This window comes from Pseudorca crassidens, chromosome 13 (assembly GCF_039906515.1).
Source record: "Pseudorca crassidens isolate mPseCra1 chromosome 13, mPseCra1.hap1, whole genome shotgun sequence".
Taxonomy (NCBI): domain Eukaryota; kingdom Metazoa; phylum Chordata; class Mammalia; order Artiodactyla; family Delphinidae; genus Pseudorca; species Pseudorca crassidens.
Window position 1 is genome coordinate 28556974 of NC_090308.1, and position 144179 is coordinate 28701152.

At 40.5% G+C, this 144179-nt stretch overlaps 1 protein-coding gene across 4 annotated transcripts; it reads left to right on the forward strand.

Moving 5' to 3' along the window:
• Positions 1 to 9339: 9339 nt before the first annotated feature.
• On the forward strand, positions 9340 to 120521 carry SGK1 (serum/glucocorticoid regulated kinase 1). Of its 4 annotated transcripts, XM_067702033.1 has the most exons (14): positions 9340 to 9858; positions 54978 to 55193; positions 90013 to 90088; positions 114851 to 114926; positions 115667 to 115742; positions 116166 to 116270; positions 116373 to 116456; positions 116557 to 116688; positions 116958 to 117070; positions 117421 to 117544; positions 117979 to 118074; positions 118571 to 118726; positions 118831 to 118920; positions 119304 to 120521. In XM_067702033.1, the coding sequence occupies exons 1-14, from the start codon at positions 9790 to 9792 to the stop codon at positions 119469 to 119471; spliced, it is 1581 nt and encodes a 526-aa protein (XP_067558134.1). In that variant the 5' UTR covers positions 9340 to 9789; the 3' UTR covers positions 119472 to 120521. The 4 variants fall into 4 exon arrangements, with proteins under 4 accessions (XP_067558134.1, XP_067558136.1, XP_067558137.1 ...); XM_067702035.1 differs by lacking the exons at positions 9340 to 9858; positions 54978 to 55193; positions 90013 to 90088 and adding an exon at positions 111823 to 112003; XM_067702036.1 differs by lacking the exons at positions 9340 to 9858; positions 54978 to 55193; positions 90013 to 90088 and adding an exon at positions 113499 to 113781.
• The last annotated feature ends 23658 nt before the right edge of the window (positions 120522 to 144179 follow it).

A 144179-nucleotide genomic window follows, 5' to 3' on the forward strand; every position in this document is an offset into this window, starting at 1 on the left:
TACCCAAGTAGTCTGACGTCAGAGTCTCTGTTTTTAGCCACCATAATATGCTTCCATGCCCTACATCCACTCAGTTAAAAATTCTATTCTTGAGACTTCCCTGGTGGTGCAGTGGTTAAGAATCCGCCTGCCAATTCAGGGGACACGGGTTGGAGCCCTGGTCCGGGAAGATCCCACACGCTGCGGAGCAACTAAGCCTGTGTGCCACAACTACTGAGCCTGCGCTCTAGAGCCCATGAGACACAACTACTGAAGCCCGCGTGCTGCAACCACTGAAGCCCGCACGCCTAGAGCCTGTGCTCCGCAACACTGCAACTAGAGAAAACCCGTGCGCAGCAACAAAGACCCAATGCAGCCAAAAATAATAAATAAGTTAAATAAATAATTTTTTTTAAAAAAAGCACTCACAACCTAGTACCTGCTATTGTAAATACTACTGGAATATTTCACTTAACACCCTTTTTATAAAGTGGATAACCTGGTCCAACTTAAACTCCTGCCTCCAGCCCACATGTGACTTCTTTCTGCTCTGCCCCTTGTGCTTCTCCATCTGGCATAAAGGACAGAGTGCCAGAAGCCACAGAAAAAGTAGGCCTCAGCCCCCAGGAACAGAAATTGTACTTGAGGACTTGCAGTGCAAGGCGAAGAAGGCATATTATTCTTATATTAACACTTAGGAGCATATATTATGGAATTATAATACAAAATTGGTGTGAATTTTTCAAAAGCTAAAACATAAGACTTAAAGAAAATCTTTACTTGCAGGTGATTGTTTTGGGTTAATATCCTCAGACCACCTCTAATAACTAGGTCCACTGTCCTATGAAAGTATTGTCCAGCACCCAAAAGAACACTCAAAACGCTTCCTGCCTGCTGTGCTCTGAATGCTCTTTTGTAGCCGCTGGTTTCAATGAGATCTGCCTCTGTGAATGTTTTCAGGTAGCAATAGCAACAGTAGCCAACCCTTACTGATCTCCTACAGTACACCGAGTACCCTGTTAAACAACTCACATATATCTTTCAAGTATTCTAAGAACTCAAAGAGATAGGTACTACTATTATCTCATCTTTAAAGATCAGAAACGAGCTTGGAAGGCTTAAATCATGTGTCTCAAATCACATAGCAGGGAAATGATGAAGACATACATTCAAACCCGGGCATTCTTACTCTTAGCCATTAGACCCCACTGCCTCTAGTACAATAACCCATTGTTTCATTATTCCTCTGTTGTTAATTTAAATATGCATATTGAATCCTTGAGATAAAGAGGTGAAACTCATTGTCCTTTATTTAGACTGTATCTCCTTCCTCACCCAAACAGTGGTGATATGTATCTAGTAGACTAAATAAATACAGCTTAGCATATAGACCCTTAAAAATAGAGAGGTCTTATTTTCCTTAAGATTTCATGTTTGTGCACTATCTAGAATGCCTGGCAATAAAACATAAATTTATATTACATTTTTAAAGCTTTTCAGCGGTCTATTTTATTATAAAAGTAGCACACACTGGGTAAAAATAAGAGTATTCCACTGAAAGTACACTTTCAGCCCTTCCAGAAAAGTTAAATATTGGTATTTTGCTCAGCCAAAGCTGACAAGGGAATCAAGGCAGAACTCTCTAGTAAAACTCTATATTAAAAATTAAAAATAGGGCTTCCCTGGTGGCGCAGTGGTTGAGAGTCCGCCTGCCGATGCAGGGGACACGGGTTCGTGCCCCGGTCCAGGAAGATCCTACATGACGCGGAACGGCTGGGCCCGTGAGCCGTGGCCGCTGAGCCTGTGCGTCCGGAGCCTGTGCTCCGCAGCGGGAGAGGCCACAACAGTGAGGGGCCCGCGTACCGAAAAAAAAAAAAAAAAAAAAATTAAAAATAGAAATATAAAACGATAGGCTATATAAGGAATAAGTATTTTTAAAATATAAATAAATAAACGTGAGAATTTTAGAAGAACATACTGGTCTTTCCCCGCTTCGTTCAACAGCTTCTGTCCAAATGTCAAGTCTGTACTTCAGTGACAAGATAGTGTAGAAGGAAAGGCCAAATCAAATGAGAAACACAGTCGCTAAAATGTGTTTACCCATTTACAATAGATGACCTTTCACAGTCCAAGTGATTTCTGATTGCACATAACTTCCCAAAATAGCCAGCTTCTCTTCAGAATGTGTTATTATATTTTGAACTAAACATTATTTTTCCCATCTCATCTGAAAAAGTCTAAACCTCCTATTCAACTTCTTATAGATCTCTTGACTTTAGGAACTTGGGGAAAGTTTCATGAAAATGTTATGATGCAAATTCAATTAAATTCTCAATCATTTACCAGAATCCTGTTTGTCTGACTTTATCTCTTTTGATTAAGAAGGTTACTTATAGGGAGCGGTTGTTTGACTGAGTTTGTAATCAGTAAAGAAAAAGAAAGAAAGAAAGAAAAAGCAAAGTCACTAAAAGGAGGAGCTACAAGTCCTCACGCAAATTTTATTAAAGAGGCCTTTATAAAATTAAGCATTGGTAGCCAAAGGCTGGGTCTAGAAAAAAATGAGTCAGAGCCTAAAGAAATGTGAGTGACACTTAGTCCTGAACCCTGTGCTTAAGGAATGATTGAATTGTCAACAAACACTTGCTGTCCTATTGCTTGATGGATACATTTTACTATATTTTCTATTCTCTTTTGTATAGGTTTCATATATTCTTGTGATTGGCTAGATTCAAAATGGAAAGTCATTAACTAGGATGTAACTTTGGGCAAGTCAGTCTCTCTCTGCGCCTCAATATCATCATCTATAGAATGAAGGGTTTGACTGAAAGATCACTAGGGTCCTTTGCAGCTCTATGTTACATTCTACAATTCTAGGTACTGACTGTGATCAAATACTATTCTATGTAAATGTCCTAGCACCCAGCATCGCACCTAAAATCTATGATGTATATAGTCAGGGATGAATGCCATTTTAGTATGCTCACAAATTCTACCTCTGCTCCACAAAGCCTGGGACCTCAGCTGAAAAATCTCAAACAGCTGAGATGACTCAAATATTTCAGGGCTGGAATTATCTGAAGAATTTCCACTCACATGTCTGGTTCCTGGGCTGGGATGACTTGAAGGCTGGGCTCAGTTGAGACCGTCAACCAGAGAGCCTACTGCTGTCCTATTCATGCAGTTTGGGCTTCTTCACACCACTATGGTCTTTGGGCCACAAACTTCTCACATGGTGGCTCAGGGCTCCAAGTGAGGCAGTTACAGTGAACAAAGTAAAGCAACTTGGCCTTTTATGACCTAACCTCAGAAGTCACAGAACAGCATTTCCACTGTATTATATTGGTTGAAGCAGACACAAGCCCACCCGGATTCCAAGTAAGGGGTCACCAACCCCTCACTTGTCAATGAGAGAGCAGAACTGAAGAATTAGCAAACCATGTTTTAAAACTGTCATATATATATATATATATATATATATAAATATATAAATTTATATATATATTTATATATATATATAAATAGGTATATATATATGTACACGTGTGTATATTAAATCTCCTTTAATTTTCACAATCAATCACTTGGATAGGTAGTATTCTATTTTTAGCTTGCCTGGGGTCACATAACTAGTAAGTTTCAGAGGGAGAATTCCAATCCATCTACACAAAGCCATGCTAATTCTACTAAACCATATTGACTGGAGGGGAGACCCCATTCATTTCAATGCTTATTATTGCCACTCCAATAATTTTGAGTTGACACTGTATTCATGGTGGCTGATTTCCCTTGAAAACCAAATAAGCCAGATGAGATGAAATTGTGTTCAATTTAAATAAGCATAATTTACAAAACAAATAAACCCCAGGTAAACTCTGAGAGAGTTTCAAATTGAAGCCAATCACATTCAGGGATCAATTCACCCTAAGGCACAGGAATTTCTAGAATGCTAGGATATGAGGTTTCTGGTTCTCTGTCTCTGCTGGGGCCACTCCTGCTGCTGGACTTATATCCACCCAGCTCACTCTCTCTTCTGATTTGAATTATCTGAGAAATTGACTCAGCTTTTCATTTCATGGGGCTCGTAGAGATAAAGCCAAGGATCCTGCCTATAAAATAGAGAAAACAGGACGCTGGTACAGGCTACTAATTTCCCTCTAGAGTCTTCTCAATCAATACCAGTCCCAATAGCCTACTGCATCACGTACAGAGCATGATGGGATGGCTGACAGGAGTAACCCTCCACCCCATGGTTCATTTGTGCTCCACACAGAGAAGTAGCTAATGAACATCTTTTCGACAAATCAAATCAATAACATGACTTCTGACCTCATTTTTAGGAATTTTATTGAACCTGATCTCAAAGGTTGAATGTTGAAAGAAAAACAAAGAAGTCGCTAAAAATATCCCCCATGCCCAAAATTGCATCTTATAAAAAGGCTACGAAATCCATTACCATCTAGAGTTTCTATTTCATTTCTCAAAGTCATTCAGAAGGCAATCTAATTCACAGATGATAATGACCTTTGCAGGATACTCTGCTGACCTGCTCTATTCGTTGCCACTGAGTATGCACATGTGTGTGCAAGCGGGAGTGTGTCTTTGTATGTTTTCCAGGTCTCCATCAATGAGATTTACACAAAGTCTTGCTTGCTACATGTTGAAACTATCCTGACTCAGGAGAAGAGAGATCACTGTAATAAAGATGGTCAAGTCTAAAGGGAGTTCACAGGAATATATTTTCTTTAAAAAACAATCTTTGCGGGTCCTAAATCTTTTGTATGATTTAAACGAGGGAATAGAAATAAACATGAAATCTGGCTGAGCTGTAAACTTCACTGTTTATGTTGAATGAATTATCACTAATATTCAAATGAGCAATTACTAACAAGTTGACCTGTCCCCTTGGGCTACATGTTGTCACATCGTCTCAAGAAAGAGCCGATTTCTTTATGCCTTCGTGTCAGAAAAGGCTGTCACAAATATGTTTGATACTATTTTATTATATCGAAATAATGAGAGAAAACACAAAGAAAGAGAGGTCTATGTGTGTGTGTGCCTGCGTGGGTGAGCAGACCCAGGTAAAAAGCAAGTAACAGAGAAATATAGGGAGGTGGCTTGAATTTTTAATCAGCTGCTACCGCTTCTCTTGAACTAAGGAACTAAATGTTGTAATTCTATGTAAAAATGTTTCAGGTAATAGAGATAAATAAAAGTCAAGTTTATTTGGTGATCTGGCTAAAACCATATCCCTGGAAAAACGTCAAATGCCTTAAATGTGAATTAAATATTATCTTCAGATAGGATTTACCAAGATAAATACAGTTCTTCTTTTTATTGGTTTGTTCTTTTTCTCATAAGTATAATGACTTGACATTCAATAAGTAGTGCCAAATCAATTAACATTGAAAATATTTTTTGACTTTTTTGTCCATTAGAAGAACATAATTGATAAATACTGTCTCTATAAGGAAGCTGTATATCTATAAATTGCATGACTGTTTTTTGGATGTAGTGAGAATGGAAACCAACTGTAAGGATGCAGCACTTTATCCTTACTTAGTCTCTTATTTACAAAAGGGACAGCAATCCATAGCTACCGGCATCTTTTCTGCAAAATTCCATGAATCCATTCTGGTATTGATTCTTTGTGTGTACATAATCCTTTCTCTCAAAGAAAAATATCATGAACTGATATGCAGGGTTTGGCTCTTCTTTTGTAATTTTTCCTTTGATATATGCACGAATTAAATAAAAATAAATCTAATTTGGTGAAACCAAAGAATTCTAATTAAAAGAAAAATTCTTTCATCTGTACAAAAACAACCCATAATTCCCAGTGGGCTTTCCTAATTTCATACATACATCACTACCATTGTGGCTGGAGTTTTAAGCAAATGATCAAGTCATCTGGGCCAAAGAGGAATGTAAAACATTTCTCATCATGTGGTCTATTTGTATCCTTTTCTCCTTAGGGACATTTGTCACTAGATAGATCTTCTGTTGTTTATCAACTTTGGGTTTTCCAGGTTGTTAAAGAAAAAAAAAAAAAAGAATCTGTGTTCCATTTAACAACTAAGTGCATGATACAAAAACACTTTAATCTATGGAAAGATAAACTTTCTAAAAAGTATTACAGCAGTATATGTCTCTTGCTTTAGTAAGACCAAAACAGTAGAGTTATATACTCTTATACAAGGCCCTTTTATATATAATTTGATACTTTTGCAGCAATATGGATGGACCTAGAGATTATCATGCTAAGTGAAATAAGAAGGAGAAAGACAAATATCATATGACATCACTTATATGTGAAATCTAAAAAAAATTGATACAAATGTATTTATTTACAAAACAGAAACAGACTCACAGACATAGAAAATGAACTTATGGTTACCAAAGGAGAAAAGGGGGGAGGGATAAATTGGGAGTTTGGGATTAACATATACACACTACTATATATGAAATGGATAACCAACAAGGACTTACTGTATAGCACAGGGAACTATACTCAGTATCTTGTAATAACCTATAATGGAAAAGAATCTGAAAAAGGATATGTGTATATATATATATATATATGTATGTGTAGCTAAATTGCTTTGCTGTAACCTGAAACTAATACAACATTGTAGATCAACTATACGTCAATAAAATTTAAAAAAATGATACCGACAATTGCCTTATGAGGTAGATGGGATGCATTTTGTTATTATTATTTTACAGATGAGGAAACTGAGGCTCAGTGAGTTGAAGGGACTTGTTCAAGGTCACACAGTTAGAGAAGGGAGGTTAGTAACCAGATCTTCCAAATCGGCATAACCTCTTTCCATATCATTTATATATTGATAGTCGGTCCTACCTATTTACTTTATTTTATTATTTGCCTCACAGTTTAAACATTTTTCTTGGGAGGAAAAGTATATATACTACAAAAATGCAAATAGAGGATCAAAGGATTCTTTTTAACATGAGAGTTTTTTTAATAAAAAAGCTGTGTTGGGGACTTCCCTGGTGGGGCAGTGGTTAAGAATCCACCTGCCAATGCAGGGGACACGGGTTCGAGCCCTGATCTGGGAAGATCCCACATACCCCAGAGCAACTAAGCCCATGCACCACAGCTACTGAGGCCGCGTGCCACAACTACTGAAGCCCGTGCATCTAGAGCCCATGCTCCACAACAAGAGAGGCCACTGCAATGAGAAGCCCGTGCACCACAACAAAGAGTAGCCCCTGCTCACTGCAACTAGAGAAAGCCTGCGCACAGCAGCAAAGATCCAATGCGGCCAAGACCCAATGCAGCCAAAAAGAAAGAAAGAAAGAAAGAAAATTTTAAAAAGAAAATCCAATAATATTTTTAAAATAATTTCTCTTTGGGGGGGCTTCCCTGGTGGCGCAGTGGTTAAGAATCTGCCTGCCAATGCAAGGGACACGGATTCGAGCCCTGGTCTGGGAAGATCCCACATGCTGAGGAGCAACTAAGCCCATGCGCCACAACTACTGAGCCTGCGCTCTGCAGCCCGCAAGCCGCAACTACTGAGCCCACGTGCCACAACTACAGAAGACTGCGTGCCTAGAGCCCGTGCGCTGCAACAAGAGAAGCCATGACAATGAGAAGCCCGCGCACCGCAACGAAGAGTAGCCCCCACTCACCACAGCTAGAGAAAGCCTGCACACAGCAACGAAGACCCAATACAGCCAAAAAAAAAATTTCTCTTTGGGGAGTTCCCTGGTGGCCTAGTGGTTAGGATTCTGGGCTTTCACTGCTGTGGCCCTGGTTCAACCCCTGGTCAGGGAACTGAGATCCTGCAAGACGCCCGGCACAGCCAAAGAAAAAAAAAGAAAAGAAAAGAAAAGAAATTCTCTTCGAACTACCAGAATTTTAATGAACTCTTCAGAAGAACCACAAAAAGCTATCGATGTTGGAGATTAAATAATATAACCCCTGGCATCTCGGACAGCTTAACGTATCTCTCTAAAATGAAGAGTTTATTTTTCCTCAATCATCATGCCATCATTTGGTTGTGCTGCATTTTCTTTTGGAAATCTCAAAGCATTTAGCTAACAAGAGTTCATGGTTATTCCCAAGAAAACCTGATCCAGCTATAAAGGTTTATATTCCAATTCAATGAAATCAGTGCATCTCTTCCCCAGTTAACTTGTATGTTTCTCCTCTTGATATAGACTGTCATATAAATATGTTAACAGTGTTAGGTACATTGTTTTTAATGACCTGGCCATTTGTTTTATCAAGTAGACTTTGTGCCTTTCCTTTATTTATTAATTGTATTCCTTCGTGGTGACATTGAAAAGGCCCTACCTCCTGGGGACACTTGCTGCTTTGGGATCTGATTTAATGGATACGTAGAATGACACGGCAAACCAGTGAATGACTAAATAAGTGAAGGAGTGAGTGAATGAATGAGTGATTGCCTCCCTTTCATGGATGAGACACGGTCTGAGGGGCGTGTGAGGTCATGTGATGGGCAGAAAGCCACACACTGATGTCGTAGTAGTGCCCAGTTGACAGATGCCAAGATTATTTTCTTTGCTCTATTTAGCTATCAACTGTTTAAAATCCTCACAAAATATCAACATGAAAAAGTAAAAATGGAAAAATAAGCCACACACAAATTACATGGCTTTTTAAAATGAATGTAATGTGCAAAGAATAACGAGTAAAAAGTATAGTGGGGGGGGATAGTTTTTCCCTTGATGGGGTATAGGTTATTCACTGTGAGTCCTTCCTCTCCATCAAATGGATTCAGTAGTACTTTTGGGTAATGCTCTTTGTAGTTTTTGCATAAAACACTTTGGATATATGCCCATTGTGTTCTTTTTAAGCAGACGCCTTTAGTGGAAAACACACACACACACAATTACGTTCACGGTTGCCCACTGTATTATGACAGGTAGGAAGAGGACACTAGAAAGGTCCTACATAATGAGAGATCATCAATTGTTATATGTACACTTGCACTTTATTTCATTTTTCTCCACATTTGGACAGATCAGGAATAAATTTGATTACGTTTCCACTGAGAGCCTTTTTTTCCCAGGAATACATATCAACAGAATTTCAATGAGCATAAAATAAAAACGTTCTGCATTTTGTATGAAAGTTTGATTTAAATGGTCTTAACAACAAAAAGAAAAGAAAAAAGCTGTTCAAGTAACCCTCCCAAGGGGAGTCAACTGCTTTTCAGCGCTTCCTGCGCTGGTGCCTTCTCTCCATCCGCTGCTCAGATATTCGTGAATTGCTTCCAGCACTGCTTTCTCTCTCCCTCTGCTTTTGTGGCGCGGCTCTCCCTCCCTCCCTCTGGCTTCTGGTCTTTCTTACTCCTTCTCTCAGCTACTTAACTACAGCTCCCACTGGAACTTGCACAATCAAAACGAGCTCTCCTCTCCAGCAGCCTCCAGAACTCATCACCTGGAGCAGAGCGACTCGCCCAGTGCACCCGCCGCAGAGCGGCCAGGTAGCTGGGGCCGCGCAGCGGGTGCCCTTCTCCGGCTCCGCGGCAGCAGGAGCCTCTCCCCGGAATCCGCTGCATCCCGGGGTCCTGTAGCGGTGATGCCTGCGTTTCGGAGCAATGATGGAAAGAGAAGAGCCACTGCCGGTGACAACTGAGAGTGCGGAGAGGTTGCTGCAGTAGCCAGTGCTGCAGAATGTGTGAGTGAAAACCTGAGCCCTGCTAGATTCTCCATCACGCTCGGTCTTCGTTAACTATCTCCAGGAGGCACACCGAAAACCAGATGCATTGACCAGGCAGGTGCCACCCTGGATCTATAACTGTGAACTCCCCACTGTGGAAGATGGTAAACAAAGACATGAATGGATTCCCAGTCAAGAAATGCTCAGCCTTCCAATTTTTTAAGAAGCGGGTAAGGACAGGTTTTGTCTGTTTCTTTTGTTTTCTGCTCTTGTCTGAAATGCCTTTGATTGCTTGCCTGAGGTAAGCCTAAGGTTCAGTTGCAGAGCCCTGAATGGAAGCCGCGTGTCTGGTAGCAGTGGTCCAGCTAGGAAATATACCTGCCTTGATACAAATTTGCGGGTGGGGGCCCCGAAGAGTTGATTTGGGAGAAGGGGGTTGGGCTGAGATGTCTTAAGGAAGGTTTAGAGCTGGGAATGGGAATTTCTCAATCAAAGCCACGAGATTACAAGCAGTTTCAAAGAGAATTGGCCTGGGTAGAGTTACGGCTAGCAATTTAGTCGGGGACTAATTCAGTAGCGCACTCTTGCTCTCTGTTATCTTTGAAGGCTTCAACTTTTCCCACACCTTTCATTCACTCAGTGTCAAGTGCTGCATTATCATCTTCCTGCCTCAGAAGCAGCAGCTTCTAGCTTTCCAAATCCGTCCAGCCAATAACTTGCTGAGTCTCTATCTATGGTAAAAATAGCAAAGGACTAGAATGACCTTTTACAGAAATGATAGAATCCAGCATTTTAAATCCTCTATTTCAAGAATGCCTCAATTTTACTTGGTACAACTGCCTTTCTTTTTTGTGGGCAGTCTGAATTCAAGTGATAATATGGGGTTATGCTGCTGTATACTTTTATTTCTTGAATTCCTTGTTCTATTCAGAGAGTTAACATTACATTGCTTGTAAGTGAGCAAAAAAAATAATAAAATAAAATAGAGGGGGGGTTCTTTTTTGTGTGTTTCACAATAAACTCAGTTCATTGTAATGGTCCCACTGGTGGTCTGCGTAAATCTGCAAATTTATACACAAGTGGGAGGTAAGAAATGAATGATTGCTAAGCAACTGATGACTGACACTCTTATGGAGAGTTTCTTTAGCAACAGAAGCTTCCTCCAGTCCCCAGCTGCCCAGCTTATTTAATACCCTGGGGCAATTCCATCAAAATGGCTCTCTTCATTCATTCTGTCCCTTCATTCAGGTCTTTTCTGTGCTGCTCCTGAAACATTAGCCCTTCACTTAAACCAGCAGCAGCACACAGTGAATTATACACTGGGCTGGACTACCTCCTACACCAAGTGGGCAAGCTGGGAAGGCAGGGCTGGGAACAGCGTGTCAGGCAAGGCCAGAGGGCTGACACAGGTTCCCACACGCCTGTGACTGAATTCTCATCAGTAAGGCAAAATCTTCCCTAAAGTCCACGGACCAAAATGTATGCATTAAAACCAAAGCAAAACCCACGCTGCCCTGGCCGCTGCTCCTGGAGCCCCAGCAGCAGGCAAGGTCTCCCACTAGAGGAGACTCAAGTTGATTTTTTTAGGTTTTCTCTTATTTTCTTTGCTATCGAAACGTACTAATAACAATATTAATTTACTGTCTAGTTTTTTTTGCTTAAGAGCATGATTTACCAATAGCCTTCAGTTGGTGCCTCTGTAGACCTTGGATTTGACAAAGAACTAACCAGGGTACTGATGTCTAATCTGAGTACTTGCAGAGAGAAAGAACTTTACACCAAGATATCCGGCTGGCAGCTTCATCTGCCTTTGAACCTGGGTCTATCACTTGCTGGAGATAGGATCAGAAATGCCCCCTCCTGCTGTCCATACTCTTCAAGGATGGAACTAAGCAGAATATGACTTTGTGTCAAGTCATGGATGGCCCTAAGAATAAAGTCCTTGATTCTTGTCCATACGTTCTCTTTTCTGAAAGTTCTTTTCAGTTTGTACGATGACTTTGCTTTCGATTTTGCTTTTCATTTGTTTGCTTGTTTGTTTGGGATCTTTATTTACACAGCTCATGTGTAAATAAATGTGTAAAACACTAAGATAATATCCAGGTAAATCCCTCCTCCTCCCTTCTCCAGAGGTAACTGTTGTTACTGTGCTGGTGTCTATCCTTTCCAGATCTTTTCTATGCATCTGCATATATTTATATATTAGAATGCCTTTGTTTTCAGCTAAGAATAATCCATTTTTCTTATATTTTATTGTTGAAGTTCCACACATTTCTGCACATTTTATTTTTACCCTACTTAGACAGTCTTACAAAGTGAACCTTTGTGCCCACGTTAAACTATGAATAGATCTTGGAAAAAAAGCCATAGGTTTTTTAGGGCTTACTAAACACATGGAGGTTTGGACCCAAATTCTGATGGCAGAAAGCTTAAACAATGTTTTCTATGCCTCTGAGACATTTCAAAAGGAGCGTAAGAAGGTAGCAAAAAGGGAAGGCAGAACGATCCACCCTATCGTTCATTTAGGATAGTAAGTGTAGCACCATTTATTGATGCTTACTTTGTTCTCGAAGTTATGGGTCAAGTGCTTTATCTGTGTTAGCTCTTTAAATCCTCATAGCCACCCTATGAAGTAAGAAAGCTTAGTAAATGTGCAAAGGATGGCTTAAAAGAGATTAAACAACTAGCCCAAGATCACTTAGCTAAAAAGTAGCAGAGCCAAAATTCAAACTTTCTTTGACCCAAAGCCCATATTCTTAATCCAGACTTTCTAATTCAAATCATGCTCCTAGGGACTTCCCTCCCTGGTGCTCCAGTGGTTAAGACTCTGCCCTCCCATTGTAGGCGGCCCCGAGTTCAATCCCTGGTCAGGGAACTAGATCCCACATGCTGCAACTAAAAAAAAAAAAGATCCCACATGCCTCAACAAAGATCTCGCAGGTGGCAATGAAGGTCCCTCGTGCCACAAATAAGCTATGGCACAACCAAAGTAAATAAATAAATATTTAAAAACAAACAAACAAAATTATGCTCCCACCTTTTTTTTTTTCATAACAGAATCTTTTCTTTCCCCAAATGAAATCTTTATGCCATTACACAATTTATAAAACCTATGAAGGCAGCCAGTCCTCAGTTGATGTCTCTCGAAGCTCCTTTCCAACCCTCAGTCGTGACCGAGGCAGCTCTGGGGAACCCAGCTTCAAGGAACACAGTCTGAAGAAAGACATTCCCGGTGCTAGGTTCCCCAAATCCTTTGGATTGATGCTTTCCACGCTCATGTCTTAAAAGCTCAACTAAATCAGCTTTAGTTGAGAATTGCTAAGCTCACCTCAGTAAGAGTTCTGCTTTCATTCTCTACGTGTTAATGATAAGTTAACATTAGATGCCAATGGATTATGTTGTATTCTTAGAATTTCTGAAAAATTTGTTTAAGATGAATGCAAAAATGTCCTTATCGTCTTTATTGTTACAATCCAAGAGCTTTAAAAGTTAACATATTTGCTAAAGATAATCCATTTTCATGGATTTAAAGATTTGCTCATGGTTCAGATTCTCGCATTATGACTCAGAAAACACCAACAAATGACGTTCTCTTCAACTTGATAATCCATTTTGGAAATATGCTAGGTATGTAAAAAGACTTCTATACATCTTTTGTAACATTTCAAAGGATAACTAACCCGTATGGAATTTTGGGTTTGGAATGCACCTTAGAAATTCTTCCATTGACCTCCCTATTTTAAAGATGTAGAAACTGAGTGCTTGGCAGGTGAATCACTTACTCAAATTAAAATGAGGCCAACCACCCCTCACAGGTAGGGTTTCCACTTCCAAATCAAGTGTGCTTTCCTCTTTATTATGCTCTCAAAGTCGTTCAGTGCTTTATGCCTTACTCATTCATATTTCTTTTAGCAAACAGATTAGGGACAAAATCCAGCTCTTGTCTTCCTAGAGCTAACTGCCTCATGACCACCAACTCTGACAGGACACAATTCTTGTCAGACTTGTCTCGACTCACTAAGTGACACTTTTATGCTTTTGAGCAATCCCTTGCATTGTTCTTTACTAATGACACATTTTATAATAACTATCACTTATACAGCACTAATATCACTGACCACTGTTCTAAGAGGCTTTCATATACTACATATTTAATTTCTCAAACATGAAAAGTCTAAGGGAGATATTATTGTTATCCCGATATCACAGATGAAGAAGGTGAGGTGGGCCGAGGAGGAGGAAGTAGTCTTAACATCATACAGGTAGCTCATGGCAGAGTTAGGGTTTGGGTCAAAACATCTGGCTGCGGAGTCTGTATCCTTCACTGCTGTACTTCCTGTCTGTGACGTCAAACAATCCAGCGTGGTCAGAAGAGACATGAAGAGGTCTGATGGCCCTAGCTTCCTCCCTTCTCTAAAAATGATGGGGAGCAAAGCAAAGAGTTTCAGCCTGGTTACGACGTTTCCTCTAGCAGAGCTGAGAGATGAAATTAACATCCCTGAAGTGGTTATTCTCCACCACTGTTTCATACACTGCATCCCTTTACATCTTATTTCCCTTTACTGTTCTATTATGTCTGCTTAAAGCAACTGAATTGGAATGATAACAAAGGTCCTTTTCTTATGTGAAACCCTTTATGTCTTCTCAGGAGGCTAGAGTTTACTGAGTGTTTACTAAGGGTCGGGCCTTACTAGTGCAGCACTTTACTCATGTAATCGGCACAGTCACTCCATTATGCCCATTTCACAGCCAAGGACACTGAGTCAGAGAAGTTAAGTAACTGGTCCAAGGTCATGGTGCTAGGAAGAGGTGTAGCCAGAATACAAACTCAGGCAGTCAGCTTTAGCACCACCAGTATTTCCATTTGACCCACTGGAGTGAATGGCTATGAGGCTAACACCGCTTCAGGGTTAGCCCTTCCCACTGGATCATCTGTGAAGATGATCCAGAGACGATTACTTGGCGGGGAGCAGGGGGTGGGGGGGCAGGGGTGGTGGTGGTGGTCATAGCTGTGGAGAATTACATTTCCCACACGACTCCTCAGGGCTGTAGGAATCAGAAGTCTGCGTCAGATTTCTCCAAGATATATTTGATCATACTTCCTGGAACCATGGTGGAGATTCCAATGGCTTCTACTGTGCTGTCTTCAGAAGTAGCTAAAATCTGAGCCCTTTGAGTCCCTCCTGTGTGCACTCGACAGCACAGCACACAGCCCCAGTCACAGTGCACTGTAATCTTAGGGCCCACCTGGATCTCCCACAGGGCAGAAAGGTCCTTAAGGACAGAGAACCCATAACCTTGTTCACTATATCCCCTACCAGTCAAACCATATTTGTTAAATGAATGTATGAATAAAATGAATAAATGAATCCTTACATTAACTGGTCCCTAATTCGTTGCCTTCTCCTCCTCCTCCACTTTCTTCTGTCTTGAGATAGTTGAACGGCTTAGGGATCTAATGTATTTTAGTTCTCTCTGTGTTTGAATATGAATTATATATAAATGAAGACTTTGAAAAATAACTTAAATCTGATTCAAAGACATGTTGTCACTACCCTTAGCAGCTGGCAGGGAAACTTGAACTCAGATCATTTAATGAGCAATGACCACACCTTTTCTGTAATGCTTTTCCTGTCAGGACAAACAAGACAGACATAGTCATGACTTACTAATCTCTTTTGATTTTATATTAATATAAATCACTGACTTCAACACTATACATTATGCATTATGTATTCTCCCACCTAGAATCCTTAAAATATTTTCCCAGTTATTGTTTTTCCTCATTTTTCAATGTGATCTTAGGAGCTACTGAGTGTGAAGAAAAGCTTGAACTCAAGAGGGCTTTTCTGCTTTGACCAGTGAGTCTTAGAGGGTTTGGACTGGAGCAGGGACTGGCTAGGCTTGGCTGTGCTGGGGGATTACTCTTCAGTACCATAGGACGCAGGTAAGGAGTATCAGGTATTTGTCACCCCAGCAGCTCTCAAGAAAGCCCACGAAGGACTTCCCTGGTGGCGCAGTGGTTAAGAACACGCCTGCCAATGCAGGGGACACGGGTTCAAGCCCTGGTCTGGGAAGGTCGCACATGCCACAGAGCAACTAAGTCCGTAAGCCACAACTACTGAACCTGAGCCCTCAAGCCACAACTACTGAGCCCGTGAGCCACAACTACTGAGCCCGTGTGTTACAACTACTGAAGCTCGCGCACCACAACAAAAGGTAGACTCCGCTTGCCGCAACTAGAGAAAGCCCGCGCACAGCAACAAAGACCCAATGCAACTAAAAATCAAAATAATAAATAAATAAATAATTTTTTTAAAAAAAGAAAGAAGGTCGGTTGCAACCACCTCCCCAGGTCCTTGGTCTAAGGGCAGGCGGACCCAGCAATTGGCCAGGTTCCTCTGGCAGCCTGCACAGTGAGCTGGCAAATTTTAAAAGCTTCTGTGTGGGAGGAAAAGGAGAAGGAGGCAGGAGGAGGACAATGGGGAGAGCAGACAGCCAAGCGAGCTGGGTGCTGCCTCAGCTTCCTTCTGCAGCGGCTCTGGCGTTTGCAGAAAGGATTACTATTAGAGTTTGTTTTCTCTCACACCTATTTCTTTGCAGCATTCTAAAATGATTTCATAAGTATTTACAACAAAGGGAAATGAAAATCAGGGCTGTAACTAGGACGGTAGGAGACTCTTCCCCTTGGTGGTTCAAGATGCCAAAATATTACTCTAATTGCCTTCCAGAGCCTGCTGTGACATTTTTCTGGGAAGAGTTCGCTGAGCTATTTTTATAACTTTGGGGTCACCTTGGTCTCTTTTTTCCTCCTAGGTCAGGGCATTCACCCAAAATGCCATTTGTTTGGGGAATGACCGGTCCTAAGTTTCTTTTCTTTTACTCTTCTCTCTTCCTCTTCTTCCTCCTTTTCTTTTTCTTCTTCTTTTCTCTTTTTTTTTCTCCCTCCACCCCTCTCCCTCTCTTTCTCTCCTGTCTCTGGAGGGTAAGCGCACATCAAGGCCAAAGAGAGAAAAACCTGACATGAAATACCCCTAGATTCATCTTCCATGGAGAACAGAGAACCCATGTTCTTCTAACCCAATGCTTCAGGAATATCTTGCCATCTCTGAGGCTGTTAGAGTGAAATCGGCCAGCATGGAAGATCCTGACAGCTCCAAGATTTTAGTTTCTAAAAATAGCAAGGTGAAAAGGGCCCCAAGATAGTTAAAACACTTTAAGACTCAAATCTTTGTAGGATCAATATTAAAATATACCAAGAAGGAAAAAAAATCAAAGTTAATTGATAAGTAAAAATATGTATTTTCAATGTTTTTCGTTACAAACATCATCTTTTCTATAGAATGCTTTTTCTGAAAATTGACCGAATTTCCTTTGAACCCTGAATCTTTCTAGATCTGTGATAATTTGGGTTATATTGTAGAAAAAAAAAGTGTAAGAAAGAAAACTGTGAGTATATAGCTTCTAGAGTAGTTAAAAAGATTCAAGGAAAGCTAAGGAGCAAAACAGTGGAGAGGTAGAGTAAAAGCAAAGACATTAAAAAGGAACAATATATAACAATAAAATATATGTAACAATAAAAATGTTATATATATAATATATCAATAATATATGTTATGTATATATAACATATATCGATAATATATGTTTAATGGATTGATAAAAACAATTAAAAGGGCTTGGGGAGAAGGTGTAATTGTAATAACAAAACTCAGTTAAACAGAGAGGGTATTGATAAAGAGAGAGATTAAGAATTTAAGAAAACCTTGGTGTGTTTTCCACTGCTTTCAATAGTGCCATAGCAACACATAAAAGTGAAGAACTAGAACCCAAGGCCTTAATGAATTAAAATACTTTAACGCAGGTAGTGAAATGCTGTTTTTGTTTGGTCAGGCTTGGTAGAAACTAAATTTGAGCACTGAACTCTAAACTGTGTTCTATTTTGATGACTAGTTTGGCATTTTTATGATGCTAGATGTAAATAATTTTTTTAATATCCTTGTAACAAATGGGAGGGCTTGATATATGAATACCCATATCTTGTACATCAATTTTACTGTGATTAACCAGAAAAGCTGAATGAATATATTGGTAGTTTACTGAAGAATATGTTTAATGGGATTACAAAGCTTAAGGAGTTAAGAGATATCAAAGACATCCACGGCACTTAATTCATGGAGGTAGATTATAAAATTTCTAATTCATCTCTTGGTGAGAAGTAAAAAAAGCTTCCAGAAACTATCTTTGATTTTCATGGGGAAATAGAGTTTGCATTAGTTTCTTAAGGCTGCTGTAACAAAGTTCCGTGTACTGAATGGCTTAAACAGTAGAAATGTATTGCCTCACTGTTCTGGAAGCTTGAAGCTTCAGAAGAAGGGGTCAGCAGAGTTGGTTCCTCTTGAGGGCTCTTATCCAGGCCTCTCTTCTGGGCTTGTAGATGGCCATCTTCTCTATATGTCTTCCCTCCACATGTATCTGTCCAAATTTTCCTTTCTTATAAGGACACTAGTAAGTTGAACTAGGGACCACCTTATTTTAACTTGGTTACTTCTGTTAAGACTTTATCTCCAAATAAGTTCACATTCTGAGGCTCTATGGTTAGGACTTCAATATAATAATTTGAGGGGGACACAGTTCAACCCATAACAGAAGTTTTTCCTTATCATTGAAACTTCAGTTATATCTGAAATGGAGGAACATCCCAATAGGATGGGCTCTAAGGTATAAATTTTTACTTTGTTAAAATTATTTGCAAATTCTAGGAAGCAAAATATTGCAGAAAATCTATAACACTGGAGAGTATCAGGTGAGACAGAGAGGTTTGGCACACAAGAATATGTTTTTAAAAAGATGGTGAGGGGCTTCCCTGGTGGCGCAGTGGTTGAGAGTCCGCCTGCCGATGCAGGGGATGCGGGTTCGTGCCCCGGTCCGGGAAGACCCCACATGCCGCGGAGCGGCTAGGCCCGTGAGCCACGGCCGCTGAGCCTGTGAGTCCAGAGCCTGTGCTCCGCAACGGGAGAGGCCACAACAGTGAGAGGCCTGTGTACCGCAAAAAAAAAAAAAGATGGTGAGGACTTCCCTGGTGGTGCAGTGGTTGAGAATCCGCTTGCCAATGCAGGGGACACGGGTTCAATCCCTGGTCTGGGAAGATCCCACATGTCACGGAGCAACTAAGCCTATGTGCCACAACTACTGAGCCCATGTGCTGCAACTACTAAAGCCCGTGCACCTAGAGCCTGTGCTCTGCAGCAAGAGAAGCCTGTGCACTGCAAAGACCCAATGCAGCCAAAAACAAAACAAAACAAAAAAAACAGTGGTGATGTGTTAGAAGTGGGAATAGTAACTGGGAAAAAAGTGCTGCTAAATGTTATGTAATAAAGCTTGAGGAGCTATATGGCTGATAAGATGTCTAATACAGCATCAGAAACTTACAACTGATGATGTATCAATATTGGTTCATTAATTGTAATGAATGTACTATATCAATGTAAGATGCTAATAATGGGGAAATTGGGTATATGTATATGGGAACTCTCCATTGCCTCAGTTTTTCTGTAAATCTAAAACTATACTAAAAAATGAAGTTCATTAAAAAATTTAAAAGGCAAAAAAAAGCTTACAACTAAAATAAAAAAAAGCTCTGTAAATGAATTTCTCCAAAGAACATCAATATAATTGCTTCCTCTTCCAACCACTTAACCTCAAAGATTAAATGTTACATAGTAAGAACCAGGACCTGGCACTTACTGTATACAGGGCCTTGCTTACCAGCTTTGGCAAAGCAGTCATATCTAATTTATTTGTCTATTAGTCAGCTTCTACGTAAAAGGGCCCACACCTTCTCACCTTGCCTAATACTATGGTGAGGCCATTGCTAATAATTAGTCTTCCAGGCCAAAATGAACACATTAAATCAGGCATTTGAGAGTAACCCTTCAGACCTAATCTCAATTAGATGGAATTTTTTTATCTGGTATCTTGACAGTTATCTCTTGTATTATGTATTTTATTCTTTTCCAAAAATCGGAAAATTTCTAACAATGCCTTTTTCCTAAAGTCATTATCTTTCAAACAATAGGTTCAGAATGTGTTGAAAAGCCTCCTTTTTTTTTTTTAATAGTATCATCATCAACAGCCAACATGAATTGAGCACCTATATGTGTTAGGCATTATGGTAGGAATGCAGATATAAGAAATTATATTTTCCTTTAACAAGGACCTACTATATAGCACAGAGAACAATACTCAATATCTTGTAATAATCTATAAGGCAAAAGAATCTGAAAAATAATATGTGTGTGTGTGTGTGTGTATAAACTGAATCACTTTACTGTACATCTAAAGCTAACACAATATTGTAAACCAACTATACTTCAATTAAAAAAAAGAAGGGCTTCCCTGGTGGCACAGTGGTTGAGAGTCCACCTGCCGATGCAGGGGACACGGGTTCGTGTCCCGGTCCGGGAGAAGCCCGCGTACCGCAAAACAAACAAACAAACAAACAAAAACAATTAAAAAAAATTATATTTTCCTTTAGTCTCCCCATCTTACCCCATCCCCAAGAACTTGGATCACATCTCCCTGTTATGTATATACTCTTTATAGCACCTTGTACTTTTTTTCATGATACCTATAAATCTGTTATCACATATTGGTGTAGCTATTTAATTAATGCCCTTTACATTAATTAATATCCTCCTGGACTATGACCTCTATGAGGGCAGGGACCTTCTCTCTCTTTTGCTTCCAGTTATACCCTCATGGCTTGGTACCTGGAGGGTTATCAATACATCCTATTGAAACAAATAAAAAGATAGGATATTATGAAATTCTGATTATGGGGGAGAGGAGAGAGGAGTTAATCTTAAAACTCACATTGAAATGAAAAGTCCCTTACATTTTATTTTGCTTTGTTTTAAACGGAGGCATATATGAAGACTCCATGTCTGAGAAACATTTGTATTCTAAATGACATCTCTTTGGAAGCTGTTTTCTTTTCTATCATTTACTGTTCCCTGTGAAGAGATCCACATTAATAAATTGTCCTTATAATTTAGCAGTAGGCTAAAGATTTTTCTTCTCTGAAAGAAATCACACTTAGCATGATATAATCCCACAGGTTTGCCTCAGTTGCCAGGAAACTCAAAGCTAAATTTAAAGGTAAATTTCAGTTGAACAAATTAGACAAATCTTTAGAAATGACTTCTCAGTTGCTGAATTTGGTTTTGAGCTTGTGTTTGTATTGTAACTCTCTTGTTATACGTATCTCATTGTAATCTGCCTCAGATGGTCTTAAAAGTAAGGTAGATGGTATATAATATAAATAAAAAAGCAAAAAGGACTTATCAGGGACGAGTTCCAAATATTAAAAGTGGCTAGGGCTTCCCTGGTGGCGCAGTGGTTGAGAGTCTGCCTGCCGATGCAGGGGACACGGGTTCGTGCCCCGGTCCGGGAAGATCCCACATGCTGCGGAGCGGTTGGGCCCGTGAGCCATGGCCGCTGAGCCTGTGCATCCGGAGCCTGTGCTCCGCAATGGGAGAGGCCACAACAGTGAGAGGCCCGCATACTGCAAAAAAAAAAAAAAAAAAAAAGTGGTTAAAGATTACACAAATACATCACTGTGGTGATATACAGCACACACAGAAGAAATGTATTTCTAAGCTATAAAGTGCTTCTCTGCTAGCTTTTCTTCTTGAAAATGCTGCTTGCCTCAGACCTACAGAAATTAACCACTGGACAACAGAGCTAACGTTTAAACTGTAGGTTTATTAGCTTGGCTATCCTATGTAAGCCACTGGGACGCAAAGTAAAGCTATAGGAATGTTTACTCTCTGTCCCCCCAAAGTAGAGTATATTTTTCCAAATCATATCAAACCGTACTAAATTTATGTTGTTTATTGTTGCATAAAAAAATACCCTCAAAAAAGTACCCCAAAATTAGTGATCAAAACAACCCCCACTTTTTTTTTTGCTTATGATTCTATGATTAGGAATTCACATTGACTTATTAGGATGGCTCTGCTCCACGATGCTGGCTGGGTCATTCCTTGGCTGCATTCAGCTGGTGGCTAGGTTGGGCCGGAAAGCCCAAGAAAGCTTCACTCTCGTGTCTAGTGCCTCATTGCTCCTCTGTTGGCCTCTTTCTCTCTCCATGTAACTTAGCCTTCTCACAGCATCAGGGGCTTAAGACAGTCAGACTTCTTAGAGGGCCGCTGGCTTCTAAGAGGATGGGCTCCAAGAGAGAAGTGGAATCTGCCAGTCTCCTAAGGCCCAGCCTTGGAAGTCCCACTGCGTCATTTCCACTGCATTTGATTCATTAAAAAAGTCACTGGGCCAGCTCAGATTGGAGGGGTAGAGACATAAACTCCACCTCTCAATGGGAAGAGTGACAATTTACTTTTACTAACCGCTGAATGTTCCTATTTGTGCCACTGTGACATGGCATAATTTTCCAAATTGTGTCCAATTTTACTGATTTTATCTCTAAACTTTTAAAATCAAAACATTTTCAGTTACACTAAAAAGTAGAAGAAACACCCAAACCCTTATAGGAAAAAGCTGTTAAGGACTCCTAATAGGGATCAGACAAAGCCAGTAGGATTCTTACCTGCATTCTTACCAGCTTTGTAACATTGGACAAGTTATGGAAATTTCTAAGCCTATTGACTTATCCGTAAAATGGGTTTAATGACAACACTTAGCTCTTAGAACTGTTGGGAGGATTAAATGACATAACATGTATAAAGCATTTAGCCCCAGTACCTGGTATATACTTAGACCTCAAAGCGTGTTAGATATTATCAAGACAGACCTCAAAATTATGACCTACCTTTCTAGCCTACTTTTCTACATTTTTCGTTATGGTGTAAGTTGTGGTTTTACTCATGGGTATACTTGTAGACATGCTGCTCTCAAACCTCTTTGCTTTTGGATTTTATTGCTTAAAGGTCACTTCTCAAAAGACATCTGCATGATCAGTAAACTCACACTTTTATTGAGTTATTTAGATGCTTCCAGCGGCTTAGGAATTAGTGAACATAATTAATTTATCTTCTATAGATACTTCTCCCTAGAGCAACTGCAGAGGTCCAGCTTCATTACCAAAATGATATTTCATTTACCCAAGATCTCATTAAATCAAATGACACCAAATTACTCTGCTTCCTTAGCTATACGTGCACAAAGCACTGAGGAAAGAACAGATACCCAAACCCGCAGGTCCAACGTGTAATCAGTTATTAATGACATTCGATCTGACTTTAATGCCAGGTTTTCCTTTCTAATCTGTCTTGCATTGCCAACCAAGAATTGATATGAGCTTGAAATTCTAAATCAGAGCGCCTTGTATCTCATGAACACTCAGATGACCTTTAAAATTCTTTTTTGGCCCCCTTTCATGAAAATATTTCTTGTTAAAGGCTCAAAAGCTTATATTGCAATGGATTTTCATCCCTGTTTGAACCCTAAGATCAAGCTCTTTGGTATTTCTCTTGTCGTGTGGACACTTATGCATCATCTCAACTTGCCCTTTCTCCGCATGCCTCCAGGTGGACCACCCTTCCATGAAAAGCCCTGCGGCACAGCACTGGCCAGGCTCTTCTCCTACCTCTGGGCTATTTCTTAGTCTCCTTTCAGGCTCCTCCTCCTCTCCATCCTAGGAGTAGGAGTGGCTCAGTCTGAGTGGTTGGCTAACTCGCCTGTCTCCCTGTCTCACCGTCTCTTTCTCTTTTCTCTCTCCCTCTGGTTCTCTATCTTTCTCACTTTCCCATACACCCTCCCTCCTCTCCCCTTCCTCCTCTTGCAGCACAATTCATTCCTGTACTTTAAATACAATCCATATGTCTTTCTTAAATTTATCAGTTCTCGGGACTTCCCTGGTGGCACAGTGGTTAAGAATCATCCTGCCAGTGCAGGGGACATGGGTTCAAGCCCTGGTCCGGGAAGGTACCACATGCTGTGGAGCAACTAAGCCTGTGCACCACAACTACTGAAGCCTGCGTACCACAACTACTGAAGCCTGCGTGCCTAGAGCCCGTGCTCTGCAGCAAGAGAAGCCACCGCAATGAGAAGCCCACGCACCACAAAAGAAGAGTAGCCCCCGCTCGCCACAACTAGAGAAATCTCATGCATAGCAACGAAGACCCAACACAGCCAAAAATAAATTAATTAATTAAAAAAAGAAAGATCAGTTCTCTAAATGTCCGATTCCTATTCCCACTTGCCTACTTAATATTCCCATTCAAATGTCTCACGGACACCATGAATTAATCATGTCCAAAAATTAAACTCTTGATTTTCCTTCCTATCTAATTTTACCCCTTCCCCAATTTTCCCCAGCTCAGGAACTGAAATTACCATCGACTAATTCATTAGAGCCAGAAACCTAAACATTATTCCTCTTTCTTTTCTTCCAACATCAATGCAATAAACTCATCAGCACATCCTACTGAGTGTACCTCTAGAACAGATTTTGTTTTTAATCCCCCTCTTTATCTCCAGGGCCTTGGTGCAAGCCACGCCCACCACCCTATCTTATGAATTCTTTAATAAAGTCTTTACTCTCGTCTCTAAATCTACTCTTCCCCGCCTTTCACCTCCTTGACTGTCCCCTGAAGAAATCACCGCACTTTAGTCAGACTATAGTAGTGCGGTTTTCTTGAGGAAAAAAGGCAGTGAAAGAGAACAGAACTTCCCCAGAGACTTACAGAGAAGTGGCAAACTTGACGTTAAAAGCTGGGCTCCTTCTTTGTGGCAATAAACTCTTTTACCCTCTCAGATATCTCCTGTTGTGGTTTAGTTTTCTCCTTTTCTTGATTTACTTTAGTTTGTTGAATTAAAGAAGCATTTTATTTGGTGAAGAACTGAGGTATTTGGACCCTCGTGAGAACAGCAGACGCTGATCTGCTTTACTTAAATTCCATTATTCATCCCCACCTACCTCAGGGCAAAAGAAAGTCATAGGGATTAGAAAAGCTACCAGAGGCTCCGAAACCCTGTCGGAAGGAACTGGCCTGAGTCTTCCTCTGAAACTAGAATAAACAGACATATCCAAACACTGAGTATTTCCAAAGTGGAAATCTTTTTTCCATATTGGAAATCTTTGTTAAGTGGTTTATGAAACAGAAGCCTAAAATAATGTTAGGGACCATATTTTTTATGAGTTTTACTGTAGTGTCAACGGACCACTTTGGATAGTTTTCAAAGTCCACCATATTCTGGACACGTTCAGCATCCTTTATACCTTATACCCTACACTCCCTGGCGTAACTCTTCACCTTTGTTATCTCAGGAACTGGGCCCCCATCGTGTCATTCTTACCCTTCTTCCACCTGAAAAGTCCTTCTTTGGCTCGCCCCTCACCCTTAGCCTACTCTTCGCTAAATTCTACGCATTCTTTCCAGCGTCAGCTGTAGTTCCATTTGATCCATGACGCTTAACCAGCTGCTAGAAACTGTACGGGTTGCTTTCTTCAAATGGCTCTTCAACTCTTAGTAAACACTGACTTGTAATAATTACCCTTTTCTGATTGATTGTAATATAGGAACACAAGTAGCATTTTCATAGCGCTTAATTTAGAAGATGTTCAATGATTTCTTTCTCCCTGTGTCTCACAACTCAGGAATGCAGGAGTCCTTAGCCTTTTTTTTACCAACAAGGATACTGGGCATCAGAGAGGTTATGTAACTTCCCCATGGTCACACAGAAAGAAAGGCCCACATCAGTTGGTTGCATTTGAGAGTCTCTTTCCATCACATCATTTCTCTAGCAACTATTGTGGTATTTCACTGGACATATTATACTCAACATCTATTACTGCAGGAACTTCAGAAAATGGAAATAGAGTTCTTTATTTTCATGCTAGCATTGTCAGATTCTTTGGTCTAGGAGTAGGAGGGAATCCACTTTTGTCAATACTATCTTCTAAATAGCTTTCTGCTCCCACTTCCCTTACTTACTGAGAGTCCACACTGCTGTTTCCCTAGCTCAGGCCACCTCCATCCTTCCCTGGAGAACTGCCACCACTGCCAAAGTAGCCTCCTGCTGTCAGTCTTGCCCCACGGAGCCCTCCAAACTTCAGTCTAGAAGAATTTTCTAGAACACAAGTTAAAGCTTGTTATACCTGTGCTTAAAACATTTCAATGGTTCATCATAGCTCTCAAAATAAATTCCTAATTCCTTTTTGTTGCATATAGAACTTACTAAATTGGGCCCTTGCTTAATTCTCTCACCCCTCATGTCTTTCCCTTTCTCCTTCCCCTTCTTTATCCACTGAATTCCGGTCTCCAAGCAAGTTGAGTAACTTAATTTTTTCCACCTACACCATCCTGCCATCAATCCCGGGGCTCATCAGCTGGGGTTTACAGACCCCTTGCAGGGAGAGAGATGTCTATGGATGGAATCCAGAAACTTGGATGGAAAGACAAGTTTATTTTCACCAAATTCTAACTGAACTTTAGTATTTCCTCCAGTTATGAATGAAACCAACAAATGACAGTATTATTACCAGGATCTGTAATTTTTTTTTTTTTTTTTTTTGCGGTACCCGGGCCTCTCACTGTTGTGGGCTCTCCCGTTGCAGAGCAACAGGCTCCAGATGCTCAGGCTCAGCGGCCATGGCTCACGGGTGCAGCCGGTCCGCAGCATGTGGGATCTTCCTGGACCGGGGCACGAACCCACGTCCCCTGCATTGGCAGGCAGACTCTCAACCACTGCGCCACCAGGATCTGTAATTTTATCAATAATAGAAATCACATATTTTCATATCACATGACAATTTTTGAAGATACTAAATATATCGTGTATGATTATCATTACTGAGAAGTTTACAGTAGTTACCAGTTCTCTTCTAAACCTTGTTACCTAATACATCAAGAATCACGTATAGTACTGATTATTTATATAGTACTGAAATATTTTTTAAAATTTTGCTAACTATAGTTTAATACAATTGATTGCCTTTGTAATCCTACGTATTTTACTTTATTCATTAAAAACTTATTCTAGGGACTTCCCTGGTGGCACAGGGTTAAAAATCTGCCTGCCAATGCAGGGGACAAGTGTTCGAGCCCTGGTCCGGGAAGATCCCACATGCCTTGGAGCAACTAAGCCCGTGCGCCACAACTACTGAGCCTGTGCTCTAGAGCCCACGAGCCACAACTACTGAGCCCGCGTGCTGCAACTAGTGAAGCCCATGTGCCTAGAGCCCGTGCTCTGCAACAAGAGAAGCCACTGCAATAAGAAGCCTGCGCACCGCAACGAAGAGTGGCCCCCGCTCGCGGCAACTAGAGAAAGCCCGCACAGCAATGAAGATCCAACGCAGCCAAAAATAAATAAATATAATAAATAAATTTATTAAAAAAAACAAACAAACTTATTCTAGGAAGGGACCTCTAGGTTTCACCAGACTGTCAGAAGGGTGAAAGCCTCAAAAGAGGCAAGATCCCCTGTTGTCGTGATTCCCCTTCCTTACAATGTTCTTTTGACCTTGAACTCCACACTCTTGACCTGGCCAACACTCACTCATTCCTGAGGTCGGGATTTAAAGGTAGCCCTTGAAAGTCCTTTCCCTGATGCTCCAAGATTGGGAGAACTTCCTGTCTGCTTCGTTAGCAGTGAACTTTGCTCAGTTATGGGCTGATTTCACTATGGTACGATTATCTTTCAACCAATTGACTCTAATACACACACGAACTCTTTGAGGCCAGACCAGTGGCTTTATCCCTGTTATATCCACCATGCCCCAAACGTAGAAGTGCTCAGTGGTCCTCTGTTCAACTGATTTTTGCCCCATTTTAGCGGCATGCCATCCTGAGCCATCCATTCATACAAACATTTATCCTGAATCTCCTAAGTCCCAGGGAGTTTCTAGGCACTGGAAATGAAGCAGAGAATAAGACAGAAAGAAATTCCTGAACTACATGCTTACATGCTCATGAAGTGAGCTAGTCAATAAGCAAAATTTAGGAGGTAAAACACTCCAGTCACAAAAGAACAGTACTGTGTGATTCCTCTGGTGTAAGGTACCTGGAGTAGTCAAATGCATAGAGACGGAGAGTAGAATGGTGGTTGCCAGGGGCAGAGGGGCAGAGGGGGATGAAGAGTTACTATTTACCGGGTACAGCACTTCAGTTTAGGAAGACTGGTCTGGAGGTGGGTGGTGCCGGTACCACAACAATGTGAATGAACTGAACTGCACACTTAGAAATGGTTAAGATGGTAAATTTTATGTTATGTTATGTTACAATTTTTCAAAAGTAAAACACACTATACTAGATGGGAAATGTGCTGGAGAAAAGTAAAGATGGGAAGAGGGGAATAGGAAGGGCTGAGAGGTAAGAGGCTGGGATAGGCCTCACGGCCACAGGATTTCTTGCTTGTTTTGCTCGAGACCTGAGTTACAGGCACAAAGACCACCTGTTTGGAAGAAGATTCAGAAAGACCTAAATCTCCCATATGATCATCAGTGGGCATAAAAGCAGAGCTTTTGTAATGTGTGATGCTTAATTCCCAAGAACTGGATGCCTTTCATTCCCCTAGCACCTTCTGGGAAAAGCATACAGTCAGTGAGTGAAATCCTCAGGAAGAATACTGGCATCTCAGGCACAGCACAAGGAGATCAGCTCGGTGCTTTGTGACTGCCTGGAGGGGTGGGATAGGGAGGGTGGGAGGGAGGGAGACCCAAGAGGGAAGAGATATGGGAACATATGTATAACTGATTCACTTTGTTATAAAGTGGAAACTAACACACCATTGTAAAGCAATTACACTCCAATAAAGATGTAAAAAAAAAATTGTTATTTGGACCTACCATTTATCTTTCCCCCTCCACTTTTCAGTTTGACATAAGCACTTCTCTGCTGTGCACCATCAGAGAACTATGAGACCATTTGAGGAGGTGAATATGATTCGTTTTTGAAAATCAGATAATTATATCCGATTTACGTCTCTCATGTCCTCATAAATCACCGTAATATCCATGTTTCCGTGAGTTTGGTTTTATACTATATACTTTTCTTACTCACAAAGCTAATCAATGGGGAGTCCAAATCTAACTGTAACCTTTCTGTAAGCGGTCTGACTTCTGTTCTTTTTTTATTAAAATACAGGCTTTTATTTAAGTAAATATTATCAAATTTTGAGGTTTAGAGGTTTGATATTAAAGTTTGATTTACAAAATATCAAAACAACCAGTTATAAAGTGAAACTTCTATCTAATCAAGACTCTTTGGGCTTTGCAATATCAATCATACAGCCTAGTTGATTTTTTTTTTAAGGTAATTTGACAAATAAATAAACACAGACCTTCTAATACTCTTGTTTGCCTTTAACCTAAAGGTTCTGCCATTGAGGGACACCTCGACCAGCAAAGCCTTATGAAATGTTCAGTCTATTACTCCTTTGTAATATTTTCTTAGTTAGTTGAAACTGTTTAAGATTTTTTAAATTTACGAATCTTTCTCGATGAAATAGTGATACTTTTACAGCTTATTGGAAACCGGCAAATTATGAGTCATCTTATATTGTCTAGATCCTAAAGTATAGATTGTCAAAGCTTATTTCGTTAAATATTAAAAGTATTCTTTCCCTCTTTTCACTGTCTTCTGAGACACTCAGACAAAAAAAACATGGAGTTTAGCTGAGAACACGGCCTAGAAACAAGCAAGTTATCTAATTATGAGATGACATGTGACTTAGAGAACAAGCTTCCATGACCATGGTGCTGCCATCAATTTCCCTCTTTAGGTCTTTTTGAATTCTTTCAAATGGGAACCCTTTGACATTTTGATCATTGTGAATATGTATCAGTAGCACTTCTAACATCCTTAGAAAATGGAAATATTTAAGTAATTGCTAACTCAGAGCCCTTGACTGAATATGTTATCAGCTTCAGGGTTTTAAGGTCCGTAATCTCTAGTGTCCAAACCTTTTTTTTTAGTACTTTTAAAAAATAAATTTATTTATGTATTTATTTATTTTTGGCTGCATCGGGTTTTTGTTGCTGCATGTGGGCTTTCTCTAGCTGCAGCGAGCGGGGGCTACTCTTCGTTGCGGTGCGCAGACTTCTCATTGCGGTGGCTTCTGTTGTTGCAGAGCACGGGTTCTAGGCACGTGGCCTTCGATAGTTGTGGCACGTGGGCTCAGTAGTTGTGGCTCACAGGCTCTAGAGCGCAGACCCAGTAGTCGTGGCACATGGGCTTAGTTGCTCTGTGGCATGTGGGATCTTCCCAGACTAGGGCTCCAACCCGTGTCCTCTGCGTTGGCAGGCGGATCCTTAACCACTGTGCATTCAGGGAAGTCCCTAGTGTCCAAAACTTTTAAAAATAATTTCTTTCATAATTCAGATGCATTTTGAATCCTTTTCACGCTTTTCTCCTCTATCTATAATCTGTTTAATTTAATATTTGTAAAATGATCCCTTCTCCTATAACAGGTAATCTACTCCTGGACTTTATCTTCAGAATGAAGTTCATTCGTGCAGAGTAATGAACTCCAAGATTTCATTAAAGGAAAGTAATTTAACTTATCTGAGTCTTGCTTTCCTCATCTGTAAAATGACAGAAGCTCTTTTCACCTCTAAAAATGCGATTTGTGGGAAATGATTTGCTCTCTTGGTGTAATTTGTAACTAATACACACACCCACCATTCTCCTACAGCATAGGACCCGACGAATTCTCATCTGGACTCCTTCCAAAGGCTCCTAACAGGGCTCTCCATTGCCTAGGTCTCCTCATCCCAAACTGTCCCGCACATAGCTAAGCTGCAGATAAATATTCAACATGCAAGGGACAGGTGTGGACCTGGCTTCTCCAGAATTCATTACAAACCCTTAAGCTCAAGGTCCTTGGCAACATGTCACCATCAGACCTTTCCCACTTTCCCTTCTTCTTATCCTCCTCCCCTCCTCCTCCTGCCTCTTCCCGCCTTTCCCTTTTTCCCTCCTGCCCCTTCTTTTTCTTCTCCTTCTTCCACTTCCTCTTTCTCTTCCTCCCCCCTCCCCTTCCCTTCTTCTTTCTTTTCTTCCTCTTCTTCTTCTTCTTCCTCTTCTCTTCCTTCATGTTCCCTGCAATTGTTCATTTGTTCATTTGTTCATCCAAATGTCTTAACTGATGACTATCTGAGCACTCTGCTAGGTGCTAGAAGCAATGAGGAGCCAGATAGGTTCCAGGCAGGGCACTGCTTATGTAAAGACCTAGGTGGGAAGAAGTAGGGAATTTATGAGAAGAGGCATATAGCCTGTGCAGCTGGAGCAGAGAGCCTGAAAGTAGGGGATAAGTTTGGAGTGTAAAGTAAAAAACTCAATAGAACCTCATAGACCTCCTTAAGGAGTTGTGTCATTATTCTGAGCACAAGGAGAAGCTCCATTGATTGAACTGAGCTGTAATTCCCTGCAATTTTCCTCCCCCAAGTTGCTGCTTCTACAATTTCTAAAGTGTGAACTACACTCTTCATCTCTCCAACTCACAAGCATTATCTAGAACACCAATTTCAAAAGCCATCTCCTCCATGGAAAAGTTCCTCCTCTCCCTAAAACAAATGAGCTTGTATTGTACTCATTTATGTCCTTATCTCTTCCAAGTACTAGACCTATAAGGCCTGATATGGTAGCTGCCAGCTACATGTGGTTTTCAAACCCCTGAAACGTGCCTAGTCTGAACTGAGATGTGTTGTAAGTTAACCTACATACCAGAGGTTAAAGGCTTTTAAGAAAAAAAAAAAAAAAAAAAAAATATATATATATATATACATTGATAGTTTATAACTATATAAACTCATTGGTAGTTTCATGTTGACTACATTTTGAAATGATAATATTTGGATATATTGGGTTAAATAATTATATGATTAAAATGAATTTCCTCTTTCTTTTTGCTTTATTTAATGTAGCTAGAGGAACTTTTTAATTTTTAATTTTTAAATTAATTAATTTATTTGGCTGCATCTGGTCTTAATTGCGGCACACGGGATCTTGCGGCACACGGGCTTCTCTCTAGTCGTGGTGTGCAGGCTCCAGAGCACATGGGCTCAGTAGTTGTGGCACAAGGGGCCTCTAGTTGTGAAACGTGGGCTCAGTAGCTACAGCATGCGGGATTAGTTGCCCCGTGGCATGTGGGATCTTAGTTCCCTGACCAGGGATCGAACCTGCGTCCCCTGCATTAGAAGAAGGATTCTCAACGACTGGACCACCAGGGAAGTCCCGGAACATGTTTGTTTTTTTTGTTTTTTTGTTTTTGGCTGCCTTGGGTCTTCATTGCTGTGCGCAGGCTTTCTCTAATTGCAGTGAGCGAGAGCTACTCTTTGTTGTGGTGCATGGGCTTCTCATTGCGGTGGCTGGGCTCTAGGCGCGTGGACTTCAGTAGTTGCAGCCTGCGGACTCAGTAGTTGTGGCATACAGGCTTAGTTGCTCTGCGGCACGTGCGATCTTCCTGGACCAGGGATCGAACCCATGTCCACTGCATTGGCAGGCGGATTCTTAACCACTGCACCACCAGGGGAGTCCCTGGAACATTTTAAATTACTTTTGTGGTTCACATTATATTTCTAGTGAGCAACACTCTTCCGGACTATAGATTTCCTGAATAGTGAGTGTTTATTCAATTATGTATATGTTTATCTCCCTAACTAAGCAACACACTAGCTTATCCACAGTAAATATTGTTTTAAATTCATTGCCATTCTCTAAAGTATTTTTTAAAAGTACTTTGCAATTTTAGTACACTACCTACTCTCCATTTCAGATGTGTAGCCACAACTCCACAGTGAGAATAATGGGTGGGGAAGGGGACAGGTTTGCCCCTTGGCCCTGAGAAGGTTAATGCACAGAACACATGTGGTGTGACCATGGCAAACACAGTGGGCCATGACAGCTGATTCAGAAGGTTTCTCTGTTTCCAAAACAAGAACTTTTATTGCAGTGGGTGGAAGGAGCATTAAGACAAGAGGATCCTTGTGGTTTCTCGCTGTATTTGTGGAAAAAACCTGTGGTTAAGGTTTAAATTAAACTGACATTAAAAGAGCCTTTGTAGTTACTATGTGTATTTTAACATCTGTTGCTATAGCTATACTGACACTGAGTATTGTGAATGATGGTTTAGGAGTGATGGAATAAAATGTTGTTTCCTGCTTATGATTTTCTAAGGTTGAGTTGGTCTTTTTTAATGATGAAACATAGACCAAGGAAAATTATTAAGAACATAGAAAACATAACAGAAAGAAAAAAATTATTAAGATACCAAGTATTTCTGGTATAAGAAAAAAAGTAGGACTTCCCAGTACCACATCTGTAATTTTATGGATTCTTTTGTTTTGGCCAGTTTCAGGTTTAGAGCAATTTTCAGGTTTAAGTTCATGGAGGCTCCCCCATGGCAACACTGCATTCTCCTCTTTGTTAAGGGAGCTTTGAGGATGAACCAAATACAGTTTTTATCATAAAATATTTCGGAACACCTCTCAGCCAATTTGAAAAACCGTTTGCAAGGATATTATGTTTTATGCCTGGATAAAATGTTTCATTTTAGACTAGTTTTGGTTCAATCAATTGTGGCCAGTATGACAAAGTCCCGTTATTGGGTTTTCCTCAGAAGGAGCAGAGGGTGTGGCTGACACCCAGAGCTAATAAATGCTCTCTAATATACCATGTGTTATATGTATTTATGTAAATATTGTTTCTGCTTATTTCTCAATAAATCTGGGTAAGCTCAAAGAAGTTTTGCTGGAAATAGTTTAATTATGCCAAGCATACTGTATATGACAAGCGCTAGGATAAAAATGTGTTTGTATATTTGTTGTTGTGGTCCAGCACATTCTGTGGAGAAGCAGCAGGAAGTAGTAGATAAGACTCTGAAAAAAGTCAGACCTGGATTCTGCATCTTACTTGCTGTGTGACTTTAGGCACGTCAAGTGACTTCTCTGAGCCTCAGTATTTTTTATCTATAAATTAGTGATGATGTTGGTCTTGTGGGATATTATGCATAAGAGGTGACAATTACACAGTGCCTGGGACACAATAGTCCTTCAATAAGAGAAAGCTGTTTTTAGTGGCTTGGGACATTATTGATGGAATCCTTGGTAGAAATTTGACATCATTTTTACTGTAATAGAGTTCTTATTTTACTGAATGCTGAATATTTACAAATCTAGAATGGGGAAGAAACATCAAACTCAGGTTCTGTAACCTCAGATATTATATCACTCATAAATCATTATATTTTAAATAGTCGTTGATAAGACATGGCAACAAAAATTCAATGAAAACAAACAAAAACAACCTTTCAGTCAATCATTTGGATTTTAGTGTATTTGATAGCCAGTGTGACAGTCTTATGGCCTTCAAAAATGTTCAAACATATAAAGGAATGAAGTTGCATTGATAATATAGCACAATGTCTCAGATGAACCCTAAATTGGAAATCAGGATTGATCTATAGAATTGGGTGCCCAATATCTCTTTATACTAAATGACATGCATGTGTGCTTTTAGTTTTTGGAAGAAGGCACCTTACAGGGACAGGAGAGTAGTTGTGGCGTACAGGCCCTTGAGAATGGAGAAGGTGACGTTTGAAAAACTTGTATAGTATCTGTTTCCCTGCCCACATCAAGGGATGGGTTTGAGTAGTGGTGGGGAAGGGATGTCAAGGCTAGATGCTGAAGGGCCGTGTTCTCCGGTGGCTTTGAAACTCTGAGCACAAATTATGCCACTTGGGCCTCTGATGATGGTCGAATGAGACAGAACGGGGCAGAGGGGCATTTTCCACCCCGTAAACACCTGCCCCTGTCCTTGAACGCTCATGCCAGCATCACATCGACACACAGGGGCTGAAGCGTCACAGGAATGCGAGGCAGTCACCAACAAAGGTGTCTGTGCGGAGCCAAGATAACACAAGCACAACTGGAGGCCCAGAAGAGGTTAAAGAACACACACACACCTGGATTTACTTCTGAGGACACTCTGAGGGGAGACTAAGACACATAATCTGGCCATTACCTTTAAACTGACCTCAGTTGCACCCAAAGGCTCCTGGGGGCTAGGACACGTTCAAATGAGCTAATCAGATTAGTAAACATTTAGAAAATGCTGACAACTTGGCCTTGTGGCAAAGAGGTAAGATGTATTTTCATGGTGAGGAAAGAAACCTGGGCTGCAAAAACTCCTCCTTGGTTTGAAGGAGGAGGGCAAAAGCAGGGACCTTGGAAATCCTGGAGCTGTGGTTTTCAAAGTGGGGTCCCCGGAACAGTAGCATCAGCTTCTCCTGGGAACTTGATAGAAATGCAAATCCTCATCCTCAATCTACTGAATCAGAAACTCTGGAGATGGGGTCCAGAGAACTGTGTTTTAATTAGCCCTCCATATGATTCTGATGCAGGCTTAAATTTGAGAACCTCCGGCCTTGTGGAAGTTGAGAAAACTGGGGCGTAGCCTATGAGGTGAGAGGAAGCCCTGGCATCTGCCCTGCCCCTAGGTAGGTCCCATTTACCTAATGCCTCTGCCACTGGCCTTGTGTCATTGTCCTTCCTCCCACCCCCCAACAAAGTGTATGGAGTCCAGTCCCACACACCCCAGAGCACCGCCCCAGGTAAGCCACACCCCTCTAGGCCACTCCCCAGAGCCCATCTGGGGCTTCCTTTACAAAAGGCCACAAGCCCTCTTTCAGTGCCCGCTTTCCTAAGGGGGACCTTATGCATGCGCTGTATAGGGGAAGGGGGGCAGGGTTGGGGGTGAAGCTTGAGCCCCAGGCAGTGGGGTGGAGTCAGACGGCTTGGCTGGAGCCTCGAGCAGGCCCAGGCCCTGTCACCAACATCTACGTGAGTGCCTAGGACAGTCACCTGCTCACCGTTTTATCTAGGGGCAACCTAAGTGACCCCAGTTCAAATTACTGACCTGAGGAGAAGAAATAAGACCAACAATTCTTTTTCTCTCAGAAATCTAGTCTCTAAGAGGAAAACAAGAAACTCTAAAAATTAACTCTGATGTACTTTAGAAAAAAGTTGGCAGTCCAACTTTTTTCCCTGGCAGTCCAGTGGTTAGGACGCCGCGCTTCCATTGCAGGGGGCACAGGTTCCATCCCTGGTCAGGGAACTAAGATCCCGCAAGCTGCGTGGCATTACCAAAAGAAAGAAAGAAAGAGAGAGAGAGAGAGAGAGAGAGGAAGGAAGGAAGGAAGGAAGGAAGGAAGGAAGGGAGGGAGGGAGGGAGGGAGGGAGGGAGGGAGAAAAGAGCAGTTATTATTTTTCTGCTTGCTTATTTATATGCGGTAACCTAAATTAGTCATTTAATCACTATTCTGAGATGATGCTTTCTTTACCAGGCTACTACTGTATGTAGAATTCTGAAATAAGGTCTGAACACCTAGGTTAACTAGAAAATTAATATCAATTGAACATGAATTTTAGAATAACTTCAAACTCCAAATGAATGAACTTTTCTTCTAGTCAAGGTCAAATATAAAGTCAAAATATAAAAATATTTTTTTCATCACCTGCCAGATCTGGAAATTTTTAAATATGCCTGTTAAAAATGTCTTCATTTCCAGCAAAATGAGAGAGAGCAAATAATTAAGAGCACCATGGAGATTTTAGGAGCTGAAAACTAGTAGTGAAAAATATATTCAATTCTAAGATTTATTATTTCTCTGCAGATCAATATAAAATAATACCTTTCCCTTTTTAGAAATTCATGTTAAAAATATTTCCAAGTCTACATTCTATTGAATTAATATAATTGTATATAATTTAATGAAATAAAAGAGAACAGAAACAAGATTATGTTACCCACTACCAGAACACGTACAATATCCTTCAAGATAACTGGACACAGAGACTTAAAACAGGCATCATTTCCATCTAAGAACTAATGATTATAGTTAAAAGTGGTCTCATTTTAAATGAGGAAATCCATTATATTCATCTCCAGTGGTAAGGGATGATTATTATATTGTAATTATATTTTATATTGGCTCCATATTTCAGCTAAAGTTGCTGAAAAGTAGAAAAAATAATTATAGCAAGCAGTTCTATGAAGTGTACTTCAGGGAATGTAAAGCTCAAGGGAAAAGTCCTCCATGAGCATGGCTTGCATGATGGTGCCAGGGGTGGGTGCACAGGGCACACTTTAAATATGTGTTTTGCAGGCAGTGTTGGCTGATTTCTAAGTCACCTCCTAGCTTTGACCTTGTTCTAAGTGTTAGAACATTATAATGTCATTTGTGCATTTCAAAAATAAGCTTTATAAAAATTCAATTCTTGATTCTATGCTTATCTAGGATAGAATTTGTTTTGCTGGCTACAGTCTCACAGAAAAATTGGGGAAAATTGTATATTGCTAAAGCCATTTGGCTGAGAGATGCCAACCAGTTTGGTAAGAAAAACCCTGCTGTTAATTTTATAAGCTTGCTAACCTTCTCCAAGTCCTGATTTGTTACAGAATGGTTGGACGACTTTAGAAAAGCATCAGTTTTATATTCTGCAAAATTAGAACCATGTGAGAAGCTTTACTTAGTGGATGAATATGCAGCTAGGAGCTTTGAGCTTAATACAATGGTCCACAAATTAGAAATATTGTTTAATGAACCACAGAAAAGTCCGTCCAGGAAGAATAGTTATAAGAGCAAATAAAATTTCAAAGAGTAATAAAAGAGCTGTAAGAAAGGGACTCATTTAATGCTTAGAACCAAAAAAAAGCATTATTTGGGCATTTCATTTCACAGAATAAAAGATTGGTCAGATTTCTTCTTCGATGTGCCCTCTGACGGGCAGCTGCCTTCTTTAAGAGAAAACCCCATTTAACTTCTGTTATATGGAAAGCCCACATATGCCTTGCTGTTACCTCCATCCATTTGTTCATCTTTCACACAATAGCTATTCAAATACTGGGAAACTGTAGTCATGACCTTCCTAAGTTTTTCATCTCCATCTTTCTTATTTGGTCTCTGAATCAGGGCTCTCCAGTGAAACAGACCATTAGGAGATATAGATGAAGAAAGTTATTTCAATGAATTGGCTCATGCGATTGTGGAAATAGCAAGTTTGAAATGCATAGTGCAGGCTGGAAGGTTGATGCAATCTTGAGGCAGAATTTCTTCTTTCTGAGGGAAATCTGTTTTGCTCTTAAGGCCTTTCAGCTGATTGGATGAGGCCCACCCAGATTATCAAAGATAAACTCTTTTAGTTAAAGTCAATTGATTGTACATATTGATAACATCCACAAAATCCCTTTACAGCAAACCATAGATTAGTGTTTAATTTAATAACCAGATACTATAGCCTAGCCAAGTTGATATATATACCTAACCATCACAATCTCCTTCCCCATTTTACCTGTTCTTATTTGGGTGTTCCCTAGTTTGTCAATACCCCTATTAAAATCAGAAAACCAAGTCTAGAACCGGTACTCCTGATCTGATTTAGCAGGATAAAGGTCAGTGTATCACCTCCCTTGCTCTAATCTCAATGTTTCTACTGATATAGCTTCATTCCAATAGTCCAGAAGATGGATTTGGTGATTCTTATAGGGTTTAGTGTGAACTAAAATCCCTAGGACTTTTTCTACTTGAACTGCTTTTCAGCCAGTCTCTCTTATTCCACAGTTAGAAGGAAAATAGTGAATTTACCTGTCATAGCTCAAGTGTACAAAAGCTCAAGTACACAGTTAAACTCTGACTCCCCTCTGCCCCTACTTGCCGAGTGCCTGCAACTTCCTCTGAAGTAACTCTAGTGACTTCCTGTCTTTTCCGAGAGCCAGTTTCATCTTTGGAAAGCTAACTGTGAATAATTACAAAATTAATTATCCTTATACGTGTATATTCATATAACATACTCACAGAGGGCTCAGATGCCTTCCTGCTACTACCACCTGCTTGTCTTCTAATTCGCACCACTTTTTAGATAAGTGTGATCATTACCTCTTAATGGATGAGAAAATACTCAGAGTTTTAGTTACTCAAAATCACACCTCTAATAAGTTCAAGAAACAACACTTGAAATCAGACCTTCTAACAATACTAAGATAGTGAGATAGACATCAAAACAGACAAAAGCTAAAACTATGAATGGATAGGTGGATGAAAAATTTGGATCAGGGCCTTAAAATTATGGTTATGGTCTAGATTCAAGGAAGCTGGAACAGAGAATAAGACCGTGAAATTTCCAAAGATTGGGTCTGCTACTCCATTCAGACCCCATGGGGTGACAGGTAGTTACTTAGCAACTAATAAAGCAAATATTTGCTGAACTTGATCCATGCAAGACACTGCCTGGGGTGACAAGTGACACAAAGATGTCTAAGGTGAAAACTTTATCCTTAAAAAATTTACCATCTTGGGGCTTCCCTGGTGGCGCAGTGGTTGAGAGTCCGCCTGCCGATGCAGGGGACATGGGTTTGTGCCCCAGTCCAGGAAGATCCCACATGTCGCGGAGCGGCTGGGCCCATGAGCCATGGCCGCTGAGCCTGCGCGTCCAGAGCCTGTGCTCCGCTATGGGAGAGGCCACAACAGTGAGAGGCCCGCGTATTGCAAAAGAAAAAAAAAAAAAATTACCATCTAGTAAGGACACAAATTAAGAAGTTAAATATTTATTCCTTTACCCATCTGTTCATCTACAAATACTTAGGAATTTCTGTGTGCCCTCAAGACAGTCATGAACAAGATATAAGTAATAAAATGATAATAGGAAGTATCCTCTACAGGGTAGAGGTACCCTTCTACAGAGAAAGGCCACTGGAAGATTAAATGAGACTGGGAGAAATTCTTCACCCAGGAGAGGAAAATGATGAAGAACAGAGTTGAGGATTCCTTGTAAAATGAGTCAGGCACTCCTACCCCAAACCTTCTCATGTTGGCCCTTGTATGTTTCCAAGGGAAAATGACTAGGTGGGGAATAGCTATAGCGAGACCAGTGTTTTTTCAAGAAAGTGATAAGTAAAAATATAAAGCTTGATAGAATCAGAGAAGCAAAATTAATACCCATGCATAGAAAGGTGAAAAGCACTTGGTGATGAAATTTTAAGTAAATCATTGACCGCTATCCAAGTCAAATAAATGTCAAAATCAGTGGAAATCATTGGTCTAAGGACATGTTAGAAATTTTATAGTAGCCCTCAAGGTCTCATACAGTCCCTTAGGAAAAGGAATAGCAAAAGTATTGGCAAAGAAATTAGTCTTACAGACTGAACCCTCAGGGGAATTCTCAGAGTATAAATGAAGTCCTCCAATTTCATATACACATGATGAATTATTTTCTCCTAACCCTTCTAGCATGACATTATGGCAAAAAATTCTACATTTCTCATAATCCCAGGAGGGGAATATACCTCATGGTAATTATCCATGAAAATAAATCCTAGTTGGAATCTTTAAAGAGTGCATCAATCACGGTGCTATACAATATGATGGATTCACATGAGAAGTTTGGAGTAAAAATGGGGGGTTCAAGGAGGAAGATACTTCATGAAGTTGTAATAAGCCTTCATGAAGATGCTTTTAGAGCCAGGTTTTCAAGTTTGGCTAAGATTTGACCCAGCAAAACTGAGATGAGATGAAGAATAAAAGTCACTCCTGTTGACAAGAACACATAAGAATGCAGAAACTCAATGATCAAAAAATTGAAGGATTTGTTAGGAAAAAAACAAATAATCTGTTTTGGCTGGTGTATGGCACAAAAGCAGGTGAATCATGGGGAATTGGATGGTAAATAGTGTCAGGGCCAGAGCGTGGAGAGATTCCAGGTAAATGCTAAACAAACTGGCTTGGCCCTTATTCAGCAGAAAATAAAAAGTCATTGAAGGTACTAAGCAAGGAGGTAATATAATCAAAACTATGTTTTGGGAAGATGGCTCTAGTAGGGAAGTGCAGGGTGGATTGGAAGGGGGCAAAGGAGAAAGGGAAATGAGTAGGCTGCTGTGATGGTGTTTAATCACCGCTTAACCTGTGACTCTTGGGTTCCTAAAGAACATTCCCTATGGGACTGAGGAAAGAAAATGCACTGTTGAGCTCGTTGTCTGCTGACCACAGTTCTTATTGCAATCAACAGTGTTTCCTTAATACTCAGTTCACTAGAGACAGGCCTGGAATTCAAATGCCTTGTTTTCATATACTCTACATTTTTGTTTTGTTTTGTTTTAGTGGATTTATTAGCCAAAGTACCCACCAAAATCCATTTTTTTCACATTTTATTTCATGTTTTTGGGAAATTCTTTCCTATTTTTTTGATTAGTTAGGATTAGTTTCCCTTATGCTCAGAATATTTGCCCTATATTTCTTTATGAAATGTAAGTACTCGTCTTATTTAAGCTTGGACATGAACAAAAGACATTTTTAATGCTTTTTACTATCTTCTGGCACTTGGTGGAGGGCTCAGGGACAGCTGGATTGTGGAAAGAAATGAAATTTTGGCCATTATCAATTTGGAATGTAAAAGAAGACCATAAAACCCAAACTATAAGAACAATTTGAGTTCAAGCAATTGGACAGCTTTTATGCTACGTACAACCTTCATCACACAGTCTACTCTGTCATTTCCACAGAGAATAACCACAATTCCATTTCCTCTTTTCCCAAACAAGGGCGGATGTTCAGTTGACATGCATGGTAAGCCATACTGACTTTGAAATGTTGAAATATTTCTATAAGGGTTAGTAAATAGTCACTGTCCAGAACTTTCTGAGTGTCCCCTCCCTCCAACCAACCTAGCTCTTCCTGCCTGTCCCAAAGGACTCTTCAAGAACTCTCCACAATCTAATAAGCAGAGGCATGAAATTGGGACAGTAGGAGCCCTAAGCGATCCTGCCTGGGTCCTACAGACAATGTCTGTGCTCCGTGCCCCTGCTGTTCAACGGGTGAAATATTTTGAATTATGTCTACCTAAAAGCAACTTTCTTTTCCTGAGAATTGTATTCCTTGCATCTAATTACACCAATATGGTCCACATTAAAAAATGCTTACTTTTTTTGGAATCTGGGTATGATATGCCTCTGCCTTTCAGTTCTGCCTCTCACTAGGTAGATTATTATCTCAGCCTTTTCCACATGACAAGAGAGAGGCTGCTGGTATTTCCTCGGGACACATCCCTAGGGTCTGCAATCCAGAAAGAAGAAAACTCTACCTCTCAGCTTCAGTATGAAAAGATTGCAGAGAAGGATTCTGATTAGTTCTGATTTGGGTCGCAGGCCAACTCTTGGACCGATCACCATGGCCAGAGACATAAGTTCTTACAATTGCCTTTACCTGAATGTTATGTATGAAACCCTCCCCATAAAGCTGAAAGGTTTGCTATATCCTTTTGGGGTTTAATGAGGACCATATTAAAGTATTGCATTAAATATGTATTTCTGGATTACATACTCCGTTTTCATTTACTCATGTTTCCTTTAACGAGTCAGTTCATACGGCTCAGTATTGCTGTCCATTGGCAGATTGCACCATTTCTGGAGGGCGTAGGATCACCAGGGATAATGTTGCTTGCTAAGCTTTTTCTCTGATTCTAATTCTTTAGTTTTTTTTGTTTGTTTTTTGCGGTATGTGGGCCTCTCACTGTTGTGGCCTCTCCCGCTGTGCAGCACAGGCTTCGGATGTGCAGGCTCAGCGGCCATGGCTCACGGGCCCAGCCGCTCCGCGGCATGTGGGATCCTCCCGGACCGGGTCACGAACCCGTGTCCCCTGCATTGGCAGGCGGACTCTCAACCACTGCGACACCAGGGAAGCCCTAATTCTTTAGTTTTAATATTATTATTAGTGTTTTTTTTTTTCACATCCCCAAATTGCATCTGTCCTGAAAAATATCTTTTTCTCCTTCTCCACTTACACAGATTCATAGTAATGGTAATTTTCCTCTGGCTCAGTTGTTCTGAGGTCATAGTGAGTTTTCCGATTTCAGCAGTTTCCATAGGATTTTCAAACATCTGCAATTCATTCTGAATTCCTTCTGCCATCTCCCACATTTTTAGTACCTCAAAATTCTTGGACATAGTAGAGACTTAATAAATATCTATTTATTAGCTTTGACTTCCTTCTTGTTTTCAGGCAACAATTGAATCTTACCATTTTCTTTATAAAACATGAAGTGAGGGGAAAAAAATAGAATACTGAAATAGCAACCATTACCAATACAGAACAAGCATCATCTGGAGGAAAACTGTTTTTGCATAAAATTGAAACTGATTGTACTGTGCAGCTTCTGTTATAAGAAGCCTCGAGGACGGAGCAAAAACATCAGGAAGGGGCTTCCCTGGTGACGCAGTGGTTGAGAGTCCGCCTGCCGATGCAGGGGACACGGGTTCGTGCCCCGGTCCGGGAAGATCCCACATGCCGCGGAGCGCCTGGGCCCGTGAGCCATGGCTGCTGAGCCTGCGCGTCCGGAGCCTGTGCTCCGCAACGGGAGAGGCCACGACAGTGAGAGGCCCGCGTACCGAAAAAAAAAAAAAAAAAAAAAATCAGGGAGTAGTAATAAGCCCCCATTTTGGATGCAAATCATCTTCCCTTTCATTTAGAGCTTTCAATTTAATTAAGGAATGTACACTGTTCAAATAATGAGACTTTCATCAGTCTGCGTCATTGCAATTTAAATGGGTTTTCTAACAACTGCCTTTAATACCATATGATTATTTTAAGAGCCTTGTGGGTTTTTTTCCATTTATCTAATGGAGGTAATACATAGTTATGGAAGAATGTAACTGACTTGGCAAGCAAGGAGAAAATGTAGTGGGTAAAGCAAATGTTATTTGATCATTTGTTCATTCAGCAGAACTGTGCTGAGCACAGCACACCGTAGAAGTGGGGGTTCCAAATTATCTTAGTAGAACCCAGTGAAGAAATAGCCTTGAATCTGTGACGTGGCTGCAAGGGACTGTGGAGTTTAACAGCACCGAGCCCTTCATTCCACAGATAAGGGCAGTGAAGTTCAAACAGGTGAAGTGAGTTGCTCAAGGTGGTTGTACAGCTGGAACAAGAATCCAGTTCTCATCAGCCAGTTCATTCATGTCTGTAGAAAATCAGTTTTACATTTTACATGTTTTTTAAATTGTGAGAAAACCCAAATCACTTGTAAACTGACTGTTTCACCCCAGAATAACATAAAAGCAATATTATACTTGCTGTTTAGTAACTTTTCATGAGTCACACCTGACCCTACCCTTAACCATAAGAATCTATTAAATTCATAATATACCTTGATTATTAAGGTATTTAGCAGTTGTATGAAATAATAAACCTCTGACATTATATTAGATTCGGTCGGGGGGGAGGAGGGAGGAAGAAGGGAAGGAGATGGTCTTTGAAGGATGATAAGGTAGTGCTCCAACAGGGGCTGCAAAGTGGCGCTTAGGCTTCCACTTGCACTATACTCAGGGTAACCCCTCCCAGTGCCCGCTCCTGGGTCTGCCCATCCTACCTGACCCCCTAACCTCCAAGGCTCCACTCTTTTCATGCTTCATTCAGTCTGCCCTGACCTTCATCCAGTCACACAGAGCTTGAAAGGAAAATTTAAAATTTTTTTAAAGAATCTGGTTTACCTTCATTTTTTAAAAAGCTCCCCTAGGGGTTTCCCTGGTGGCGCAGTGGTTGGGAGTCCGTCTGTCGACACTGGGGACACGGGTTCGTGCCCCGGTCCGGGAAGATCCCACATGCCACAGAGCAGCTGGGCCCGTGAGCCATGGCCGCTGAGCCTGCGTGTCCAGAGCCTGTGCTCCGCAATGGGAGAGGCCACAACAGAGAGAGGCCCGCGTACCGCAAAAAAAAAAAAAACCTCCCCTAGGTTTAGAAACACATGTAGAAGATGTGCTTTCTTGGGTTTCCCTGGTGGTTCAGTGGTTGAGAATCCGCCTGCCAATGCAGCGGACACGGGTTTGAGCCCTGGTCTGGGAAGACCCCACATGCCCTGGAACAACTAAGCCCGTGAGCCACAACTACTGAGCTTGTGTTCCACAACAACTGAAGCCTGCGCACCTAGAGCCGGTGCTCCGCAACAAGAGAAGCCACCGCAATGAGAAGCCCGTGAACTGCAGCAAAGAGTAGGTCTCGCTCCCGGCAGCTAGAGAAAGCCCTTGCACAGCAAGAAAGACCCAATGCAGCCAAAAATAAGTAAATTAAATAAATAAATTAAAAACAAGAAAAAGATGTGCTTTCTCGAGACCCCCCTCTCTACCCAGTGCTTGTTCCTCTAGTCTAGGCTGCCTTTCCCCTGGACGTGTTCTAATTCATCCAGAGTACGGCAAGTCTAATCACTGGAAATTTTAAAACCCTTAAGTTTTCCCTCCCTGGGAGTGAAGGATAGCATTCCATCATTCAGGAGGTCAAGTCCCTTTGATAGCTGACACCCTTCCCTCTTTGGCTTTCTGTCTTGCCCTATACATGTTCACGCCCAAGGGCAGCTCCAGCCAAGCCTATCACGCTATCCTCTCTATCCAAAACCCACCCCCGTCACGGCCTTGTCTTAGCTGTTCCCAAAGATGAACTCAAACTAGCTTTAACACTGTTTTACAACTGTTGATTTCCTTGTTGATTCTTAAGGACAATTGCCTCTTATTTTTTATTCCCTGTGCCTTGAATAATATCTGGCTTTAAGCCAATCAACAAATATTTCTTTATCGCTTACTATATGCTGGGAGCTGCGCTCAGGAGGTATAATAGTGAGCCTCTTTCCTTGGGAGCTTCAGCTCAAAGTCAGGGCAGACAGGAAGTGGGGAGAGGATGGGCTAGGAAGAGGGAACACACAAAAGAAACTTTGTAAATGTCCCTTTAAGGAATAAACGAGAGAAAATAATGTCTTCCTCCTTGCGAAACTCAAATTGTAATAGGGAAAATAGACAAGTAAATCAGAGTGAATGTGAGGTCCCATTTGAAGAAATAAATACCTTAATGGGTCAAGGAGTAGTGAGAAGACAGACAACGGTAGTCTGTCCCTAGTGTGTGACACTTAGTAAGAGTTCCCAGATGGACAGGTGGGTCAGAGGGAAGAGTTTGTACACAATCAAAGACTTAGGAGACCAGTCTTTAAGACAACTGAAAATTAAATGATATAGTGGAGGCTCTGGATCCACTGGGGGCACAGTGGGAAAGGAGAATGCAGATCCTTGGGGAATTGGTATCCCAGGCCAAGGAGTTTAGACTTTACCATTTTACCTTTTTTTTTCTTTCTTTGTTTGGTCATGCTGCGGAGCATGCGGGATCTTAGTTCCCTGACCAGGGATCAAACCCAGGCCCCCTGCAGTGGAAGCACAGAGTCCTAACCACTGGACTTCCAGGGAATTCCCCTAGACTTTACCATTTAGATGAGTGTTCTTCAATTTATGTGTCAGCTATTAGTGGGTCATGAAATCAAATTAGTGGGTTGTAATAAGCATTTTAAAGGAATAGATTAGAATAGAAAATGTCAGTGCAATTTCATGAAAAAAGAATAAAATTGGAGGTAGACAATTTTTCCTGTTACCTCTCTCTGTATTATTACAAATGTGTGTAAATGTGTATATGTGCAGGACTTTTTTTTTCCTGGCCGCACCATGTGGCTTGCAGGACCTCAGTTCCCCAGCCAGGGATTGAACCCTGACCACGGCCATGAAAGCCTGGAATCCTAACCACTAGACCACCAGGGAACTCCCTGCACAGGACTTTCTTACAGCACATCCATCCTTACCTAACAGATTTGAAAGCCACTGCCGCCATTGATGGGAAACCACTGAGGAGTTTAAAGCTGAGACAAGATCAGCTTTTCCGTTTGGAAAGATACTGTGGTTTCAGTGAGAATGGATTAAAGGGTCAAGGCCATGTAGGGCTTGGCTTTAAGAATCCAGATAAAAGACAATAAAACAGTGATTCTCGAATGAATATAGACTTGAGAGCTGCAGGATAGATAGATTTGCTGATTCATCCCTCCTTGCCACCTCCACTGCTGCTATTCTTTTTTGGCCCTTATCATTTATTTTATAATCAAAGACTCCTGACTCATCTAGCTACTTTGTGTTCTTGATCAACTTAAATCCATCCATCATACTGTATTGAAAGACACATCTGACCATCCCACTCTCCTGCTTTAAACACTTCAGTGACCATTCATCACCCCACAACCCAACTTTTCTATCCAGCTTCAGTTCTTGCCTCTCCTCTATGGGCTTATTTTCTATACATCACATACAGATTTTTGCCTCTGTAATTTGTTTCCTGTCGTCCTCTCTGCTAGAAGTGTCTTTCCCATTTCAATTCACCTGGCTTCCTTTAACTCAACCTTTAAGCCTCAATTTAACCATCACTTCCTCCAGGAAGCCTTCCCTGATTTCTCCCAACTGGGCCAAATACCTCCCACTTTTTCTGCCATGGCACTTTGTATAAAACTCTCTCCTGCTTGGAACCATAACTATAATAGCAAATATTAACCAAGTGTTCACCCAGTGCCAAATGCTGAGTTTACTTGCATTGTCTCATTCAGGCCTCATAAAACCCTGATAAGGTTGGTATTATCATTATCTCTATTTTACAAGTGTAGAAACTGAGATTTGGGAAGGCTCAGTCAGTTGCTTAAGCAGCGATGCTAGGTTTTGCAGCCAAGCAGTGTGGTTCTAGAGCTTATGCTTTTAACTATTTGCTACATTAACACTTACTATGATGTGATGACCCACAGGCTCGTGGGTCGTTCTCCCCTGAAATGCAAGCAACCTCACTCAAAGGTCACTCGAGCAATTTTATTTCTTTGTGTCTTCACCACCCAGCATAATGCCAGGCAGAGACTTTTTGAACTTTCGTTGAAACCTTTAAATGCTGCAGAGTATGCAAGCCAGGTTAAGTACTGAGAGGGGTCCATTGGATTTGGAAATGAGGTTTATTGACATCTCAGTAAAAACTCGTTTCAATGGAGTGAGACTCTTTTTGTCATGTTCTTCCCTTTAGTCCCAGAAAATATTAGGTGATCCATAATATTTGAGGAGTAAATGTGAGGTGAAGAAATGGAAATCATGTTTTCATGAAGCTTAGCTAAGAAGGAAAAGGGCTGGGGTGGTGGTGAAAGAGGGTTTCTGGAACCAGGAAATTTGTGGGTGAAAAGGGGGTGTTATGTGTTCAGTTAGTTTGCTGGCTTTTTAGAGATAGTTCAAATATTTCAATGTGTTGAATACGCCAGGGGACAGTAGCCAAAAGAGAAGAAGTTAAAGCTCCTGGAACAGGGCATTATTGGAGGAGCCAGAAGAGGAAGCTTCCAAAGCGTGTGTGGGTGGACTAGCTGTGGACGGGCCAGACAGGCTCTTTCCCTGGGATCAGCTCAGCCTTGCCATTTTCCCTGAGCCTTATTTTTCAATTCCAAAAGCAAATAGTACATACTGCCCCCTAAGAGATATTACCTGAAAGAATTCTCTCCTACTTCCTCTTTTTTCCTTTTTTTTTTTTTTTTTACTGTCACCATTATTTTATTCATCCATTCACTCAACAAATATTTACTGATACCTACTTTGTGTCCAGCACAAAAGAAGCCTTTCATTTTTTTTTAAAGGGCCATTTAAACACTAAAAAGCCAAATGTACATGATTCCAGAATGCCAGGCAATCCATTAAATCGAACATATTTGGTTTTAAGCATAACTTTTCCTGTTGTCCTCACCGTTCCCATCCTGCCAAGGGCTGTTCCTCTTTTTTCTTTTTCGTTTTTTTTTTTTTAATTTTCTAGATCCAGGAAAGACGAATTCAAGCTAAAAGCCTCAGTCCTAGAACTTAAAGGACTGAGAAAAACTCTACTTCCATTTCCAAAGAAAGACTTATGTCAGTGAATTCTGAGCTTTTTCTGTTTAAAGCTTTGTGGGGGGAGACGGGGTGAGGTGGGCACCTAAACGAGGAGGAAGAAGAAGGGGATTTACAGGACTGAGTACGAGAACCGGGTCTGGTGTTGAATCCTCACCGCCTCTTGCTGGTAGAACACAGAGGGCTGGCAGCTGTAACAGGGGATGCAGCTGAGGGTGTAGGTAGCAGTGTAGAAAAGGATGAAGAGATGTGGACCCTCTCATTCCTGCCTCTTCCCCCTAGCCCTCCTCACCACCCCATCCCCCAGACGAGCCCTGGGGAAACACAGGGTTAGACCCTGAGAATCTCGAACAGGATGTAATTACCTTGGCCAATGCTGACAAGAAAGGACGGGGAAATCCCAAGGGCAGTGGCATGAAAGGATGGGGAATTCCAAAAGTCACTCTGTCTTCTCAGGGTGTCTGCTCTGAGCAGCTATTGCTGTGTGAAAGAAATTGTTATGCAGAACATATTTATTACCTTGATAGAGGATGACAGCCAAGTGTGTTAAGAACTATAAATGAGGGCTTCCCTGGTGGCGCAGTGGGTAAGAATCCGCCTGCCAATGCAGGGGACATGGGTTTGAGCCCTGGTCTGGGAAGATCCCACATGCCGCAGAGCAACTAAGCCCGTGCGCCACAACTACTGAGCCGGTGTGCCACAACTACTGAAGCCTACACGCCTAGAGCCCGTGCTCCACAAAAAGAGAAACCACTGCAGTGAGAAGCCCTCACACCGCAAGGAAGAGTAGCCCCCGCTCGCCTCAACTAGAGAAAGCTTGCATGCAGCAACAAAGACCAAACGCAGCCAAAAAAAAAAAAAGATCTATAAATGAATAAATATAGTTATTGTCAAAAATAATCAAACAGGGCTTCCCTGGTGGCGCAGTGGTTGTGAGTCCGCCTGCTGATGCAGGGGACGCGGGTTCGTGCCCCGGTCCGGGAAGATCCCACATGCCGCGGAGCGGCTGGGCCCGTGAGCCATGGCCGCTGGGCCTGCGCGTCTGGAGCCTATGCTCCGCAAAGGGAGAGGCCACAGCAGTGAGAGGCCCGCATACCACACAAAAAAATAATAACAATAATAAAAATCAAGCAATTCCTATTTTTATTGCCTACTATTTGTAAGGTCTAATGCTAGCCTCTAGGGAATTAAAAAAAAAAAGCCTAAGATGCTATCCTCACCCTTATGTTCCAGTTAGAGAGATGACATAGCATAACAGCCGGTGAGCATCAAAGTCCCACGGTTTTATTTAAGCAATACACACTGCAGATGTTCAGAGAAAAGAAAGTTAGATGATGACCACGAATAGCTAAAGTGAAGAAATCAGATTAATATCACTGACCTTGTATCATATTTTAGGAACCGTGCTATGAAACAGCCCCGGGCACCAAGGTAAGAGGAACTTGCTTCCAGGAGCCTTCTCCTGAGTTACATTAATGTCAAAACCAGCCTGCTGGCAGGCACACCTCTGGAAAAAGGAATAGGTGTGGAAGTCTCTCTTTATGATCAATTGAATTATTCAGATCATCTTACTATAAAACTTGCTTGACTATATCTGAATTGAAAGTTATGGTGGCATCATATAAACAAAGTCAGTTTTGTATAATAAAAAACGCCTCTCTGGAAATTGCCAAAGTTGTGTCCAACATCAAGTTCGCTTGGATTTTAAGGAAGAGACAGCTCTTCATTCCCAGAAAACAAAAGGAGTGATGAGACCAGCAGGTGCTGCCTTGTGAATTCACAGATAAGTACTTGAACCCTCTATAATTTTTCTGTATCAGTGGACATCATTATCAGCTTAAACGTATTAAATTAGGAGTAATATATGTTTCCTATTATTTAATAGGAAAAGAAAACCACTAGTGGAAAATCCCTCGAAGCTGGCCAATCTTTTTAATCACATCTGGTGATTTTCTAGTCTGCGGGATTATTGCTTTTGGAGATTTTTTTCAAATCTATTCAAATAGAGAAATTAAAAAAACGAGGGCAGACTGATTTAGCAAAGAGATTGGCTTAATATTTTGCATACACACTGTTCAGTAAGAGTAGCTGTGAGGTTAAAAGAAAGGCTTTACTCTTTGACCTGTGGCTGGAGAGGTAATTCCTCCTTTAAAAGTCTGATGCGGTTTGGAGAACAGGCTTCTAGAAAGCCCAAGTGAGGGAGTTTTTGATTTATTCGCGGTGAAGAGGATGTCTCACCCCAGTCCGTGTTTGTTTACAATGCTCTCCACAAACGAGAGTGTGTGGCTCTGAATAAAACCAGGCCCAGGTGGCCCAGGAGCCAGGGCAACAGCCTGTATCCGGGCATTCATTTTTCTCACACACGCAGCTGCTACGGTTTTCCGAGAGCCATTGTGACAGGTCTCTGAGGGGCTCCCAAAGCCACTCGCTGTCAGCAACTCCCACAATAGGCCGGTTGTAGCTTGAATTCCCTCAGGGCCAAGGGAGTGGTCCTGCACTCAGCAGTTTTGGAGGACCCCTTGCCGGAGTCCAAGGCCAGAGGGAGAGCCCTTGTACTCACTCCATGTCCAGCCACTCTCTCAAGATTAAGTACACATCGTCAACCCTGTCATGAATCAGGCCAATAAAAACCACTTGGAAGGCTCCAAAGCAGTGAAATGTGCAAAGCAGTAGGAGGGGAAGGGACAGACTGAAGCCAGTAAGAGGACTTAGCCAGAGGAGATACAGCAGTTCAAGACAATGCAGGTGATGAATGCCAGCCACAGTCCTTTCACAAAACGTACCACTATATCTATTTTTATAACACCTTTCTCCTTTCTCCCTGATGCTTCTGGAGAAATGGAATATTTCTAAATTTCCCTCACCACCTTTTCTGTGGAAAGAGAGGGAGAATCCTAGTCCCATGTCTGTAAGGATCAGAATGGGTTAATTCGTTGAAGGTTATTTGGAATCAGGGACCTTTCTAATGAAATGTCACGCCACCCACTCCCTGCCCTCCAGTGGGAGGTGTGAAGACACAAAACACAAAACATTCACTCTTAGGAGACTTGAGTAAGTCATGTTATTCAGTAAGTTTACGTGAAATATAATAGATTCGAATAACCAAATCCCCAGAAATATGACACATACTTCGCAAGTAGATCTTGGCAAGTCACTGGGTTTTTTCCCCTGGAAGACTTCAGTAGAACATGGCTATTTGTTTCAAGTCTTCAACGCATATCTTCAGCTTGAATCTTTCTCCCGAAATCTCATAAAATTAAAACTGAACCCTCCACTGAGACTGATCACTCACCTCTGCTTTACTTCCCCCTTTATTCTTTATTTAAATAAATAAATAATTTACTCCTTGAGTCATAAGTCGAGCTCCACGAGGGCAGGTTTTGGGGGATCTGACTTATGAACTGAATTCTCAATGCCTAGATTATGCCTGACACGTAGCTGGTCTTCGATAATAAGTGTTGAATACGTGAATGAAAGTTAAAATGTTGAAAGCATTGGATTTTTTTTAAGTTAGAAGATAGCAAATCATTTTATTTCTACTTCATAGAATTCTACGTCATACTTATTCTACTCGCTAGAATAACTTCAAGGGTCAAGCAGTGACTCTTGAAGGTGTAGGGTATGTTTGACTAGGGTTTTATTTGGCCAGCATTGTTTGCTTGGGGGTTTTATGTGTTTGTTTGTTCATTTTTTCATTTAAATGTAAAAACACTTGGCAAGCATGCACTCCTAGTTTGCCGCAGTCTCTACCACTCCCTATTTTTACACCCTGGTCATAGGGCTTTACACATTTCCTGTTCTTGCCAGCCTCTGAAGACACTGAGTTTGCCAGCTTATACCCTAGTAGAAACTAGTTGACTGATTTGCTTAAACTAAGAGGTGTAGTTTTTCCCACATAATAATTTACATTGTGACTTTGGGCAAATTACTAACGTCTTTGGGTCTCTTTCAACTCTCAAATTCTGTAAAAGCATCTATGCATTGTTTGACAGCCTATGCTCAAAGTCATCTGAACTATTTTGGGAATTCTCAGCTGATATCAAATAAAATGACAATTCCTTATGTGATTCTTTTATTTAAATTTATTTATTTATTTTTGGTTCAGTTGGGTCTTTGTTGCTGCGCGCGGGCTTTCTCTAGCTGTGGCGAGCGGGGGCTTTTCTTCATTGCGGTGCGCGGGCTTCTCTTGCTGCGGAGCGCCGGCTCCAGGCACATGGGCTTCAGTAGTCGTGGCGCGCAGGCTCAGTAGTTGTGACTGGCGGGCTCTAGAGCACAGGCTCAGTAGTTGTGGCGCACGGGTTTAGTTGCTCCGCGGCATGTGGGATGAGGGATTCTCCCGGACCATGGCTCGAACCCGTGTCGCCTGCATTGGCAGGCGGATTCTCAACCACTGCGCCACCAGGAAGCCCCAAACAAACGCTTTGAATGCAGCTACTAACATGCTTATGGGGCCCCAGCGTACAAGAAATACTGATGGAACCCTCCCAAATGTTAACATCAGAATAGTAAACGTAAAAAGATTATTTTAAATGACATTGAAAAGAGTACCTATACACAAAGCAAGTAAAAGACACGTATGTAACCAAAGAAAGAAATATGATGATTTTAATTGCTTAAGACTCTTATAAACTTTAAAAGAAATTATTCTTTAAAAAAATTAAAGCACAGGACACTGTAAAAAGAGGGAGAACTAAGACATCCATGATCCTAACAAGAAATGCAAGTTTCTATTTTGCCTGTTACTTTCTTGCTTTGTCTATAGATAGTACATATATTTTTACATTTGCAATTATAGTGATTGAGCAATTCTGTATTTGGCTTTTTTTCGTATAATTACATTCTAAACATTTTCCATGTTGCCACAGAGTCTTCACAATATTTATTTTTAGTGATGGCATAATATTCCATCAAATTGCTTAAACATTCTTATGCTATTGCAATTTTAGTTTATTCTCAGTATATTTTTAAAAAATCTAATTGTCAGCATTACTAACTAAAATTCAGTACTGTGATTTTATTTTTTCATCTTTTCAATATACACTAATTTCACCAATTGGTTAACTATAAAAAGAATCCTCAGGAGTTTCAAAGAGCATGGAAAAGACATATTAAATTAGGATGAATTTCAAGCATTTGATGACAAGTCATAAATCACTCCAACACTTGCTAAAACTGCATGCTTGTAAAGGAGTAGACAGTGGATTCAAAGTGCCTGCATCCTGCCTTTGCTTGACACCAGTATTGCGCCTTGAGGAAACTTGATTCATTTCTCTCTGCCTCTGTCTTCTCATCTGCAAAATGGGATTAGTAATAGTGCCTATCATGTAAGACTGTTCTGAGGATTAAACAAAAAAAAAAACGTTGCATGTTAAACACTTAGAACAGTGCCTTTCACACTGAAAGTGCTATATAAATGTTATCCTTTTAATGTTAGAATACCTTTACATTTTTTCTCTACCTTACAAGAATTCTACATGCAAGCAAGACAAGTGGTGAGTTTTAAAACTTTAAGGAAAGAAAAAAACAAAGTGAGATAATTTCTTAGCCAGGAGCAACTTCTTCTACTTCTTTTTCTAAGGTGAATTGGTTACAATTCACCTTAGACATTTGTGAACTATCATTCTGTCAGCATAATCATAATAGTAAGAGTAAAGTAAAATAAGCACCACTCAGTGGCATGAAAGGATGAGGAATTCCAAAAGCCACTCTGTCTTCTCAGGGTGTCTGCTCTGAGGAGCTATTGCTGTGTGAAAGAAATCGTTATGCAGAACATATTTATTACCTTGATAGAGGATGACAGCCAAGTGTGTTAAGATCTATAAATGAGGCTTTCCCTGGTGGCGCAGTGGGTAAGAATCCACCTGCCAATGCAGGGGACACGGGTTCTAGCCCTGGTCCGGGAAGATCCCACATGCCACGGAGCAACAAAGCCCGTGCGCCACAACTACTGAAGCCCTCACGCCTAGAGCCCGTGCTCCACAACAAGAGTAGCCACTGCAGTGAGAAGCCCTCACACCGCAAGGAAGAGTAGCCCCCACTCGCCGCAACTAGAGAAAGCGTGCATGCAGCAACAAAGATAAGAGTGAAGTAAAATAAGCACCACCGGGCTTCCCTGGTGGCGCAGTGGTTGAGAGTCCGCCTGCCGATGCAGGGGACAAGAGTTCGTGCCCCGGTCCGGGAGGATCCCACATGCCGCGGAGCGGCTGGGCCCGTGAGCCATGGCCGCTGAGCCTGTGCGTCCGGAGCCTGTGCTCCGCAACGGGAGAGGCCACAACAGTGAGAGGCCCGCGTACCACAAAAAAAAAAAAAAAAAAAAGCACCGTCTACTCAATATTATGTGCCAGGCAAAACACTTGGACTTTTAAAAATATTTTAAAATCTGCATAACAACCTGGGCAGAAATATGACTACCCCAGTCTTACAGATGGGGAGACAGACTCAGTGAAATGAAATGACCAACCAAAAAACACAAGGTGTTGGAAAATGAGTGGCCAGCACTGACCAATTCAGGTTATGTTAAGGTTTGATAGGTAGGGAAGTTGTGAGACTCCTTTCCTGACTGTCCATCCCACCAACTTTCCCATCAAGGCCTCATTAGACATCAAAGGAGGTAAAACGCATTTTTTCTTTTCTTTTGCACCCTGCAGGTACGAAGATGGATCAAGAGTCCGGTGGTCAGCGTGGACAAGCATCAGAGTCCCAGTCTGAAGTACACGGGCCCTTCAGTGGTGTACATGCCACCAGGGGAGCCAGACTTCGAGCCTTCGTTGTGTCAGACGTGCCTGGGAGACCAAGCTTTCCAAAGAGGGGTTCTCCCTCAGGAGAAGGAGTCAAGCTCATGGGAAACTCAATCCGCATGTGAAGTAAGTTTGCTCTGGATCCGTTCTTCTGAAAGGATTCTAGGCCTTTGTTTTTCTTGTATCCATGCCATGGTACGCCCCCAAAATTTATTTTTTTAATGCACGTTTATAAAGCTTCTGAGGAGGACATAGAATTGTGGCCTTTGTTAGTCCATTGTACTGAGTATTTTTTAAATAGACTTTACTTTTTAGAGCAATTTTCAGATTACAGCAAAATTGAGAAGAAAATATAGAAATTTCTATACATTCCCTACCCCTAGATATGCATAGTCTCTCCCACTATCAATGTCCCCACCAGAGTGGAACATTCCTTACAACTGATGAGCCTACTTTGACACATCCGCGCCCAAAGTTCATAGTTTACATAAGGGTTCACTCTTGGTGTTGTATATTCTATGGGTTTGGACAAATGTATAATGACATGTATCCATCTTTATAATATCATACAGAATAGTTTCACTGTCCTAAAAACCCTCGGTGTTTCACCTATTCATCCCACTCTTCCCCCAAACCCTGGCAACCACATATATTTTACTGTCTCCATAGTTTTGCCTTTTCCAGATGCCATGCAGTTAGAATCATACACTCTATTGTCCTAATTTTTTATGCTGTTCCAAGGCAGCAATGTTTTGGTCAACTAGAAATTCCTCCTAAGTTGTTTGATCACACAGAAATCAATTCTTGTATGATGTAAGAAAGATATCATAACTGTCATCTAAAGTTTGTAAACACCACTGAAATATTTATCTCAACTTGATTTGACCCATAAGAGAGAACTATGTCAATCTTTCACTGTTTTCCCATATATACTTATATTTTTCCTGACATTTTCCTCTGTTACTCGAAGAGTTTTGGGGATTTGTGTGTTTGTTTGTTTTTTAATTTTGCTAATTCAAGGAAACCAGATAACTGACTTATCCTGTAGGTTCTAACATTTCAAAAATTTAAGGTTGTATTTTTAACTTATAACTCAATTAGGCTTATTTAGTTTGACTTTTTAAACCGTCAGATTACATGTTTATATTATTTTTATTACCAATTTATTGACATAAAAATACAACAGTAAGAAGACAGGACATGTTATTACAAAGTACACTTAATTGCAAGTGATCTTCTAATATATTATTTCAAATCAGTGCATCATAAGATGATAAATGTTAATAACTTCTCCTTCTTTTTTTTTTGAAATCAGCATTTTCCAGAGATAAAGTAATCATTTTAGCTGCTAAAAGATAAAAACACTTGAATCTGAATTCCTTTTAACCCTGAGATATGCAATGTCTCAGAAACTGTTACCTCATGAAAAAGTAATACCTGCTGCCTACTTTCTAGGGTTATTGGAAATATCAAGTGAGATATACATGAAATACTTCATAATCTATAAAGTGTCACGCAAATATAAATCATCATTACTTATGTTTGCTGACGTACATATTAGCTAAGCCTGTAACTGAACTAGACTTCCATGACTAGGTCAGCAGTTTGCTGATCTATGAACATTTGTCATAGGGCATTTGTTGTTTAGCTAGACACTGGCTCAACCCCATGTTAGTCATAAAAGGTAATAAATAGATTTTAAATGCAAGGATTGGAAAACTTTTTCTGTACAAGGCCAAATAGCAAATATTTTAGGCTTTGCAGGCCATACGGTCTCGGTCACTTTGATTGAGCTCTGCCCTTGTAGGGAAAGCAGCCACAGATAACATACAAATGAATGGACCTGACTGTGTTGAAATAAAACTTATATTTATAAAAACACGTGGCTGGTCCACCAGCCATAGTTTGCATACTCTTGGACTCTTAAGAGTCTAAAAGAATTTGCCAACTCCTTAGAGTCTGAAGAACTATTCATGACGCAGAGGCAGAGAGAGGGCTCTGCAAATCCTATACAGAGCACAAATGCCTAGTCCTAAATATTTACTGGAGGCCCTACTATATGCCAAGCTGTTGGGAACAGAGCTAGATTAATGAATAAATGGGATTCCACTCAAGAGGAAACAATAAACAAAGAGCTGGAAGGAATTTAAAGCAACATTGTGATTCATCCTTTTACTTTATCCGGGATTATAGGTGAATCAGTCTCCAATTTACAATGGATTACCTGGTTCTGACTTAGCTGGGTTTTTTTAAGATCACCACAAACCAAAAAGACACTTATATTTTAACAATTTAAAAATGAATCTAGAAACTTCTCTGGTGGTCTAGTAGTTAAGATTCCACGCTTCCACTGCAGGGAGCATGGCTTCAATCCCTGGTTGGGGAAGTAAGATCCCGCATGCTGCGTGGCACGGCCAAAAAAATAAAAATGAATCTATACTTTGTATCCTTCAGGGATTAAACCACGAAATAGTTCCTTGAGAAGGCACCTCTGTCCTTTTAGGAAGTGCAGTTGTGTGCTAAGTAGATGGAGAGGCTGTTAGATGGAGACCAGGCCTCGTGGCGAAGACCTCAAGTTGGCCCCCTGACAACTCCTGATGTGGATTATTTTAAGCAAGTCATTAATTCATCCTTCCTGCTCAATGTTCCCTCCTATGAAAACTGAGATTATTCATGCCATCGAGTTTCTTCCTAGGAGTTTCTTGGTACTTTGCAGATGAGATGGGACTTTTAAAATCTTTTGTAAATGTAAATTTATGTGTAGTGTTCTGGAGTCAGGCAACCCACATTCTAGTGCCAGCTCTGTCCCAAGGTCAATATACGAACTTGAGCATGTCACAAAAGCTCTTCAACATCATGTGATGGGCCTAACCTAGTTAACTCTAAAGCCCTTTTTAGTCTGAAATCCTGTGGTTGGAATTTGATGACCTATAAATGAGAAAAAACTCTCTATTTGATGTATAAAGATAAAGCATAGAAAATGAGGTGAGAGTGTTTCAAATAAAATAAGAAAGGAAACAAAGCACAAGTCCTTTATGAATAATTGTGAGAGATTTTTTTTTTTTTTCCTGACTTTAAAAATAGTACAGTCCAAATGCTACTTTTGGGCTTCCCTGGTGGCGCAGTGGTTGAGAGTCCGCCTGCCGATGCAGGGGACGTGGGTTCGTGCCCCGGTCCGGGAAGATCCCACATGCCAGGGAGCGGCTGGACCCGTGAGCCATGGCCGCTGAGCCTGCGCGTCCGGAGCCTGTGCTCCGCAACGGGAGAGGCCACAACAGTGAGAGGCCCGCGTACCGCAAAAAATAAATAAATAAAAATAAATAAATGCTACTTTTAATGGCCAAAAATTTGCTAAGAGTTATAGTGCAGTTAGTTTGTGCCATGCCTCGCCAATTGTCTAGTTAGTAGCTTTTAAACATGTTTCTCCTATGCAAGAAACTGGCATATACGTATTGCTAATAAATCATCCAGAAGAATAGCAATATTGTGATGTTATTAGTAGTGCTGTCTAAAAATGGACTGTTTATTAAACAGACCTTTCTGGGAATGAGATGGGAAGAGGATAACATAGAGCTGTGTAAGCTGTTACTGAATAATGCATGCCAGTGGAACTCAAGTTGAAGTCAACTTTTAGTTCCTAAAGAGGTGGAAAACCATGTTAGTTTTTCGATGGGTGCATGTTGATTAAACATATTCAAACTCTGTTTTGAAGCATATCTCTCACAGCACCTCCAATATCCAGATAGACCTCGCTGGAAGGACAGGAAAGGAATGTTTTGGAGTGGCAGTGGGGAAGGAAATCTGGTGTGAGGGAAAGCATAGGATTGGATCAAGATGGCAGCCAGAACATTTAACGTCATCTCTTCTTCTTGCTTTAAATAATAGAAAACACACACGCATTTTAATTTATAGTAGTGCTAGAAAACAAGGTATGTCATTGTATGCATAAGGAATAATTAAGACTCTCTGAAAAACAGAAGGCAGGTAGGATTATGAAGTTGATGAGAAAACTACAGTCCAAAATGATCACATCAAAGACAGATCTAACAGATGGGGACACTGCAAGCTTATCTATTCAAAAGAATCCAGTAAGTTGGAAAATAAAGATGTTCCAGGCAAGGCTTAATAAAAGGAAAGCAGTGTTAAGAATATAAATGTCAGAAAAAATACTATGTAACACAAAAAATTTGAAAGGAACAAAGAGGAATATTTCACATTGATGAAAGATAGCTGCTAAGAAGGTAAAACATTCACCAACCTTTACGAGCTTAGCAACATAACACGGAAATAGTTAAAGCAACAAATAATAGAAATACAAAGAAAAATGGAAAATTCATGTCACAGAAGAACATTTTTGTCATACTTCTCCCAGGAATTGCCAGTTCAAGAAGACCGACAATGTGTGAGGATAGAGGATTTTATTTTATTTATTTTTAAAAATTAATCTATTTATTTATTTATTTACTTTTGGCTATGCTGGGTCTTTGTTGCTGCGCGTGGGCTTTCTCTAGTTGTGGTGAGTGGGCACTACTCTTCGTTGTGGCGCGCAGGCTTCTCATTGTCGTGGCTCCTCTTGTTGTGGAGCACAGGCTCTAGGTGTACAGGCTTCAGTAGTTGTGGCACATGGGCTCAGTAGTTGTGGCTTGCGGGCTCTAGAGCTCAGGCTCAGTAGTTGTGCTGTACGGGCTTAGTTGCTCCACGGAATGTGGGATCTTCCCGGGCCAGGGCTCAAACCTGTGTCCCTTGCATTGGCAGGCAGATTCTTAACCACTGCACCGCCAGGGAAGTCCCATTAGAAGATTTTAATAAAACAATTAACCAAATCTGATTTATGCTGAGATTTGTATATAAAGAAGAATATACTTTATTTTAAGCATACATGGAACAGTTACAAAAACTGACCAAGAATTAGATCATGAAGCATATCTCATCAAATTCCAAAAAACAGGAATCACACAGGTCGTACTAGCTAATTACAATTTGATAAAATTAGAAATTAAAAACAATATGAGAGCCAACCACCATCCTCAGCCAATCCATCCACCTGGAATTCCCATACATCCTTCCTATAACTCTGGGCTTACAGAGGAAATAAGAAAAGAAAACTAAATACTATTTCAAGTGTCTACCACACCACCAGGGAAATGCAAACTGAAACAATGAAATCCATGTGTTTTTAATCCATCAGATTGTCAATGGTTGAAAAGATTGATAATGTCATGGTAAAAGTATAGGCCAAAACACTACTGGTGGAAGGATTTTTTTGGCAATTTTCCTTTATTAAAAATTCTCATCCACCTCTACTTTAGATATGTACTTGCTTATGCTGACAATGGGGACAGGTACAGTGATATTCAGTTAGAAAAGCAAATCGAAGATGAATATAGCATCATCACATTTATTTTTTTTTTAATTCGGTATTTCTCCTTTCATGTCTGTGTGTGTATGTGCGTGTGTATCTATGAGTATATGTGTGTGTCTGTGTAAATGCAAACAAAAAGATCTGGAAGTATATACATCAAACTGAAATAGTGATTACAACTTTCGTGTGATTCAAATGGAGAGATGATGAGGTGTGAGAGTAATCAAGAAGCACTTTAGCTTTGTCTATATTGGTTGAACCTTTCAAGACTATATTAGTGTACTACCCGTGAGTTTGGGGAAAATATTATGCCCACCAGGAAACTCACTTGTAGAAAGGAAGTTATAACTCAACCTCATTGGTTAAAAGTCAGGCACCATCACAAAGATGGTTTTGTACCATGAGACTTTCCCAGCACTACACTACAAAGAAAGGCACCTGGAGGAAAATGGAAACACACAATGTTTGTGCTCCCAACGTGCCTTGCTAATCCTTCTGTCTGTCAATCATTTTACCCTGCCCTGTGTGGTGCTTGTTGGTATGCACATCCATTCATTCTCGCAGTTCCCCCCAGTTTTTAAATCTAACATGTTCATTCTCCTATATCCTTCCTGGACCTTGCCTACATCTTAAAAATTAATGTGTTCTTTGTTTTTCTCTTTGCCTTTATTAGTTGAAATGGAAATTTTGTTGATGCAATTTTTTTTTTTTTTAACATGAAAAGGGGAGACTAAGAAAACTCTGCAGCCCATGCTGGTTATAAATCACTTAACATTTCAGAGGCGTTGCGTGCCGAAGGCTCATGACTGATTCTCATTAACTTTGCCCTCTCATACGGGTTAGATTTGGCTGAGTGAGGATTTCCTCAGACTCCTCTGTCTGTGTTTCAATTGAAGACAGCTCGAAAGGTGCTTAGTCGGCTGCCAACAAATGAAGCCAGGGCACTACACGCGGATTTTAAGGCCTGGTGAAGTCAGTCCCCTGGATAGAGCTGCCAACTTGAAGAAATTATTAACCACATTACTAACCCAAGAATTACTGTTGAGCCTTTGACATGATTAAATATAAGGTCACTGTCTCTTCTTCTTCCTCAGCAAATCACCACAGACAATAATAGAAGGCACTTTTAATTAAGCTTACTTGACACAGTTCTGGGAGAGCATCTGCCCCATGTGGCTTGTTCAGCATCTGGGATGCCATCCCTCCATCTGTTAGGCTATCATGGCTCAAGGAGGTGCACCGTTACCTTTATATTTCTTCTCAAAACTGTTGAGCTGTTCCTTTGAAGGCCAGGAAGCTTGGTAGTAAAATGGTGAGCTGAGGGACAGTCTCCATCCTGATTTACCTTCACATCATCTTGAGGTTTTCTGATCTTTCTTAAGAAAAGGCTATAAAAGACTTGAATCAACTAGATGGCTTTATAGACTTCTGGTTTCTTTCAATTTACATAGTAAAAATGGATTTTTATGAAGGCTTATAGGGAATAAAATAATAGTCTTTCCAATTGCCTTCTCCCCCAGTTTTCTGCTCTTAGTATGACATATCATGGTCTCTGGGGGATGTCGGGTGATTTCTAAGCTTATCATCCACAGTAGTCCTTGTTCTGCACCAAATTTTAAGCTATTTCATCTTTGAGAAGGCATTTATCACATGAAACAAAACATTAGACCACTAAGGCAGGGAAAAGAAAATACCCTATACTTAGGATGTGACAGAGTGGATGAAATTCTGTCCAGAGCCAGAAAACCTGGGTTCGAAGTCCAGCTCTACCACTGGTGGGTCACGTGAACATCCACATGCTACGTGATCTCCAGAGGCTGACCTGCAAACCCTGAAGAATAAAACAGTGCTGCCTACCTTACCCAGCTGATGAGATGATGGGGATCAAATGACAGAGCATGTGTGGAAACTCCTAAAGAAAAAAACCCATAAACAGCACTTGAAATATTATTAGTTGGCAAATACACTTAAGGGTAATACAAACTGAAAAGACTTTAAAGCAAGTAAATCAATCTTAAGCAAAACATTCATCACATTTCCAAACTTTCCTAATAATAACAGCAACAATAAAGAATACTACCTGGAAAGTAATATGTCTTGGGAAACATTAAAAATGACTTAATTGGGGACTTCCCTGGTGGCACAGTGGGTAAGAACCCACCTGCCAATGCAGGGGACACATGTTCCCGGGAAGATCCCACATGCCTCAGAGCAACTAAGCCCGTGCACCACAACTACTGAAGCCCACGTGCCTAGAGCCCATGCTCTGCATCAAGAGAAGCCACCCAGTGAGAAGCGCGCTCACCAAAAGGAAGAGTAGCCCCCCCTCGCCACAACTAGAGAAAGCCCACACACAGCAAGAAGAACCCAAACACAGCCAAAAATAAATAAAATTTTAAAAAATGACTTAGTTGCCCTCTTAGGAGAATGAAAACCCCGATACTCACTATTGCCAATATTTATCTGAATATTATTATTCTAAGACTAAGGCAGAATTGGAAAAAAATTAGTTTCTTTCCCCAAAAAACTTGGAATATTTTTTCCTAGAAAGGCAACATAAAAAAAAAAAAAGGTAGGGGTAAGAAAATAGAGGAAACTCTATTGGTTCCTCTTGGAGGTTTTCAATGTTTTTTCCTTTGTTCTACAATAATTTGAAGTGTCCTAAGTGACTTACAACGCAAGCATTTCTCTTTGGCTAAGAACCAGAGGAAAGATTACCTTGTTATCCTGTAGCTCTTGCTAAGAGCTACTAGTTAGCTGAAATTTCCATTTTTAGATTTCATATGTCTTTTACTATAAATCTATCTCCTTTCTGACTTTTCCCCATGATTTTCAAAATTTATGTAAGAATGATCATAACAGCATTATCGAGATGTTTAAAAATAATTCCATTTTCTTTATATGCCAACTGTTTTTATTTTTTTGTGTTCTCTCTCAGTTTCCCCCCTGTGTACCTAGTTTGTCCATGATTGTTGTCATAGTGTATATATGATACTGAAGCTGCCTTTTTTCCACTTAACATTTATTGGAAACATTCATATGTTGTAACAAATTTCATATTTATTATGGTTAACATTGCATCAAATTGATGTTGTTTAATGTAACCATAGACCTACCGTTAGTCCTTTCATTTTCTTAATTTTTTTCTCTTTTTCATAAGGCTGAAAATGATTTTTTCCCTCTCAATTTGAATAACCTTAGAATAAATTGAACCTTAGTATGAATCCCCAGTAATGGAGTAGAGTTTAAAATAATTATTTTTGTCAAAATACTTTCAAGACCAATTTAGAAAGAATCAAATAAATAAAAATGGTACCAGCACTATGTGAATAAACTTACTCCACTAGCCCTTTATCCCTTGAAGGTAGTGGTATGTTTTAATTTTTGTTCATTTAATGAAATGACACTTCAGTGATGTGATATGCATTTCTTTGATTACCAGAAAATTTAAGAAATTTTTCTATTTTTCAAGTCGTTACTTGTAAGTCTTCATGAGAATTGTTTTGTTCTATCCTTGCCTCTTTATTTGTCAGAATTTTGCATTTAATTTTGTCAATTTAAATGAATTATTTCTAGGTAGTTGACATTCTCCTTCAACTTCTTTCAAGTCTGTCTGGGGCAGATTTTTTTCCCACTCTACGTCTTGGTTATTATAGCCACAGAAATGAACCAGGTCTGCTTTTTGCACTACTAGAGAGAGGATATCTACATTTAAAGCTAAAATAAGCACACACTCCTCCACCCAAGAAGGTACAGAGCAAAGCCCTAGTGCCAACAGAAGGGTTGCACGTGAAAGAATGCTAGGTCCTGGGTGATTATGGCTTTCTGTCTGTGCCACATGCACATTTTGTGTCTGGCCAGACAGCTTGATACCCAGGACGCCGGTTCCTCCTCTTCCAGGAGTACATCTGTGTTTCCAGTCTGTGTTTCCAGGGCTTGTAGAGCCAGGAAGCCATCTCCACCCACTTGGTGCTTCCCCTCTCTTCCAGAGACGAGGGCCGGGACTCTGGAGGTGCATTCTTCCAGGGTCAGGGCACAGGAGGAGGTAGCACAGTGTCCCGCTCAGCCCCTCACCACCAGGCACTGACCAAAGGCTCGCTTGCTCCACAACCTGGCACACACTTCTGCTGTATTTAAAGACATGACTTAAGTCACAGGACTTACATGTGAGAGTCAGACTTTGGAATAAAACAAGTTTCTGCTTGCATCCAGAGCTCACTTCATTTTGATTAGCTAAGCTCTCCTATGAGGTCCATCCCACCAGTATGCCTCCTTCCCAGGAGATAAGTCTGGAAAGGGATAAGGGAATCCATCCAGGCTATTTAGGACATAAAATATTCCAGGAAAGTTACTCTCTGTCCTCTCTAGAAATCTCTAGCCAGTGGTTGCACTTACGCTTGGGTTGGAGCATATTTCGTTGGCTCTTGTTGTATGTAACCAAATCTATCCTGCTTCTAATTAAACTTATTCCTTTTAGTATAGTCCTTCCCAGAAACCATACGGCTATTTTCCACTATAATAATACCGCTTCTTAGTAGTTTTGAGACTTTAAAAATTTTATAAGAAGGCTTTTTACAAACTACTAAAAATCTACAAGCAAGAACTGAATTTAAGTGATAAAGCAAGTTTAATTGTATCCATTTGATATTTTTGGTCATTATTTCTCTTTTTTTCCTCAAAGTTTACAATTATATTTTTTTCTTGGATTGTTTTTTGAAATAATAGAATTGAATCTATCAAGAAGCATCCCTATAGTGTAAACTATAAAGAACAAGTTAAACAAAAATGTGAAGAATTTTGAGAAAGACAATGATAATTTCTTAAAACTTAACTCTAAACTTAACTTTTGCGGACTTGAAAAGACTCTTCTTATAAACATTCTAAAGACAAAGGAAATAAAAATGATTAATATCACCTTGATATTTCCTATTCACACAAAGTAAATTGCTTCTGGTTCATTCTGCTTACACAGAGAGACTTTGATAAACACCTAAATGTGCCAAGACACACATTTGTCTGTGGCGTTCATGATAAATAAGCCATTCTATTTTCACTTGTCTTTGTGAATCCATAAATAAATCAATCTATTTCTAGGCAAGATTCTAGCAAAGCTCAATTTGGTGACATCATCTCTTTAGAGAATCATCACAACCAGTAGAAGTACACGGATATTATGTGACTCAGCTCTGTTCCATAAGAAGATTAAACTTTTCTTATCGACCTTGACTAGCAGACATTGGCATAAGGGCATATTAAAAATCCCTTTGAAGTCAAGCCAAACTTTACAGCTTGCTATCCATAATTTTAGTGTACTTTTCCAATGTCCATCAGCCTTGATAACTATAAATACACAATTCTATCCTCAATTCACTTTTCTCTCTTGTGCTGATAGGTGGTTTTCCTTTTGAGTTGATTTTAAAAATGACCTTTCAAGAGATTCATCTAGATTTCTACTTGAGGGAAAAATTTGAGAATTCAACACCTCTGGCTGGGTTAGATAAGTAGCAGACAGGTGGCTCCCTAGTTAAGACAGGGAGCAGGGGTTATAGATCTTTGTAGATTAGAAAATGCTAAATGCATTAACTTGGTCCGTACCAAAAGAAAAAGAAAAGAGAGAAATGACCATTACAATTCTCTTCTCGGCTTAGTATTGTGGAATCAGCAGCACTGACTTATTTTTAAAACAAGTAATCTGATATTAGCACAAAGGCAGACCTTTCCTGTAGTGACCACACATGCAAAATGCTAAGAGGGACATCAGAATGTGGAATGCCCTCCGAGCCACCATTGGTTTGCTCTCTCAACTAGTGTTTATTGAGAATTTCTATTACAGGCCAGGCAGGAAGAAGTATCTCATGCAGTGCTTCCAGGAGAAGGGAAAATACTGATAATTAACCAGGCAGTTATAATACAGTGATACATGCTACCAAAGGGGAAAGTACTTAAGAGGGTCCCATAGCCCACTACTGAGGGTCGATGAAGGCTTCAGCAGAATAGAAATCTAAACTAAATAGTGAAGGATGATGTACCCCAGTGTTCATAGCAACATTATTTACAATAGCCAACACATGGAAGTAACATAAATGTCCATTGACAGAGGAATGGATAAAGATGTGGTATACCTGTATATATATATATAAACACACACACACATCATACACACACACACACATATATATATATATACCAGTCATATATATTACTCAGCCATAAAAAAGAATGAAATAGTGCCATCTGCAGCAACATGGATGGACCTAGGGATAATCATACTAAGTTAAGTAAGTCAAACAGAGAAAGACAAATATCATATGATATCACTTATATGTGGAATCTAAAAAAATAATACAAATAAACTTATTTACAAAACAGAAATAGACTCACAGACATAGAAAACAAACTTATGGTTACCAAAGGGGAAAGGTGGAGGAGAACAAATTGGGAATTTGGGATTAACAGATACCACACTACTATATATAAACGAGATTAAAAAAGGACCTACTATATAGCACAGGGAACTATATTCAATATCTTGTAATAATCTATAATGGAAAAGAATCTGAAAAAGAATGCATATATATATATATATATATACATACAAACATATATATGTGTATATATATGTGTGTTGTATATATATGTGTGTATATATATATATATGTATGTATATATATAACTGAATCACTTTACAGTACACCTGAAAGTAACACAACATTATAAATCATCTACACTTCAATTGAAAAAAAAAAAGTGAAGGATGCGTAAATTAGTGAGGTAAGGAAAGGTGAGGAAGGAGAAACCCAGGCAGATGGGACAAATAACCAAAAGCCTGGAGAACTCAAATGAGAGAGTAAATGTGGAGCAAGGGAAATGAAGCTGAACTGGGACACAAAGAGTTTAGATCATTAAGGCTTTTCACAAGGCATTTTAAATAATTTATAACTATCCTCAGGAAACAAAGATCCATTGAAATGTTTCCATCACAACAGTGTTATCATTAGGCATAAAGAATGGATAGGAGAGAGTCAAATTCCAGAAATTCTTCCATTGGAGATTTATGGCTTTGGATTAAGGTTTATGGCTCTGACCCTGTTGAGGATAAATATGCTTGAGATTTAATACAATAAGCTTGATTCTCATTTCACAAAGAAAAACAACGATTCCAGATTTGGAAAAGGATAACATTAACCAATTTACTAAAAAGTCCCTCATTATTAAAATGGGGAGTCTGAAACCATGAACAAACTTTGTCATTTGCCAACTCTGTTGTTATTTAGTGACTGAAAAAAAAGGTAAAATTAAGATGTGGGAGAATTGAAAAGTTTCAAAGAGGATTGTAGTTGGAAGGAGAAGGAGACAGAAAGAGAGGATATGTGTGATCACGTGCTCACATGCTCTAAGCCATTTTGTGTTTGACTTGAGGAATCCAACTGTGTCTTGCAGAGGCAGAGCCTACGCGGATCAGAGTCAAGGAGTTCTCTCTGTTGGGGCTGATTGTACATGTGTAAGCAAAAAGCTGTAAAAAGCCAAGGAGAGTGGATGTTTGTAAAATGCATCTGCACCAGTGTCAGCAGTCTTTGTATGGGAAGATGATACCACTGACTTTGTATCAACGCTGAGTGTGGTTCCTAGCGCTAAAAACTGGATTTGTACTGATCTGCTCATACTGTCTTGCCTAATCTCACAGAAGACTAATAGAACAAATTTTCAGTAGACTTGGAGGGTTAATCTGACTGACCTTCCCTGGGCTTAAACAAGGGGCCTTGGTCTTTTAGCACAATGCTCTAATCAGCTACTCTAATCAGATCCATGGTTTGCAATACACACGAGGAGAAGAAAATAACAACATTTGAAGAAGTGGGGAGGTTTTTAGTGATTTTTAGCCACTGAAGAATGCGAAAGTTCCAATTTTCTTCATAAGTGAAATCATAACAGCTGTGAGCACTCGGCTGCTCATCAAAGATACGAGGAGGAGTCATGAGGCTTTATTTCATGGATTAAGTCTAAAAGCTGTATGTACTTTCATGAAGTCTCATAATGGATTGGTAATGGATATTATGGATGATAATATTTATTTCGACAAGTCAGAAATACAAAGTACAAAAGATGTTTAAAGTGCAAATGGCATAGATGGTTTCACAAATGCATAGGTTGAAATTACCTATAATTTCAGTGACTGTCACAAATTGTATGACATAAAGTTGGCTCTGGTTTTCATTTTCATGGAAAGGACAGCTTGTAAATCAATGACATGACTCATGGATCTCAGGGATGGGGCATCAACCCAGCACCTGCTTTCCCAATCAGTCAAGTTACATTCACATCCAAACACAAATAACCGTAGTCTTATTAACCTCAGCCACGAAACTTGATATTTCAGTTTTGAGAGGACAGGCAAGTTTAAGCTCAGAGGGTTCATTTCCTCCCGGTGGCATACACCATACACTTAATGCATAAAAAACTGCTATTTCTTTCTGTGGAATTTCTCAGGGTTGAATGCCATTTTGGGTTCCGTGTGTGTGGCTTTGCATGGGCCATATATAGGTAAATTTTACAAAAGGCCACAGCAGATGTTACTTCGAGCTGAGGCCATGTGGCAAGCAGCAGCGTGCCACCCTAACCTCACTCTGGGGAAATCCAAGCTTCGCAGTTGCCACACAGGATGTCTCATCAAAAGAGGGATTTTCCCCTCTGCTCTGGAACACGTTACTTCCTTCCCCTTCTTCAGTTCTACCGTACAGAAGTACTCTCAAAACAGTAAATGAAAAAAAAAACAGTTAATGATTTTCCCTGTCATGAGTGACTGTACTTGGGGGGACTGTAAGGGGGTAGGGGTAGGGAATGAGGAGTGGGTATTCGAGGGCCGGGGTGTAGAAGAGGCCATAAGAACAAGATGCCCTGAGCACTCTGGTCAGCCCACCATGTCTATGGGCATGCTATTGATAGTGACCAATAATAAAAAAAATAATAATAATTGTCTCTGACCCATGTATGTATCAAGCATGGTTTTGGTGTCAGATTTCAATTCAAAGCCCAGCACTGACACTTACCAGCTGTATCCTTGAGTTTCCCCACCTACAAAATGGATAATAATACAAACTAAACAGGGTTGCTGTATGGTTTCAACGAGAAAATGTACAGACATTGACTACATTTCTCTCTGCTTCCATCTTCCCTCAAACCTCTTCCTAGCTCCCCAAGCCTAAAAGAAGTCAAACAGATCTAACAGTGAGAGTCATACGGTGATTCTGAACTGTGTCATGAGCCCAGTGTACTACTTCTATTTACTTTGTAATTTGTTTCCGTAGGATACTACATTTATTAATCACAAGCTTGTGTCCCATGTCTTTTCGTTCAGCAAAAAGAGAATTAAAATAGGAAGTGAAAGTTGCAAAACAAGTACATTATTAAACAAGCTTGTGTCAGTGTAGCTTTTTTAAAACAAGTGAGCTTTTGACCAGTCAAGGTATTCTGTCAACTTATTTTTAGTCTCATTTCCAAATCTCTTGAATGAAACTAGTGGGAAAACTGGAGGAAAAATATTCGAGTTTGCTTTTCTCTAGGGCAAAATTTTTAGTATTCCTACCCCCAATTCTGAAGGCTAGCTCTCCCCTGAATACCTATTATGGACAAAACCACACAGATTGTTTGCTCAACCTACACTGCAACCTGAAATATTCTCACAGAAAAATAATTCCACTGACATTTTTTTCCCCATTGAACTGCAGCTCCTTCTGGAAAGTCAGATTCTCTGTATAATCTCAAGATCATCCCAAGCAGGTGTGTCTTTATCTTTAATTCTAGGAAATAATTGCTGCCCGGAAGATTAAACTATTAGGGCCTAAAACATAAATAAAACCAGAACTCCTAGAGTTTTTTTATTGTTGTTTAGAGTTTTCTCAATTTTAACCTCAAGACAATTTTTCTTCACCTATAAAGGAAAAAATGCAATAGAATTTTTAAAACATAAATAATAATTATCTATAAATTAATGAGCAGCATCTTAAGCTTTCTGAGAACAAGCCAGACAGTAGAATTCCTTCGTGCAAGGTTAATGAATAATACAGATTAGAAAACCACTAGCAATTTAGTTCCATCACTGATGGGACTTTAAAACTATAAATTAGAATGAAAATAACAAGGCCATAACTTGGCATATAACGAATTGCCCCAATTATACTTTTGTAATTTACTTTCAATTTGCCCCCATTCAGGCAATTTAGAACTAAAATTTAATCATTAATATATTAAAGATGGCATATATTCTTTATTATTATCATATTCATCCATTCTTATTGATTCTACATTTCCTATAACAGAAGACAAAAGCTAAATAGGGAAATGTATTGATAACAATGCTTTTAAGTATTTTTTTACTTGGAAGATTTGAGAATCTTTTTAAGGATTTTTTTTTTTTTTTTTTTTTTTTTGCGGTACGCGGGCCTCTCACTGTTGTGGCCTTTCCCGTTGCGGAGCACAGGCTCCGGACGCGCAGGCTCAGTGGCCATGACTCACGGGCCCAGCCGCTCCGCGGCATGTGGGATCCTCCCGGACCGGGGCACGAACGCTTGTCCCTTGCATCGGCAGGCAGACTCTCAACCACTGCGCCACCAGGGAAGCCCTTTTTTAAGGATTTTTTATCACTAGTTGAAATACCTGTTCAGCCTGTCACTGTGTAATCTAGTTCATACTCAAGGACAGGTTACTGTTTCGAAGAGAAAAAAACATTCTAAATGTTGGAAGGGTTATAAAGCAACATTGGGTAAATTTCACATGTTCAAAATAGCTCCACCACTGGCCCAGACCACCTATCTCCTTCACTCTTATCCCTTATTTCAAAGTTCCATTTCAACACTGAGTCGGAGAGACATCTGGATCAGCAATCCATCCTCCTGCGACCACTGTCCTTTAACTGCTCTCCTCCTTCAATTCAGTGAGGCCTGAGTCCCAGCATCACAGGAAGCGCCCCAGCACATTCAGTCCCCATCACAGTTTTCATCCCACTCATCTCTGGTCTGCTGTTTTTCTTACTCAACAACACCACTAACCCCCTCACTTTCCCTTTCTACAGCATCCTCTGGGACTGTTGTCAGTAAACACCATTAAATCATTCAACTTTTCCTCAAAACCCTCCCTCTGCCCTCTCACCTTGTTACGCAAGATGGCAATATGGGCCACACATTAAACAGGGTTTGTCACCAATAAACAGGGTTTGTCACCAACCCTGTCAACAAACAGGGTTTGTTTTGAAAAAGCCAGATTAGATTTCTCAGTGCCTCCGTTAGGGTAATGTGCCCTGTGAACCTCCAAGAGGGAAGAGCCTGCACATTACCCAGATGCATTGGACCCAAAAATTTCCTATAAAGAAACATCTTTAGGAGACCACTGTCTTAGCTGAGACTTGGCTTTCTATGGAAGATGATACTGCTTCTCCTGCACCCTCGAGTAGAAATGGCCTCTTTTCCAGCCTCCTTTACCTGGAGGTAAAGAGCTTGGCTCTAACATAGGCTCTGAGAATTTCACTACCTTTGCTCAACCACAGTCTTCACTGGCATCTTCTACTAACCTCCAAGACACTTCTTCCTATTCTTTAATCACTTTGGTGGTTGATGTCATAATTTTCTCTACTCTTTCACAAGCAGTCATTCTGGACAAATCCAATATTCACACTCACGATTCGGCTAATAATAACAATAGTAGTAGTAATACTGACAAGTAATAGATTATTTTTGAATGTCTTCTGTGCGCCAATAAGTATCTTTAACACTTGACATGTATTATCTCATTTAATGTCCACAAGCACTATAAGTAAGAGATATCATTACTTTCAATTCACTGATGAGGATCATGACATTATTTAACAAGTCCAAGTTCACACAGAACATTAAGTGGCAGAACCAGGATTCAGAGCCATATTTAGCTGATCTACCATATGGGACTGTTGTCAGTCTAGTTTCCCGCTTTATAGCTACTCAAACTCTTTCATCAGACCTCTGTACCCCCATTCCACGTCATCCTACCGGCATGGCCATTTGTTGGATCTTGTGATTACCCTAAGCTCTTCCTTCTCCAAGTTTTTATACTCTGCAGTTCCCTCTTGACTAAGGCTTTCTGCCCCCATCTCCTCCCTCACTTTCACTGCTTGCCCTTCTCCTCCATGCCCTCCAATCATTTCCCTTGTACCCCTGCTCTTCATCACGGAGACCTCATCTTTATCTGCTGAAGTGGCAAGTCCTCTCTGCATCTACCAGAGATTCCTACAGTGTGTTAAATGTGGGGACGACCCAACAAGCTGGGCATAGTTTGTAGGCAGTTTAGAGAAAAGAAGACACTGACAGGATTATAAAACACATCTATTGGGACTTCCCTGGTGGCACAGTGGTTAAGAATCCGCCTGTCAATGCAGGGGACACAGGTTCAAGCCCTGGTCCGGGAAGATTCCACATGCCACAGAGCAACTAAGCCCGTGCGCCACATCTACGGAGCCTGTGCTCTAGAGCCCGTGAGCTATAACTACTGAGCCTGTGTGCCACAACTACAGAAGCCCATGCACCTAGAGCCCATGCTCCGCAACAAGAGAAGCCACCACAATGAGAAGACCGCTCACCACAACAAAGAGTCGTCCCCACTCACCGCAACTAGAGAAAGCCTGCGTGCAGTAACGAAGACCCAACGCAGCCAAAAAATAAATAAATTTATTTTTTAAAAAGTTAAAAAAACAAAAACCAAACACATCTATCATCATTTGAGAGATCATCTTTGAGTATCACCTTCCTCCCCAACGATCTGGTACCATCAGGAGCTATGGTGTCCCAGAGCAAGTTTCACATGTTTGCTGTCATTCCTTATTCCTCCATAGTCCTTTCTCTCTGTGCCCGGAGTATATTCTGTGAAATCACAAACTGATGAGATATTGAGATTAGAAGGGGCCATAAAGTTCACACAGCCCAACACCTTCATTTTACAGATAAAGAACGGAGGCCTGAAGAAGCCCATAAACAGACATTATCAAAAGAAACGGCTGAAAGATTAGATAAAGGTAACAGAATCTGCTGATGTCCTTTCAAAAAGAGATTTATTTCACCATTATATCCCTGACTACTTCTTATCTGTCACGCCGTCACAGTTTTAGATCTAAGCCTCTCAGTGAACCCCCTGTTCATAAATATTTCTCTTACTCACTCGCTGCTTGAGAAGCTCGTGTGTTATCCGAGGACAGGAGGGCCCACTGCTCTTCACAGCAGCACAGTGAGGCTCTTTCTGTTGGGTGGGACACTTGGTCTAGATTTCCTCTGCACCAGATGGCTGTCCCCCAAAGGCCCCAGAGCTCCTGGGATCATTAGGATTCCAGATGTTCTTGCTACCGTTGATCTGCGGTAATGCGACCCCAGCTCTCTTCTTGCCAAGTATGTATTCAGCAGTTAGATTATGTTCAGATATGTTGTTTGGCATGCTCCTAATATATGTGATCATTTTCATTTTCCATTTTGATCCTCAAAATAGGCATTATTCAGTATTTAAAGATATTTAGAGTTTAACTAGTTAAAAAAAAACCAAAAACCTGCTGTATGAATCGTGTGTTGTAGAAATGTATTAGTGAACATCTGAGACAATCTAATTCCCAGGTCCCAGAGTTCCAAGGCGTCTCCGTTCTTAATACATTGATGTTCTGAATTCAGTTATGCTCTTTCCAATTTGCAAAATAACTCATTTTGTATGTTCATCAGTAGGATGTACTCTGCTATTAGAAAAAGCTTTTACTTTAGTGTGCTCCAGATTGAAGACCCTTTTTAAGGCTGGTCTGCCTTATTTCCCAGTAGTACTAATTAAAAGTACTAATTATTTCCAGGCTAGTATCTCAGGATCATGCATGAAAGTTTTGAGGGAATTAATTTAAAAAAAAGAACTGACTGATTTTGGGAATCATATGAGGGAATTGATATTCTTTAGTCCCAATTAAAAAAAAATGCTTTTACGTCAGTCCATTTGACTTTCGTTCTTACTTCTTCAGTTTCAGGTCTATTCTGGATTTCTGCCATGTGGGACGTAGTTGCCAGAATCCTCTTTCTTTATATAGCAGTTAGTGTCATTAATGCTGAAAGGGAACTTACCTCACTCCTGAAGCTAATAGGCTTCTCAAAAGCAGTTTTCATGCCTAATTCTTATCATTTATGAAGGATTTAAACCAGATTCCCAAGATCCTTCTTACATTTAAAGTCAATGATTCTCTTAGACCTTAGGGTCATTTTCCTAATTCTTAAATCAACGCGTTTGTTCCTCTCATGAGAAATAATCCAGGTGTGCTTAGGCAGGAGGTCGGTTATTTACTTTTCTATGCAAAAGTTGGGAGAATGGAAGAAATATTATCTTTCCAGCTGGAAGGCAATCCTTTCCCAGAGATACATAAAGTCCCTTTAAAATGTTTTTAGATTCCAGAACAATTATACTCTGAATAATTATTAAGTCACATAAACTGAGGGAACCTTTCTATTGGGGAGTAAGATTTCTGTTCACACATTTACAGGTACAAAATTTTGAGTTATGTGAATTACCTACAGTATACTATTCTCAATGGCAAGTTTATTCTATTTTAGATGCTCTGGTATTGCAAACATGCAACTTATTTACTCTTTCAGTATACCTTTGCTTGAGAAAGGGGAATATTTTGGGGGCAAGCCATTTCTATAGATTTAGACCATGCAATCGGACATAAAAAAAAAAAAAAAAGAACTTTCCTAAAAAGTAAGTGTATATATAACTGGAATTGAGTTTATTTTACAAAAATAGAGTCAGTGAAAGTGAATCCCACAAGTGGAGTGCACTCACTCAACAATGATTTTATTTATAAATAATACAGCAGCATTGGAGATGCTAACTGTGGGTGTTTTCTGTCCAACTCTAATGCTGTGGGTTGGTTAGGGAAACAAAATAGCAGCAATGGCATCTACCTGAATCCCATTAGCATTTGGGAGTTAATAGCCTGATTTTTGAGGAGTGAATTGGAGCTCAAAAGGTAGCAAACCATTCCATTCTGCAATTATTATAACTATCTCAAAAAACTTTAATATTCATGGGACTTCCCTGGTGGCACAGTGGTTGGGAATCCGCCTGCCAATGTAGGGGACACAGGTTCAAGCCCTGGTCCAGGAAGATCCCACATGCTGTGGAGCAATGAAGCCCATGCGCCACAACTACTGAGCCTGTGTGCCACAACTACTGAGGCCCGTGTGCCTAGAGCCCGTGAAGAAAAAAAAAAACTTTAACATTTAATACTTAGAAAATGGCTATTTCAGATATTTGAGTTGCTGGCAAGCTACCTCAAAATAGTTATTTCTTAATGATTTTTTAAAAATCACTTATCTAGGGCTATTGATAGAAACAACAAACTCTGGGGATGAAGCACAGAAGCTATTATAGGAGGAGAAAGTACCCAATAGTATGTAAAATATGTTGGAACTGAGTCATATGTAAATTTTCTTTTTTAACTTCTTCACTCTTAAATTCTAGTTCCTGGAATCCCTCCTTCATAACTGACTCACAACCTATTTTGGGACAAACCTGCCAGTACTACAACCCTTTCACTGTATATTACAATCCATATAGAAAAGTCAGAGACTAATGGAATGATCAAGTAAGACTGACTGGGCTTCCCTGGTGGTGCAGTGGTTGAGAGTCCGCCTGCCAATGCAGGGGACACGGGTTTGTGCCCCGGCCTGGGAAGATCACACATGCCGCGGAGCGGCTGGGCCCGTGAGCCATGGCCGCTGAGCCTGCGCGTCCGGAGCCTGTGCTCCGCAACGGGAGAGGCCACAACAGGAGAGACCTGCGTACTGCATAAAAATAAAATAAAATAAAATAAAAATAAGACTGACTAAGGAGCCTCTCATACCTGTAGCCCTATGTTAACACTGAGCACTGGCCTCCAATTCAAGGCTGACCTAAACTCAGTGTTTTGAAGTTATGTCTCCTGATGCTGTGTTTGGAAAAATGAGTTGATTAGAAATACTAAGTTTCTAATTTAGGTGAAACACTTGACCTTGTTCTTATTTAAAATAGTTATTTTTTCCTACTTCCTTCCTGTCAAAACCTCTCTAAACCTTTTAATAATGAATTTCATTATTTTTAAGTAATCCCTTTTCTTTTTTCTAAAAATAAGCTACATTTTCATCTTCATCTTAGTTGCTTTCTCCCCTTTTGTTTACCATGTTCAGCTAATTTGTTTTCAGAGTGTATATTAACTCCCTGGCTTTAAGAAGATTCTCTTCAGGGAACTGAATCTTAGGCCTAGAAGGGACATGAGCACATCCCTCTCCCTCAGGAAGGGCCACCCAAAGAAGATACCATACAATAATTATTTTTTATGGCTCTAGAGAAGATTGCACAACCTCAACCTGCATCTCATTTCGACATAGAAATACTCTTATTCTGCTTAAACAAAGCCTTTATACTTCAACCCCAGCCTGTTTTCTTTTGTTTTATATATAATGCAGATAGCCCACCACCTCCTTATAAAATGCTCTTCATACACTCAAAGAATGTATTCATTTGCCATCTGGACTTCTCTTCAAGAGAATGAATAACTGTCCTGTTTACCCTTCTTCCTGGTCTTATTTTCCAACACTTGAATCATTTTGCCATTTTCCTGGTTATTTTTTAAACAATTTCCAACTTCTCCAATCAAGTCTCCAAACATGGACTCCAGGAATTCACCTTTCAGAACAATAATAAGTTGAGATCACCTAACACCTCCTTCACGTCATACTCTCATTCTACATTTATTTATTTTTATATTGGTCTTTTTAAATGTTTTATTATAAAAACCAAATTTTTGAATCTAGATTTAGATTTCTTTTAATGCAACTGATTGGTTTAAATGAGTGTGTCTATATAGAGTAGGTGTTTTAATGCAACACTGGTGACATACATAAAGTTTCTCCAAGAAACATCCATAGAAATTATAACTACAGTTAAAATAGCTTTACAGTTTCTCTATTTAATTTTTATTTCTAATATTTTTCCTCTATTTAATCTTGGATGAATTTTCCAGTTCTATGTTTTTCCAGCAAGTTTCTGCCCCACCCCCCCCAAAATAAAATTCAGAAACTAGCTGCATAATACTAGTACTAGGCCAATTTAGTTTGGCGTCAGTGTGATTATGAACAAATTTAGAGCCTTTAAGAATGTTTTGAGCTATTTCTGCATGAATTATATTTAAATATCAGGTTTATTGTTTTCCTTTTTTGGAAATCAGGCTGAAAATGATTACAGTAGATGCAAGTATGCAGATTGTAGTTCATTAACTTCATTAATCCCTCTGAAGTTTCAGACCTTCAGAAATGGTAACCTTGACTGGCACTGGCATATTCAGTATGGGTCTTTGGGAAGTTCAGTAAAGTGCTGACCTGGCATGTGGATTTTCATTCACCTTGGGTGAGAACCAGGTCCATGGGGAAAGTAGGCAATGGAAATAATGATTGAGGCCCTAGAACTTAAAGGAAAATCTTCACAGGGGAACTTTGATACTCCCTGTCTCCCTTTTCCCAATGACACAAAATGAACCTGTCATGGATTGGTGCTAGAGGGCCTTATCTTTGCACAAGTCCAGAGAAACTCGAGAACACCAAACTATAAGAGAAGACTGGAGGTAGGGTACACATGCATTCACGTTCATCAATAATTCTGTGCCGAGGGAAGCATGAGATTACAGCTCAAAATGAATATAATTTCGTTTGTTGTTTTTATAGTAACACTTTATATCAGGGCTTTTTCCAATCATTAGGACATTCATTCCTATACTCCATTTCCTAGATATGGACAAAGCAGTTCTATTTGCATTAAGATAGATAGACAGATGATAGATAGATAGATAGATAGAATTATAGACATAGATGTTACATAATTTTTAAATTATGAAGATAATATAAAATATTACTAAAAAGCAAAGAAATAAGAAACAAAAGAAAAACATCCATAATCCCACTACAGTAAAACAACAAACATTGCTTCATGCATTGACTTGTTTGTCCTTCTATACACAATTGAAATACAATTTTATGTTGTGATTTCTTTTATTTAACATAATATGGGTAGCATTTCTCTATACCAACAAAAACATTTCAGAGGCACCATGTGAATAGTGGCTATCTTTCTTTACTCAATCATTTCCCCATTAAATGTTAGGTTGTTTCCAGTGTTTTGTAATTATGAACAATGTTAATTCAGCTTTGTGCATATAGATTTATGAATTATTTATTTAGGATAAATTACCTAAAATAAAATAAATAAAAGTATTGAGAATCTTCTTTTTTTTTTTAACTTTTATTTATTTATTTTTGGCTGTGTTGGGTCTCCGTTGCTGTGCGCGGGCTTTCTCTAGTTGCAGCGAGCGGAGGCTACTCTTCGTTGCAGTGCGCGGGCTTCTCACTGCAGTGGCTTCTCTTGCTGCGGAGCGCGGGCTCTAGGCACGAGGGCTTCAGTAGTTGTGGTGCATGGGCTTAGTTGTTCTGCAGCCTGTGGGATCTTCCCAGACTAGGGAACCCATGTCCCCCACACTGGCAGGCGGATTCTTAACCACTGCACCACCAGGTAAGCCCCTAGAAGTATTGAGAATCCTAAAGGTCTTAAAATACATTACAGTAGCTTTCAGAAAATGTTTTGAAAATTAAAATACAATGAACAACCTATGAGAATACCAGGTTTCCTAAACCCTTGCCATCATTGAATATTGCCAAATAAAAAATTAGTTCTGTATATTATTATGAATATAATTTTATTTTCAAACATGAATATTCTAACCAAATACCATCATTGCTAACCTTGTCTTTTTATATGAGGAAGAGTCAAATACATATTATTATTATTATTTTTTTTTTGGTAAGCGGGTCTCTCACTGTTGTGGCCTCTCCCGTTGCGGGGCACAGGCTCCGGACGCGCAGGCTCACTGGCCATGACTCACAGGCCCAGCCGCTCCGCGGCATGTGGAATCCTCCCAGACCGGGGCACGAACCCGTGTCCCCTGCATTGGCAGGCGGACTCTCAACCACTGCGCCACCAGGGAAGCCCCATGAAGTATACTTCTTGTGCCTTTCTTTTTGCTTCCTCTCTTTTCCTTTTTTGAACTTCTATTTCCTGGAAATGGAGAATTGTCCTTAATTAATTTTTTAGCGTTACTTTGTGAAAAGGTATCCTATTTAATCATCTTTATTTCCCCACAACAAACTAATAATTTAAATCGTAATATATTTTACACCATGTTTGTAGAAAGTGTACCCTGATGTTATTGAGAATGAATTCCATTTATTCTTCTCTTTCAAACAGGTTTAAAAGGCAGATATATGCCCTAACATTCAAAAGAATAAATTTCAAATAAAATTTTCAAATAAGATTTGATTAATATACTCATGTACAATAGTTATAATCTAAGTCATTTGACTTCAAGTATGTATGTATTTGGAGGCAGTGTGGTATAGAGATTAAAAGCCTGCGCTTGCTAGCTGCATTTACTTTTTCCAAGGTACCTCAGTTTCCTCGTCTGTAAAATGGGGATAATGATCATAGTACCTTTCTCATAGGGATGCTATGAGCATAAAGTGAGTTAGTTAATGTGAAGCACATAGAACCTAATGTGTTTCCTCTTTGGGTTTAATTGTAGTCTTTTGCCCTACAAGGCTGCAGCTTATTTGTCTCCTTACAAGGTTTTCCAGCAGTGTCCGCTCCTTTTCTGGCCTGGGTGAGAGATGATCTCCTTACTGCAGTCCTTAGGTAGCTCACAGATAGATCCAAAGGGACATACACTCAGGGACATACCCTCTGGGACCAGGGACTAAGAATGCAGGTTGGGGGGATGGGCAGAGGGCTGGCTCTTCAAGATTGCCACTAAGCTGGGGAGGGGGGAGGGTACAGACAGCTAAAAACTTTGCAAAGCTTTCCTACAATTTTTAGATTTCCCCTTCCCGTCTTTTATCCTGTCTTCACTTGGTTACTGTAAACCTTTGACTGTTTTCCAGAGTCTTAACAAATTTAGTTGACAATTTTTGCTTGCTTTTTTTTTTTTTTTTTTTTGCTTGCTTTTTGATGTTTCTGTCAGGGTACAGGAGCTTGGAGGGGCGTACTCTGTCATTTGGCTGATGTCACCTCCCTGGATAAGATTTTAAAGGTTAACTTGTTCATACTTCCTTTCTCCCCCAAAAGGAGACAACCCAGAGGTTGTTCTGAGGATAAACTGAGTAATGAGATAATTAATGTGCCTGGCCCATTGTAACATCCATTAAAAATTTTTAGTAATTATTATGCTAAAATACAGTGTGACTTGAAATGCATGATATTCTAAGTCTAGGAAAACTTCAATACCAGATTGCAGTGACCTTTACTTCCTTTTTAAGACAGCTAAGGGTAGCACCATTTCTTCCTCAACAGTAGTCTCTTGCCTTTAACTATCTGGGATGTCTATTTGATCCTTCGCCAAACTCTCGATCCACAATTGTATCTCATATATATTACAGGATCTCTATAAGGAATGATAAAATACAAAATTCATGTAAGGATTTCCTAGGACACACTGAAAAATAAATAGGAAAGAAAATATATACAGAAAGAAAAGACAGGGGCTTCCCTGGTGGTCCAGTGGTTAAGACTCCATGCTTCCAATGCAGGGGGTGCGGGTTTGATCCCTGGTCAGGGAATTAAGATCCCACGTGCCATACGGCGGCCAAAAAATAAAATAAAAAGAAAGAAAAGGCAAAAGTTAAGCTGCATATGGAAAATACCTGCAAAGGGAAGCAACTCATGCAGGATCTTCTTGGAACACGCACAGACTCACGTTGTTATTCTGCTTACTTCCCAGAAGTTAAGAGCTCAAGTGATCTGGCTGGGGTCAGAACCTGCACCCCTTAAAGTTGAAATTTAGTACTTAGTAAAACTATCCACTTCTCCACAAGTTATATAGATGTTTTTCATTCCCTGGACATTCTCCCACTTATTTCTCCATGGGCCTAATGACCTACCCACTGAATACCAAAAAGATGTTGGATAAAGAATTACTGTCAAGATGTATGATTAACTTGGCTAAATGCTAACACAGTTTCGCAATGAAAACCTTAATCTCTGCCATTCAAAACTTTGCAAAAGATGTATGCACGGTGGTTTTGCTTATGCAAAAAATGCATTTCATAATTGTCGTGTATTGTTTTTCACATATGTTTCATATCAGATACAAGAAAGGTCAAATGAGAGCTAAAAAACTGTTGGCCGGATTTGCTATTAGTGAGTCTTCCAGCACATCTGGGAACCTCTGTAAAAAATTAACTCAACATTCTGGACTCTTGGGATGGACAGATTATTAACTGTTTTTGCAGAAGCACTCTGTGCAAGCCAAGGCATATAAGAAATAGTTTTAGACCTGTAGACCATTAAATACTGTACAGTTAGCTTACTGCATGAGAAAGACAGCAGGTACTTAAATGGAGATGTCTAGTTCCATTCACAAAGGGAAAAATAAACCACGCCTTTGTTGGCAATGGCATTGGCCAATTTAGACTCTATGGTTAAAGTGTTACTGGAAAATTGAATATCAGCCTTTTGTATTAAAATAAAATTAAACATTAAGAATTATAGCACAGAGCAAATTATAATCGTATTGGCCTTGAATCTGACATAGCTTCTGTATAGGTAAGCAATGGAAATATTTCTCCTAGAACCTCACACAAAATCTAGATCCAGATTTCTACTTTTTTTTCTCCTCCTGTCAAATACCTTTTTGGAGGTAAGCTCAAGGAGAAAAATACTAAGAAATATGCTGTCATTTGCAACGAGAGATTCAAAACATTTCTCTTTTGCCCAGAAAGCCTAGGAGTGGATGTTTGGTCATCATTTAACTCAGGCCTGGGAATCATTCTTTATATTACCTTTAGACGGTACAGTGACGCTGAAATAGCCATATTTAGTCTCTTCCCTGTACACAGTAGATAAATACCACTTAATCCCTGTTACTTCTATGTGGCAGAAGTTTGTTTAAGCATGTTAGAGATTCCTGGGGAGCTTAAAAATATACTGACTCGCCAGTCTCTTCTCTTCTTGCGTTGGGCCCTGACACTGGTATGTATTTTTTAAGTTCCTCACTGTAGTGTGTAGTCATGATGGAAAACCACTGGAAAGCAATGTGTCTTAGATGGAGGAAAGAAAAATCTAATCATGGACTAGACATGGATCAGTCATGGACAAATCCAAATGATTCATTGAATGAAGTCTGAACCTATGCAAAGAGTTTTGAAGATTATCTTTTCCCAGCTACATGGTGTGTTAGTCAGACAATAATCTGAAAAATGAAAAGCCAATCATTAATCATTTTTCCAATAAATATACTTAGTAGCAGAGTATAGCCGAAACAATTTTCTACATCTTTATGCAAAGAAAAAAAATGGTTTGAATGGTAATGTCAGGAGCTAAATATCAGATCAGGTCCCAGCCTGACTGCTGGGCTGGGGAGAAGTTTCTTTCACTCCAAATTATTCACAGGAGCATCAGCTACTCTGAGCTGACCCCACTCTAAATCACTTCAGGCCCCCAACACCAGGAATTTAAAAGGGTTAAAACACTAGAGGAAATAAAGACACATGTTTTAAATCACTGCATTTTGCCATAACGACTATCCTTTTCACTCAAATAGCTTAAGTTGAGTGGGATTTATAGTCTTCATTTTTAATTGTTTAGAGATTAATAATTCAATCATTCAGCAAGTGTTTGTTGAATGCCTACCATGTACCAAGCACCCCTTTAGGACTCATGAAATTTACAAGAGACCTTTCAGAAAAATGAAGAACACAATTATATATGAGATGGTGTTAAGTGCCGTAGAGAAATATAAAGCAGGAAGGGGAAAGAAGTTTCCATTTTAAACAGGGTGTTGGGAAAGGCTTCCCTGAGGAGCTGATGTGTGAGCAGATAGATATCTGAAGGAGATGAAAGTTATGCAGATGTCCAAGCAAAGAAAGTTCCAGTCTGAGTGCTCAGCAAGCACAATGCCTAGAGAGAAGTCTTTTTACTTTTGCCGATATTGTTTGCACATAGATAATTCAGTTAACACAGTAAACTTTTTCTACCAAAAGATTCTCCCTTCCAGCCTCCATTCTAAGTCATGATACTCCTGTTAACGTGTTTGACTATATAATCATGGATAATAATACCTCCTACCAATGACTGAACCCTAGAAGAAGCTAAATCTAACCTTAAATCTAACTGTAACTTTGCCAATTTTTCCAGGAAGGAGACTGAGCCTAAGTGAGATTATGTAACTTGCCCAGGGTCACAAGCATAGTCAAGTGTGGGGCTGCCATATTTTATTCCAGGTCTGTCTGACTCCAAAGTCCATGCTCTAAACAGCTATACCTTATTATTTCTATCAACTTTGATCTAAAATAAACAATAAATGCAAGGAAGTTTCTCTTAACCATGGTGGATGTATTATAAACAATATAAATAACTTCTGTATCTCCTTCTGTAGGTCACTTTACCTCCTCCTTCAGAATCCGTTTTCCCATCCATTAAATAAGGAGCTGAACTAAGTCATTTGTTAAATCTGTTCTAGCCTCAAAATACTATGATTCTATGATATATTCACTTTGGCCACTTTAACATCTTTTGAGTCCTACCAAATCAATGACATTGTCAGTAAACATACATTGATCGCCAAACTCCATGACCCTAAATAATTTTTACTTAAGAATTTAATTATATGCTTTGGTATAGAATTTATAAAGGTTTGACCTGGATTCCAGTCAAACCAACTCCATGTGCCTGCTTTGCTTTGTGTTTTAACTTACAAATACAGATGTGTATTGTTGATTCTGGCAATATTATTAAAATATGTAAGAAGGTGGACTACTTTAAAGCATCTAAAATGACCATATATTGCCCCACTCCCTACTCATGTCACCCTATTTTTTGCCTCCATCATGCTCATCTCAATCACCAGCGTTAGAAAATAAGTTCCATGAGGTCAGGGACACATCCATCTGCTTCCCATCTAAGCATGTGGGTCCTAGTACTGTACCTCCTATACCATAGGTTATCCACTAATATATACTAAATGAAATGTATAATTAAATTACTTTCAAAATTGAGGATAAACCCAAGTTTTAAGAAACCAATATCAGCTCTCAACTGACATCCTGAAATGTAACAGTGGAGACTTGGACTCTATAATCACTAACTTAAGCTACATTACTCTCTAGTCCTCAGTTTCCTCGTCCATAAAGTAAGCAGCAAGGAGAGAAACAGTGTCTTCCAGCCCCGCAAGTCGCTGATCCTCTGAACTCTACCACTTGTGTAGAATATAGAAAACATCTAATTTAATAGAGGTTTAACCTGGATATCTTGACTTTATGAAACTGAAACACTTGCTGGGCCAGGCAGGAGACAGAAATAAGCAAAATGGGTGGGGTGGTAAATTGCCTTTAGCAATTCACAGTCACAAGGGCTAAACTGAAAAATATAAAATCCCAGTAAGGACACAAGTGAATTAAAGCCACAAAAGGAAGAACAGTTATCTAGTTGCTTAGCATCACAGTATCTTCAGGGGCCAAGAATAATCCCTATTCTCCATGTTATATGGATGTAATTATCCTTAAGCAACTGAATGAGGATGAGTCACTAGCTTGTGGAGACCTGCATGATAAGACTTGTGATCTCTGATGGGATTCCTCCACTAAGCTCTTGATCAGACTTCTGCTGTCCTTGTCCAAACTGTCATCTTCATGAGGGTGGAGGTTAGTGATACTAGATCTGCAGACTGTGGGATGTTTGCTCTAGTGAAATAGTGGGGGTGGATTCTCATCCTGCCCTGTGTGCGGTGGAAGATTGTAGCCCGAAAGTTGAGGCCAGAGAAACCTACCTGCACATGACTATGTAAGTGAAACCTCACCACTAGGCACCCAAAGGGGATCTGGTCTGAGGAGGTTAGAGATGAGCAAGTGCTCCTAGGAGGACTGAAGACCTAGCACATGAACAGGGGACCACATGTGCTTGGAAAGCCCGTCATGCTACCTTAAACACAATACAGAATCGTCCCTTTAGCTGCCAGCGACTGTGGACTGCTGGGACCACACACCAAGTTCCAAAGTTCTGAAATATTTTGGACTCCTCTGTCTTCCCTCATGTTCAGTCATTTATCAAGTCTTCCCAAATCATTCCAGCTGCCCTTCACGTCCATCCCTTCCTGCCCATATCCACAGTCCCCATGTTCACCCTGCTCTCATCCAGTACCTTCTGATGGTACAGCTGCCTCCTAATCTCCTCACTTTGGGTCTTTTCTGACTCTGGCATCTCACACAAACTTCCAAGTCTCTTGAATTTCCTCAGAGTGAAGCACTCATTGACTTTCAAAGCTATCCACTGTCTGGCTTCCACCTAGTTTCCAGTCATTTCTCCCAGGAGCCTTCTACTCCCATGAAATTGTTCAACCAACAGTTGCTTAAATACACCTTGTTAGGTTTTGCTCCCACACCTTTATTTGTATTGTTCCGCCCACTTTGGATACTTTTTTACTGGCTGCTCACCAATCCAAGTGTTGCCAGTATTTTTTTTCTTTGGCCGCGCACCACGCAGCATAAGGGATCTTGGTTCCCCGACCAGGGATGGAAACCATGCCCCCTGCAGTGGAAGTGCAGAGTCTTAACCACTGGACCACCAGGGAAGTCCCGCCAGTATTTTGAAAACCTGTCAAATCCTCCCTCTCCCGTGAAGCCTTGCTTAACAGCTTTGCCTACACTATTGCTTCTTCCTTTAAACCCTGATCAAAATTAATAACCATACCACTTTCTTCACGGAGGTACTTCTTCTTGGAGATACTTTATTTATTTATTTATTTTAATGAATTAATTTATTTATTCTTTGGGTCTTTGTTGCTGTGCGCGGGCTTTCTCTAGTTGTGGCGAGCAGGGGCTACTCTTTTTTGCGGCACACTTCTCATTGCAGTGGCTTCTCTTGTTGTGGAGCACGGGCTCTAGGCGTGCAGGCTTCAGTAGTTGTGGCACACAGGCTCAGTAGTTGTGGCACACGGGTTTAGTTGCTCCGCAGCACGTGGGATCTTCCCAGACCAGGGCTTGAAGCCGTGTCCCCTGCATTGGCAGGTGGATTCTTAACCACTGCACCACCAGGGAAGTCCCTGGAGGTATTTAGTATCAGGCTGCATTATGGCTTTGTGGATGTCTACGTGCTGTTCCCAAATCAGAATATAAAGTCCAAATGATCAAGTTTCCTTTGTGTCCTTATAAAAACCAGGGTAGCATCTTAAACAAATGCTTAATAAATACATTTTGGATGTAATAAACACATCCAAGAGAAAAAATCAAGGAATGCTTTTCTTCCTCCCAGATACACAGAACTGAATTCAAAATTAATATTTGCAGGACGGTTTTACATCCTGTGATAGTGTCCAAGGGACATTTCTAAAGTCTTATTAGAGCAATTTGAGAAACAAAATTTCATTTCTCTAAAGTGTTCTTGCTTACTTCTGAACATCATGGAACCTGATATGGGAAAGAAGGAAAAAACCAAAGAGCCCACTGTGGATTTCGTGAAGGGTCTTGTGAAGGGTCTTGTGAAGCCACTTGTGAAGGGTCTTGTGACGACCCAGCAGGACTGACATCTGATATAGACTTTTCTTACTTCTGTGAAGTACCTAAAACTATGGGAGTGAGTTTTAGGGCATTGCTTACAAACAGTTGCAGTATATATATTTATGAATTAATTTGCATAAACTTGTGCTAAAAATATGCGCCATGAGCTCTATAGATAACTTGCCGTGGGTACTTTGGTGCTTGGGAATCATGAAAAAGACAGCATGATAATAATACTTCCATGATAATAACACAATGAGCAGGAAGTCATTCTTGATGACTCTGAATTTAACAGGAACAACTTCAACAACGTAGAAGATTTTTCCAACAAATAGGGATAAAGAATTATTCATAAGTAAATGAGATTTGGAGGAATGATGTTTATTTGACACAAACGCCACAGAAACACAAGATAATTAGAGCTGAATGCAGGAAGAATGCTCATACATGGCAAATTTCCCAAGTGGGTCCATAGTTATAAAATCAACTAGGACTTTCCAAATAAAAAAGTGTGGCTAAATAGCAATGAATTTTTTACTTTCACTCTGTTAGATTTATAGGTTCTTAGAAACATTTCAATTACTCACATCTGGAAATAATGTTTGTAATCCTTCCGGAGTTGTTCCTCAAAACCGATTCCTTATTTCAGGGGCTATTATCTGTCCCTGACCTGGAAGCTCCTAGGTGATTAGCTCACAGGCCAGAGAGGATGTCTTCTGGGGTACAGTGATCTCAATAAAGAGACTTAAAACCATTTCACGAGGAACAGTGGAAGGAAAGAGCGCCAGCTAACCTGGGAATGGAAGACTGAGGTGAGACATAACAGCTACTTTCTAATATTCTAGGTATTATTTTATCAAAGAGAAAGTAGATCTCTTCTATGTAACTCAGGAGTGAGCTAGAACCAGTGAGGAAAGTTTCAAGGATCCAAACTTCTGTTCAACTTGCAAAGAATTTTCTAACAAAGGGAGTAATACTTAGTGGAAGAGGTAATTCCTTTGAAGGAATTTAGACTGGGGCTGCTTAGTGAAATTTGAGGGATGTTTTTGCTTTGCCACTCAAACTGGTATCCATGGCATGGGGCTGGTCTACACTTTCTTTTTTTTCTCCTGGAGATTTATATTTTAATGATATTTTTTTATCACAGTTTGACTCCTAAAATGATGGTTCCTATCAATTAAAACAAACGACATTACCAGGAAATCCATTAATAAAATGTAGACTGCTCACATATTTATGTATGAAATATTTTATGTGTGTATCTGATATACTAACAGACATAGGATGATGATCTATTCCTAGATGTTCTTGTTGGGGGAGGGGAGGTAAGAACACAATATGAAATCTACCCTCTTAACAAATGTTTGTGTGCAATACAGTAATGTTAACTATAGGCACATGTTGCTAGGCAGATCTCTAGAACTTAATCTTCTTACATAACTGCAACTTTATACTCAATGTATGGCAACTCCCCATTTCCCCTTCCCCCAGCTCCTGCCAACCACCACTCTACTTTCTGCTTTTACATGTTTCACTAATTTAGATGCCTCTTATAAGTAGTATCAGGCAGTATTTGTGCTTCCGTGTCTGGCTTATTTCACTTAGCATAATGTCTTCAAGCTTCATTCGTGTGGTTGCATATGACAGGATTTCCTTCTAAGTCAGAATAATAGTTCATTGTATGTGTCTACTACATTTTCTTTATCCATTCATCTGTCCATAAGCATTTAGGTTGTTTCTACCTCTTGGCTATTGTGAATCATAGGGGTGCAAAGAGCCCTTTGAGATCTTGATTTCTACACGTTCCTTGGTATTAGTTCAGGACAAGAGAAAGAGCTTGTGTCCGATTGAAAATGGACACACTGATTCTTTCATCAGTAGAGATTTGCTATGGAAAGAAAATGTCAACAGAACTTAGCAATGTACTTAGTGACATTCTTGCTGCAATGGAAAGAATACTTTGAGTACTTTGTTGCTGCAATGGTAGGAATTTACCCATTAAATAGTAAAATACTAGAGAATTTTCACAGTAATCAAATGATCTTACTACAAAATATATATAAATGGAACATCCATTTGAACACTAAGATTTATATTTCCCCAATTGAATATATGTTTGAAAATCACACATCACAATTATAGAAAATTGCAAAAAAAAAAAAAAAAGGATCATTACTGTTCCCTGGTATTTATTGAAAGATTCTATTAGTTGGATGTGCTGTGCACCAGGCAGAGTCTTTAGGTTGAATAAGTAATACATATTGCATATATGCATGTGCTACTATTTAAAAAGAAAGATTCTGCTATAATTATAAAAGAAGAATTCATATTAAAGTGCAACTGAATTAAAAGTAGCTCTTTCTTATTATGTGTTTTCCCAAGCATATATACTAAAAGTACCATCTTGGCTACGTAGAAGTCCAAAATGCTTTTTATTTTATTATTTTTATTTTTTTGCCCACACCACACAGCACGCGGGATCTTAGTTCCCTGACCAGGGATGGAACCCCTGCCCTCACAGAGGAAATGCGGATTCCTAACCACTGGACCACCAGGGGATTCCCCAAAATGCTTTTTATGTGATGGATATTCTTACATGAAAATGCTTGCTAATCATGCAGGGCCTCTGCGTCCAGCTGTGCAGTTTGTGTTATGCAAAAGGCACAAGAATGAGGGAGCAAAGTAGGAGGCTGAACTCCAGCCCCCATGAGCCCTGGCAGTGAATAGGCATAGGGTCACCATCCATCCCAGTTTGCCCAGGACTGAAGGGTTTCCCAGGATATGGGGCTTTCAGTGACACAACCAGCATAGTCCTGGACAAAGCAGGCATGGTTGGTCACCCTAATCAGGTCACAGATGCACTTTATGTTCTAGTTTCAGCCTTGGAATCTTTTCTGTAGAACTGTAGGCCTGAAACAACTGAAACAGTGAAGCAATTTTTTCACATCATTTCTTTTCTCCTTCTGTTTTCAAGGTGAAAGAGCCATGTAATCATGCCAACATCCTGTCCAAGCCTGACCCAAGAACCTTCTGGACTAATGATGACTCAGGTATTATTGGAAAAATACATTCTGGCCCTGTGATATATAGAAAGCATGCGGCGGTAAAGCCCCACACAAAGGCAAGGTTTAGGGGAAATTTTTGGTTTTGCTTGTTTGTTTCTTTATACATAGTCCAACACTTGAATGTACTTCACAATCACTTTTTTATAAGTCTCTTTATTTTATCTTCTTTTTCAATTTCTAAAGCATGTATACCATTAAGTACAGCTTGATGAATTGTGAAGTATAATCAAGTGTTGGGGGAACAAAGCATGAGTCTATTTCCTGGAGTGGAGGACAGAGAAATAAGATAAGGTGGGCAAATATACTGATTCAAGTGTCTCTTCCAAGGAAGGAAGGGATTAAAAACCCTAAGGTGAGTCATATTCCAAATACTCAGTGGAGGGCAAGTATGACTTGCACTATCAATCCCGAAGTATAAATCTAATCACAGTCAGAGGAATGCTACTTTCTGAGACTGGAGAATATGCTTCGCATGTGTAATTAAAAATTACACTCGGACCAAGGGTAGGTATGTTTTTATAGGAAACTGAAGACATAACATCTTTTCATTCTTTTCCACAAACACATTGAACCATGAGGCCTAATGACACCAAGTAAAGACACTAGAACTGAGAAGAGAAGGGTCAGTAAAAGAAACAAAATAATTCAGAGGGTGATCCTAGAGCTTTCACCTTCTCTAATTAAATAGGGTCTAATTAAGTGGAGAATTGTGGTGATACCTAATATTTGTATTAGGCCTCACGGTTTGTATATTTGTATAGATCTCAGTGTGTTCACAAAAACCTAATTTAGTGTTTGGGCCAACCCTATGAAATAGAGGGGCACACATGATAGATGAGATCAGATGCTGAAAGAGGGTAGCTGACATCCAAAGCTCATGAGCAGAGAACCTCAGGGCTGGGAGGGGGATGGAGAACCTGCGTGCTCAGTTCTGTATCACTCTTCCTAGGAAGAAGCAGCTCTCCTCTGAGAAGCAGCATGAGCTAAATTGGTGCTTTAATCTTTTCTTTATAAAAGAGAGTCAGAGAATATGCCTATTAGCAGAAGCAGGAGGGGTTGGAGAGGGAAAAACACTCTGCTGCCTTTTTTTCAAAGACCAGGCTTACAGTAAACTTATTATCAATTTCATCTGTCAAAAAAACTGTTCTGTCTGTTTTATGTCCTTTGAAGAAAGATGAAGAAACATGAAAGTGAATTGGCCTATTTATGCCATCATTGTGGTCCATTAGTAGTACAGCCACAAAATAAACAAGCTGTCCACCGACTAATACTACTATTAAGATCTACAGCACGTATGCTGTGAAGGAGCCATGTAGAACAAAACATAACAATTAAATGATTTTTTTTTAGTTTTTTAAGGAATTTCCATTCTGTTCTCCATAGTGGCGGTATCAATTTACATTCCCACCAACAGTGCAAGAGAGTTTCCTTCTCTCCCTATCTTTTCCAGCATTTATTGCTTGTAAATTTTTTGTTGATGGCCATTCTGACCAGTGTGAGGTGATACCTCAATGTAGCTTTGATTTGCATTTCTAGGGAGATGCAAGAGGGAGGAGATACGGGGATATATGTATATGTATAGCTGATTCACTTTGTTATACAGCAGAAACTAACACACCATTCTAAAGCAATTATACTCCAATAAAGATGTTAATAAATAAATAAGTGATTCTTAAAGTTATGCAAAGAGAATGGAATTAGAAGGGAATCTGTATGGGCCAGACCCAGAAAATGCTGCTTAGGTACTTTTTGGAGCTGGAGAAATTATGTTACAAGAAAAACTACTGCAGAACGTGTACAGAAATAGTAATAGGAATGCTCTGGATCTACTCATCTTAAAAACTTTAAAAAAATTTTTATTGCATCTTCAATGGGGTTACAAAGATAGTATCACTTCTGTAGTAGCAGCTCGCTTAATAAAGATCCTCTCCAATAATCACTTCTTAGACTAAGGTCTATGTTTAGTGCTTTGGTGGGAGAGGTAGCTGTTCAGTCAATGACTGAGACATGGGTATTAAAATCTCCACCTATGGTGGTAGAATTATCTTTTGCTTTTTAAAGTTCAGTCCATTTTTACTTTATATATTCTGAAGCTCTGATATTAAGCACATACACTCTTATAATTGTTGTAAGTTCCTGATGAATTGTGTTCCTCTTTATCTCTGGTAAAAGTCTTCATTTGAAGTCTTTTTTTTTTTTTTCTGACATTAATATAGCCTAGCCAACCTTCTGACACCTACTCTTCATGTGATATATCTTTTCTATCCATTTACTTTCAACCTATCTGTGTCTTATCGTTAAAGTGCTTGTCATATAGACCTCATATAGTTAAGTTTTCCTTTTAAAGACTATCTGACAATCTCTGCTTTTGCTTGGAATTAAATTACACTTAATGTAATTGTTAGATATAACTATACCATCTTGATATTTGTCTTCCTCATGACCCTTCTCTTCGTCTGCTATCCTTCCTTTTATGACTTCTCTAGTTATTTGAGTATGTTTTAGAATTCAATATTAATTTATATATTGGCTTAGTGGTGACTCTAAGGATTACAATTAATAACTAAGTTTTCACAGACCATTATAGAAAACTTCAAACAGTATAGGTCTATTTATCCCACTACTCGTCCCATGCTTTACATTATGGTTGTAATATACATCACTTCTACATATGAAATTAAACCAATGGTATAACGTATCTAAAGGAAAACCACCCTTTGTGTTTTCTGAGACGTTTACCATTTCTGATGTTCTTCATTTCTTCTTGAAGATCCACTTTTCCTCAGAAATCATTTCCTTTTAGCCTGGAAAAACTTCTTTTAGTGTTTCTTATAATGCAGTGATTCTCCGGCAATGACATCTCTCAGTTTTCTTTTATCTTTATGATATGCCTTTATACATGAAAATATTTTTATTTAATTCTTGAAGGATATGTTTTTCTAGATATAAAATTCTAAGTTGATGACTTTTTTTTTTTCTTTTATCGCTTTAAAGATGCTGGTCCAAGGTCTTCTTCTCTCTATAGTTTCTGATGAGAAGTCAGTGATGATTTAAATTATTGTTACCCTGAATGTAATACGTTGTCTTTCATTGGCTGCTTTAATTTTTTTTTTTTTAATCTTTGGCTTTTATCAGTTTGACTATGATGTGTCTAGAATAGAATCAATGTTCTTTAAGATGTAGAACTCTGAGGTTTAGGAAGTTAAACACTCTTCTAGTCTATTAGTAGTTTTCTTAGAATTTGAATCTGAGGGATGCAGTTGTTTCTGCGGTAGTTTCTACACTGCAGCACGCCCTTTCTTCATCAGGACATCAGCACCCCAACTAAAACTTCTAGATGCCTTCAATTCTGTTAGGTGTAAACACAAGCTAAAGCAACTCCACAGCCTTCTGCAACATGCAAATTTACAAGCCTGCAAATGGATTGTTTACCAAGGCAATATTCTGGTCATAGTATGAATTTTATTAGGGTAACTTTTCCCAGTTCCTGAAATAATTGTGATAAAATGGTTCCATCATTTCCTCCAGCAAATATATTTCAGTGAATGGATTATTTCCATTCAAAGCCAGCCATCATCACAGCGTATTTTACTTACTTAATCTAATGAATAGTCTCAATACACAGTTTAAGTAGAGTTCAATATTGGAGGTAACTAGTCAAGATTGCTTGATAGAAATAGAAGTTAAATTAAAAAATCTTTTGTTTTGAAGTAGGGAATTACTGAGGGTTAGCTCACCCTGAAATCTGGTGAGATTGCCTGGATTTTCATACCCATTATCTTTTTGCCTGACTACCAGAGGATGGGGCTGGCGTGCTCATTTGCCATATGCAGATATGGTAGTTGGGGAAACAAAAGTAATTTTTTAAAAGCTTTTTTAAAAAATATAATATGAAAGTAGCATATGTTCATCATAGGAAAGAAATGGAAAATTAACCACCCATAATCCTCCCACCCACACTTCTTTTCATTGGACTTGACTGTCTTGTGCATTCCCAGCATTTGTTCTGACAAAAGCAAACAGGCTGCAAAAGTTTAGGCTCTTTCCTATTATCTTTGTTTTTAGGCCTTAAAACCTGATTTGTTTGTTTTGGCCCACCTTTGTTTTTCAATTGCTAGTCCTTCAGTAGCCTGTAACATCCTCTTAAATGAGAATTTCAAGGTAGGATGAGTTTCCTCACACTTTCAGAATGTGTGTTTTTCCAGGTACTATTATTGGCAACACAGATAATGGTATTTACTTAGAGGAAGTCAGATAATGAAGCAGTTAAACAATAAGGTTTCTTTTGCAAGGGCCATGGTTTTAACTGGGCACCTGTTTTGCCTGGTAGGAAAATGTACCTCCTTGATGTTCTCCCTGGGCTCTTACTTGAAGTCACCTTTGAACAAAATGCAATTCTACCCTTGGGATGTTCAAAATGTCTAGATTTCTTTCAAGCAAAAATTAAAGAGGAAGATTCATTATTGTGCAAATTTTTTCCAGAAAGAAAACTAAATTTTCCCTTATATTTTCAGGATTATCATTATTTCTTTTTATTTATTTATTTATTTATTTATTTTGCAGTACGCGGGCCTCTCACTGCTGTGGCCTCTCCCGTTGCGGAGCACAGGCTCCGGACACACAGGCTCAGCGGCCATGGCTCACGGGCCCAGCTGCTCCGCGGCATGTGGGTTCTTCCCGGACCGGGTCACGAACCCGTATCCCCTGCATCGGCAGGCAGACTCTCAACCACTGCGCCACCAGGGAAGCCCTATATTTTTTAATGATTCATCACATTTTAAAATTCAGCCCAAATTTCTGGGGATGTAGAAATCAATATCAAGAGGTATATTCATATTTATATGAGAGCAGTAATTTTTGTACCAAATGTAGAAATGAAAAGATGCATAGTTTGAAAACATATGGACTACAGAAATATTTCAGTGTTTCAGAGAATACATAAAATTTGATCATTGCGTTAATATAAGGAGAGGGAGGACTTCATTCCATAGATCTTTCAAAGTGGAGAAAATATAACTTCTAGATTTTTATTCTTAAAAAGCAAAACACTCTCATTTAATATCCAGAAAACTGTTGCTTCATTCCTCAAGATATGGAATTATCTAACCCCCTCACCCTGCCAACAAAAAGAAATGTGAGAAAAGTTAAACACAATCTGCTTCCACAGAAACTTTCCATCTGATACTTGTTGGCCAGTGTAGACTTTGCCTCTTGCTATTAGAGATAAACCATTTGGTAAAAATCTGTGGATACAAGAAGATCTCTTAAGTAGACTGACCTCATTACTCAGGTCTTAACTAAAAAAGGTAGCTATCTCAGTAATGAAAGCCACCTTACCCACAGTGAGAAATTCCAAATATCACATAATGCCACCCATGGGATCAGAGATGGAGGTAGGCTTTGGAGAAAACGGGGGCATGCTCCTGGCTGCTTCTGATATCCCGTACTTCTGCCGCTCAAAGCTTTCCAAATCAAACTTGGTATTTATTCCCTTCATCTTAGATCAGGAAGCCATAATCATCCTCAGTTTTCTGAACCGCATCTCTTTCAGCCAACTGGACTCACATCAGTGCTGACCAGCAGACCATCTGGCCATGCTTCCCAGTGAGCCACGCATGGAGCAGCAGGAAACTGCTCAACACTTTACTTTCTGCTGTGATTAGTGCTGTGAGCTCTTGAGTAAGGCCGCCTGAGTTTGCCACCAAGTTCAATGCTTATTACCTGTGTGACTTTGCAGGAATGATTTCACCTTTCTGTGCTTCCATTTCTTTCACGTGCAAAAATGGAATATTATAATAGATTACAGTTTTGTGGGGGCTAAAGGAGATAATTCAGGTAAAGGTACTTAGAACTCTGTCTAGCATACAGTTAGTGGTCAATTTATGACAGCTCTTTTTACTTGGAGAAAGAATTATGTCATTTATACAAACCTGAACACTCATCCCCCCGCCATATATAAGGTCTACAATCTATGGGTTGAAAGAAGAATACATTTTATTTTGTCATTACTCTTACTATTTCATACTTTTCTGAACCCATAACTTGTTTTTTTGTTTCGTTTTGTTTTTTTCTTCTCTCTGAACCAAGAAGCTCATCATTCACTGTCTTCTGTTATCTGGGTCCCCATACACAGCACTGATAAGCTTCCTGAAAGTAAACATATGGCTGGACATAAAACCCTCACACTGGAAAGAACCTTAGACATCGCCTATTCATTTAGATAAAATATTGCATTCTTAAGCTATGGTCCATAAAGCAGAAACGCACTTAGTTTTGCATGACTTTAACCATTTACAATGGCTTAGAGTGTTCCCAGTTCAAGGACGGGTTGTTTATTCCAGCGAGTAGCAAAATGTCATTTCAAAACTTTCCTGTTTAAAGTTAGAGTCACGCGCATCTAGCATTTAAGTTTGATAGCAAAACATTATCAATTCCAATCCTCATGATGGTCCTGCTGCCTAGTGTGTGAATGTGTAAACATGTGACTATAGACTCCTCCAGCTCAGCGCAGAGAAGCCCCCTCTCTCTCCCTCGCATTGTGTCAGGTAAGTTTTACAGTTGGAGCAAAGTCTGTTTCTCCCTTTGTTAAACTCACAACTTTCTCTTCCTCTTGATTATGACCAAAATTACTCATTATTTCTGCTGTTTGACTCAAAGCTAAACTAGCAGTTTTTTCACAATTTTATTTTTCTGATTCCCCAGCATTCTTTTTTTTTTTTTTTTTTTGGCCTCGCTGATTGGCATTCGGGATCTTATTTCCCTGACCAGGACTCAAACCCATGTCCCCTGCATTAGCAGGCGAATTCTTAACCACTGCACCACCAGGGAAACCCCATAAGTTTGTTTTTTATGTCTGTGGGTCTATTTCTAGAAGTTCATTTGTATCATTTGAAAAAAGGGTTTTAGATCGTTGCCTTAATATCAGAAATATTTTATCTGGTCAAATATAAACGCAGTCTACAAAATTTGAAGAAAAATTATTTACAACTTTAAAATTGTATGTAATAAGGAGAATGGGCCAATGACATGAAAACGGGCTTTCCCTGGGATGAAATGGCCCACAGAGAGGGGTGGATGCAGGATAGAGAGTGACGGATTAGGAAGGGAGGGGTGGGATGGATGGGTTGGAGCCTAGCGACAGGGAGGTTTGTGTGAATCCAGGATGCCCAGAGTTGAGAATAGAATTAAAATTTAGGCAGCAGTGAATCACCAGGAGATGAATAGAGGAGGTGCGTTTTAGAAACCTTTCCCAATCAGACGGTGTACCATCCTCTGGGTTTCCTATGCATGTTTTAGCTCTTGGAAGATTCCCCTGAACCTGGAGATTTGGGACCCATGGAATGGGTTTGCATTTGCTCACCCAACCTCACCAATCCTCTCAGCCCCAAGAGTGTCCAGCCTTAGGTCTCATCCAGCTGTGGGTCTAGATGTGGTCAATCCAGGTTGCATCACAGCCCCTGAACAAATTTTGTAAGAATTTCTCTCTCTTTCACTGCCTTTGTTTTTTTTGTAATTTATTTTTATAATGGGGTTTAGCTGATTTTCAATGCTGTGTTTATGCCACTTTACACCCACTTGATTCACTACACCCACTTGATTCACTACAGAGAGATCTCAATAAATACTTTTTAAGATTAAAAAAAAAAAAAAATTTAGGGCAGGGAGCCCCGAGCAAACTCATTGGTAAAGTGAGAGTTGATTGAAGTCAATTGATTCTAGGATTCTTTCTTACTCTGAAACTCCTTTATTCTATGAAGGTGTAAATTGACAACAAAAAGAAAATGCAAAAGGATTTAGAAAAAAAAATGGTTTAGGGTGGGCTGGGGCCTTTGGAATAGACTTCAATGAACAGTGTATCTCTGACCTTTTTTCCTCAGAAGCATGTGGCAATCAGCTCTTTCCACTGATTAAAATTTTGGCACTTAGAGGAAAATTTTACATTTAATAGTTCAGCTGCACTGTTCTTATAGGTATTAAATTACATAACACACTTGAGTTTTCAAATTGTTCACCCATACCTAATCTCATCTGATCTTTCCTATCAAGCCCTGAGGGATTAACTAAATGGGTGTTAACCCTGAGGACACTTAAAGGAAGTTAAGTGCTTTGCCCAGAGCTAAATATTTAGTCATAAATTCTAAGACACAGAGCTGAAAAGTCACATCTCCTGGAAACTCTTCTGGTTCTCTTTCTACAGCTTCAAAAAGGTAACAGGGGAGCTTTGTAATGAAAGTAGCTTGAATGTGGACACAAGTATTTGGGGAAATAGCAGTAAGTGAAGGAGGAGATTCCAACTGACTTGTGATCTTGCCATTGGGTGAGGCAGTTGGGAAGAGGAGGAAATTAAGGTAGATACAAGGTTTGTTTTACAGAAATTAGATATAGTGTATCTCTTTCTGCCCTGCACTCTGCTAGGTTCTATGGACAAGGAAGCAACAGTTTTCTCCCTGGAAAGCTTAGGTAAACAAACTGGACAGACACAGGTGAACTTTGAATAAAGTAGTCTAAATACAAGTTAAAATCATGATTGCTGCCTACAGATATGTGAACGATTGGTTTTTAAAACAGATAGAGAGGAAGAGTATTTTAATCGTTAAAAGCAAAGCTTTTGGTATCAGAAAAACCTACACTTTCATTCTGTTGGGTTTTTAAATTTTTTTTTATTGAAGTATAGTTGATTTACAATATGTAACTTACAATATGTAAGTTTCAGTTATATAGCACAGCCATTCAGTTTTATATATATACATTCTTTTTCAGATTCTTTTCCCTTATAGATTATTACATAATATTGAGTATAGTTCCTTCTGCTATACAGTAGGTCATTGTGCATTCTGTTTTTGCCATTACTAGCTATGTGGCATCACACAACCAACGTTTACCTCTTTAAGCCTCAGATCTTAAGAATGTATAAGGGTATTGTAACAGCTTTTCATAGAGTCATTATGAGGGTTAATTGAGAAATTGCATAAAAAGCACTAAAACACAGTGTCTGCCACTTAGTATAATCATTCAGTGTTGGCTATTATAATAGATGCCCTAAACTGTGGAAGTTACAAAGAGGAACATGTTCATTTCTGCTTAGCGGTATGTCCTTAGCATCACTGAAGTGCCTGGCTTTAGAACATGCAGGAGAACCATTCCTTATAAAACGTTCATGAGGATATTTGAACACAGTCTAAGAAAGAACTTTACTGATTGATGCTGGTTGACAATGGTAGAGATAGCCCTGGAAGTAGAGGTGAGTCCAGTGAGAAATTAAAGTGATAGCTCAATAAATGTTTATCAGGAATACTGTAGGGATGTTCACAGTCCCTAAGATCCTTTTAACATCAATAGAATCTGTTCACAATAATATGAACAGCATGAAATGAGGCTGTCAGTGCTGTTCAAATAAAAACTCCAACTTTCATATATATACAATAGTTTCAAACTTTAAAACAAAGAGAAAAGGAGCTTTTAGTGTGCTGGCTGTGAACTCTCCTGTCCTTTGCACACATGACACAAAAATACAGTAGAACTAAAGTGAGTGGTGGTTGGGTTATTTTTGGAAATGGCAATGGGTCTACAGTGGTCCAAACACATGCCCTCACCCAGTCTCGTTGTGAGATAAATGATCAGAAAGCAGGCTGTGAAAATCAGAAAGAATTGCTCTGTGAGGAAAAATAATTGGCTCTTATAGGAAAGACAATGTTAGATCCAGCAGCACCATGTTCTGACAAGACTACTTGTGTTAGAAACTTTTACTATTATTCCTGGAAGTACTTTAGCTATGGCTGGTGTATTTGTTCCTCTCTGACATCTTTATGTAAATGTACTTTCTAGTATTTTTTAAATATTAATATTTTAATAATATTAAAATGGTATACAATGTGTATTATATATAATGTATATATATACACAATGTGTGTAATATTAGGTCTAACCCTCTATACTGTTTTAAGAAAAGAGATGGAAAAGGAATAGCAGTCTTGTCTTGGGGGAATTTTACAAAGTCCCTGTCAACCTTACAGAAACTGATGATCTTAAATAATGACAGTCCTAAGAAAAGAATATGGAAAGTGGAAAGAGACAGAAAGAAGGATGCAGAGAAGAGTGGCAAGTGGGGCTTAGACAGAAACTATGTACTCCTTTCTACTCTTTGGTTATTTGTTCCTATTATTAAAGGAAAAGTCAGAAGGCAATGGGCCATCAGTGATGCTTATGAGAGCAGGTTGTAGATATAAAAGTACAGTATTTACAAGGTGGTAAAGAGAAAAAAGAAAATGCTTTTTCTTTTAAAAGGTAAACTCAAGACTTGTTAAATAGAACTTGCTAAACTGGATTTACGTTTGTACATTAAAAGAGATATAAACAACATGATTTGAAGAATGAATTTCAGATAGGTCTCTCATGATGATCTATGTTTGTATTCTAAGGTTTTAGATTTTTAAGCAATAGTTTGTGAATTGTGAAATAGAATCATTGTAGATACTAACGATAGTAATAGTCTTATTTCTTTGGAATATTCATTTGCTCTAAATGAGGATAGGATACAAGGCAATTTTAAACAGAGTTTTATAAACAAATAACATTATAGTAACTTCTCTAAGTGACCATATTTATTTAGTGTAGAAAGGGAGGTATTATTCATGATTCCTATCTTTTGTTCACATCTGTTTAGTTTCTTCTCTGTAATTTTCTTGTGGTCTTAAAAAAAGCTTATTTTTATTCTTTTAGCTGTCACTTATATTTTTTGTGAAATGGTGATTATGAAACAAAATAGAAAAATAAATAACAGAAGTAGTTAATATATCTGAAACTTCTGACCAAACCATCAGTTTGTGTGTGTGTGTGTGTGTGTGTGTGTGTGACAACTAATCTTGTTAAAAGGATTCTATAATCCCATCTCAGAAACAAATAGTACTATCAAAAACGACTGATGGGATGACCATATGCTTTTAGAAAATTAGGCTCTAATGGCTAATCATAGAAGTTCTGATCAAGGAAATAATAATAAAAACAAAAATAAATTTACTCTTATTAACTAGTCTAGAATAAACATCTCTCACTGAAATGTGTCATCTGAGCAAAAGATCGAAGCTTTTAATTTTCATCTTAGGGTTTTAAGCTGAGATATAAAAATAAGTAGGAGAGGGCTTCCCTGGTGGCGCAGTGGTTGAGAGTCCACCTGCCGATGCAGGGGACACGGGTTCGTGCCCCCATCCGCGAAGATCCCACATGCCGCGGAGCGGCTGGGCCCGTGAGCCATGGCCGCTGAGCCTGCGCGTCCGGAGCCTGTGCTCCGCAACGGGAGAGGCCACAACAGTGAGAGGCCCGCATATCGAAAAAAAAAAAAAAATACAAGTCAGGGCTTTTTTAGGCATCAGAAGTCCTAAGGTGTCATATCCTGATATCTGGGGTATTTGGCTACTTCCTAGTTGCCAAGTTATGGTGCCACTGTGTGAAATATGAAATGTGCTTTAGGTGACCCTCTGAATTTCACACAAAAATTGTCTAGTGTCAAGACAATGCCTTCCGTACTTTTACACAATATTTTCAAATATATTAAGTGGATATCAGATAGTGTAGTTAGCGCTTCACAGTAATCTTTCTTTGAAGTTTGGCTTGGTAAACTGATGGCAGTGCCTAACTTTCATTGGGTTACTAAGAATAGGTTGCAAATTATCAGCTAAAAAGAGAGTGGGAGGACTAGAAAACGACAGAACCCAAATATTAAAGCCAGCCAGGAATGTCCTAAAAATAAAGAAACATACCCAAATCTACCAAGCACTAAGAAAAAAGCAAATGAAGATGTAGAATCCTCAGGAAATAAAAATGCAAGTGCTTAGTATCAAGTCTGCGGGTTCTTGCATTTTCCTATCTCTGTGTGAGATGAAGCTGTGTGTCATACCCTCATGTGATGGATGACACCACAGAGTTACTGATATAATCACTGAGTTCTCTGATATGATCACAGAAGTGGACAGCTGCAATATGATACCCCCTTTCTGGGACATAGCTGGAGGCCAGTAGTGAAGGAAAATCCGCTCTGTGTGCAGAACTTAAGAGGAGTGCACCTGGTTGCTCATTTTGCTTGGAAGGAGGCATGGGATTATAATAATAATAATATCTATAATAATAAAATTAATATATATAATTAAATAATAATATTTATTTATTTATATAATAATATATAAAATAAAATAAATGTATATAATAATAATTCATGGGCAAGAAGAACCGTAGACCTCCTGCAAGGACTTTGCACCCTCTTCTAGGGAGAGTATTAGTAGGTTTTTGGTTGTAAGCAGGATAGTTGTATCATTTTAGGTGGAAGTATGACCTTGTCATTGTCCTTTTATGGAGATTAAGTGAGATTTAAGGAGATGCATATGGGTCCAAATTGACAAGGACTGGTCTTGTGATAGTTAATTTTATGTATCAATTTGACTGGGCCATGGTTTCCAGATATGTGGTCAAACACTTCTAGATGTTTCTGTGAGAGTATTTCTTGTGTGAGATTAACATTTAAATCAGCGGGCTTTGAGTAAATCAGATTGTCATCCAGAATGCTGGTGGGTCTCACCCAATCAGCTGAAAGCCTTAATAAAACAAAAACTGACACACACACACACCACCCCACCATCCCCACCCCCCGCCCCCCCGCCCCCCCAAGCAAGGAGGAATTCTGCAGCCAGCAGAGAGCCTTCGGGCTTGAACTGCTATTCCCTGAGTCTTCAGCCTGCTGACCCACCCTGCAGAGCTGCAGATTTTGGATTTGACAGCCTCCATAATCTTGTGAGCTAATTACTGAAAATCAACCTCCCTCTCTCCCTCTCTCTCTCTCTGCCCATATACTATTGGTTCTCTTTCTCTGGAGAACTAATACATTTGTGCTTGCATATAACCACAGAGGTATGACAATGCAATTTACCCACCGACTTGGTACTAAGCATCTGCACCACTTGCGCATGGCCAGTGGCTCTAGACGCTTCTGACAACATGGTGGTCATTCTGCTATGGCTTTAAAACTCCTTTGTCCAGGGTGGCACTGCACACTAGGGGCCCTTTTATCAAGACCTCATCATTGCGTAGAGAAGGATATTTTACAAAGATATAGTGTAGAAGGGTTTTGGACTAAATGTTCATTCAGGTTTTCTGGCAATATGAAAGTTATGGAAAAACTTTATATATATGACTGCAAGATAGAAAGAAAGGATTCTGTGAGGTGGCTGTGTCATCTTCCATGTTCTCAGGCTGGAAGTGAGGTTCTGGAGCTGCTGGAGAAAGTTGATTGAGTGACAAAAGTCAAACAGGTTATGACGGCATTCTTTTCTATACACCAAATTCATGCGGTATCATTAATGAAGAGGATTTTCCCTCCCTTTATTCCTACATATCTGCAGAGACAGTGTGACATTTTGCTACCATCATTTACCGAGGGTACCTCTGCTTTTAGAGATTATGCAGGGCAATCATAGAAGGCCAGGAAGAGACCCTGAGAGCACCAGACTGCCTCTCTGACCGGCCTATGCTTGTTTTCACTTTCTTTAAAGAACAGTTCATAGTCAACTGTCAAGGCTCACGAACATGATCAGTACAGCCCCTAAAAATACTGGGGAGGCTCATAACAGGAACAGATCAGAAGGCTTTTAGATGAAAACAGAAGTAAAGTATCATGAAACCTAATGGGACTCTCATTTGTAAATTCTATCTTTATAGACAGCAAAGAATTTGGGGGCAAAGGAGAATTTGAGGGGCAAAGTAAGGAAAGTAAAAGGAGGATACATTTTTCTGACTCATTGGAAGATTCATCTGTGGTCCTTGGAACAAGAGGCTAAATGGACATTTTCCCAGCCTGGGCAGATGAAAACCTAGATGGCTACCCTCCCAATGGTTTGATTCTCTGGACTTGACGAACTATCCATTGAATGTTGTCTGTAGAAAAGGGCATCTACTTTAGTTCTCTCAAAAAATGGTTATTCAATATGCTTGTTTAATGATCCCATTGGACCCAAAGCCTTGATTTCAAAATCTTCATGTACCTCATGTATAAAATCTAGTCCCTCAATTTTCTGAAGCTACTGAGTAGCATAATATAATATGTAATATAATAGTTAAGCCTGAGTGGGGGGTTGTTTGGTTTGATTTTGTCTTGCGTTTTACAGTGAGGTGTCAAGTGACTGCTAGGGAAACATACCCTTGATTATTTGGTGAAGGGAAAAAAAAACTAAATTTGGTTGAGAACAAATCTTATGCCCAACAATATATAAGGGGCGTATTATTAAACCATTTCATGTATTAAGCATTTTCTACGGATCAGGTACTCTTTGGGGCACCAGGGATACTCTGGAGAACAAGATAGGTACTACTATCGGGATTCCCCAGTGGCGCAGTGGTTGAGAGTCCGCCTGCCGATGCAGGAGACACGGGTTCGTGCCCCGGTCCAGGAAGATCCCACATGCCGCGGAGCGGCTGGGCCCGTGAGCCATGGCCGCTGAGCCTGCGCGTCCGGAGCCTGTGCTCCGCAACGGGAGAGGCCACAACAGTGAGAGGCCCGCATACCGCAAAAAAAAAAAAAAAAAAAAAGGAAAAATAGGTACTATCCCTGGCTCACAGAGACTACTTATTAGTTGGGGGAGACAAACAACAAACACTCAGAAAGTCAGCTAATAAAACTAATATGCAAGTAACGGAAACAGAATAAGTGACACTGTGTAAGTGATGTTTGATTGGAGACTGTTAGGCAGGAGAGAAACCTGAATTGTTTGTGTTATCTGGTCTTCAGGGAACTCAAGGTCCAGGGAGTCACCGGAGATTTAAAATAGTAGCACAAAGTCCCTGACAATGGAGGGAGGGGAGAGGCATGCAAAGCATTAGCTGAATTAGGAAGTCACATGAAGGGCTTCTGGGCATTCAGAAGTTCCTTTTTAGATTTATCTTTTCCCAGATATCACAGAACTGTAGAATCAATATTAGAGCTGCAAGAGAACTTCTAGCACGTTCACTTGAGAAATGAATAATCTAAAGGGTTCAACATGCCCAAGTCTGTATTTTAATGGCATTAAGGCATAGCAGGGCCTTAGGAAAAGTAGAAATATCTGTAAGCTTACTTTTGCTTTTGGGAAAGCGCTGTTCAATTTAACAAAATAAATTCAGACTTTGCCCTCCCTGAGTTTAGCAACGCTGTCTGTCTTGGGCATCCTTGTTAGACCCAGGACTTAGCACGGTGTCCGGCACAAAAAAGGTGCTCTGTGGAGGCCTGAAGGATTAAAAACAACAGGCCACCATCAGTTGGTGCTTGTACCTCTTTCTGTAACTCAAGGATAAGCTAAACGACCTAGAACAAGCATCTTCTGTGCTGCTGGCTTTCTCTGACCTGCTTTCAATGATTCTACCCTCTCAACAGGCCCATATTTACATTCTATTATTTTCCATCCACCTTGAACAATTAAAAACTCCTCTGGTTTAGCTTTTGCCTTACTTTCTGCTTTTTCACCTTAAATTTAACTTTTACTTCAAACACGTGGTAAACAAGCACTTATTCTGTTATCGTGGCATTTAGGTCTTTACTGCCTGTTCTGGAACATTGTGTGGAGACCAAGAGAGGAGGGGGGAATTCGAAAAAACGAAGAGGATCACCTTTTCAGGCCTTTAAAGGAATTCCCATCCAACTAGTCTGACCTTGACCCAGCAGATTAAGTGGCCCACACTGTTTCTGCTCTTTAAACACAGCACATAACCGGTATTATTTTGATTTGTTGGAGCCCTTTGCATTACATGATGTGTTCTGTTTGTGGCTGTGGTATGTGTGGAGTGGGGTAAGGAACATAGACACATTATATTTTCTTTTTTCTTCTTTTTTTTTTTTTTAAGATATGTCATATTTTCTATGTGAGATTCCAACTTGAGTCAGCACTTTAAATTCTTAATTTCAATTACTTTTCTTCGCAATTTACATTAAGTATTAGTATCCCCATTATACGGATTAAGAGATAAAGATGTAGAGAATACCTTGTCTAAGTTCTCACAGGTAATGAGCCTCGGTTGTAGCTGACTTAAGTGTACTGCAAAGATCTCTATCCTCAGCACATTACTGTCACTGCTGAGCTTGTCGTGGGAGGTGACATAAACATTTTTTTAAAAGTTGCTTTACATAAAAATGATGCCATTCAACCTTTTGCCAGCCACCCGCGCCTCCTGGTTTTCCCACTACGCGTTACTATGACATTTATCTTATTTCGTTGCTGCAATTTGTAGGCAGGCTTTACAGGAAACAGCCCATAAGGGTGGCCTGAGCTTCTGTTGCTTCTTGCTAAATTAATTATAGGGTTAGAAATGGAGTCGACTGGAGAGAGATTTACTTACCCTGAGCAAATGAAAGCTTTCGGGTTTCACTTTTGTTTGGCAAAAGATGTCCAGCGGAAATCCAGGCTCCTTATTTACTATCGGCACTTTGTAAATACAGTTGGGGTGAAAGAGAGCCCTTTATATTGTTTTCATGTCTGTTACAACTTTAATATGTGTGTCCCAAGAAGAACTCGGCCTGCAAAGAAATTCCAAGCCCTGTGCTGCCTGAACTCTGAGCTGGGCTGTGAGGCACATAGGGAAAGTAGGTGTGTATGAGGGTTCATCCTGGACAGAGAAAAGGGAGTAAAGCCCAAAGCCCTCTGACTTGATCCTTGCGACAACATCTGACATTTTATCATTACAAATTCATTTTTTTAATCAACCAAGGCCTTTTAAAATGCAAATGCCTAGCAATAAATGCCCAATAATAAAGCTATGTCAACAATATATAAGGCTTTCAGTAAGGACTGATAAAGTTAACCCCTGTGACACCGCCCTGTTCCCTCATCATCAGCCAATCAGAGAATTGTGCACCATCTCCTACCCTGCGACACACGCCCCCCACCTGGCTTTTAAAAATGCTTTGCTGAAACCCTTCCAGGAGTTCAAGGCTTTTCAGGGCATGAGCCACCTCGTCTCCTTGCATGACCTTGCAATAAACCTTTCTCTGCTCAAAAAAAAAAAAAACCAAAGTAATAATAATAATAAAATATAAAGCTTTCAGTAAAGCCATAGTCCTCTTGAATTTAGAAAGTCACAGATAATACTGAATTTTGATTTCAAAAATTGTCCAATTTATTCCTGAATTATTTTTCATAATCATACAGAAAATACCTTGGAGGTCTTTTTCCAGGTCAATCCTAAGAGCCAAATACAAAGCTATCGAATATGTGCTATTCCTTACCCTTCATACTGTATCCTAATTGACAGTCATTTTTTATTTTTATTTCTTGTTCATTGGATTATGCTACATCAGACATTGACAGCGTTATAAAGATGGGGATACAGTGAGTTTTCAACCCAACATAGACCCGTTGGTTTGTTCTAGATTCCCATTCCTCCCATGTCAAGAGCTGCCACTGGCCTCCCTTCTTTAATTTATTCCCTGATTAAAATTAAAAATTTACTACAAAGCCATGTCCACATCCTACCACCAACTTCCCTGTGGCCTGACTTTCCAGAAGGGATGGGCATAGAACATGGTGTTATCACTTCTGACAGATTGCTAATCCCTATGCTGGGTTATAACTATGCTTGTCTAAACTTTTATCCATCTTCCAACTACATAAATTTCCCCATTCCAACTTCCAACATTTCTTTATGTGTTTGTGTGTGTAAATTTGTTCATTTTCAATGAGGTAGGGGTAGTGTAAAAAAAAATGCAAATATCCTTTGAAGGAATGATAGCTGAGTGATCGATCACATTTGGTTTGAATTAACTTTTCAAAACACATTGGAAGGTTTTCCTTCTTTTTTTTTTTTTGGTTTTCCTTCTTAAAAGGGATTTTCCTTGGTGGTTTTTAAGATCTCTTCACAATAGGGCTCAGTCTACCTTTGTAGGTAGTTCCCCACCTGCCTCTCACCAGGTGAGATCATGTTTACCACTGTACCTCCTGCATCTAGCGCAATGTCTGATGCATAGTTCTAGAAGAATCTGTGGATGAATGAATGAATGAGTTCCACCAGGCCTAGAGCGTATCAGACACAGAGGTGCCTATGCAGGCTAATAATCAGCAGTCCTTCAAACGGGTATGTTTTCTAAGACGTTATTAATTCCATATTTATTGGGGTGGGGGGCAGTGAGAGAAAGAGAGGAGAGGCAGATTTGTGTCAGCTAAGATTCTTTTTTTAAATATTTATTTATTTATGTGTCTGTGTCGGGTCTTAGTTGTGGCATGCGGGATCTTTAGTTGCGGCATGCTAACTTCTTAGTTGAGGCATGTGGGATCTAGTTCCCTGACCAGGGATCAAACCTAGGCCTCCTGGATTGGGAGCGCAGAGTCTTAGCCACCGGACCACCAGGGAAGTCCCTAAGATCTTTTTTATTTCACTTGAAAGTGCTGTTATCCACTTCAGCAGTAGCAGCAAGAGAGCCATGTACATTTGCTTGTGTGTAAGGTCTGAGTATGGACCATATTTCCAAATTATGCCAGAGATACTACATAGCACCTTAAACTTTGGTGCCCATACTATTCCCCCTGCCTAGAATGACTTTCCCTTTTTTGTACCTACCTGGCCTTTCCAGGATCAGGCCAAATATCTTTTGTTTGTGGAGACTTTCCTCAACAATTCCAAGTCTGGGGACTTTCCTGGTGGTGCAGTGGATAAGACTCCATGCTCCCAATGCAGGAGGCCCAGGTTTGATCCCTGGTTATGGAACCAGATCCCACACGCATGCCACAACTAAGGAGCCCGCCGGTCGCAACTAAGACCCAGGGCAACCAAATAAAAAAATAAATATTAGAACAAAAAAAAATTCCAAGTCTGCTGCCTCTCCCCAGTAGAAAATTCCCCTCTCTGTTGTTCTATGGCAGGTTGCTCAGACCTTTGTTTTAACACTCATCGTGTTGTATCATAATTTACGTGTGTGTCTCCCTACTTAGAATGAGTGCTTCTGTCAAGTCAGATAACGGGATTACTCATATCTGTGTCCTTTGATCTTAATATCTGTACTTACTTGATAAATGCTTGTTAAATACTTGCACGAATGAATAAATGGAAGGGAGGGGAGGGAGTGGGGCAGGAAGGAAGGAGGGAAGGAATGAAGGATGTATCAGTTCAATACCTCCTGTGATGATTAGCTGACAGCAGGGCTTTGAGGCAGTTAGCATTAGTGGGAAGGAGGATGGGAGGCAATATTTCAGAGTTTGGGGGACCAGAGAGTATGTCACTGCCATGGGTGGGAAGTGGGAGAGGCATAGGAGTCAACTTCAATGACAAAGAAAGGTTAACTGAAGGAGATAAATCTGGTCCTATAAGTAAGTTTTGTTACCTCACAATTTTGCCTATCATCTGTCCAACTCAGAAGAAAAATAACAATAATTGCTTAATCCTTAATAATGAAAAAATGCTGTTAGAGAAGACAACATAAGGTCTGCCGAGTAGACGGCTACACGTAGATTATTTAACAAAACCCTATTCCAAGATTCTTATAGTGTATAGTCTTGCTTATTCAACATCACTGCCTTGGGAAAAAAATAAGCCCTGTGTAAATAAAGCATGTAGTTTTGTGGGTTTTAATAACTCAACACTATTATTCTAGATACTGCGTTCTCTTAGTTATCTGCTGTATCACATTCCTAACTCCTTTATGCATGTCGATTTTGACAATTATGAATAGGGAAGGTAATAGTCACTATAGAACCTGTGTTCTATAGATAGACATTTAACCACCATTGCTAGTTACTGATCTACAACAGTTATCCTGAATTAGCTCATTTATCATCATCATTTTGTATTTGATGAATACTGTAAAAAAAAAATGCACTTGGTGACAACCTTCAACAAAAACTGATCCATTTTGTTGCTCTCTAGAGTAATAATTATGTTTTCTGGCATTTCTATGTACTATCTTTGGAGATGCTCCAGGAAAAAGATTTCCATACGCATTCACCAATAAAACAATAAGTATGGCAACCTAAATGGTGCAGCACAGGATTGTTATAGAATTTATGACAGTTTGAGCAATACAAAATAATCATATTGCCCTGTTATCAATGGAAGACATTTTATCTAAGGAATGAAGACTAACACAGCTGACACATTAAAGAAATAGCCCAAGAGGGGAACTTAATTATTTTGCATGTTTGTCAATTGCAGATGTATTAAAATGGGGGAAAAAAAATGATATTTTTTTTATATCCCTAAGATTTATATGCATTCATATTTAGGCTTCTGAAAAGATAAATCATTTTAGAAATCGATGTTCATATTCTGAAACTTGCTTGTCAAACCCTGATCTCATTTTATATTGACATGAAAATATTTTAACAGTAAAAAAAAAAGTTAAGTCCTTATATTTTTCAAAATATTTCCTCTAATATGTTGAGAAGTACCAGGAATTTGTTTTCTGCGCCTTTAAATTAAATGGAAAGAATCATATCTTAGTAAAGCTTTCAGGTTGTAGTATTTATAGTTCATCATTAAGGAAAAATTTTACTTAATCACTAAGTAGGAAAGCTAAAATAGTTTTCGTATTAAAATACACAGTGGAAACTGTTTTGTTTCAGTGCAAACATTACATCTTGGTGAATAATTCCCATTTGAAAAGCTAAAATAATTTTCGTATTAAAATACACATACATTGGAAACTGTTTTGTTTCAGTGCAAACATTACATCTTGATGAATAATTCCCATTTGAGAGTTTGATTGCGTTTTCCCAGTATGAGGAATAAATGAGACGATTGGCTTGGGGGAGTGGGGAACTAATTAGCGTATCTCATATCAAGCCGTCTATCTATTTTCTTTGCCCTCACAAGGTATTGCGGAGGCATTATCTGGAACTGATTAAACCCCAGGAGAGAAGTGGGGGAAATCATACATTCGGGAGTAGTTCTCCCGGAGAACGCGAGCGCCCTCTAGCTCGTATTTACAAGCAGATACTGGTGACGTAGCTCGGGCCACTTCGCCACCAGGGTGTAGGAGGGAAGGGGCCGGATTTCTCCCGGTAGGAGCACTCTCTGAACCAAAGAAAGAGGCTGGCGACAGGAAGGAAGAACAGATCAAGCGTTTGAATAGCAGCCACAGGACAACCTAAAGCCTGTGAAGAGTTAGGCGCGCGTTGCACACAGTTCCCCCGCGTACCTCCCCCGACCCCATACACCCGCCGCCGTGTGTCACCTTCCTGTTCGGAAGTCTTAGTAGGTTGCTGGGACAGAACAGGGGGCCCCTGCTCCACCCATCAGGTATCCGGTTGGAAGAAAAGCCAGTCTCAACAACTTGATTCTCTCCGTTAAATGATAAGTTTAGCAGACCATCCGTCTCCAACGGCTGCACGTTAGTGTAGGGGGAGGAGGGAGCACAGCAGACGATACTTTTCTGTTCCAACCACAAATCATACGGTTGTGCCTCTTCTCTGTTCCACTTAGAGCCCTCTAACTTAAATTCCACGTTCCTCCTGGAATGCGAGCAGAGCCTCTTTGAGAAAATGAACTCTGTGCATGTGTTTTGAATTTTTTCTGGACTGATTTGTGATGATAATCAGTCAAGTTACATTTCTTGTGTGTCTTGCTGGGGGTGTAATAAACCCAGGGCACTGATGACTGTAATTTTCTGGACAATGTTGCAACGAAGGGAATAAATGGCCCAGTGTTGAACTTTGCAGCTTGCTCCCTTCCTGTATGTAAATTGCCTTTTATATAAAGTGGGGTTCATAACAGAGCTGGGACAGCCGCCTCTGACTCGTGCTCCCTTATCATCTCAACTTCCAGTCCTATCAGGCACATAGCAGGGAGGCTACTCCAGCCATAACTAAGCTCTACCTCCAGCCTCCAGAAAGGAATCCCCAACGTTCATATCCTAGACAACCTGAAGAATGAAAGAGGAAGCTATAAAATCCCCTTTGAAAGGTTTGTCTGCTTTTATTAAGATAATTTGGATGAAATGGGTAAAACAAAGATGCTTCAGAGGATTTGGGGTTACTTGGCATGGGGGGGCACAGGAGGTGAGTCGCTGGAGGTTTCTTAATCTCATGTTTAAAAAACAAACAGGCAGAAATCCTGGTGCAGTTTGGTGTTTCTGGTCATTCTTCAAAAATTTTGCTTTCTCAAAAGGGGAAGGAACCGGGTGGGAGCGGGGCTGGCCTAGACTAGTTGAAGTGGAGCGTGGGATATGGGGGTACTGGCAATAACAAAGTCATGTTATATGAAGAATCCGTGAAAGAGGAAGCAGAAGTGGGCCAGTTGCTGTGACTTGGAGTTTCCTAAACCTTGCTTTGGGTTGGAGTGTCAGTTTCGGGGAATAGTAAGTGCTTTTTAATGAGTGGGTGCTGAGCAGAATTTCCCAGCCAGCCTCCAGCAGAGAGGATGTATGTTCTCTTCTGCCAGTTTGAGGCTGCTGCAAAGCAGTGGAGGCTACAGATCACGTTAAGACAAATAAGGTGGTTGGTTTGCAAAACAAATTCCTGCCCAGCACCAAAGAAAAACCGCTTCACATGTATTCTTGGTTTGACAGTTAGTAGTTCGGAGTGTGTCAGATCCAGTAGGCAACCTTAAATGGCAGGGCCGTTGGCAGCAAGGGGTCATGGCAGGGCAGGCACCGCAGACATCCCTGACAAGCGCCAGGTACCCGGCCCTGCAAACTTAGTAACTTGCAGCCCTCTCCGCGCTCCTGGCCCAGTCGTTGTGCTCGTGGCTTCCCCGCCGGCGCTGGCGCGAGTCCTCCCACCGGCGGTCAGACTGAAGCTCCCAGGCATCTCCCAGCGGCGGGGTTACTGGAAGGCACCGCACCGCTGCTCTGCAGAGCTTCCCTCCTTCCCTCCCTTACTTTCTGGAGTGGAGGAGGCTCCCGGCTAATCTTTCAGGAGTTAACGAGTCACAAGTTATCTGGGACTTGAGGGAAAGATCGAGGTGGTAAACCTGTAAGAAGACTGCGGGGTCAGCCCTGAATTAAACCGGAGGAGGGGTAGGGAAGACGAGCACAAACTAAGAGATTTGAAGACAATGGGATGCGACCTTGCGGAGTTTTCAGGTCGGGGAGCGGGCGAGGGAACCTCGGGAGTCGACGATGGCCTGGGATGCCGACTCCGCACCGCCCCAGGGTCACGCCAGGTCTGTCCCCTAACTTGCCACCTCCTCACGTGTTTTTGGCAAGGCGGGGATTAAAAAGGCAAGGGGGAAAATTACATGCGGAAAGGACAGAATGTTCCCAAAGATTACTTTAGGGGGAAAAAAAAAGTGAAATGCAGATTTTTTTTTCCTTTAGTGCAGAGACGAATTTTATTTCCGCCCCCTCCCCTCCACATTCCTGACCTCTCTCCCTCCCCCTTCCCTCTTTCTTTCCTTCCTTCCTCCTCTTCCAAGTTCTGGGATTTTTCAGCCTTGCTTGGCTTGGGCCAAAAGCACAAAAAAGGCGTTTTCGGAAGCGGCTCGGCCGTGCACAAGGGCCATTTGTTTGTTTTGGGACTCGGGGCAGGAAATCTTGCCCGGCCTGAGTCACGGCGGCTCCTTCAAGGAAACGTCAGTGTTCTCTGGTCGCCCTCGCCCGCTGCGCGCCCGGCCGCCGCTGCCCATGGGGGAGATGCAGGGCGCGCTGGCCAGGGCCCGGCTCGAGTCCCTGCTCCGGCCCCGGCACAAAAAGAGGGCCGAGGCGCAGAAACGGAGCGAGTCCTTCTTGCTGACCGGACTGGGTAAGCGCCGCCGCCGGCACGCGGGGGCTTGTCTCAACCAACTCCTCCACTAGTTGCTCGGATTGGGCGAGAGGGGCTGGGTATTTGGGGTCGTACCAAGGATGGAGAGATGGGGAAGGGGTAGGAGGGCGGCGGGAACCCGGGGACGCGCCGGGCGCTCTGGCCCCAAGCTGGGGCCGGAGATAAGGGCGTGCGGGGCCGCCCTCCCCGGGCGCTGCAGCCCTGCGCCCGACAGATAACCTCAGCTGGCGGTGCGCGGCCGGCCGGCGAGGGCTGCGGAGGCTGCCTTGCGGATTAGGGGAGAGTGTCAGGGTCGGCGCCGGGGCCGGGAGTGAATCCGAGCGGAGAGTTTGAGAAGCCAGAGCGGGCACAGAGCCACCCCGATCGCCTCGCACCGGGCAGAAAGCGCTCTGATTTCCTGATGTGCCGCGACTCTGATTTCCTCGCAGGGCGGAATAAATGAGAAAGGTGGAAAATTACCCCGGCCGCTCCCTCCCTCCCCACCCCCTCCGCCGGCGGTTTCCCCCTCTCCGGCCCGGGAGCCGAGCGAGGCCGACAACTGCCCTGCGCCGGGCCCTGCCCGGGCGGTCCCCGCGGCCCCCGCGCCCCCCGCCCCCGCTCCGGGCTGGCCCCTCTCGCCGGGGGCGGAACCGCCTGCCGCCGGCCGCTTTGCCGCCGGGCAAGTCGCGCGGCAGCCGGGGGCGGGGTCGCGACGGGGCCGGGCAGCGCCGCCTCCTCCATGTCTTGTGGGTCCCGCCCTCGCGGCGGCACAAGGCATATAAAGCCGGCGGCGCGGCCGGAGCGCAGTGTTGGCTGAGCCGGTCTCTTGGGCCTGACAAATCCTCGTGCTCTCTCTCTGTGGTGATGACGGTGAAAACCGAGGCTGCTAGGGACACCCTCACTTACTCCAGGATGAGGGGCATGGTAGCAATTCTCATCGGTGAGTGTAGGAATACGACTGGACTTCCAGGTTACGCCAAGTGGAAAGTTTTGAAGGTCGCGGATCAGACTGGTGCGTGTGGCGTCGGATGTTACAAAGCCGTCTAAACGTTTCTCCTCTAATTCGCAGCTTTCATGAAACAGAGAAGGATGGGCCTGAACGACTTTATTCAGAAGATTGCCAATAACTCCTATGCATGCAAACAGTAAGTTTGGTGGGGCGACGTGGGGAAATAAAATTAAGTAGGGAAGTTTCCATTTATTTACCAGCGGTAAAGACATCCTCATCAATATATTGATCAGGAAGCCGACGACTTACCGAGGGTGGGGATCCCTTTTCTCTTTAAGTTCTAATTATTTCAAACATTTAAAGCATTACAATTAATTTGCTGATTTGGCTTGTTCTGGAAATGCAAGGTAAAATTTTCTTTTTTATAAACGTATTTATTTTTGGCTGCGTTGGGTCTTCGTTGCTGTGCCCAGGCCTAGTTGTGGTGCGCGGGGGCTACTCTTTGTTGCGGTGCGTGGGCTTCTCATTGTGGCGGCTTCTCTTGTTGCGGAGCACAAGGGCTCTAGGCGCGCTGGCTTCAGTAGTTGTGGCGCGCGGGCTCAGTAGCTCCCGCGGCATAGTGGGATCTTCCCGGACCAGGGCTCGAACCCGTGTCCCCTGCGTTAGCAGGGGGATTCTTAACCACTGCGCCACCAGGGAAGTCCCAATAAAATTTTCATATTTGCCTAATTCACCCCCTCTCTCCTTGAAGAACCACCCTCTGTGTTTAACTGGGTTTATCATTTTGGCTGTTATTTTCTCTCACTGAGTAATTGACTTGGGTGTTTTTAAATACTGAATCCCCCGGAAAGGATGAGCCAGAAATTCACTATTGGTGTTGGTCTGCCCTCACGTGGCGAGTTAGGATGTTCAACGTTGTTCCTTTCTTCTCTGCAGCCCTGAAGTTCAGTCCATTTTGAAAATCTCCCAACCTCAGGAGCCTGAGCTCATGAATGCCAACCCTTCTCCTCCAGTAAGTGTTCTCTATTCGTGATGCATCCGTGGAGAATCTTGTAAATGAGTCAGTTAGTTTTCCTATGTTGATGAATTATAAAATAGCATTTGAATTAGTGTCAAGGCAGGAATGCCTCGTTGGTTCATGGCAAACAAGTGATGTAAGCACTTAAGTATGAGTCAGTGGAGTATTTTAAAAGACATTTCATAAAAGTTTTCTGCTTAAGAACAACACGATTATATACAGTTTCCATACTCTCATTTGAAATATTTGCATGTATGGATGAAAAGGAGTTTGGAATGTGTTTTATAGATGTCTGGGGACCTGCTCCTGTCATTTGCAGATGTACCACCTTTTTGCATTGCCTATACTTTATTAATCTCCTCTTTATTAATCTTCCTTTGAAGCAAGGATATTAAAAGAAAACCTTTTATTTTCCAGCCGAGTCCTTCTCAGCAAATTAACCTGGGCCCATCATCCAACCCTCATGCTAAACCATCTGACTTTCACTTCTTGAAAGTGATCGGGAAGGGCAGTTTTGGAAAGGTAATTTCACATCTGAAGCTCTCATTATTTATAGTCTTTCATATGCTCATTTTACATCTCCCTGGACGTGAACAGGAAAATGATCTTTAATTTCAATTTCAGGTTCTCCTGGCAAGACACAAAGCCGAAGAAGCATTCTATGCAGTCAAAGTTTTACAAAAGAAAGCGATCCTGAAAAAGAAGGAGGTATGAGATGGGCTTGGAGATAGACATTCAGTAGACATTACCTTGCCATCTTGGTGCCACGTTGAAATTTGCCACTAAATCTTGATTGTCCTTTTTCTAGGAAAAGCATATTATGTCGGAGCGGAATGTTCTCCTGAAGAACGTGAAACACCCTTTCCTGGTGGGCCTTCACTTCTCTTTCCAGACGGCTGACAAACTGTACTTTGTCCTAGACTACATTAACGGTGGAGAGGTGAGCAGAGAGGATGGGAGCTGACCCCTGGCTGTCCCATGCATAGCCTGCTTTGTTTTAATTTGAGAGGAAAGTTTTTAAAAGATAATTAGTGGGGGAAGAGTTACCAGATTTAGTATTTCCTTTAACCTGCCAGCGTTCAGATGGCTTATAAACTATTTAGGGCCACTTCCTGCAATTGTCCTCTTCAGCTATATATGTCAAGACAGAGCCAATGCATTGTCCGGGGTTTTTGGCAACCCAGGCTAACTCTGTTCTATCTCCTACAGTTGTTCTACCATCTCCAGAGGGAGCGATGCTTCCTGGAACCACGGGCTCGGTTCTATGCTGCTGAAATAGCCAGTGCCTTGGGTTACCTGCACTCTCTGAACATCGTTTATAGGTGAGCTGAAGGGCTCTTAAGACTCCCTTCCTTGTGTAAAGGAGACATAGCCCGGCCTTTGACAGGGCCTTAAAATAATCTGTTTAGGCACAACTTGGTCACCTAAAACCAGGTCCCCGGCATGTGACCCATCTGTTGACTCCCTGCCACGAGGGAACTAGCCAATGAGGATTGTGCCTCATCCAGAATAGATAAACAGAACAAGGACCCCCTTTTAGATTCACTAACACAACTACAGAGAATGCAAAGTGCTTCCGATAGCCTTAGTGGTGATCTTTACGGAGGATTGCTAATGCGGTGAAATTAACTTAATACGACTACTTTCCTTTTTTTTTTTTTTTTTTTTACAGAGACTTAAAGCCAGAGAATATTTTGCTGGATTCACAGGGACACATTGTCCTTACTGACTTTGGACTCTGCAAGGAGAACATTGAACACAATGGCACGACATCCACCTTCTGCGGCACACCCGAGGTAGGCGAACTCCTGGTCCACACCCCTCCAGGAAGGGATCACTGCAGTGACTCTTAACTACTGAAAGAACAAGCTGTTTTCGGAGATGATTTAGTCCAGTTCAGTGCAAGTAAAATACACTGGCTGTTGGAGGCATGAGAAATTCCAAGGCCTCACGTTGCTTTAATTAAAGTGAGCTGTTTGTAAGGTCCACACTATAAAAGGTTCTAAACCCCTAAGTAAGATATCTGAGGAGGGCCCAATAGCTTTCAAAACATCAGGACATGTAAGTGGCCAGTCAGCCTCAAAGCCAGCAGTTTTATCAGGAAGTAGTTTAAAGAAATATATCCTCCAAGTGGACCCAGGGTCTCTCAGCCCTTTCAAAGTGCATGCCTGGTCTTGGGATTGCCTCGTTTCGGGGGCTCTGAACTCTCTTTTCCTGGTCTGTCTTTCAGTATCTTGCACCTGAGGTACTTCATAAGCAGCCTTATGATAGGACCGTGGACTGGTGGTGTCTGGGGGCCGTCTTATATGAGATGCTCTATGGCCTGGTGAGTAGCCCATTGAAAATCGTGAAATATTGCCCTGGGTTGATACATTTCTCCCTAGAATGTAGTCTTAAAAATCTAGACTTAGTCTTAAAAATCCAGACTTATCTGGGCACACAAGCCCCATTGCAGACCTGATCATCACGTCTTGCCCTCTATCAGTATGCTTATCAAATGCTGATGAGAGAGGCATATTGGTTAGGCTATAGGTATTTTAGGGTAAACCGTTACCTAGTGGGATTTTTTTCTTTTGTAAGTTCACATTTTACTAGGTGTGACCACACTTAACCTATGTGAGAGTGAAAAACATGGCTTATTAACATCTACCCCCCGATAAGGGTGGAAAATGTAGACACTTAAAAATCTAAGGCAAAGAAAACCTATCAGGCGATAAACTTTGTCCAAACCAGCTTCGTATATTACGTTTAAGTCTTTCTTGGTAATGGATGCTCTCCAAAACTTGCAGTTAAGTGGTAAGTAATCTTCCTGCTTCTTTCAGCCTCCATTTTATAGCCGAAACACAGCTGAGATGTACGACAACATTCTGAACAAACCCCTCCAGTTGAAGCCAAATATTACAAATTCTGCAAGACACGTCCTGGAGGGCCTCCTGCAGAAGGACAGGACAAAGAGGCTTGGTGCCAAGGATGACTTTGTGAGTCATTTTTTCCTCTCCTCCCGGGCTGCATGGGTAGAGCCCTAGACCTCGCCGCCCTTCTTGAATTTCACTCTTCTAAATTCGTGCTCCTTTCTCAACAGATGGAGATTAAGAATCACATCTTCTTCTCCCTAATTAACTGGGATGATCTCATTAATAAGAAGATTACTCCCCCTTTTAACCCAAATGTGGTGAGTATCTCTCTCATGAGTGTGCACAGGCCCAGAGGGCCTTTCTTTAAGTCAGAGTTGCTGTTGGTAGTGGTGGAAGGGGAAGGGCCCTCAGGGAATAAATTGGCGTTCGTAAGCCATTATTTTACCCACAGAAGAAAGTAGAACTTTTGTCCCAACAAAACTCAGGTTATTTTTCCACACCTTTTATAAATTACGGTAGCAAAAGACGGAAAGTAAGCGTGGTCCTCATAGTTGAAACTTTGTGTGGCCTTTGGGTTTTGTGCTTGAAATGGTTGCTGATGGTGGAAGTTGCCATATGGTGCCTGCATGAGAATTTCCCTTTCTTGTCTCCATTATGAATTCTTGACATCGAGTACTGTTTTCTTCCCTTCCTGCATCAGAGTGGACCCAGCGACCTGCGGCACTTTGATCCCGAGTTTACCGAAGAGCCAGTCCCCAACTCCATCGGTCGGTCGCCCGACAGTATCCTCCTCACAGCCAGCGTCAAGGAAGCGGCCGAGGCCTTCCTGGGCTTTTCCTACGCACCTCCCGTGGACTCTTTCCTCTGAATGGTCTTAGGGTTGGTTGTGAAGGATTTTACGGGCGTTTTTGAAATGTTTTAGTTAGCCTTTTGGCAGAGCTGCCAGCTGACAGGACATCTTAAAAGAGAATTTGCACATCCCTGGAAGCTTGCACATCTTGGCAATCTTATTGCACACTGTTTGCTGGAAGCTTTTCGAAGAGCACATCCTCCTCAGTGAGCTTGTGAGGTTTTCCTTTATCCTTCCTTCCAATGTGGTGCTATCTCTGAAATGAGCAGTAGAGGGCCGCCCCAGGCAGATGCAGTGGTCTCATTCTTAGGAGGACGCTGTTCGGAGAAGGAGCTTCTGAAGGTCTGTCCGGGCCGTGATAACGCATCTTATGAAACGTGCCTTTTCTGATGAGATCGTGTTAGCTCCAAAGTTCTTCCTGTTGCCGAGTGTTTCCGTTCTGTTTTTCCTTGTGGACTTTCCTGTGTGATCAGCCGTATGAGTGTGGTATGCTTGCTCACAGAAGGACTCAGTTATAAGCATCAATGTGACACTTGCAGGACACTACAACGTGGGACATTGTTTGTTTCTTCCATATTTGGAAGATAAATTTATGTGTAGGCTGTTTTTTTTTGTAAGATATAGTTAATAACTAAAATTTATCGAAAATGGTCTTGCAATGACTTGTATCCAGATGCTTAAAGAAGCATTGCTGCTACAAATATTTCTATTTTTAGAAAAGGTTTTTATGGACCAATGCCCCAGTTGTCAGTCAGAGCCTGGTGTTTTCATTGTTTAAAATATCACCTGTAAGATGGGCATTATTTATGTTTTTGGGTTTTTTGTTTCTTTTTTGCATTCCTGATAATTATATGTATTGTATAAAGGAAGTCTGTACATTGGGTTATAACACTAGTATATTTAAACTTCCAGGCTTATTTGTAACGTAAACCACCATTTTAATGTACTGTAATTAACATGGTTATAATAATGTACAATTCTTTGCCCCCCTCCCTACCACACACCTTTTTTTGTGTGTGATAAACCAACTTTGGTTTGCAATAAAACCTTGAAAAATATTTGCAGAAATTGTGTCATGTGTGTTATTTTGTAAATTTTAGTTAAGGGGGCAATAGCAGATCTCTTTAAAATTTAAAACCGGGGAAACGGCTGCTGTAGTTTACAGCTCAGTGGCTTGATTTCCTCCAATAGCATCAGCTTCTGACTCTAAGAGAGAATAGGGTGGTCTTAAAGCCAATTATTTTTTTTTTTCTTTGGTGGGAGGCTGCATTGCATGACTTGCAGAATCTTAGTTCCCAGACCAGGGAGAACCCATGCCCCCTGCAGTGGAAGGACACAGAGTCCTAACCACTGGGCCACCAGGGGATTCTCTAAAGCCAATTTATGTCCGTCATTATCCATAAATCCATCCAAACAAGTCCTTGTCAATTTAACTCTCAAGGACAGCCATGAAGTAATGATCCCTATACTCTTGCCTGCCCTGTGAAGTTGGCTGTCTGTCTGACATTTGGCATTTGACATTTGAAGTAACAGGTAATTCTTTCAACAAATACTTGGTGCCTTCCCTGGTGCCAGGCTCTATTCTGAGTGCTGGGGATAAAGCAATGAGCAAAGCTGACAGATCTGCCCTTACACATCCTGGTGGGAAAGACAGACTTTCAATAACGCAGTTTGTCGAAATGGAAATCGGGATAACAGTCTGTAAGTGTATGAGAATGCCACTGAAGAGGGTGAGGGTGTTTGTCATACATGGCTATGTTCCCAAAATGCTGAGCCGGCAGGACTCCTGGTTCGTGAGAGTAACCAGAGCCGGAACAAGTCCAGTGTCAGCTCAGGGAAGGACCCTGGCAGGGGCATGTCCCTGGTTTGGACCAGAAGCCACTGAAGCTGGTGTGCACCCAGCACTGCATGGGCCCACCCGACTGATGTTCAGAGGCCTTCCCTAGAGCTCATCCCATTGGAATATTTCCTGTGGGAGAAAGGAAAGGGGCTTGATATTAGGAGATAATCATCTTGCGTCCAAGTTGTTTGGACTTTTTCACTTTTCTAGGCCTTCCACAAATTTCCTAGCATATGCGGGATTCTCCAATAGTTGGCCTTGCTGCTGCTCTAAGCCTACTGCACACCCTCTACCCTGACCTGTTAGTTTGCACAGGGATTTCCCCAGGGAAAGTAGTGGTCATTTTCCCTTTTATCATGGCTCTTATATCTCACCTCTCCCAGAAGGCTTGTAAGGGTTGAACAGGTGTTGGAGATCACTTAGTCTGTCTCTCTTGAGTCAATGACTTCTTGCTGAATGGGAACCCCAGATCAAGCTCTGCATTTGAGTTACGGCTCTGCCCTACAGACATTAGCTGCATATTATAAACCCCTTACCAAACCCAAATGCCAAAATCGACAATGGTGACAAAGAAAGTTAAAGTCCTAGTAATGACTGATGCTAGCCCTGACAAAAAGGCTTTCTGCATATCTCCCCCTCATTCTCATGATCAATAACAGTTAAGAGTTCCTCTTTGAACAATAATACTTAAATCACTTTTTTTATCTGAACATAAGTCTTGCAGCCCGGACTCTCCCATCTAATTATAGATAACTGAGAGGGGTTAATCATGGATTACAAAGCTTTTTAATTTTTTAAGGGTAGAAATTTGGTTTATGGCTTCAGTCAGTCACTGTGTAAGATCTGATTTGCATTGCTGGAGAGTTGATAAGAGCCAGAGGAGTCCCAAGTGTCACATAAACAGGAGGAGATTAAATCAAACACAAGTGGGTGGGAAAGGAACGGGGCAAGAACAGGGAAGTCCAGAAAGAAAAAGGGATCAACTAAAAAAAAGGCAAATATTTATTAAACACTATGATGTCAAATAGCATATGTGCAGAGGTATCTTTTATCTAGGGCTGTGGGGCACATCCCTGTCAGCATTTGAAACTACATTTGAGCATTATGGTTGGTAAAAGGGACAATTCCAATTCCAAGGAAGCCCTGGTGGTAATTTCTTGATCTTGGTGGTTTCAGGCGTGATTTTGCTTTTTGATATTTTATCAAGCTAAATACTTATGATACGTGAATTTTCTATATGTTTGTTATATATCAATAAAAAAGTTTACTTAAAAATACATGGTATGGGGCTTCCCTGGTGGCGCAGTGGTTGAGAATCTGCCTGCCAAGGCAGGGGACGCGGGTTCGAGCCCTGGTCTGGGAAGATCCCACATGCCGCGGAGCAACTAGGCCCGTGAGCCACAAGTACTGAGCCTGCGCGTCTGGAGCCTGTGCTCCGCAACAAGAGAGGCCACGATAGTGAGAGGCCCGCGCACCGCGATGAAGAGTGGCCCCCACTCGCCGCAACTGGAGAAAGCCCTCGCACAGAAACAAAGAACCAACGCAGCCAAAAATAAAATATAAATAAATAAATTAATTAAAAAAAATACATGGTATGACAGAAACAGGATGTTATGGGAACACAGAGGAGGGACTTCTTATCCAATCTGGGGGTCAGGGAAAGGGGCTAAGTTTTCAGGGAGTTTAGGACAGAGAGGCTTAGGGAGGTCTGAAGGGCTCAGGTAGATTGTCTTGGGAACTGGATCTTGAAAGTGAGGCAGAAAGTAGGGCCTTCCAGGTCTGGCTGGTAGAGGTGGGGAGCCAGGGGGCAGCCTGCCTAAGCACAGTGAATGGGGTATTGGAAAAAGGGAGGGTCTCAGGCAGACCTAGGTCAGAATCCCAGCTCCACCCATCTGCTTTCTAGCATTGGGCAAGTAGTAACTTGGGCAAACCTCTCCTAACTTCAGTTTCTTTAGGGGGAGAAATGCATCCACTGCCTATCTTTTCTCAGTTATATGTGAGACAAGGTCAGAAGGAACTGGAATTAAAAAATGCTAATTAATTTCTTCTTTCCCCACTCATTACCTTTCTCAATTCCCCCTACTCTTTAGCAGATTATAGGGGGAAAAAAGATGTTAAAGAGCAGTGAGGGACTTCCCTGGTGGTCCAGTGGTTAGGAATACGCCTTCCAATGCAGGGGAAGTGGGTTCGGTCCCTGGTCAGAGAACTAAGATCCCACGTGCCGCGGAGCAACTAAGCCCACTCGCCTCAACAGAGCCCACGCGCTCTGGAGCCCGTGTGCCACAACTAGAGAGAGAAGCCTGCGCGTCGCAACGAAAGACCTCACATGCCACAACTAAGACCCGACGCAGCCAAAAATAAACAAATAAATAAATATCTAAAAAAAAAAGAGCAGTGAGAAGTCATTTTGGATAAGGAGATGGACCTTGTGATTGATGTTCTTCGAAGTTTCGTGGAGATGTTTAGATTTCATTAGGTAGTAAAATGAAGCATCTGGAGGTTTTCCATGAGGAAAAGGCGTGATCAAAAGGCATGTTCTGGTGACTCTTGGCAAGAGTTGTGAGTGTGGGGAGAGCTCTGGAATTAAAAAAATAACAGTAATAAGGAAGCCACTTAGGAGACTTCTGACAATCATCCCATTGGTGGTGGCGATAAAAGGTTAGAGAGAGATGTAACTTCATGAATCAGTGGAGCTTCATGAGTTGCTGGGAATGGAGAGAGAAGAAGGATGAATCAGTGTAGTTTATTTCTTTAATGTAGTTGACTCCACCTACTGAAGTGCTTGTCACAGCTGCAACAATAGCATTTAGGACAAAAACCACCCACCAGTTTCTTCAATATCCCCAAAGCATAACAAATCAGCTGATAGATAACCAATCAGTGTACTTGGCAAGGCGAGATGTTACACATTGTACTCAATCTCTACCGCATCCTGTTAAGACATTTCTCACCTCATCCATCAAAAAGCTCCCAAAATCCTACTCCATATGCCTCAAGCCCTGTATTAGGAGCATAAATGATGTTAAACTTAACCTGTTGTGAATCATAACAACATTTCTATTAAGAAAAACACACTCATCCAAATTAATTAAGCTCAATTTGAGAAATTGGTTAAATGCTTTTTCACATTGCATGAAAATTGTTAGCCAGTCACAAAAACTAACAAATTATTATTGCTCAGACTCCACTTGTGGCTTACGTGTGATCTTTCCTAGTCTGCCTTGCCCACTGCATACTTGCTCTATAAGAACGTGTTTAATATATATATATATAAATACATATATATATATATGTTTTCTCTGCTTTCCACACCTCTTCTATGAAGGACTTTAGCAGCAGGATTCAGAGCAATCCTGGAGGCTTATTTAGTGTTTACCTATAACATTATGTTCAGACAGATATGTTTATGTATTTGGATAGCTTGGAAACCATGGACTCTGATGGGCAGGGTTCTTAGTTTCCTCTTTTCTGTGTGGTCTGTTCTGTTCTCCACTTACTGTACCACAGCAGGCATGATGATGATGCTGTAACAACAATATAGAAGCTACAGACTGTTCAAAAGAAAATATATACGCATAATCACTCCGGTCAACAGCAGAAAAAGGATCATAATCATAAAGACATAGTGTCACTTTACAGACACAAATAGAAAACACATGAGCGGCTGTCAACTTGTTCATGGCATCTGGAGGATTTTAACACAGTTCTGCTCAACCTTATTTTACTGCCTCTTTGGCTTAGTCATAGACTCCAGACCTCGTATTCCAGAGGCCAAAGTCATCACCTTCCCTAGCCAGACCTAAATCATTTGATTCCAAGTGAGTTGCAGTGTTGCTAGCAAAGGTCAGCACAGATCTATTTGTTTTGGCAATAATTAATTAAAGTTCATTTAATTAGGTTATTTAGGGTTAAGCTGGAAACAATTTGGGGTCTGAATTGCAAACAATGATTATATTTTCCTCTGAAAGATCATGAAAAAGAGACATACAGGATGATCTGATGCTTGAATTAAATTATATGCTACCTAATAATAATGGACAATTTGAGATAAGTTTAGAGAAAATATAATTTTTCAAACATATGTGACAACTCTTAAAATTATAGCAAATAAAAGAATAAATAATCAGGGAGGAGGAAAGGATGTGCGTGCTTCCTTAGAGTTTTCTTTTATTTATAAATGGATAACACGCTCTTGGTTAAATAAATCAATAAAAACATGGTGGGTCAAAATGAGTAATAATTTCACGATTGCCTCGCTGCTCAGTTATTCCCATCCCAATTTTCCCTTGCAGGAGATAACCAATAGTAAGCTTTTTTGGTGTATCCTTTTAGAAATTTGATATGCACATACAAGCATAAAGGATTCTAATAACACAGAATTAGAATATTAAAGGAGGGAGCAGAGGAGGTGTCTTGATCGCTGGTTGATTTTTTTTAAGTTGTCTTAATTGTTTATATTTTTTAAAAGTTCAAAATCTCATTTGTGTGAGTCTAGTGCTTAAAAATTTTTGGTGTAACACAACCCTTATACTGCATGCCAACTTTTTCATCTGGGAAATGAAGACAAACAAATCTGGTTTCATGTTGCAGAATAAACAAAGCTGTAGGCTCACAGAGACAGGAGACTTGACTTTCAAGGTTGCCCTTTGCAACTATGTATGATTTTTGCCTTGTCCACAGGCTTTAGAAGCTAACAGCTCAGCAACTTCATTCTGGCTGCACTCTAACATAGCTAGGAACCACCTTGATTTTCCAGTCACTAAACAGCTGTTTCATGCCTAGGGCATACCTGAATATTCTCACAAAAGTGACCTGATTAGGGGATAATACTTTCCCTTCCAACCATCCCTATATTCCTTTAAGTCATTCTCCCTATTAACTATCCTGTCCTTTCCAGTATCGTAAAATTGTAAAAATGTCAGGGGCGGGAGGAATCACTACTAGCTCCAGGGGTCATAAACTCAATGCCTTCAGGAGCCAGGGCTGGAAATCATATTAGATGAAGACAGTAGGAGCCATGGACCATGCGTTTTCTCTTAAAAGCTTTGAAATTAAAATAAAAATCAGAAACCACTGTGTTGGCCAAGTGAAATGAGTCTATGGTCAGAAACGTCTGCAAGTGTTATAGACTAATCTCATATGCAATTATGTAAAATTCAATGGCTTGCCCTCGCTTTTGCATTCTTGTCCATTCATTATCTAGGAACAACACAACAAAAAGCAAAACGCCAAACACTGGGGATTGAAAGCTCTGCTTCTCCCAACTATACAACAGTGAGGAAGGAATGGGTTTACAGGGACACTGGTTTGGCATTAAATGACACAAAATCCATCAGAGACTCTTCCCAGCTTCTAATCATATGCACACACCTGGTGGCCCCAATGTCCATCAGAATTCCATCACCAGTTTTGGAAAGGAAGTGGGCAGACTCCCTGGTGTATCATCCAGGAACATTGAAGGGGCCCCCTTTAGAGCAGACCACTCATTTGCTCACGCATTGTTTATAATAATCTGAAGAATTTTCTGTCTTCCATAAAAGAACAAGGAAAAAGCTTGGCCAAGCCACCCAGAGTTCCAAAGAACATGCAGCCAAAAAAAGATATGTTAAGGAAGGCAGCCTAATAAATTAGGAAAACCTCTGATTCTTTTGTGTGTGTCATTTTTTTTGTGTGTATGTGTCATTTTTTTTTTTTAATTTATTTTTGGCTTCATCGGGTCTTTGTTGCTGTGAGTGGGCTTTCTCTAGTTGCGGTGAGCGGGGGTTACTCTTCGTCGCAGTGCGCAGGCTTCTCATTGCGGTGGCGTCTCTTGTTGTGGAGCATGGCTCTAGGCACGCGGGCTCAGCAGTTGTGGCTCACGGGCTCTAGAGTACAGGCTCAGTAGTTGTGGCTCACGGACTTAGTTGCTCTGTGACATGTGGGATCTTCCCGGACCAGGGCTCGAACCTGTGGCCCCTGCATTGGCAGGCAGATTCTTAACCACTGCGCCATGAAGGAAGTCCCGAAAACCTCTGATTCTTGAAACCCGGTCTTTCTGAGCCTTGGTTTCTTTTTTCCCCAAATTGGGACTAAAATTACTTCTTTTGTACTGTAGAAGATCTGAGGTAATGTGTCAGGATGAAGAAAAATGTATTTTAATTTAACAAGACAGTAAATAATGGTGCTGTTGGTACTTGCCTGGGGAGCGAGGAGCCAGGACCACGCAAACCTTCTGTCCATAAGTTTCATAACTTAAAACATAGCTTCCCATCGGTTCCTCCGGCTGCGCATCTTTGGAAGGGTGGAGAACAGTCACGTGCCCTCAGATTCGCACGCACACCCACCCTTCCAGCGGCAGGCAAATTGTGAAAAGTAGGCTGAATAAATTTTCCCACATTCTGGTTTCATGGAGTTTAAGGTGTTTCTAATTATACCAAAGGATTATTAAACTCTTCAAATTAAATTTTTTTAGGCTTCTCTAATACACATGCATCATAAAATAAGGGAGAATTATACTACATTACTCACCAATGAAACCAGAGTGGCATAGTGCTGCAATAGCCTATCACCCCATGTTAACCTTTTCTTTAAAGAGAGAAAGGGTGAGTGACACAAAAGTTTTGTTCTTTATTTTTTCATCATTGCTAATAGCAGTACAGTCAAATCCATGGAAGAAACCTAGGGTTGTTGGGAGTGTATCTGGATATAAACCAGAAGATTTGGGTTCAGACTCAACCTCTGCCATGTTGGTAAGTCTCCTTTTCCATAAAACGGGGAAGTATCCCTACTGGTGACTGTTCTGATTTCCTCACAGACCAATGCAAAGTTCCAAAAAGAGAGACAATGTAGAAGAATAGGCTTTGCTGACCAGGAAGTGATAAACTAGTGTCTGATGCTTCCTAGAAAACATGATGCTTTGAACTATACCAATTTACACAGTCGTTAATGTTAAGACTTGAGGCCTCTAGGAGTCTGTCAAGATTTTTCTAACAGATTATCCTACTGAGAATACTGCTACTTAGTAGAAGTCAGTTTTTTAACACATGGCAATGCGCATGTTTATTTCATTGCCTTTGAAAATTCTTCCCATTTAAAAGCAGGAAGCTTTTTGCAGGAATTAAATCCCCAAATGCAGAGAGTAAGAATTGTTCTCCATCTTGCTAATCCTTAACATGATGACATCATATACGTGAACAAGCGATCTAAAGTATAAGGTATAAAAGATATTACTAAATAAAGTATATGCAAATCTTTACTTCAGTATTCTTTAAGCTTTGTTTAAATGAAAATCACACAATGGAGAGAGAGATAGAAAGATAGAGATAGAGAAATAGAGGGAGAAAGAAAGAGGTGAGAGAGAGAGGGAAAGAGAGATTCTGATAACATGAGTCCTTGTCACTATTCAACATATTCCACAGAGCTTTAGCGGTCCCAGCCATGCAAGACAAACAAACAAACAAAACCAAAAATAGAAAAAGAAATAAGAAATATAAGCATCAAAAATGAAAAGACAAAATTGTCATTGATGCAGATGCTATAATTATATACACAGAAATACCAAAGAGATAAACAAACTATAAAACCTAATTGGGAGTTCATCAAGATGGCCTCATCCAGTATCTACTACCCAGCAAAAAAAAGTTAGACAATAGAACGGAAAAAAAAAAAAAAAAAAGATTCTGTTTACAAATACAGCCAAATTTATAAAGTACCTAGGAATTAATGAACCTAACACAGAATGCACAAGGATTTTGTAGAGAAAAAAATTAGCTCAATTAAGGGTTGTTTATGTTAGTGGACTGGATGTCCAATTTTGCAAAGATACTGATTCTCCAAAAATTTATCTATAGGTTTCAGTAAATTTTCAATGTAAATCTAAAAGGATTTTTTGGGCTGAATTGAAAAATTAATTGTGAAATGTATATGAAAGAGTAAGGTTCACTAATATTTCATATAAAATTTACACCAAATAATTGATCCACTATAATAGCAAATGGTGAGCAGAGATGGAAAACCAGATCTACCAGATCTTAAAACATAATACAAAGACCTGAAACAGTATTAAAACAACATGCTATTGGCACATGGACAGACAAAAGGACAAATGGGACAGAGAGATGGTATATAGAATATGAGATTAGTGACACCACAAATCAATGGAGAAACCAGAATATTTACCAAATGATATTAGGAAATTTAGCTCATTATTTGAAGAAAAATAAGTTGGATCTCTACTTCACATGACATTTAAAAATAAACATCAAATGGATTGAAAAAGACCTAAATATGAAAGATAAAACTGTAAAAGTAATAGAAGAAAATATCAAAAAATATAGCAAGTCATTGATGAGCTAATTAATGGTCAGGCACATCAAATTGTCACCTTCTGGTTCGAGAGGCTAAGAGAGCCTTCTGTATGAGAATCATGGTTTGAGCAGGATTAAAGGATGGGAAGAAGTTTAATGAATGTGGAGTAAGCTTCCAGAGAAAGTAATGGTAACTTACATTCACAGAACACTTCCCACTATCACATAGTAACTCATTTACCTTATTACACTAATAAGGTAAATGGTAAAATATTTCTATTCCCTTCTTACAAATGTTAAAATTGAGGCTCTGAAAAGTTTAAATGAATAGACGCCCACGACTCAGACACCAGAGACTTCAGGGTGTCTTGTGAGCATCCTGGTATCTCTACTGAGCGGTGAGCCAAACTCTCACCTCCAGGAATGTGTAGCCCAGCTATTTCAGTCTTCCTTCCCTAGAGATTGTCTTTTTATGAGATGAACACTTGAAACTGGAGAAAGGAACCAAAGGTCACCAATAAATAACTTTGGAATATGCAGCTCAGAGGTGAATGGGCCATTTTAAAGTGAAAGTCTCCATTAAAATGTGCTACAAATCTCCTGAAAGGCGGTTTCTTATGTTTAATGGTGTCTAAAGTCTATGTTTAAGGGATAGTAATCCATATGCTACATTCCTCATAGAGCTGTTGTGAGAATCAAATGAAAGAAGGAGCTTTTACATATGAGGAATTACTGTCCTAACTTTTAAAAAGTTTCCTGACACCCTTTAACAGTGTGAAATAACATCAACATCGGTCTGCAGCGCCACCCAGTGGACACAATAATGCTTTGCTTGATAGTTTCACGTGTCTTCCCTGTTTCAGGGGGTAAATATTACCTTTATTATATGTCTATTACTGAGGCATTTTGCTCACAGTATATTTCTCTCAGATTTTTTATTTATAAAAATTGTTTACATGACATTTTGCCAGTGAATTTTATTTTGATAAGTCAATATTTTTAAAAAGCCAAATTTCAGGTCATAAACTCATTTTACTCAGAATGCTTCGCCCTGTATAGCTGTCCTCGCCAGAATTGCAACCCAAGTGTCTGTCTGATAAACAGTCTGGGTTTTAACACAGGAGTACAAGTTGGGGGTATTGGAGCCATCTGTTTCCTGCTTGATTTGCCCATAAGTTGTACTTAAAATTGCTGAGTTCACACCTGAAACTTTTCTTGTTAATAGTTTGCCCATTCATACACATAGCATTGCTTTAATAAAAAAAATAATCTCTTGAGTTCTTTTTTCAATGTTAGGCACTGTGCTTAGCGCTATGGATACAATGACAAACAAAAAGGAATGCAGTCCCTGCCTTCGGGGAGTCTGCAATCTAGTCAGAGAGCTACACAATAATTAAGTAACCACACTATCAACTGAAAAAAACCCCACAACCTAAAAGTTGAGAATTATGTTTTCTTTGGTGGACAAAACTGAGGACTTAAGCCCGGTACGCAGCCTCTCAGATAGCTCTGAGGGACTGCTCCGAAGAGGTCAGGGAGAAGCCAGGATATATAGGAGTTTTTACAACAAAGACCAGGTAGTCAGAACTTCCAATGACTACTGTTAATTAAAGAAAACCAAATACCTCAAGTTAATGAATTTAGCACTTTTCTATGTTTGGGAAGATGCAAGTGTCCAGGCTCATTGAAATCACTCCTTTGAGAGACACCTTAGCTACCTAGGGCCAGTATCCTGTTCTCTCCCATTCTGAGTCCCCTGAGGGTGCACCTTTGCGGGTGACTGCAGTGGCTGAGAGCTTGGCAGTGGGCAGTGCATTCGTTTGCGGTTTGTCTCCATCCTGAGTTCCCCCAGGGCTCACCGCGGAGAGGGGGAGCAAGACAGGGGCGGAGGGACGGCTGTAGTGGCTTAATGACCACAACATCCTTTGTTTACTGATACGGCAGGCAACATTTTTAATTCACAATACAAATGTTATTGCCTTACTTAGCTCAGGGAATGAGAACATTTGTTTCATTGTGCTTTTTAATGTTTTTTTACTAAACATCAAGAATCTAACTTGTCCTCATGTATATCTGGGTGTTTGGGGGGGTGTTGGGTTTATAGTGGAAGACCTTGAAGCTCTTTTGTTTAAATTAACCCTGACGATCAGCAGGATGAAGTGTGTCCTCTGTGTTACAGGATAATAATGTGAAACAGTGAAATCTGGAGTCAGAAACACCAAATAAATCTTGTGGTCTCTTACTATTCTATTATTCACTTTTTCTTTTCTGTAAAATAACAACAGTAATAATACCTACCTTGACAGGGGAAAACCATGACTACTACAGTACATGGTACATAATAGGTGATTCATACTTTGCCTAAAGTACCATGTAATTAAAGGCCACATGTTTTTAATGCATCACTCATATTTCACTGGCCCCAAAACCAGTACATAAAGTTTAAAACAATAAGAAAAACAGTAAATGTGGCTCAAAAACAGGCAGAAATTAGTAGTTTAAAGAGCACAGTATATAACATTGTTATCTTTGAATGAAGATACAAGCTACTCACAATTCAAAGACATCTAGTGACTATCTCGAAATTCTTATTTAATAGCCCCAAGAGTTGGGCTAAGACAGATGTTCAAATTCAGTTGGTCAAATGAAGGAGGAAGCAAAACTTAATTGGTTAGCTTAGGTGTGCTAACTAGTTAAAAGGAGAAATGGAGCTAGAACCCATGACTCTTAATTCTCTGGGTTGTGTCTCTCTAGACACCATAAAAAAAAAAAATGGACTTCTGGATATCTAAACAATATGAACAGAAAAGTCTTCTCAACACTGTTGGAAGCCTTGCCTTGCAGACAGGTTTTCAGGTCCTTCCCCTGTCTCACAATTGAGCAGAGGAAATGTATCAAATGTCGTTCCAGTTAGAAAAGAGTTTTCTGTCCTATTGAGTGTGTGCACATTCCTGGATACAACTCAAAGTATCTCTGAAGGGAAGGAAAGATTAAAGAGTTAACATCTCGGGGCTTCCCTGGTGGCGCAGTAGTTGAGAGTCCGCCTGCCGATGCAGGGGACACGGGTTCGTGCCCTGGTCCAGGAAGATCCCACATGCCGCGGAGCGGCTGGGCCCGTGAGCCATGGCCGCTGAGCCTGTGCGTCCGGAGCCTGTGCTCCGCAACGGGAGAGGCCACGGCAGTGAGAGGCCCGCGTACCGCAAAAAAAAAAAAAAAAAAAAGAGTTAGCATCTGTTGAAACCTACCTATATATTAAGCACTATAAATACATTATCTTATTTCATCAGGTAAGTACTTATTCCTGAGTTATGGAAGGGAACTAGGGCTAGCAAGGACAAATAATGTTTCCATAGACTTAGAGAACAGCAAAGACAGGATTCAAGTCAGGTCTTGCTGACCCCAGAGGGTCTGATATTTCCATCGCTCCCCAGTCAGAAGAGTGACCGATGAAAACAGAATGTGCTTCACTCTGACCTCAATATATTTTCTCCAGTCAACCAGCCATCATGGACCTTTATGTGGCATCTGGAAATTGAAAGCTGCTAATGTAAGTCTCTTCATTTTTACAGAGGAAAATGGTTAAGGGAGGTTAGGGAGGTTAAGATCCTTCTCAGAACATTACTAGAATCAAAATAGTGCCGTTAAAATAAGTGCATATTATTTTCTACTGTCTGCTTGGAAAAAAACCCATGTTTAGTGAGCTTTTATTAATATTTCTTTTTTCTGAAGCTCTGAGCACATTTTTGTAATTTTTTCCTCTGCATCATGCACTTTTGAGAAGGGCCCACAGGGTGGTTCTTCCTGGGCTTATGTTCTCATCATTGAATATGATACGGGAAGAAGGAAACTTGGAGGCCAAAGCTAATCTGGGCAAGAGCCTGGTGTCACGAGACCATGATATTAATTTTCCAGATGACTTTGCAGCTGAGTTGGCTTAACTCTGTGACATTAGAAGATTGAAAGCAGGTAAGAAGTTTAGTGGAAGGACTATGCCTGCTAGGTCCCACGCATCCCGTACAGTCGGAGCAGTGCACAAGCATTGGCACTGACAGGCACACGCACGCTGAGCTCCAACAGCCCCTGAGACTTTCCAAAAGGGACACCTTTGCATTGTTTCTGCGCCTGCTCAGCGTGTGACCTCAGATTCCATGCACTCTTTCAAATGAAAATGTCCCATGAGATGGTCCACTAGAGAGGCATCCCACGTTTCCCAGGTGAGGGTTTCTGAGCAGCTGGGGCTCTCCACTCAGTGCTGTGCTCCAGGGAAACAGCTTCTCACTGTGCTCTGATATGTAAAACCACAAGCAAACCCACCAAGTCCTGTGCTGGGGGTGAAGGTCAGAGTCAGAACCAGATAGACAGAGACCAAACCAGATCATGCATCTCACCCCTGGACATACTGTCAAGGTTTTACCTGTCTCAGGACTTTCCACTTGCACTTCCCTTTTCCTGAAAGGCTGCCTCACCTGCTCTCCGTTTTGGTGAAGATGTGTTCCCTCTATTCTGTATAAAGCAGCTCGCCTAGAAATTATTCTGTCTCCCTATCACGTTTACTCCCTTTATCATACCACACTCTGGGACTACCCCGACAGTCCAGTGGTTAAGACTCTGCCTTCCAGTTCCGGGGGTGCGGGTTTGATCCCTGGTCAGGGAACTGAGATCCCACATGCCGCGCGGTGTGGCCAAAAAAAAAAAAAAAAGGTGTGCAAATCATACCATGCTATGCAATTATTTATTTATGTCTCTTTGTAGAATGCAAGCTCCCGAGGGCAGAGACTTTATCCATCTGATCTCTATTAAATCCCTAGCATCATGCCTGGCACATAGTAAGTGCTCAGTAAATGTTTGTCGAATGAGTGATTCACTTGTGTAATACTTTCCAGACATTTAAAAAACATCTTTGTGTTAGAAAAGCAAGGATGATAATACTTGAATCAATGCCAACTGGTCAATTTGTCAAAACAAACAAACAAAAAAACAAACAAATGAACAAAAAAAGTCACTACCCTGAAATGCAAACTTGAGACTAGAAAAAGGAGCTATAAGATTATACATGATAGCGTTAGAATTCAAAAAGATTATTGAAAGAATCACACAAGATGAAAGATGGTACAAAATGCATATAAAAGTCCAAAGAATCAACTTCACAGCTATAAAGTCAAAAAGTTGGACTTAACAGTACATGTGAGTATTGGACTATTTAATTTACTGCATTCTCGACATGTTACTTGCAAATGAAGCTTCCAAAAATCAAATGTGCTCTTACGCTGATTAACAGAAATATTGTGTCCAAAAGAAAAACGGTTCATTTTTTTACAAATAAAACAATACCAAGAGGAGAAAGTTTTCTTTCTGGCAAGATATTTCAAAAACAACCATTCAGATGGAAATGAGCACGGTGGAAAAAGTACTGAAACCAGATTCCAGAAGCAAATACAGCGACTGTCTAGCTGGGAAAGGAGGTGTTTGGGGCGGTATTTGCCTTGAGAGGGGAGTGAAGAGGGGTATGCAGATAGACAGCATGATAGCTATCCACAAATATTTTGTGCAGAGGAGGAATTAGCCTTATCTTGCTGTGCTGTGTGGCAGGACAGAACTAGAACTGGGTAGAAATCAAAGGGAGGCTGACTGACGCAATCTGAGGAGACAGTGAGACCCTGATACTGACTATGGAATGGCTCCGTGTATTAGGGTTCCCCAGAGAAACAGAATCAACAGCGTGTATATATATAGATATATATCCTATTGATGTACACACACACACACACACACACACACACACACACAAGAGTAGATTTATTGTGGGAATTGGCTCACGTGATTATGGAGGCTGAGAGGTCCCACCGTCTGCCATTTGCAATCTGGACAACCAGGAAAACGGTTGACATAATTCAGTCGAGTCCAAAGTCCACGAGCACCAAAGTCAGAACGCGGAAGATGGATGTCCCAACTTCAGCAAATAGAGCACATTCACTCTTCCTCCTTCTTTTTGTTCTCTTCAGGCCCTTAACAGATTAGATGATGCCCACTCACAATGGTGAAGACAATCTTCTTTATCCAGTCTACCAATTCAAATGCTGATCTCTTCCAAAAACACCTTTAGAAATCGTGTTTTGCCAGCTATCTGGGCATCCTTGAATCCAGACAAGCTGACACTTAAAATTAACCATCAAATTCTATAACTATTTGGGGGAGGGGCAGTGGGCAAGCTGTACTGGAAATTCCTTCATCAGGTAGAGACTTGGACAGGTAACTCCCACATTTCCTTCTGTTTCTAAATATTTCACACTTCAGATAGTCTCTCAGGAATGTTAAGAGTAAAATAAATCCATTTGGAAGTGTTTCAGAGTGCTTTACAGATATAACCTATTATTTTATCTTCCATTAAAAATTTCTGCCTAAACTTTATTACTTAAACACAAGTTTTCTTGCAGTTCTTTGAAATAACTAAGAAAGAGTCCTAGAATCAGATTATAACAAGAAAATGAAAAAGCCATTCAGTTGACTATTTTAAGTAATAGTGATATAGAGATGCCATGTCTATAGTTTACTTGCTACTTCCTGCCAGAACAAGGAGACCAAATCCCATGCTCTTAGAGGCCTGACAAGAGTTATGCTCATTTCAGCCACTGATGTTTCACAAAAGAATCCTCAGGGAAATTAGAGTTAAGGAATCCTCTGGGAAAAGCCTCATAACATCTATTTTAAACCAGTATCACAGCTACTGCCAGATCAGCCTGGGACACAGCCTGGAAGTAGACATTCCCCCAGCCTTCCCCACTCCTTTCCCCACCCCACCCAAACTCACACGTGAGAGGGCACGTGTCTCATCACACAGAAGATTTCCCCAGCAGTGTGGGTTGTGGGTTAGTGTGGGGGACGGCTGAGCACAAGATCCTTCCTTAGAAGTGATAGTTAAAATATTCAATAAATAAATTAGATCCTCACTTGTCAGGGGAAATTTAAAGCAGTCATTGAGGGTGAAATCACTTCTGTGCCATCCAGATCGCCCAGAACCCACCTACTACTAGCATCTACATCAGGGTCGCTAGCGTAAAAGTTACCCAAACTGAGGATCACCCAGTTAGGAGAAAAGAAGTCATTCCAGATGCAAATCTGTGCTGACGCGGATGCAGCGCAGTTACTAGACTCAGAGGGACATCAAGTCCACCCCCTTTACCAGTATGTGAGTACGTGGCAACTTCATAACATTCTTTCCGGAGGTGGTTCATGCCAGCCCTTGTGCTTGCCTAAAATTACAGACCAATTTCACTGAATTGCATCCAAATTCTAGATAGAAAAATTAAAATGAATTGTGAGTAACCCTTAGCTGATGAGAACCAACTTCCAGATCCAAACCTGGAGCTAATTTTCCAGGAAGAAACTCCCAGGAATCTAGCACCATTCCTTAGGGTCAGGGAGGGGCAGAGCTAGCAGACCCACTGAAGAGACTGGCTATTGTCCCTCAAGCTCGGCTTTTCTGAGACCTACTGTGGATGGATTATGTCTGTTTCACACGGAAGCCTTTGGCTTTTGACTTCTTCCATCCCATTTTCTCCTTGGAGCCCGTCAGAAAAATCTGGCATCCTTGTTGTCTCCAATTTTTGCCAACTCCTGAACTTCATGCCCTTTATTTATTTTTTTATTTTTTATATTTTTGCGGTATGCGGGCCTCTCACTGCTGTGGCCTCTCCCGTCGCGGAGCACAGGTTCCAGACGCGCAGGCTCAGCGGCCATGGCTCACGGGCCCAGCCGCTCCATGGCACGTGGGATCTTCCTGGACCGGAGCACGAACCCGTGTCCCCTGCATTGGCAGGCGGACTCCCAACCACTGCGCCACAAGGGAAGCCCAGGAAGTTAATATTGATACATTACTGTCATCTAACATATCCTTGGACATCAGTTAAGTTTTGCCACTTTCCCGGTGTCCTTTCTAGCAAAAGGATCCGGTTCAGAATCATGTCTTGCATTTAGTTGTCGCATGTCTTTAGTATCCTTCAATCTGGAACAGTTCCTCATCTTTTCCTCGATTTTCATGACCTTGGCATATTAGATTTCAGCCCAGTTGTTTAGTAGAATGACCCTCAATGTCAGTTTGTTGATGTTTCCTAATGATCTCATTCAAACTACATATCTTTGGCAGGAATATCACGAAAATGATGGGTTCTCGTTGCATTCTATTAGATGACACACAATTTCAAATTGTACTAGTCCTCATAATACTACTTTGACTACTTGTTAAGATGGGTGTGATAGACTTCTCCACTATAAATTACTCTTTATTCCCTATACTTGATAAGTATTTGGTATGAGTGTCTGTGTGTGGCAGGAGGGAGTTGCGACAGTATAAATAAACCATTCTTCATCAAACTTTCACTTGATTCATTCCTTCATTTAGTTCAGTATACATTCATTTCTTATTTTATTTAATAGGTTCTAAGGTTATTATTATTTATTCCGGTGCTCAAATTGTCTCAAATTTTGTATGTGGGGTCCTCTCTGATCTGGTTTCAAGGTACTTTAGTCATATCCCCATATTATTTGAACATTTCTTTACTTTTTGGCAAAAGGGATGTGAATCTAGCCCTGAAATCAGCCATTTATCCAAAAAAAAAAAAAAAAAGCTCTGGTTCCTTTTAGTGGAAAATGGTATTTAGAGACCAATCTTGGGTGCTAAGTGTGCTCATTGCTTTGCTTGGTCCTGGGGTATCACTGCTCCCAGGACCTCTCAGTGGACAGAGCCAGGTGCCCTTTCTCTCTCTCTCTCTCTCTCTCTCTCTTTGCCCCCACTCTCTGCTTGTCTCTCTCCCTGTCTCCCTCTTTGTCTCTGTCTTTAGCTCTGTATCTCTCTTATCTGTCTAGATTAAAGAATAAATTTACACCAATATTTCTAATTCCAATTCAATTCATTCTGGTTTTCTCCCTATCATGATTATAACTCCTTGCTCTAATAATGAGAAACCTGCTTCCTTTATCCTTAAAGTACTTATTCATGTGATCAATTCCCCTGTATGTAACTTACATCCTGCTGCCCCCTCCCCTGCATGGATGCCCTACTCACCTTTCTCAAGCTCTGACGCCCTGAGCTGGGCTACGCTCCTACAGTGACACCTGTCTACCCTGGTTCCAACTGGCTCTACACTGGTTCCAGCACTTACACCGAGACGCTACTTCTTCACGTGGACACGCTTCACACACGGTCATCCTAACCTGTGTGGACACTTGCCTTGCTCGACCTCATCTGATGGATTTGGACCAAATTGCTCAAATAGAGAAAAGGAAGAATAAGAGTTGTGTGCCATTGTGGGTTTGCCTATTTGAATTTTGGTTTACTTATTTATGTATGTATATATTCATTTTTGGTTGTGTGAGAAAAGCTACATTTGAGTTTAATTACAGCTCCAAATGATCTCTGGCATTTTGAATTACCTTAATTATATTAATTAATTCTTGCATCTTTTTTGCACACATGGAACTTCTAAAATAGTAATAAGAATATCCCCAGGTGGTCCAGGCAATCCAGAGTTCATTCTATTTGTATCTCTGTGGGTTTTTCAGAATTTGCTTCTTGTTGTCTTTATCATAAACATTTTTGTTTTCCCATGGAGGTAACTTCATCTCCTTCCACACTGCTCTGTTCCCAGCATTTCTCAAGCTCCATTCCTGTCCAAGCATTTCGAAGTACCATCCCTAGCCTGTGTTCCAGAATTCGGCTTTTGTGTCCCACTACATAAATGTTCTTGTGGGGCCACCTATTTCAGAAAGCACAGTTGCGATTGTTTATGGAGTGTCTGAGAAATGTAAGACATTGTTTTCCATGATTCACTGGGGAAGGTCAGTAACTCACTGCTTATAAGAGAGAGAGACAGTCTGTTACATTTTGGTTGCCCTTTTCCTCCTCACAGAGAGGCCATTTTATGGCCAACTGGGATACGCCCAAGCTCCCCCAGTGCTAGGACATCTGGCTTCTCTGGTGTGGTGCATGCATCTCAGAGGACAGCTGTGGCCTGGCAGCTCTCCACCCCCAACATAATGTCCTCACAGTCTTCAATGGCCAAAAAAAAAAAAAAATTTCAATCAAGAATATGAAATGATTTGAGTCTATGCCATAAGTATGAAAAGAAATTAGAATGGAAACATCACCACCAGCCTCCAGTAACTGAATGTTCCATTTGGAAGGATTTGGCATGAATTTGAGTTTTGCCAATGATCAATTGTTAGCTCTTGGGTTGATAGCTCTGCTGGCCGGTTTCTTCTTTTTTTTTTTTCGGTACGCAGGCCTCTCACTGTTGTGGCCTCTCCCGTTGCGGAGAAGAGGCTCCGGACGCGCAGGCTCAGCGGCCATGGCTCACGGGCCCAGCCGCTCCGCGGCATGTGGGATCCTCCCGGACCAGGGCACGAACCCATGTCCCCTGCATCGGCAGGCGGACTCTCAACCACTGCGCCACCAGGGAAGCCCCTGAGAGCTTTTCTTCTTTCTCTTTGGACAAGTTTTCGGTGTTACTACAATAGCAAAGTAGGAAGCAAATTTCCCATGATGTGATAACTGTGTTAAGGGGCTTTAGCTGCTTGTATTTTGAGATGTCCACATAATTCGTGTAAATCTTCTTAGGTTTCCCTTTTAGGACATTACTGCTGTTCTACCAGCCACGAAGGGATACGGCCTCTGTCTGCAGGAGACAAGCAGCAAGAGACCGAAGTTGAATGTTCTGCTACCAAGATGGCTCCTAAAATGCTGTTGGCCTCCTTTTGTGAAATATTGCTGGGTACTTTATACATATTTCATTCTCAGTAGAGGTTTTTAATTTACTTATTGAGGGATTCTATCTTTAAAATGGACCTAAGGTGAAACTGAAGAACCCTTGACTCCGTAATTAAATATATGGTGAGTGAAATCATTATAACCAGTCTTTTAATTTCATACAAAACTGTTCCCCCCAAACCTAGACTTTTTATAGAAATCTTACTCATACCTTTACCTTTAGACACAATGATGCAGCTTCAGCACATAAATGTCGTTTAATTTTCTTTTCATTTATAAATGAATTACAATAGGTCAATGAATATCTCATCAAAACTAGAGATGCACAGCTTTTGGTATGACTAAGGATTTACATCTTTGTTCCAAATATATTGTTTATACAACCTACCCTTCTTTGTTTATAAAATGATCTCTCGACTTTCATATTTTCATTTTCCAATTAATTTGTAAAATAATAAGGTCTGATACAATAAAATATTTTAGAAATATATCCACCCTGCAGCACATACACTTTACGAGGAGACCAAACTGACCTACTGGCTTGCAGGCAGGGACTCATGCAGAGCTAAACCTGTTTGTTTCTCAGCTGAGTGTACAGCAGTCTGCAAGCAGCACTACCGTGTGAAGGCTGGGCAGAGTAGAATGTTGCCTTTATAGAAAGAGGTGTCAGGAGCGTCTTCCCCTGGAACAAGGGAGAGAAAACATAGCTGTGTGTTGCCTTCTACATATTAGACACATCTACAGTGGTAAGATATTTCCAAATCACAAAAACGTTGACGGACATTGTTTTCTCCATTTTTTAGATGAAACAAAAAACTTAGGGTCAGGGAAATTAAATAACTTGCCCAAGGGCATATCACTAATAAGTGCACGATGGGAGCTCAGAAATATTTAGGTTGAGAAATTGTCCTCCCAAACAGAAACAAGGTACCATCCCCCTTAGTAGCTGTGAGGGATTGGTTCCAGGATCTCCCCCAACCTCCGAATACTAAAATCCATGGATGCCCAAGTCCCTTATATAAAATGACATAGTATTTGCATATAACCTGTGTGCATCCTACCATATACTTTAAATCATCTCCAGATTACTTATAAATACCTAATACGATATAAATGCTATGTAAATAGTTACCAGCATGTGGTAAACTCAAATTTTGCTTTTGGGAACTTTCTGAGATTTTTAAAAAATACTTCTGATGCACAGATGCAGAACCCACTGATACAGAGGGGCAACTGTATGCCAAAGCAACTCTTTCCTCCTCAAATGATAACTATTACAGAATTTGCTACTAACGCTGCTGCTGCTGCTGTTATTATTATTATCATCATTACTACTATTTGGATGGCTACACTGAGGGACTTGGGGTAGACCAGTTGCTCTGTCTCTCTACACATTAAAAAGAAAAAAATCCCTGGAAGCTCTAAACACAAATGTAAGTTATTGGAAGATGCGGAAGCCATATATCCGAGATTAGCCTTCTAGGCCTTTGTAGTATCTTATTGACTGGTTCCTTGGCTTTAAATTTGATCTTTAATGAACTGTCAGACACACAGTAACATGAAGTACATATGAAAGAGAAAAGTCAAGGAGAGAAATGAGGTATTTGACAGAAAGGGCAATTTTTAGAAACCTGTAAATTGAAGAAGCACAAAGCAACCAAGCTATTTCTCTTAATCGGTTGTTCATTCTTGTGAAAGCAGTTGGCTGATGAATCATTTTAGTAACGCTTTTTTAAAAATCAGAAATGTGCTGAGCTAGATTTATAGCTGAGCTAGTTATGGTCAAACACGGTTCTAATTTTAGCTGACTCAGAGAGATTCTGTTTAGCCAGTTGTTACAAATGAGATCACTTTACATTAACACTTAGAGCAAATCTTGATACTCTAAGCCCTCATCTGCTTAATTAGTTAGAAATCTAGCTTTTTCTTGGGGTTTACCTCTCCAAATAGTTTGAAAGGTCCAGGGGTGTTATGTGTGTCTGTGATTCAGTTTCCTTTGCCACCTATTTGGGAAATGGACCATCACAATTTACTCTTTAAGGCCAGACTCCTTAAGGCCAGATGCTAGTTGGGAATTTCCCATTGTCCTTACATGCAGTGAATTGCACAATTCACAGGTGTACAAATTAGTGAATGCATACACACACACACATGAAGCTATAACCAAGAGCAAGATATACAAAGTTTTCAGTGCCCCTGAAGCCTCCTTGAGCTTCTCCCATTCAATTCACCAAAACTAATCATTATAATGGTGTTTATCACCAGAGACTTCGAGTACAGTTTGGAGCTGAGAGAGAAGCTTGGGTTTTAAAGTTTTAAAGTGCAATCATCCTTTTTTTTCTAGTTAAAAAATGTAGCAGAGTTAGTCAGTTTTCCTGGGTATCTCCCGTGTACACAGGAATTATACATGTTATTTAAAAAATGTAGCAATCTAATAAGCATAAGTGATGCTTATCAGAATCTTGAAGGGCATGAGCCCACCCTGCTTTAAAATATATTATTTGTGGTAAACAAACATATAGGCACTCAGGTTAAAAATTTAGTAAAATTATGTTTACAAAAACTATACAATGACAGAAGAAAAGCTTAAATTGTCTAAATGCCTGGGTTTGAATTCTGGTTCTGTCACTTTGCAGCTACGAGACTTTTTACTAAATTGCTTAATCTCCTGCAGTTTCCTCTTTAGTAAAATGAGGGTAATAAGAGTTCCTACTTCATAGACATGTCATGAGTCTTTAATGAGGTAATACGTGTGAAGTGCTCAGTCCTGCACCTGACACATAGTAAGAACTCTATAAATTTCAGGCATTGTTACGACCATTATCATGGTCTGTGAGCCCAGCAAAAAAAACTTTGCATGGAAAAAGATTAGAAGGAAACGCACAATTTGGGACTGGTCAAAGCACTACTGCTAAAAACAATGAAAAAGAAATTCTAGAAATTTATAATAATATAAGGTAAACCTTTACTGTTTGAAAATAGTTTAAGCCGTTTAATAGCTAAACTAAGGCTTAAACACCTTAAGTGTAGCGGCATCTGCTGGCAAAAAGGTGAATTGTTCAGCTTGTGTACTAAGTACCTACCCTAACGCGTTCAATTCAGTCATTTACTGAACATAAATTGGCATCAGATGTTTTGCTAGATTCTGTGGACAAGGTGATTAATTCCCGTGCTCAAGAAGCTTAGAGTCTAGCAGATCAGTTGTAAATTGCCTGTGCCTGAGAAGGAAAAAAACCAGGACGTCGTCACCACAGACCTCTCAATTCTGTTCAGAAAATGAGATCTAGCACCCCCCCCCCCAAATTAAATGGTAATATAAGGCTGGTGTATGATCAAATTCAAAAACGAAAACTCTCAATAGTAGAGCCGCAGGAGTGTTGGGAGAGAGAGGATGAGATCTACTAATGGAACACTTAGAAAGTCATTCAAAGGGGTGAGTCTGGAATTTCTTTTAATGACACAGGGCGGGGGAGTTCTGAGTATTTTTGAGCAAAGAAGTGATAATAAAACTAGTATTCTAGGAAAATTAACCTTCCGGCGTTGTATAAAATGGATTGGCTTCAGGGTTGGACTGAAGCAGGAAGAATGATTGGGTTGCTGTAAATATTAACAGCGAGGATGATAAAAATGTGGACTGACTTGATTCCAAAGTAGGAGAATCAAGTCACCTCGGCAAAGTGATTATCTCAGACTTAGATTCTGAGACATACACACGAAGAAAATACGTATTTCTGTAAAAATGGACAAGTGAATATGGGTGCCCATAACCGACATCTGCTCCTACAGTCAGGTAATCTTAGTCACTCCTTTAAGTATAACTCAAGCTGTTATGAAATCAC

Excerpts from the sequence above, each read along its gene's own strand:
- SGK1 (XM_067702033.1), top strand. The coding sequence starts at position 9,790 with ATGGTAAACAAAGACATGAATGGATTCCCAGTCAAGAAATGCTCAGCC. Across the intron at positions 115,743-116,165 it reads ATGCCAACCCTTCTCCTCCA|CCGAGTCCTTCTCAGCAAAT; the intron begins GTAAGTGTTCTC and ends TTTATTTTCCAG. Across the intron at positions 117,071-117,420 it reads TCTCTGAACATCGTTTATAG|AGACTTAAAGCCAGAGAATA; the intron begins GTGAGCTGAAGG and ends TTTTTTTTACAG.